Source organism: Haliotis rufescens, unplaced genomic scaffold, assembly GCF_023055435.1.
Source record: "Haliotis rufescens isolate VD_foot unplaced genomic scaffold, xgHalRufe1.0.p SCAF_14, whole genome shotgun sequence".
NCBI classification, from domain to species: Eukaryota; Metazoa; Mollusca; class Gastropoda; order Lepetellida; family Haliotidae; genus Haliotis; species Haliotis rufescens.
Window position 1 is genome coordinate 23,626,479 of NW_025963824.1, and position 126,296 is coordinate 23,752,774.

Below are 126,296 nucleotides of genomic sequence, written 5' to 3' on the forward strand. Positions count from 1 at the left end.
GTGTATAAACTTTCACAGCTGTTATATCAATATCTGTCAATTAACGGGAACAAGACTATTGCATCAACAAATCCCTGGGTTAGATGTGTTATGAATATATTAGACAGTATTGGATTATCTTATGTATTTAACAATCCGTCAATCTGCACAACAAAGTGGCTAGTGTCAGAAGTAGAGCTAATACTTAAAGATCACTTTTTTCAGAAATGGAGAAGTGACGTTAATTCTAGTTTTAAAGGCTTATACTATAAACATTTAAAGGACACTCCGGTTCTCGATAAATATCTTCTATTGCCAAAACGAATAGCAATTCCAATACTACGATTTCGAACCTGTAATCATAATTTACCTAATGAGACTGGTCGATGGAAAAATATTCCCAAGGAAAATAGAACTTGTAAATTATGTAATTCCCCATCTATTGCTGATGAATTTCACTACTTATTCAGATGTAATTATTTTAAAAGAGAGAGGCGAACATTTCTCTCACCATATTATACTGAATGGCCAAATATTATAAAATTTGTAAAACTCTTATCAACAACAAACACACAGGATCTAAAAAAATTATCGAGATTCATTGTAAAAATGTCCATTAGTATTAAAAATGCTAGGTAATCACATGTTGTTATTAATTGCCATCTTGTCTGCTTTTTGTACATATGCATAATTATTTATTGTAATATGCTCTTGTACCACCTTTTGTGGTTTCTGAGAATAAACTGATTCTGATTCTGATTCCGGGACGACGGCGTCTGGTATATAGCAATCAGTGCTTCTCGTTTGGCGTTTTCTCTTCTTTGGGGTAATTATTTAACCAACGATTGGGTTATTAATTTAGATGTGATCATTGATATGTACTGCAGTCGGGTAAGATTGGATAGATTAGAGGCGCAGTGCAATTTCAGTGGATGTTAAAGGGGCACTGATCTAAAGCAATTCCCCGGGACTGGTTGTTGCCTTTGTTGTTTTTCCCCCGTGAGTACACGGATGATATAGCAGAAACCTAGACTAGTTTGCGACCTGTGCTGCGCAATTCGTAAGCGCATTTGTCACTTCTATTGATAGTATATGGGCGTATTGTGCGATTTTCGTTTACACTATTTTGACTTGCAACACAATGTAGATATAAATATTTCTCCTAACCATTGCTCATTTTATCGTGTGTATATTTTTACAGTAAAAATGTGCAAAATTTTCACTTATGAAATTTATTAACGGCACCCGTGAAGATTCCGGGGTAGAATATGTCTTCAGCAACTCATGTATGCCGTAAAAGGTGACTATGCTTGTCGTAAAAGACGACTAACGGGTGGGTGGTCAGGCTCGCTGACTTGGTTGATGCATGTCATCGATCCCAATCGTGTGGATCGATGCTCATGATGTCAATCCCTGGATTGTCTGGTCCAGACTCGATTATTTACAGACCGCCGTCATAAAGTTGGAATATTGCTGAGTGCGACGTTAAACAACAAACCAACCTGAATATTCAGTTATTTTACAAATTGACTGAAACATATGTCCATCTCTATTATGACAACGAATTCCAAACATTTTTTATGTTTAATATCATCACCAAGACACTGAAAATGTTACGATGAAAAGTACATTTCTATATTGTTTGGCATCTAATCCTACATAATATATTGTGATGTTTTTTAGGCCCTTTTGATCGTCTTAATCAAATTTAGTCAATCTGTTAAAGAAATGGACAGATTTTTCAGTCAAAATGACTGAAATATTTACACATTTTATAAATTGCCTGAGAGAATCACATTTTACAAATTGACTGTAATATATACACGCTCACAAAGGAAAAGACGTCTGTCGCGCATCGAAGAATTTTCCAACCTAGACGTAGAGGAACAAGAATGAATCTGCCCAATGCTACAGCAAATGTAGGAAAACAAAATGCAAATATCATAATTACAACCTACCAAGTGTATGTGTATAATTTTAGGCAGCTTCCTTGTTCGAGGAATATCCACACAAAGGAAAAATTTCCCGCACGTCTGCAGCTGTACAAAGAAACTTATTCGATGTCACGTGTCTTTGTAACAATCAAACATTCTAAAATATATATCGTTTCGGGATATTATAACCCGTGTTCGTTTCTCAACTGATCGCTTAGATTGTTTCAGGTGTTTCACGTAGGTGTCAAGTCTCAAAGGTCGGCTGAGAAAGCCCACGTGACAACTGTTTTCATAACGTCCACGGTTCCTAAAACAATCCACCGAGTTAGATAATAATGAGCAATCAATCAACGTTTTATCGAATAACCCTTATAACAAGGTATGTTGTTTTTACATCGGCACTTCACGCCATGGTATGAGTGTATTCCCTTTGTTTCAAAAACCTAGACCTAAACACTCACTTTTGACATATCCACTGTGCAAGACAAAAGTTATTAATCAATCAATGTATTTTCTGTTAATCCTTGGATGACTAGGAACGATCCGTTGATATACAAAGTAAATCAACTGATCATTTATCTCTTGCTGGGCTGCCACGTGCATATTACATAACACACATGTCACCTCACTTCAAATCTGGATTTAGATTGAATACTTACCCCAGACTCAATAAATGCCAAATGGGAACCTTTGTCGGGTATTCGGAGTGGTGCTACCTCTAATTATACCTGTAATAAATTCATTAACTGAGCATCAAGTGAATGACGACAAATACACAAGTGTAGGGTTATACCAGAAAATGTGGATGACAACAAGGGAGTAGTAATCGTATTATCGACGCAATCCGAAATCCGAAAATGCTTTCACTGCATGGATACTTTTTTATTATTAAACTATAACAATCACGGGTATTTCCAAATGACATCCGATGAGCCCCGCCGTTCTTTTTGTCTGTTTGTTTAGGCTGAAGAAATTAAATTAACATGCGCCCTTTGTCGAAATCTTTATAGATCACGGTTAACCAATCAGTGTTAAAAAATGAGTGAAATAAATATTGCCTCCAAGTTTATTTAGCTTTCCTTGCAGACGGTAGCTGTCTCTGGTCACGCTCAGTTGCGTTGCGTATCATCCGGGTACTCACGGGAAAAAAAACAATAACAAAGACAACAACCAATCCCGGGTAATTGCTTTAGATCAGTGCCCCTTTAAGTCAACAAACCTACAGACGTGACTGAACATTATAAGTTTTGTTTGTTGTTTAACGCCGCACTCAGCAATATTCCAGCTGTATGACGGCGGTCTGTAAAGAATCGAGTCTGGACCAGAAAATCCAGTGATTGACATCATGAGCATCGATCCACGCAACTGGGATCAATGACATGCATCAAACAAGTCAGCGAGCCTGACCATGCGATCCCGTTAGTCGCCTTTTACGGCAAGCATGAGTTGCTGAAGACCTATTCTACCCCGGATCTTCACGGGTCCAAAATATATGAATATTAATACATAAAGCCCTGCGGGTAAAGATAAATTTGTATACGTTTGACAAGGGGAAAGATTTCAACACCTTCCTACACGGTAACATTTAGATTCATTCAAACGATAGTAGCATAACACACTTTGAATTGAAAGCATTACACTTAAATGTTGCTTCACCACTATATATACCGACATAAATAATTCTTATAACGTCACTCTATTTTTCCAACCCTCTATTATTTTCGACGAAATTTTTTTGCCAAACACATGGTGGCCGAAACCCCATATCAACATGACGTTAATGCCGGTACGACCCCACACAAATACTTTATTATTTCATTATGTTGCTGCCTATTTGTTACTCCGTGAAATGAACTAACGTATCTTTTTATTTCAATGCCTTTGTCATTCATCGTGTATGATGGAGTCGAACAGACATATTCCCACAATCAACAGAGGGACAATTACCCACATCCATCAATATTTTAACGAATGGAGGTTTACTTATTGTATGGATTACATGCAGATCTCACAAAGTATATGTACATTTTGCATGCAGGGAGGATGGAATTGAAGGAAAATGTATTTGATAAGACTGAACATGGAGAAAGCATCAAACTAGTGATAGATGTGACAGATCTCACAGGGTAACATTCAACAGACTCATTATTTTGTAATCACGTTTACGTTCGTCTAAACAGTTTCGAAGAACTGTAAAAATGAAAATGAATTAAATTGGAAAATAAGAGAAGAAATTAGCAGTCACTGTTTTTCAAAATGACACTCTCCGTTTTGATTAACAACAGTTGTTATGTTAGTACTTGTCTAGAGGAATCCCATTTCCAAAACCTTCTATTACTGTATATATAATGTAACAATGGAAACAAAACAATGAACGTGCAACAAAGCATTATCCATGGGCGTATTAATTATGTTATTGTTGACAAAAATCTGTTGAAATTAATTAAAACATTGTGTATAAATTATATGTCAGGTGGGCATTGTTTTGTAACTTACGTACACTACACTTCGATTCCCGACATGGGTACAATGTGTGAAGCCCATTTCTGGTGTCCCCACGCCATGACATTGCTGGAATATTGCTAAGAGCAGCATAAAACCATACTCACTTACTTACTCATTACTATAAGTACTATAATTTGCTTCCTATTTCTGAGTGCGGCGTAAAACAACAGACAAACAGACAAAACAAGTAACACTTGGCTTCTCTGTTCTCAAGTTGTAATGCTGTAGACGGGTAGTATATTTAAACTTGTACGTATACATGGAAGGATGTGCATAGGATGAAGAGCACTTCTTATTCGTCAGTCAACAGCTGAAATAGTCTAACAACTTTGCAGTGTCTATGCAATATCGTATTCTTGTACGAAGCATTTGCACACGAAAGCTGTTGAGTACAATCAGTCCCGAACGTTTCATCCTCACCTTCTATACATTTATTTATGCATTATTATGTCACTTAATTAACGACCCGTGAAGATTCCGGGGTAGAATAGGTCTTCAGCAACCCATGCTTGCCGTAAAAGGCGACTATGCTTGTCGTAAAAGGCGACTAACGGGATCGGGTGGTCAGGCTCGCTGACTTGGTTTGATGCATGTCATCGATCCCAATTGCGTGGATCGATGCTCATGATATCAATCACTGGATTGTCTGGTCCAGACTCGATTATTTACAGACCTCCGTCATATAGCTGTAATATTGCTGAGTGCGGCGTTAAACAACCAACCAACCAACCAACCACATGATTTCAAACCGCATGTTTTGGTTTGTCCCAACTCTCGTGTATCATAAAACACTTTAACGTTTTGCCCTCGTGATGTAACGTTTTAACATTCCAGGGCCCAGCCATCATGTAATACACGACATGTGTTTCCTTGACATAATACATTTCACCTGTGAAGATCCCGGGTAGAATAGATCGTGTCTTAAAAGGCGACTTTGCTTGTCGTTAGAGGCGACCAACGGGATCTGGCGACTGTTTTTTACCTTTTTCAGGTAAAAAAGCCCCTCCAAATATCATACTTTTCCCCTTGTTCGCAACTATCTTAAACTCGTCCGCCTTTTTGTTTCCATAGACACGGCGCAAAGGGAAGTAATCACTGCTCTAACACTTGCCCGACGTTTGTTTTTTATTTTTGTTGTTGTATGTTACGATATCGTCTTGATCGTTCATATTATAATTCGATGTCTATTGAAAGTTGTATTTCACTAACAAAAGAATATGCACAAAATACCGATACATGAAAACCATATCGCGATACGTATCATTTGTTGACCAGTGAAGATCCGGGGTAGAATAGGTCTACAGCAACCCATGCTTACTGTAAAAGGCGACTATGCTTGTCGTAAAAAACGGGATCGGTTGGTCAGGCTCGCCAATCGCGTGGATCGATGCTCATGATGTCAATCACTGGATTGTCTGGTCCACACTCGATTATTTACAGACCGCCGTCATATTGCTGGAATATTGCTGAGTGCGGCGTTAAACAACGAACAACAACAACATACCTGACGGGTGCCGAAACAACAACAACAACAACAACATACCTAACAACAACAAGAACATACCTGACGGGTGCCGACATTGCAGGTGAAATCATCAGAAAGGCCACCTTCATTCGCACAAATAGTGATACGTTCGAGTACATTGATGCTAGTGATCGTAGAAAGTTCACATTTTTTAGCACTCGATTTAAGCTTTTCAAAATAATTGTTTGGTTTACTCTGGCGAAAGCCTTCGAAAAGTCAATAAAGTTGCAGTAAAATCTACCCTTGGTCTTTGAGATGTTTTTCTGTACAGCTGCTTGAAGAGTCCAGTTTTGGTCTGTGGTGGAATATCCTGGTCTATAACCTGCTTGTGCTTCACTTCAGATGTTGTTATTGTATGAGTCAATGCCTTACATAAAGTATCATTCCGTGAGAGATATTCCCCTGTAATTATCTGGTTCATTCTTATTACCTCCCTTGAATATGAGACAAATAAGCTCTTTCCCCACACCTCTGGAAAAATGCAGTGTGTAGTATTCCGTTGAGTAGTATTTTTTAAACAAAGGTGCAATATATTGTTTTGTTGATTTAATAAACACATTTACAATACCGTTAGGCCCGGAATATTTATTACTTTTTTAAATTGTGCAAATTCATAAGGACTTCCTCCTCAGTGAAAGGCATGTTAAGATCACCACATATGTCTGCGTGAGACTAATCTGGATCATCATCATGAGTATCTGTTATCAGAGAGTTATAATCACAATCAACGTGTTTCTCAATACTGAGAGGACTTTGAAAATGCTCAAGCCACTGGTCTGGGATAACAACATTCGATATTCTTGAGGCTCATCAAAATTTCTTTTAAAGTTTGCAAAACTAACTTTGGGTTGTTCCCAGCAATAACCAGCTTATTGCTTTGTTACTCAAAAAAAAATTCTCCTTTGGTAGTGTGCGGCGTTCTACAACAAACAAACATCAACACAGTTGTTTTCTTAAATGTGAAATTGTTGATCCAAGCTTAAAGCCATATACACAGGAACATAATAATTAAATCTTTGAATGGCATTTAGAAGTGATACACATAAGGAAGAGAATGTATGGATGTCAACGCCTTTTTTATGACGAAACACAACGTTTCGGAGTATATTGCTTACTCCTTCATAAATTTTCAGGCCAGCTGAATCTTGAACTCAACACATAGAATAGGTCTTCAGCAAACCATGCTTGCCGTAAAAGGCGACTATGCTTGCAGTGAGAGGCGACTAACGGGATCGGGTGGTCAGGCTCGCTGACTTGGTTGATGCATGCAATCGATCCCAATTGCGCGGATTGATGCTCATGATATTAATCACTTGATTATTTAAAGACCGCCGTCATATAGCTGTAATATTGCTGAGTGCGACAACAAACAAACAAACAATCAACACATGTTGTAATGTTCTTCTGAGACATCAGTTTACAGGAGAGTTTATCAATGGACAACATTTACATCATTACAACATTACAACTTCAACTATTGCAATCTTCCTGCAACTTTCATGTAACATCCATGTGACTTCCATGTAACCTTAAACGTTTTCTCTGACCACATGCCTTTGTAGTGACAAGGGAACATTATTAACCACTAGATTACCCCAGCGTTTTACATAGTTAATTGACCCGTGAAGATCCGGGGTAGAATAGGTCTTCAGCAACCCATACTTGTCGTAAAAAGGCGACTGACGGGATCGGGTGGTCAGGCTCGCTGACTTGGTTGATGCATGTAATCGATCCCAATTGCGTGGATCGATGCTCATGATATTAATCACTGGATTGTCTGGTCCAGACTCGATTATTTACAGACCGCCGTCATATAGCTGGAATTTTGCTGAGAGCAGCGTTAAACAACAAACCAACCAACCAACCAACATAGTTGATTGCTTGGGGCGACGAGATTGGCAACTGTGCTGTAAGATGTCTATAACATAAAATGCTCTGTATTTAATAATGTAGTAGAATATCTCCACTTTAGTGTCGTCCCATTGGGATTCGTGGTGGAGTAGGTTACCAACAACCCATGCTTTGCGGGAGATTACATTTAACAGGGCATATATACCAAATCACTCACTGTCTTGTATTCATAGACATTGCTCTCCGAATTGTATGCAACACAACGCACATCCATCTCTATCGATCCCCTCCAATTAAAAAAAAGACGTTAAAGAACCTTTTTTATAAATAAACGTGAACATTTCCGGGAGTGGTGAACCGAGAGGCCACAGCCAATGAGTTGGGCTAAATTGACTGTTACTTATTTATACGGCCACCCCCATGACTACTGACCAATGAAAATGCTCGAAATAGCTGACGCTAGGCTCTGAAGGTATAAAACTGTCCGAGTTTTGTAACAATTCCTGCCGTTTGTAAATCCACTGCCAGGCGTTAGTACTGGCGAATACCTGACAATATCAATCCATATATGTGTGTGTGTAGAAAGAGAACTATATAGATCACGGACAGCGAAGCTCATCTGCAGTATTTATCGATTAGTTCTCGCTAGCGGTGTTAGCCTCTCCATCTCCTGGCTGTATAAGACCACGCTTCCTTGTAGACGAAGTGCTCCGGGAACTTGGAAACTTAGAACAACGTAAATACAACGCATCATCGTCCTGGTCCATCTCCCATCGCGGTGTAGATTGTCTTGAGTTTGTAAAACAGCGCCATACCAAGATTATAGCTTTTTTCTAATTGAAAAGTTTAACTGAGAAATCTGAGGAGGTTAACAAGTTTTATTCGACAATCTATTAGGATTTCCTAGGATCGCCATGGACTTCGAGGAGTATAGAAAGAGAGGTAAGTGTATTTTGTAGATAGTTTCAGCAAAGTTTGGTGTCGTTCACAGACACGTGAAAGTGCATGACATTGATCGTGCTTCACATGTTATTTGACGACATATATTTATCAAAAGACGTTAAAGGACAACCGATTCGTGTTGCTATGGTTAATCTATCGTGAAAAATTAACTACTATAGTAGTATGAAATAATCCGGTGTTCTATAACTTCCTTTTAGTACTATATATGAGTTGTGTTGTGTTGTGTTGAGTTGTGCATGAGACCTGATAGTGTTATTCGTTTTCAGATTGGTCATTGACAAATTGTCTTTATTGCAATGAATGTTGTTTAATGCAAAATAATAACAATCAAAAAGTGGAAATGGTACTGTACGTTAACATACACGGAACCGGGAAAGCGATCTATTTTAGAAAAGTCATAATATTCGATTTTTTTTATTGCGATTGAACACCGTTACTCCAGGCATTTTGTGTCAATGGAATCGCCCAGATTAACCAAATTCAACTAAGAAAACGTTGATTTGTCGGATATGGCCATTGGGCGAAATTTCGTTGAAAATACATTAAAGTTGATTAGTTGGTGAGCGTTAAGAAAGCGTCGACAATGTGACGTCATTTTTCAGCTTAAAATCAATGTTTTAGAGGACGTCTTAGCTGCTCCCAAATTCTAGTATTACTGAACATCCAATCACAAAGCGGCTGGCCTCCAAATCAAGTGATACGCATAATTTCCCTGTTGGTGCGGTGAAGCTGTGGTTCGCGGTGTACAGATTCTAATACCGGCGCCCGTATGTCTCCACACTGTCCTTGTCATTCAGGGGATGCGACGTGTAATGGTATACCCAACTGATCAGCTTACGTAAACAAACCTTGAAGTCACGAGCACCTGCCATTGTCCTAAATCCCGTGCAGCTGCACTGATCAAAAGTGTCCTTAAAAAAGTTAACACATGCTGCTTTGATATTTCTTTGATTGCTTGTAAAAACAGTGAAGAACTACAAGATAGAAACGGCACTTAGAGCACAGAATTAATCTGAACATAGACGTCATCACGGATTTTGAGAAATGTTTTTATATCGTCTGTGTCACTGACGCTTATCATTCATACCGCCATATGTTGGAAGATTATGTTAATAATAGCAAGAAAACGTATTCAATTGTAATTTCAATTAAACACAATTTACTACCCAAATAAATAAACAGTATCATAATAATATATGATTTAACAAGTGTCGCGTATGTATATAAAAGGCGATTAGGATATTTCGTTACTTTCATATGCAATGAAGATACCATATATTTAAGGTTGATGAAAATACAGGCATCTCTTTTCGCGAACATCTGGGGTCATCACTGCCAGTAATAGTGATTTATGTGTGTATGCCTGTCGGTCGGCAACGTACGATGTACCAGAGATGTTTCTCTTAATTATTGAAAGGGTTTTGTCGCTTTTATTTCACGACCAGGACCAAATGTAAAGGGAATCTTGGACACGGGGGTTGATGTTATTGCTCAAGGATGGTGCCGGCAGTGGGTAGCATAAGTCGTTGTTGTAGGATTTGACGTCATACTATCACAATCGGCACTGGTTACTTTTGGTACTGGTATATAACAGGACATGACAAGGCGTACCCTGCACTCAACATTTAACGGTAGAATAGATCTTCAGCAACCCATGCTTGCCGTAAAAGGTGACTATGATGGTCGTAAAAGGCGACTAACGGGATCGGGTGGTCAGGCTCGCTGACTTGGTTGATGCATGTCATCGATCCCAATTGCATGGATCGATGCTCATGATATTAATCACTGGATTGTCTGGTCCAGACTCGATTATTTACAGACCGCCGTCATATAGCTGGAATATTGCTGAGTGCGGCGTTAAACAACAAACAAATTACAAATAAATCATCATTTAACGGCCATTGTAACTCCCTGATCCTAATTTTGGTGTTAAACAGTAATACATATACGATGAAAATCAAAATATATTAGACATCTTAATTAATATCAATGCATAACTTAATAAGCCGATGTATAAGATTCAATATTCAAATACATATTTGAACCTTAGTACAGTTCAATTCACTATGTAGAGTTACGTCCCATAGGCGTAACAGGATCCAAGTTTCACCGATGTGACTTGCCTCATTTCTTTCTGTATACCCCACGGTAGCTGCCACCCCTTGATATATCAGTGCTGTCCCAAGGGGCGTGAACCCCATGTCACTCTGTCACTGATTTAACGTTGGGCGAACTTTGTGGCTTATATTTAGTTATGAAGGGTGGTGAAAACGCTGGCCAAAAGGAGGAGGTAAATGAATTGGGGACCGCGTAGCCAGAACGCAAACAATACTGTAGTATTAGAGCCATAACCCATGACGTCATTACCGTACGTGTGCGAGTGAATGAGTATTGTACACTTTGAAATTTGCTTTGAACACCTTCTCAGTTTATATCATGGCAATTAACGGAGAAATGAGTGATGCCCAAAGAGACGTCTCTCCATCATGTCTGAAAGCACACGGGCGCTTTTCTGTACATTCGCTATTTATAACGGGAGTGCCTAAAAGTAGGGCCGGGACGGCCCAATGTTATTTTTGGCTAATTACTTCATTATCGGCGACCATACCTACATATTATTGATGCAACATACACACATAACATCAATGAACAATCACAAACCAAAAACGGGCAGCACAATTAAGTTGTTGCGATCAAATCGTTTGAAAATCATGAAGTCGAGCTGTCTGTGAGCGTGGCTTGGTTAGGTTATTACATGTTAAGCTGGAATCGTTAAACGAAATAGGATTTGAAAAGTATCAAATACTTCCAACTATCGTGATACAAATTTCCATCTGTCGGCATAGCATTTACATCTATAGAATAGTACTATATCTAAGTTATACCACTTTGTTATGTCCCTGTCCATGTACTTAAACAGACACGTTGGTTAGAGTGAAGCTCTTCTCCCCATAGATTCAACAGTCTCACTGTCCGTGTACTTAAAGCAGACACGTTGGTTAGAGTGAAGCTCTTCTCCCCATAGACTCAACAGTCTCACTGTCCATGTATTTAAAGCAGACACGTTGGTTAGAGTGAAGCTCTTCTCCCCATAGATTCAACAGTCTCACTGTCCGTGTACTTAAAGCAGACACGTTGGTTAGAGTGAAGCTCTTCTCCCCATAGACTCAACAGTCTCACTGTCCATGTATTTAAAGCAGACACGTTGGTTAGAGTGAAGCTCTTCTCCCCATAGACTCAACAGTCTCACTGTCCATGTATTTAAAGCAGACACGTTGGTTAGAGTGAAGCTCTTCTCCCCATAGACACAACAGTCTCACTGTCCATGTATTTAAAGCAGACACGTTGGTTAGAGTGAAGCTCTTCTCCCCATAGACACAACAGTCTCACTGTCCATGTATTTAAAGCAGACACGTTGGTTAGAGTGAAGCTCTTCTCCCCATAGATTCAACAGTCTCACTGTCCATGTATTTAAAGCAGACACGTTGGTTAGAGTGAAGCTCTTCTACCCATAGACACAACAGTCTCACTGTCCATGTACTTAAAGCAGACACGTTGGTTAGAGTGAAGCTCTTCTCCCCATAGACTCAACAGTCTCACGCGTGTTCGGTCCGAGTTGGCACGAGTTGTCAAAATCAACGTAAACCTCCCATGTGTATCATCAAATGTCTTTACATATATAGAATAATATTATGTCCATCTATATACCACTTTATAATGTCACAGTACATCGCATTTAAAGGAAACTGGTCCGTTGCAGTGAAGCCCTTTTCCCTCTACATACTCAACATAGTCTCTGTCAGAAGTGTTAGGTCTGTATTCGGTCCGACTTGGCCGGGCTGACCAAAAACTTCACTTTAACGGACCAGTTTTCTTTACTCTACACACTGCTTCAATGTCAAGCAATGGTAAGGTTCGCACAAAGTACATGCACGGAGTCGGCGCTCATTTGACTTCCGGGAGTCATGTACGACGCCAGTTCATTGTCTGACTAAAACTAACCTCGATTCACTGATTGCGTGTTATTTCAAAACCCTGGACGACCTTGGTGTCCTATGTTGACTAAGGTAAAAATGAAAAACCAAGTTAGCCTTGGTTGAGCGATTTGCGTCGTACTTCGTTGAAGTCAGCTTGTCGTAAGAGGCGACTAACAGGATCGGGTGGTGAGGCTCGCTGACTTGGTTGATGTATGTCATCATATCCCAGTTGCGTGAGATCGATGCTCATGATGTCAGTCACTGGATTGTCTGGCCCAGACTCGATGATTTACAGACCACTGTCATATAGCTGAAATATTGCTGAGTGCGGCGTCAGACAAACAAACCAAGTGACGTCATCGTTAAAGCTAACTAGTTATATTTAATGATTCAATCATGAATAAAAACATTTTGATGAATAATCAATTTAATTAACAAGGTGTTTCTAGTTTACCTGTATTCTGATATGCGGGGCAGGGACATTTTAACTGTCGATTGTTGATATAATTACTTTAGAATCAATAATGCAACTTTGATGATTAACTTACATCTGTTTGGTGTTCGCGTTTGTTTTAACTTTCTTGGAGTTTACATGCATTAAATAGAAAAAAAGGTACAATGGCAGCTTTGTCAAGCAATGATACACTTGACAAATGCTACCTCTCATAGTTGTATTTGTAGCAATACACATGGCTGTTGTGTTTCTCCGCGTCCTGGCAGACATTTGTATTATAGTCGAGGTTGCATTTTATAGTTATATGTCGATACTTCTCTGAGTTATGCTTGATTAACACTGGGTAACTCAGACTCAATCTTGTCAACCCTGGTTGCCAGAAACGTAACCTCTGTTGACCTAGGTCAATTAAATTCTCCTAATTGAACGCAGGTGCTACGAGACCGCATAGCAATGGGCTTTACACAGCGTATCCATATGGGGAATCGAACCCGGGTCTTAGGCGTGACGAGCGAACGTTTTAATAACTAGGCTTCCCCCACGTGACAGATGGTTGCATGGGTATCATAATAATGATAAATGCTCTTCATACCATGTTAGTTTCAGTGAATGTGAAATGGATGATTATTGTATGAATAACGGAAGCATAGATTTTATTACTCGCGATGTATAGGAGTAGTATAGGTATACTACTATAGGAATTTCTTACAAAAGATGGCCTCCTTAAGTCAAACACTCTTCAATGCATACCATCGTGCTTCTCATAGATTTCAATTGGACAGTACTTGACAGAACGGTACATCAGATAAAACGAGTTCTTGAGTACAATATTGTTGTGTACTAATGAAAATGTGACATATCTCTATCTCATTGTGCTCAGCTAACCTTACTCATTCGGCAGTGAGTCCATATGTGTATGTACATCTACACTCTTCAAAAAAAGAAACGCACAGGTATATTGTTAGTAAATTTATCGTACCTAATGAAGTCGATATATTTAATTCAATATAGATACAAATATCAAATTTTGGAACCCGATAGTCCCATGTTGTCGTACAAAGGCATTGAAAACTGTTCATCGTCATGTCACATTAGGCCACAAGGTTGCGCTGAACTCAGTATCTCGTGTGACCGCCCCCGACAGCAATCACGGCTCTGCATCTCCTCGGCACTGACTGGATAAATGTACGAATTCTGTCCTGCGGAATACTGCGCCTTTCTTCTTGTAACGCGTTGACCAATTGTTGGAGTGTCTGCGGCGTGTTCTGACGTTGACGTACACGTCGATCGAGTTTATCCCAGAGGTGTTCGATTGGGTTGAGATCTGGAGATCTCGACGGCCAGGGCAAGTCGTTGATGTTGGCATTATGACGGTAGTCTACCGTGACACGAACTGTCTGCGCTGGAGCGTTGTCCTGTTGAAAGAGCTCCCTCTGGCGGTCAATAATTGGAAGATGGTCGGGATGAAGAATTTGATTCATGTAGCGATTTGCTGTCGAAATTTCCTCGAACCACAACCAAGTCAGATCTCGTGGTGCAGGATATGGCCCCCCACACCATGACACTACCGCCACCGAAATTGTCGAATTCGCGTACACAATGTGGGGCAAAACGCTTATTTTGACGACGATAAACACGTCTTCCATTTCGCCGGTGAAGAAGAAATCGGGATTCATCGCTAAACCACACTGGTCTCCAGTTTCTTAAATTCCAAGCTGTAAGGTATGGCACCAACGCAATCGTCGCTGTCGATGTATCTGTTGCAAAACAGGGACGATAAGCTCTTCTGGGTCTGAGTCTAGCCTCGCAAAGATGGTTCCTTAGAGTCTGGTCAGATATCCTCCCCAAACCAGGGATGCGTCCTGCAGTCCCCGAAGCTGTGGCATTGCAATGACGTAGGTGGAACAGTCGAATGTAGCGATCCTATGCAGGGGTGGTAACTCTTGGTCGGTCGGTTCTCGGACGGTCTGTAGTGGAATTGAACTGTCTGTATCGGTCACAAAGGCGGCAACGAACACACCTCGTCAATGTTCCGTCAAACAGCCAGATAAACGTACCACAATTCCTTTACATATACTTCATAGCTACCTGGGATCCCATCCTCGTCGCCAAAATGTTGGGTTCTCAGGGAGGAACGACAAACGCGGGAGTAGGGAGACGAGCCTGCCACTTGATCGGCTGTTTATTCAGACTGTCGCATGTTACATAAGAGCACGTGATTGCGCTTACCTGCAACTAATCACATAACAAAGCGGACATCTGTTGGCCTGTCATAATATTTTTCACTAGCTAGTTTAAAACTACTGCGTTTCAATTACAGATATTACAATTGTGTTTATTCGTTTCGTAAATATAATCGTTTCACTTGAAGTGGATTCTCTAGTATCCGTAGTTCACGTGACTATCACATTTCAAATTACGATCTAGCTGCAGCTGTGGCCCATGTTTACATGCTATTGTTATATGTGCTGATGTATGTTTGAATATGTGGTGTATTCTTTTATAGGTTGATCAGTATAATAGGTGCAATCAGACTTGACTTGAAGTAAGGTGCTTTCAGTTGAGTGAATTGTTTGTTATGTAATTGAGTGTACAGCTTGTGATCCTATTGATGCAAGCGAGTAGCTTTTGTATGTTTAGTGAAAGTAGTTATCGGCAAAGCATTTTAAACCACCTGGGGTTGTTGTAGAAGTTCAGTGGTGTTTGTGACTAATTCCTTGTCTCCTCCGGTTTTCTCTATAATGAGGACTCGGTGTGTAACATTGTACACATGTCGGGGCTGAGAAAACTGACGTCATGACGATGCGCCTTCAACCATGTTCCACTGTGCAACAACGATGTCTGATGCAAACTGGGAGAATCCTACCCCTGGTGACTCTGACTTTCTGTACTAACAATGTCATGTTGCTTTGCCGACATTATTGCTAGTTGTTATAATGTCAGCCAGTGTTGTGTGTAACGAATTATTCTTAGTGTAGTATTAATACATTCTTGTTGACTGTAGTTAAATTGTTGAGTCGTCCATATTAACTGTGAGAGTGGTTTTGAGGTATACACCTTTACTTCTCCTTCACTTGTATCTCTCTATAGATCCTTTATCGAACCATAACAGATACTCTCAAATTTGGCCGTCGTGTTGTACAAACTTAAAGCGTGGGATCTTTGTTGACACGGCTAACGGTGATACCATACACTATCTTGATTCCAATGGACACTCGGCAAGTCTTTGTTTGTCCTCTTAATGCCGAGCGCAAGGCAGGGTTACAACAAGTACTATCTTTTAACGTCATTTGGTGTGACGCGGCCAGCAGATCGATCCACCGACCTCCCGCATTCCAGGCAGACGTTCTATCTACTGGGCTATTGAGGCGGTCCATGGTAATTTTAACCATAGGTTATTGCATTTAGGCACACAAATAAGTCTTTAATACATAAGACATTGAAGACCTAGTGTCAACACACCAGTTTTCAGTTTCACCGCCATTTTGTTTTGTCTCTTGTGCCCAGTGGAATCTGTTTGGGCGTTTATGCGAGACTGGTTATGTTTTAGGTTTACATGGTTATATTTGAAATGAAATGAAATGAATTTTATTTGGTATCATGTGGGTAGCGCAGTAAGCTCAGATAACCAGAGTATCGAATGGTTCACGCTATTGGATCACCTCGGCTGTTTCCGTTGCCTTCGTAAATACCACGAGCAGCACCCGTCACTCACTCACTCAGTCCCTCACACTCCATGAAGGTACAGCCCCGAGCAGTGTCTAGTGAAACACTGGCATCTTCGAGCAGCACCCAACACTCACTCACTCCGCCCCATACACTCCATGAAGGTACAGCACCGAGCAGTGTCTAGTGAAACACTGGCATCCTCGAGCAGCACCCAACACTCACTCACTCCGCCCCACACACTCCATGAAGGTACAGCACCGAGCAGTGTCTGGTGGAACACTGGCATCCTCGAGCAGCACCCAACACTCACTCACTCCGCCCCACACACTCCATGAAGGTACAGCCCCGAGCAGTGTCTGGTGGAACACTGGCATCCTCGAGCAGCACCCAACACTCACTCACTCCGCCCCACACACTCCATGAAGGTACAGCCCCGAGCAGTGTCTGGTGGAACACTAGTCTCCTGGGCTTGTTTCCTTGTAATGGAACACCAACGAGGTCTCTCGGTTTCGATGAGGTTTAAAGAAGTGAATATCAATCTGTACCAAACTCTGAGAGGTCGTCTGTCAGGCAAGCGAGGACAGACAAAACAGCTAGAAGATGCCCTGGCACAAACAGAAGGGGCATTGAGCGTATATAATGATGATGCATCGGTTAATGTGTGGGGATTGACGTCGTGCTGAAATGCAGTATTTTTGCAATTGGCCATCCGACTGAAGAGTTTCGCGATGGAGATACGAAGATTGATACCAAATCCTCCGTGAAGATCTGGGTATAGAATTGGTCTTCAGCAACCCATGCCTGTCGTAAGAGGCTACTAACGGGATCGCATCCCAATTGCGTAGATCGATGCTCATGATGTCAATCACTGGACTGCAGAATTATACATCTTAGATATTCTTCTTCTAGGAAACACATCGAAATTAGTTTTTTCAAGGCTGTTCTACGTGACATTCTGGTGTGTGTTACTGTGTGTGTTGGGGTGGGGTGGGGTGGGGTTGGCGGGATTTTACCCACGTTCATAGATCAAGAGGGAAACATGGATCTGTACAATCTGCGACAAGAGGCGACCAATGGGATCGGGTGGTCAGGCTAGCGGACTTGGTTGATGCATGTCATCGTATCCCAACTGCGTGGATTGATATAGGGAAATAAGCATTACTTGCAGTTCATTTGAAATAGTGCACATGCAAATTCAACACATGTCAGAATTAAATGTTGAGATGTGTTTGTGTGCATTGTTTCCAAAGCGTATTTGGTAGACAAGGCTGGCAAGCCATGGTAGCATATTTATTTTACTGTGTCCAAAACCAGTTCCCTTATTCATTTCCAACAGTATTATATTGAAATTAAATTTTACAATGAATAGACCAAAGTACGGTTCAAACATATTCATAATTAAAACTTTCTCTATTAACAATGATTTTAATTTTTTAATGTTTTTGCATAACAACAAATATGCTGATGTTAATGTGGTGTTAATGTGGTATTGGCGTTCAATTGAAAATGCAAGTATTGAAATAACCTCATTAACAAACAAATTCTAATGCATACAAATACAATAACATCACAATGGAGTAGGGACAAACAATGTCCGAGGTTTGCTTCAAAAATTCAAGTTAGATATCATTTAGATATTAAAGTTATTTACAAATTCTAATGCATTCAAACAATTGAAATACAGCAGAAACACAAATATGTACTTGAATATCCCTTCCCTGTTTTGCGGACCTGATACTATAAGGTATTCATGCAATGTCTTCCACCCATGAAGATCCGGGGTTGAATAGGTCTTCAGCAACCCATGCTAGCCGTAAAAGACGACTATGCTTGTCGTAAGAGGCGACTAACGGGATAGGGGTATCTCAGTGGGCTACACTATAAAGTCGGCATTAGTCCGGACTCGTATGCGATGCTCATGATATCAATCACTGGCTTGTCTGGTTCAAACTCGATTATTTACAGACCTCCGCCATATAGCTGGAATATGGCTGAGTGCGGCGTTAGACAACAAACCAACCAAACATTCTTCTTTTTAAAACATATCAGCAATGTGGCAGAAGAGAAAAGGGCTTTAGCTTAAACGAACATTCGTTTAGAGAGAGAAACATTTTTTAAAGACATTTTGACAAATACGATTCAATAACGAAAAGTGTTCAACGTGTAATTGATGTATCATGTTCAGTATTCAGATGGTGATGGTGACGATGATGATATAACGAACACTCCAGGAGGAATCAATTTCGTACTCTTACTTATTTTGATGGTAGGGTTTGATACTGAAGATTATGTTAATGCAGATCCCACTGAAAAAGTAGACACAATTTATGAATAACTTCATTATTATACAGTACTAGCGGACGTCTCGGTATAATTTCTTGTACTGTTGTCAAGCAGGCCGGGATCAACAAGATACAAAATTATATTTAATAGGTGAAGAATAAACAGTAACAACAGTTTGCATACATGAGACAGATGAGTAGGTATTTTTCACATAGAATACATGCGTATTATAATGTGTCTCAGGCCTAATAAGGCTAAAAAGCTTATATTTTGAACTCTTGTGATGTCAAATGTTTTTGTTTCTCTCCGTGATCTCTGTTCATTCATGGCTTGTGGCGGCGAATTGGACTTCTTCTGGTAGTTATCATCTCGTGAAGTCATGGAGGTTGTCGGAGAGGTGATGGACGTTTACCAAATTGATGTTGTGATGGGGACAGTTGGTGATATGGTCCAATTCGCCGATTGTTTTTAACAGACTACTGTTTCATGATTGGCTGATATGAGAATTGGCGGGACTTTGGTGAATAATTGCGTTTAACGATGTCACTGGTTCCGCAGTATTGTCTACAGTTTGTTTGTATGTTAAAGATTAAATGAAGTTATTAATATTGACGTGTTTATTTATAAGAATTCACTTTAATATGCCTTTTTGCGTTTATGGAGTTATAAACTTACAAACTACAATGTAGTGTGCACAGATTGCTTAAATATGCGGATTGACACAGTATGCACAGGATTTGTTTATGTTTATATCTCGATAAACACGAAAATATTGAGGTCACTTCTTTATTACACGCAAAGCTGATTAAAGGAGAAACAAATTGTCCTGGCTTTATTGACAACAACGTATGTTAAATGAAATAACAGGATTTGTTTTTGTTGTACCCACTGACAAGGCTTCATACATGTATAATAGATGCATCTCTAGACTAAAACCCTTAGGTCAAGTGACATATCATATAATGTAGTATGCATGTTAACCGAGGGGTGAATCTGTCCAAACCACACAAAAGGTGGCGTTAAAACTAAATCACATGCATAACTTAAAGGCCAAACAGTGTATTTAATTTCTGATTTATGTTTTATTGCGATTATCCCTAATTGTATCAATTCGGCTGTCCTGATGACTGTCCTGATGTAACTATTATCGTCTAGGTGACCGTGTACTGTGACATCGAATCAATTAGTCTACATTGATACCAGAAGACAGATGGCTGTCCTGATGTAACTATTATCGTCTAGGTGACTGTGTCCTGTGACATCGAATCAATTAGTCTACATTGATACCAGAAGACAGATGACTGTCCTGATGTAACTATTACCGTCTAGGTGACCGTGTCCTGTGACATCGTATCAATTAGTCTACATTGATACCAGAAGACAGATGGCTGTCCTGATGTAACTATTATCGTCTAGGTGACTGTGTCCTGTGACATCGAATCAATTAGTCTACATTGATACCAGAAGACAGGTGCCTCTCCTGATGTAACTATTATCGTCTAGGTGACTGTGTCCTGTGACATCGAATCAATTAGTCTACATTGATACCAGAAGACAGATGACTGTCCTTATGTAACTATTATCGTCTAGGTGACTGTGTCCTGTGACATCGTATCAATTAGTCTACATTGATACCAGAAGACAGATGGCTGTCCTTATGTAACTATTATCGTCTTGGTGACTGTGTCCTGTGACATCGTATCAATTAGTCTACATTGATACCAGAAGACAGATGGCTGTCCTGATGTAACTATTATCGTCTAGGTGACTGTGTCCTGTGACATCGAATCAATTAGTCTACATTGATACCAGAAGACAGGTGCCTCTCCTGATGTAACTATTATCGTCTAGGTGACTGTGTCCTGTGACATCGAATTAATTAGTCTACATTGATACCAGAAGACAGATGACTGTCCTGATGTAACTATTACCGTCTAGGTGACTGTGTCCTGTGACATCGTATCAATTAGTCTACATTGATACCAGAAGACAGATGACTGTCCTTATGTAACTATTATCGTCTAGGTGACTGTGTCCTGTGACATCGAATCAATTAGTCTACATTGATACCAGAAGACAGATGACTGTCCTGGTGTAACTATTATCGTCTAGGTGACTGTGTCCTGTGACATCGTATCAATTAGTCTACATTGATACCAGAAGACAGATGACTGTCCTGGTGTAACTATTATCGTCTAGGTGACTATGTCCTGTGACATCGAATCAATTAGTCTACATTGATACCAGAAGACAGATGACTGTCCTTATGTAACTATTATCGTCTAGGTGACTGTGTCCTGTGACATCGTATCAATTAGTCTACATTGATACCAGAAGACAGATGACCGTCCTGGTGTTACTATTATCGTCTAGGTGACTGTGTCCTGTGACATCGTATCAATAGTCAACATTTACACCAGAAGATATATGAGATGTTACCATGTTGTTACCGTGCTCTAGATGACTGTCCCATTACATCATGTCCCAAGGTACCCCACGTCACACATACATACAAGCCATGCAAGAGAACACCTGCCCCACAAACCGGAGAGCAGCTCTATCCACTGGTTTATGTATGGCTCATACTTTGTTGTGTATATAATATGGATACATTTGTATGTCATAATCCACTTGTTCTTTATTAATATTTATTACCTACGAGGGCAAACATATCGGGATTACATATGTGCCCTAGGGTCATATCACGTCACGAGACACAAGTGTATTGTTTCCGTCATCCGGGCGGCATTATTGACGTCATTCGAATCTTATTTTGACGTGAGGTCGGAATGACGTCACGCTAGAAACGACGTCATAGCAGAAGATTGTTGACGTCATTCGACAAATTGTGGTTCCGCTGCTGTTGCGACTTTTGTTCTCATAGGTAAACACTCATCGGTATAAACAGAACATCATCGGCATAAATAGAACATTATATTCGTGTTCATGTCATACGATGTTTACGACACTTGTGTCGTAAACATCGTATGACATGAACACGAATATAATGTACTTTATATAATGTCCTACCGACTGGTAGGGTAATAAAACGGTATAGAGTAATTGATTCAGAACATCACATCGCATGTATCGTTAACCTGATTAGTGAAGCACGAATATTCAATTGTATATTTGAGTTTCAAAGAAAGAATTTTAAATGAACTGGGCACGATAATATGTAGAAAGAATCAGTGATCATCGATCAAACAATAATTATCGTTGAGGAAGCAGACATGCACCAGTATATCGTCTGAATACTTCCTATATGTATTAGTGTCGTTGTGCCTTTTGGAATTAAAGCATAAGACCCAGAAAAATAATTGTCATTGAAACAAAACAGTTATCTGAATTTTATCATTATCATGTATTTGTCCTGTTTACTTGTGAGAAAATATCGTTAGCAACCTATTGGGATCACAACGTTAAATCATGATGGAAGCTGTCAACCCATAGGCTAAAGGAGAATATGAACCTGTTAATGTCTTTCAAGTAATACCCACATGCAACGCCTGTATGTTAACCGATGATGGCGATGTTGAGCCCGTTTTTATAGTGTATTGTTATGATAAGTGATATTGTTTTATGGTTATATGGTTTTAAACAAAATTTGTGATCAGTCTAGTTAGTTTACTCTCCTTTGTTGGTAACGTTTTCTATGTCTCAATGTATAAGTTTTTATAGTCACGATATGGCTGAAATACTGACGATGTGACTTTAAAGTAGAACTCATTCACTCACCCTGGAAGAAATCTGCCAAAACCACGTAATAGTACTATCAACTTTTGTCTTGACTTTAAAACCCGAAGACGTGTCAATTCGTCTTTTGTACTGGATTCCAAATCTCTATAAAAATTTATTGCAGATCGCTGCCTCAGTGTGTGTGTGTGTGTGTGTGTGTGTGTGTGTGTGTGTGTGTGTTAAGATATTGTGAATAACGCATCAAATTATGTGCCAAAGGTTTGTATTTATTTGTGTATTTGGCATTTACCTCGACAAGGAGCAATATTCTAGTATATGACGGCGGCCTATAAATATCCGAGTAAACAATCCACGGGTTGATATTATGAGCAAAGAGCCACGTCTTGGAGAACGATGACACATAACCAACCGCGCCACCGACTCTGACCACCCAATCCATTAAGTGTATATGTTTATTCATGTATGGGAGGCCATAGGCCCATGTACATTTCAGTTATATATACTAACACACAACTGAGGCATTGAAAACAATACTAAGGGTACAATATTAGGTCTTTCTACGTAATCATAGAGCTTCTTTCACATACCTAGCTACATTTCTGAGTATACAGTCATTTTGGCTATTTAAGAGATAGCTAAAAGTATTAATACATGGATTGTTATAGAATCTTACAGGAATATACTTTTGTCTTAATGATGCGTGAAACGGCCAGACAAACACAAGATGGGCTTCGTCCTCAATACAACCATTGTTACATGGCCGACAAAAGCGTTGTGAATAAACATTATCCTCTCTTCTGCCCAGATTACACCGTATAGGAAATTCACTAAATCTCAACAGGCGCAGCATACGTCTATGGTCTCTATTTCTGAGGGGCGGTCGGGTAGCCTTGTGGTTACAGCGTTCGCTCGTCACGCCGAAGACCCGGGTTCGATTCCCGACATAGGTACAATGCGTGAAGCCCATTTCTGGTGTCCCCCGCCGTGATATTGCTGGAATATTGCTAAAAGCGGCGTAAAACCATACTCACTCACTCACTCTATTTCTGAAAGCTGTAACATAATATTCCATATGTAATAATATCTTGACGTGTGAATAATACCTTCATTTACAAGACTCATACATTTTCATCTGTATACTCTGTTTGTTACAATCCAACAAACGCTGTCTAAACAGCTGCAAGAAACAATGAACATCAGATCACCAATATTCTGTTCGTGCCACGCATAACCAAATCCATAAATGTCAAGTAAATATTTAACATGAGTTGCCCAAGTAAATCTACCACATTCGTCCAGCTACTTCATTAACAAATAACACAATCCATTATTCGACCTGTACGACAGGTGTGAGCCGCTGGTCCTGGTACCTTATTCTCCACCCAGTACTCTTCTCTCTGACAGGAAGATGCTGCTCAGATCGTTCCAATACAATATTATGGTGCTGAACTATAGAATCAACTGCCGCTCGAACTAAGTCAGCACCCTCTCAAATATCATTCAAGACAAGGCTAAAGACAAATTTGTTCACAATATTCTATTCGGTTACATGTTGATAACAGTTGTGGAAGTATAGACATTGTATATGGTTTTAACATATTTATATTTCGACTTGAAATTGGGATTGGTAAACAAGATGACTCTTACTTTAAAACCCGTCCCTATATAACAATCAAGTTAAAAGAGTCAAGGTGTATATAATTACACAATATATTCTTTGGTGGCCATATATCAAGTGCAACATTGTCCGGCTTTCATTGTCAGAATGATGGGATTATACGTAATATTAGTCACTACATGATGTGAACAAGATACGTCTATATTATGTGAGAGTGATTAGAGTATTAAATAAGTATAAATCTAACATAATTTGTGAAGAAATCATGGATAAATAAGAGAATGTCTTGATTTAATTCAGGTGATATACCCACACATCCGTAGAGTACTGTATTAATATCATATCATTTTGTGAATACATTGCTTCTCGTATAGACATTGTATATAGCTGCTTTCCTCATGTAACGCAATAAGCATTCACTGAGTGTATGGACTTTGGCGCTATAGAAATGTACTACTTTATTAAATTAGGAATAATTTTACGTGTTGATTTCCAATTGAAACGCGAAGGTTAACCCAGAAATTGATAGTACAGAACTAAGTTGTGAAATCAATAAATAACCACACATGATCAACGAATAAGTAACAAATCATGTTGAAACACACAAGTTGAGATTCATATAATTCATGCATATTCATGTGGCAGCAGAGAAACGAGCTAAACACAGCTGAGACGAAGCAGACAATTTACATACTGACACTGTTTTTTTATATCCCAAACATGGCCTAAGCAAAGGGGAACCAACAATGGAGAACTGTGTGTGAATTCGTACGATAAACTATAAATATGTTTTGAGATGTGAGGCCGGGTGCATTAAAGATCGTTACAATATGTTCAAAAGGTGATATTTGTAAAACTCCTATAGAGGTAACATCCAACCAAAGGCCCTTTTTAAATAGTAATGTAATGATATAATACAAAGAATAGTTCACATGATACAATATACTTTGCACACCATTAGTTAATGCTTTAAAGGGACTGAAAACATGTGCGAAATATTTTAATAATCCCACAAATTAGTTAACTTAAGTTAGAATGAGTTCAATTTTGTGTCATGATGTTTGTAAACAAACGTTTATGTATTTGCCAAAGAAAACGTGAGTTTTGAGCAAAGGAAAATATTCTCGCCCATGGGCCAAATATTTTATAACGAATCACGCCACAAATTAGTTGAATTAAGTTAAAATGAGTTGAATCATATGTCACGATGCTTGTAGACAAACATTTATGTATTTGCCAAAGAAAAACATGAGTTTTGAAGAAAGGAAAATATTCTCGTTAATCCGACAATCGGCTTTATCCGACACAAATGATGGGAACCGATGAAATCAGTGCTATTTAGACCCGTTAATCCGACAGTCCCGCACTCCGACGCCGACACACCTAATTTGCAACGAATTGCTGAAATCACTCATTAATAAGTCTCGTAAATTCGACACATTGATCAGCGTACTCCGTGGTCATCGGTTACAGCCCGGCAAAGCCACATTTCGAAAATAGATAGCCCAAATTGATGTGGCTCTCGCGGCAATGGTTATGGTTGCGTGATTGTATAATGTGGCTCTCGCGGCTATGCTGTCAAAACATGCTTTGTGATTCTAACAGGTTACCGTATATAACAAAACAAGTCTTGTTTTCTCATTTTTTATTCTACAAGGATAACAGTAACATATTCATCAAAATTTACATTGATGAATATGAATAGCATAATGGATTTAATGTCATTACTGCAGAAGAAAGGGGGTCGCCCACGTGGTCAGCATATTCCATCTAAGCAAGTGTTGGTTCAGGAGCTGGATCTTGAGGGACGCAATACGTGCATCGATTGCCTTGTACTTCTTTCTTCTCGAAGGTTCTGACCACTGGTGAGAGTCTCAGGACTGTAACCTCTTTGAGTGACTGCTCTCGCTGAAATAGCTTCACTACCTCGTAGATGGTCGGGTTGCACTTCTTGGCAAGTTTCTTTATCTTGTTGTGCCACCCTTCCAGGTGATTGTTGGTACGGTGGCCTTGGTTTTCGAAATGGTTCCAAATCTCAGGGCTGGTATCTGCTTCAGGAGGTCACCTGAGACGATGTTGTGATGTTGGCGTAGTCTGGATATCTCCTCTCCGTAGATAGTGGGTATAGGTGTCGTTTCTGTCCTCGCTCTCTCCATCAGTCTAGCCTTAAAGGCATCAACCTCAAACTCGAATGGTTGTGGGTCGTGGGAGTGACCCATGATCTCAATGGCGTGGAGCAACTCACCCAGAGTTGTGATCCTTGCAGTGCACTCCTTGACAATACAGGACCAGTATCTTTTTTTCACCACGACTGCTCTTAGACCGAAACTTAAAGCCATCATAGTACAAATGTACGCCTCCTCTGACACTTTCAATGAACTTTATTTGAACTTGTGCGTTTGCCATGGTTCTGGTGTGGAGTGAACACGACGTCACTTAAATATGTTATGAATAACAGGATGAACTCAATGTCAAGTAAGACCGCCTTTGATCTCTAAAGAACACCACGCTTAGTAATTTAAATGTGGGACACTCATTTAAAGGTATCGGTAATCGGATTAATTAATTACCCGCTAGAATAGGTGAAATGCACCCAGCTGAAAATGTGGCTCTACCGGCAATAGCCATTTCTGAAATGTGGCTCTCCCGGCTAGACACCTGGTCATCTGCCCGCGAGTACGCAGCCCCGTGTTTTGATGCGAGACGAGTCGCCTCTCTGCTTAAACAAAACTGGATTAATTACATGCCTAGATTACCCCAATCTCATTAAAATCGGATACAAGTTCTCGCTACCGCTGAGGACATCCGAAGACCTTTCGCGAACTTTGACCGACCAATGAAATTACTGACAGGAAGTCGACATAGCCACTTAGAAAGCAGGTTTCTTAAGCATTGCGACACTAGTTTCAAATTAGCGACTTCCATTCCAGACTATGCTTTAAAAAGTATTTTGAACCAGTCATACAGTCAGTAACAGTAGTTTTGTGCTAAACTTTAGAGGTTGCATGATTAGAAAACACTTTCCGCTAACAATGTAACATAAGAATATTTCATATTTCCTTTTATATTTTTATTACGTGTTCGTATCGTTATCTATCGTGTAGTTGTCCAATTTTCGATCACGAACGTTGAAACTACCTAATTTCGTTTATCCGACGTACTCGTTAATCTGACATAATCAATCATATGCAGCCAACAATGTCGGATTAACGGGACTTGACTGTAGTAGTTTAAATTTTGAGTTTTCAAAAAACATTTTTTATATTTTTTCTTCCTTTTTATGTACTCATGAGAACAGCATGTTCAATTTTGTAAATATCTTTGACAGAGACTGGCCACAGTTTCTGGACAAATGAGTTTCCAGAATTAAAATTGGTCGTGTTATACGAACTTACGTTAGTATGATTTTGCGTTTATGGCAATAACCGGTGTGCACACTTTGCATAAATACGCGGATTGGCACAGCATGCACACCAATGTTTTATGTTTATACAATTTTGTACCTCCATAAACGCAAAAACAGATTGACGTCAATTCTTAAGTACATCTCGTTTTACTGGCCTATGTATTGTTACACAAAGCTAAAATTTAAGCCGTTTATGAAATAGACGCACGATGGACACCTTTAAGGAGCTTTTCTTAAGTGGTCCACTGTCAGTGTTGCCCCATCTGTCATGCTTACACGTGATTTAGTGTGGACATCATACTGCTGTTGTACGCTCTCCTGGATTAGGATCATGGTTACACATTGATTAGCTATATAACTGGACAATTTTGTGCGTTTAGTTCAACAAGAAAGGACACCAAAGATTGGGCCAGGTTCTACAAAGCGATCTTAGTTTTAAGTCTCATACTGAGCAAAGTCTTACTTTAGACCAGGGCCGCTTTGATGAACCGGGCCTTGAATGGGATGGAACACGAAATATTTCCATATTTATTTTCGAAACTCGTTAGATGGTTATGTCTCAATGGCTGATTCGTGGAGGTGTGTGGGTTGACGTTACATTACACACGCAACATATATTTAAAACATAATCAGTGACAGGTGGTTGTAACGACGCTCTGAGCAGTGTGTCAGTTAAAATACGCCGTGTCAGCTTCATGTGTTAGGAAGGCCTGAACTTGCCTATATAAAGCGACAAAACCCTTTTCAAAAGCAGAGTCGATTGTATGATTCCGACTATATCATGAGCAGGTGTTTGTGAATCACTATCAAATAGTGATGGTACCAGGTGTTCGCGAAGAGGTGAGCGGATCCTGCCCCATCGGGGGCACCCGCCACAAACACATGCAAAGGCAAGTCAATTGTTTACCTGAAAAAGAAAAACGGGAAAATATGGTACAAGTCACAATAGGGAATTGCATCGAACATCATTCTTGTCAATGATGCTTCAAATATTGAAATGCCCCCCTCCCCCCGCCCCCAATGTCTACCCGCGAACATGGGCCAATTGGTACAATTAAAAGACGCAACACTGCACGGGGTATTGCGGCATCTCATGACTATCACCTGCGCAGTTTGAATTATGTTAATTTGAACTATTCTGTTGAACATATTTGAACATAAACGCCAGAACACTGTTGGAAAGTATCATAAATAAAGAAACAATTATTCTACTAAAACCATTTATTTGATTTGATGCTATGATTTGTCGCCCAAAGATATATATCAGGATGTGAATGGTCAACATCGGTTCTGTGACATTATTTTCGCGAAACCTAGGCGTCATGACCGATTTTGAGTGATCCTTTAATATAGTTTTCATCACAAATTTCCCTCAATGGAATCTCTGCTGACAGATAATCCAGACCGATTATTCCCTGGCGTTGAAACAAACCATTAAACATTAAAAGTGTCTCTCTTTTGAGCACAGGCGGATCCAGAGGGAGGAGGCCGCCCCCACCCCGTTTTGAAAACCAAATGTTGTACATGTATGTCGTAGGCAGTAAACTTGACTGAGACGATTTTCATTTTTGGAGCCCTTTTTTTTAAAAATGCTGGTTCCGCCCTTGTTGAGTACGACAATGCATAGGTGACAATGAGTATTGTCATGGATAACCAATTCTTTATGCTACATATATATACAACATGTCATGGCTACCTCTTGTCCCATCATATGGGGTGAGGGGTTGTGGTATTAATGGTGACGTGTGTGTTTTGTTCTGATGAATCTGTACATGTTTATTCAGTCAATCGCTGTATTGAGTATTTTCCACTTGCTTGTACAACGAAGACGTATATTGTTAATCGCGGGGAACTGTGAGACTGATGAACGGGTGTCAATCTGGGTCGTAAGGTTTCACTGAAACGTTGTAAAGATCTAAGTGTGGAACTGATTAAATAAAGTGGTTACTACAATCTGAATGAAATCGTTCCCCAGGTTTGTCTCTACTGTGAGGATATGGGCGAGGTCATATTGTTTAACGCCGCAGTCAGAAGTATTTCATCTATATGACAACTGGCTTAAGACGTGAGTTAGTGAGTGAGTGAGTGAGACGTTGTAGCCACGACGTCGTGTAGTTTCGAGAAAGGATGGAGTTTGAATTCCGGCATTTTCGAATTACTGGTCCTGTTATTCCGGAAGATTTTGTATTGAAACCAGGTATTTGTTTCTGCTACAGATGCAAAACCAGAAAATGATATCAAATTATGAACCAAAATATAAACCAATGCAACAATCTCATTTTTGTAGCAGACACTTTCTTTTTTTATCCAATGACATGAATCATAATTACCTTTTTCAAGAATTCTGGAGGAAATTCATTTTTGTCGATAAAATCCCAAAGCAATATTCATTCATTCATTCATTCATTCATTCATTCATTCATTCATTCATTAACATACGTTAACAGACGTTAACAGACGTTAACAGATGGTACTTGTTGTCACCCTGCCAAGAGTTCGCCATTAAAGCGATGAAACAAGGACTGGTCGGCTGGGAGTCAATATACTTTGTCCGAGTGGATTATCCATGTTAAACTGCACATCTCAGTACTCTAGCACTTTCATACCGGCATCAGTCCGGACGCACGCGCGTCGATATATGAGGGAAGTAATCTCTACGTAATTTCACCTCACCTGACCTGACCTGACCTCACCTTACCTCACCAGATAAACTGCCAGAGATCAAGGGGAACACCATGACACATCAAATTTTGTCTCCCCATCGCATGTCATAACAGATGAAGTAACACGATAACGTACACACAAACAGTATTCCAATAACGACACTAATTGCATGACAAATAAGACAATATATATTAATGGTTTTTGCAGGCCCCGTATCACGCTGTAATAGCAACTACATATTATGCTGATTGTGCATTTTAAGCTTGGCGACATCTGGAGCTATGATGATTCGCTCAGCTGCGGGTACAATACCCCCTCGTCCGTTCACCGTTTGATATCAGTTACCAGTTTAAGTTTCACTTCTGGGGCAACTGAGCGTCCCGTAACACAAGTCTGCCAACGTGATTTGTTTGATAGGCATTACTTAGAAGTTGACGGATGACAGAGTAGACACAATATATGGATAACCACTTCTTTATTCACTGTCCATGTAAAGGCGATGTTGCGGTATATATCCTCATACCGTTGTCTTGTTGTTACCCTGTCTGGCGCTCGGCATTAAAGGGATAAAACAAGGACTGGTCGGCTCGGAGTCAGTATACTGTGTCTGAGTGGGGTATTCATGTTAAACTGCGGCATGGTATCTCAGTGTGCTAGCACTATAAATCGGCATCAGTACAAGCAGCCACACACACACGTGCATGCACGTCGTTATATAAGTGCAATAATCCTGGTCGCGACGTTAAACCCAATTTCACCTCACCTCACCTCATACCGTTGTCGATCAAGGCTTAAAAAATGTGTCTACTTTGTCTGACAATGTGGCTAGCGTTTACGGTGAACTTCCATATTTCAACCCGACAACAACTCATAATCTATGTTTAAATGCGATAAAATAACATGTTACTTTATGACCCGATTGGGGAATTTGATTTACAATGCAAGAAAGGATCATTAACAAATGCAGACACAAATACAGGTTGACATTACATGTAATAAGGGGCGGTCGGGTAGCCCAGTGGTTAAAGCGTTCGCTCGTCAAGCCGAAGACCCGGGTTCGATTCCCGACATGGGTACAGTGTGTGAAGCCCATTTCTGGTGTCCCCCGCCGTGATATTGCTGGAATATTGCTAAAAGCGGCGTAAAACCATACTCACTCACTCACATGTAATAAGACGTCAATGTGTATGCGACAACATTAGCACTACTCATTAAAAAGGTAAAATTGAGCAATAAAAAATGTAAAGGGACTAATGAATAAAATCTACATAGTATTACCAATTTCTTCCTTAATCATGTGTTTTTCAAATAGCTTTATTTTTCTTCGTCGAAAATGAACCTTGATTATGGATTCCAGATCGAGACCAAAACAGTACTGGTTTTGGTTTACACCTCGTCACAGTGGCGAGACCATGCGACATCGGCTCATTTCGGACTCAATGCGTGCGCATGTTTCAAGTGAACCTTCCCCGGCTGTAAACACCTACAAATCTCTCATTTTCGCGTGCTTTCTACCCACATACGATCGACCTTTGTCACTTCTCACTCCCTTGCTTGGTAATGAATGCCCCGTGGTAGCCGAGTGGTTAGAGTGTTCGTTCGTCATGTGAAATTGTCGGCTTCTATTTCAATGTTAATGCTGCAGTAGTGTTAAAGCGAGGCTGACCTTTTTTCACTAACATTATCGTACACACAAGTAAGCCCGCCTGCCCGCAAACAAGCACGCACGCACACAATCAAGCACGCACGCACCATGCGCACACAATCAAGCACATACGCACCATACACACTCAATAAAGCACGCTCGTAATATGCACGGACTCACACAATCACGCATGCAAACACTGACGCACGCACCCTGCGCACACAATAAAGCACGCTCGAAATAAGCACGCACTCACACAATCACGCACGCATCGCACGCATTTAATCAAGGACGCACACATGCAAGATCGCAGGCACACAATAAAGCACGCTCGAAATAAGCACGCACTCACACAATCACGCACGCAATCAAGCACGCACACATCGCACACATTTAATAAAGGACGCACACAAGCAAGAACGCAGGCACACTATCAAGCATGCACATACGCACACAGTCACCCACGCACGCGTGAGACTGTGAGACCCCACACCAAGCCACCTTGTCAATAGACTGAAAAGTCCGTACTGGTACTTGAGTACATCGCTATACGTCTATTCCCGTCCTGGATGCGGTCAGTCATTGATTACGTCTATAACGAGCAGCTATTGTTTGTATTATTCTTGTGATGTCAATTATTTCCTTAAACACTCTAACTGATTCGGAGGAATTGATAATTGGTCTCCTCATCGTGCCCGGGCCCAGTTGGAGACTCACGGTAGAACACCCAGATTCATTCAACAACAGGCGAACACTAAGGAGAACCATTCCTACAGTTAATCATCCTCGTGATACAGGGGCCCAACTGGCCATTATAAGTGGTCGACCGGTCTCTAGGGGAACAGTATACATTGGGGTTTGTGGTGTGATGTTCATTGTATATCGAGCCTATATACCCCGAGCCGTCAGGGTCCACACAGGGTACTTCACACCATATGTCCCGAGTGATCAGTTGACAACGAATTTATCTCCCCGACACTCACTCATACAGACCCGGAACATACGTCCGAAGTTTCACTGAGTAAAACGCTTTGATCCAGCCTTTTGGACAGCTCCAGACGACGCAAACGATCGGATTTACTTCCCTTTACCGATGCTTTCAGATAAACATCGGCTTATTTCAACTCAACTATACTTATGCGAGATAAGCAAGTTACCTAAAGTGTGTTCCGATTGATTTCTCAGCGGTCTACATGAGCGGGCTACAGAGAAAATAATTGCCCGGTCCTTAACCAATCACAAGCTAGTATATCAATGCAAGGTGAGATAAGATTATTGTTCCCTCTATCTTGGTTTATGTTTCCCGAGCTCTACAAGGAACAAAGAATATCTTATGCATGTATGTTTTGGTCCGAATCAGTTTGGCATTTATTCACTTTGTTCATTTGTCACATTCATCGAAGCAGGAGGTGACAGAAAACAAAATTAGAGTTATCCCCCCCTAGATATATTTCATTCGGAAAATATCGCAAATATCCGGAAAAGGCGTCTTACATAATAAATTCGAGATAAAAAATTACGGTTGTTATGTTGCAAATGTAATGCCATCACTTCGGCAATTCGAGCGGGGTGCACTGAAAATAGAAAGGGTCTCAGCCAATCAGAGTCCGGGGGTGCACTGAAAATAGAAAGGGTCTCAGCCAATCAGAGTCCGACATTCCTGTGTAAGATAAGTGGCTATATGTAAGCGCCACAACGAGTCCAAGTTACGATCCTTAGTTTGTCCGCACAGTGTTCATGCGTCTTGGTTCTACTCGTAAAGTTAGTTTGGTTTTTCGCCGCTTTGAACATCAATTCCGAGTTATCACGCCGCGCCAGTTAAGTGTGGGAGGAAAGCCATAAGTGATGCAGGTCGTATACGTTTACCACTTTGGTGAGGCCCACGAGCATGGTGCCATCAGACCAAAGATCATTTGTGTGGGCGAATCTGTGATTCGAACCAATAACATGAGATTATTGGAAGCAGAACTACAAAACAGCATCTGATTCGTGCTTCATTTCTCTGAATTAAAATATACTGAAAATAGCAATAAACATTTTTATGCACAGACGGTTTTCAACATTTCGCGATTTCCTTATGAACTCTTGACCTGGAGCTGCCAATACCTTCTAAACTTGGCTAAAATTGATGTTTGTGATGAAGTATGATAAATCCAAATGGCAATAATAACCCCAAAATAACGTTTTGGTAGTAAAAAACCCCAGAAAGAAACACATTACAAGTTTTAACATGTCCTTCTCAAATATTTTATTCGGTACATCGTCATTTCCGTGATTGATAAAAAAACGTTATGAAACAGGCATATGGATCCTCGTATTTCGGCGTTGGGTTAGTACTTTAATAGCACCGTCTGAAGTCAATATACCACTTTATACGGTAATAAATACGTGTTCAATTGAAAACTAATTACTGCCTATTCCTCTTGCTTTCGTCAAGAAATAAAATATCTGCTTTCAAACAGCTCTGTCATGCACGTCACGAGTACGCCTGATGTCTATAGAAGGCGATTTTATAGAGTGCGTGGCATTGGTCAACGTAAATTTCAATGGAAGGCCTCGGTTTCAATAAATCATCAATCTCCCAGCTCACGACAAATTACCTCTCATAATGACAGCTTTCATATGTCACGTGACGCCAATCATAACAAGATGGCGTCGATCGTTTTATGCATGATAGGGGCCGCGACGGTAACATGATTATTAATAATCTTGTCAAACGTCCCGGCATGGCCTTCTCGGGACACTGTAAGCCCTTAAGAAGAGGAAATCATATTTTTCTTAAATTAGATGGTGATTTAAGACCATGACAGGCTAGAGCGGCGACCTGTACTGGCCTACGGTGGCCCACAGGGGTCATAATCCTATATGGCATGAGCTCCAGCGTTTTACTATTGTGTTGATGTACTGTCGACGATTGCGGATTGCAGAGGTAATGGAGATTGTTGTATTGACAGGAAGAGGGGGCTGAGATAGCACAACTGCGAAATTACTGAGGTCTGAGGCAATGATTTCCTCACGGGAAATAATTGGGAGGTTGGTCAGGTTTTATTAGCAACATTGCAATTGTATGTAGTCCTTAATTTCAAGGACAGATAATTCTTAACATTTCGTTTTCCTGACGAAGGGAGTTTGAAATCCGGGAGATTGTCTCTGAACTAATATCCGTTAGTCCCGCGAAACTGTTCGATCGAAGAACCCGATTGCGCAGAGACCGTTCTTGAACGCAAACACCAATGTGGTACTAGAATCTACTTCAGATGTAAGGAGACGTATTGACAATGATGTATGGCATATTCTTTTGTATTATTATGTCAGTTTGGCTCATCATGAAATGACAGAAATATAATGCTAATTTTAAGGACTTGGCGGGTTTGTTTGAGAAGGAGTTGGTGGTTTTGCGTCCATTCTTATTGATGTTTGAGTGCGTTTTAAACTTAAAATACCATTTATCCTTCTTTATGTTGTAAATATACATTTTGTGTCAAATTGAGTATAGGTACGTTTTGCATGTTTGTATTGAAATTACCAAAATTACCAATCGCTAAAATAATTTAATTTGTCTGAAACAAAGCTCTTCACGATTGGGTTCTTCACTTAATACATAACGGTTTTTATCATGTTTCTTTTTTATTTGTAGTTTGTTAGGTTTGTTCGTGTACTGCGACCTCGAATTATGTCTTATCTTGGGGATTCCAGGTTAGAATGTATCCCCACCATTATATTGGTTGTCGTAAGAGGCTGCTGAATTGAATCAGGTGGTCAGACCCGACGAGTTGCTATATTGTGCATCATCGTACACAGACGGCGTGGGATGTTGCTCATCATGTCAACCACTGGTTTACTCGCATATTTTTAGGCCACCATTATACAGTTTGAATAGTACGGCCAAAAACGACGAACAAACATAATCCAATTTGTTTAATCGAAGCCCTCACCACCAACCCAAAAGACTTCAAAATCAGACAACTGCAAGAAACCATGAACATCAAAAGACTTCAACCATCAATCAATCGTGATCAAGGTTATTATATACCCCTGCGTACCATCAACTCATCAAAGACCCCAATCAGTCCTAATCCTTTCGTTTATACTACTGGCTTCACCTGTTATGATGTTTACCCTATATCAGCTTTTTGTGTACATGACAGGCTTCCCCCCTCCGGTGAAACTACATCCCAATCTACTTAACTGTATAAACACTTCTTCATACATGTATATATGCTTGTCAACCATACTCTGTACATCACTTGATTAGAACCTACACCGAAAAGGTCGCTCCTAATTGTAATAAAGAAGTTGTTCATCCATATATCTTATTTTCACTTACAATCCAAACTGGTACACATCTGAGCAGTGTTTAAAATACCCGCCTGTCCGACAGTCCGAGACGGTCTGTTTTGCTGACGGACGGGCAGTTTTGAAAACCTGCACACCCGATGGTCGGGAGTTAAATTTCTAAGATGACAATCCACCAGTTGATTGTTATTTTCTGAAAACTAACATTAAAGAGTACTATTCTTATGTTTACCCTTTTGATACTTTTGTTCGTTAGTCTGGACTGGACTGGCAACATTTTATCTGGTCTTGTAACTTTGCAAGGCTGACAAGTCTGGTTGTCTGACTGTAATATCAGGGAAGTTTATACACTGATCTGAGATCTGCATAGCGTAGGGCGGTCCTGGTTTCAAGCTGTAATGTGAAATGGTGTTCAGCGCGGCGTTAAACCATCTCACTCACACACTCAAATCTCGATTCTGAATCTATCATTTCATGGCGAGGGGCACCTTATAAAGGGTTCTTTCAATCATCATTTTATTTCCTATACATATAGGCCACAGGCCTTTGTATACAAAAGATGAGTACAGATAAGTTTTAAATATTCAGTTTCGCATTTCTTACTTCATTTGCATAATATAGATATTTTGCTAGATTTGTAATAATATATGTATCTGGTGATGACAGAAGCATATTAAATTAATGGATGTTAGGATGACAATAGAACTTTGCTTTGAGATATAGTTGCCGTAACTTGATATACGATGGACAAATAAGCAAGAAGTGGTACTCGGTTTCAAAAGTCTAATTTACAAAGTTTGCATTTTCTTGAATTTCTTAGGATTTTATGATGACGTCCCTTCTCAATTTCCGAGGTATGACAACTCAGTCTGAATCTCTTGAGGGGGTGTTTTCATATTTTGCGAATTTAAGAATGACAAATAAGGTTCACATTTAATATAAGTTTTAAAGCAAGCATAATATGACATATTTGAACTTGCAAGAAGCTCGCTATGACAGATCTCCTGAAAATTGTCTTTCAAACGTTGTTTAAACATATTAAGAAAAACCTTTTGGTTTCCATACATTTGGAACCTCATACATCTCCAAACCCAAGTTTACAAAGACGATTCCCCAATTTAGTTACCCAAATGACACGACCATGTTCATCATACAGGTACAACATATTGTAGCACTTTCTTGGTAAACGGAAGTCCGGCATCTCTAGTATGTTCAGCCAATATTTCCCACATCTGGTCAAAGCATAAACTCGAATAGAGTACCGTTTACAAGCATATAACTGCACAGTTTCCAATTTTTCAACATTTGTGTTTCGTCACACCAAAGATCCGAGTTCGATTCCCATCCCATTTTGACCCAATCCCACGTCATCACGACTGAAATGTAACTAACTCATGCCTTAAACTTACCAACTCTCTCAGTGACTGTTATTTTATTGATTACTGTTTCAAGAGATATGAAATCTCCACGAGAACATACCTCTATTAAAAAATCAAGTTCCATACACCTTTAAACGTGGACGGCACTGCAGCGTTAGATAAACACCGGTTCGAATTTGTTTAACACTGTCTCAAGAGTAGGGGTTGGATCGCCTCACAATCACAGGCAGCAGGGAGCGACATTATTCGTGCGCAAACATCCGAAACATCAGCCCCTCATTATGAGGACTGTCGACACGTTAGCGACCACGCGTTGAGCTAATTTGGCCTGGTGAGAACCGGCGACTGAATACCGCTGTCAGCAGCTTACAGCCCGTTCATTTCGGACAGACTTCTATAAAATCAATGTGCAAATATGCGGGGAAATGTTTTATGCGAACATACTTTGCAGACAGCGTTAAGTAGCCACATCTTTTCTGTTTAATTGCCTTGGCGGCTGTAGTTGGATTCATCTGTATACAGTGTAACCTCGTTATTTCGGACCCCGGTAATCGGGAAACTTGGCTGACAGCGTTAAGTAGCGACGTGTGATCTGTTCAGGTGCATTTTTCACTTGGCTGCGATAATTGGATTTCTGTTTGTATAATGAAATCTCGTTTATACGGACCCTGTTAATGCGGACACTGCGTCTATCTGACTTCTCCTGCTGGGAACGTCAACATATCTGCGTTAATCCGTACAATTCGTACGGAATATTGGGAACACCAACGTACGGATTAATTAGGGTCCATTGTACTATTGCATTTAATAAATCAATTTGTCGACAGATGATTCTAAAAAAATGTTTGCTGGGGGTTCTGTTTGTCCTTGAAACAGAAGCAACAAAACCCTTTCCATATTCACACGGAATCTCTGCACATGAAGTCTATTGTACGATTCCGACTGTATAATGAGCATATGTTTATGAATCACTATCAAATAGTAACGATACCAGGTGTTCGAAGAAAGGTGAACGAATCCTACCCCACCGGTGGTACACGTTACAAACAAATGCAAAGGAAAGTCAATTGTTCACATTACAAAACGAGGGAACATATGGTAGAAGTCAAAATAAGGTTTTGCCCAGGACATAATTTTGTCACTGATGCGTCAAATTGACAATGTCCTCCACATGTCTACCACAAATCATTTTGAAAGCTTCACTGAGGCCTTGAATGTTGTAACCTTGATCACACAACTTCTGAGCAAGAGTGGTATGACGCTGTTTGAAGTTTTGGTACTTAAAGCATGCTCGATTGTACCTCAAAATTTGCGAGATGTAACCACAAAAGACTTTAGTTGCTGGAATATTGCTCGACATAAAAGTTGATTGCTGGAAAGTTGAAGTCATCCCTCTTAGTCATACAGCAGAGAGTGTTTGTCACTCTGAATATTTATGTATAGATCTAAATATGAAACAGATGAGGCGGCCGCACTGGTCTCCGTTATTTCTAGTTCAGATGGGTAAATAAGTGAAAGGGAATTGTCTTTTTGATGGCTAGTGGACGATATCAGATCATCGATACATCTGAAGCTTAAGGTAAACTTAGTCAAATTACCTGTTTTGACTGTGCCAATCCGAGCGGAAATTCCAAAAAACAGATCAGCACGAAGAGCACAATTGGTGACCATGGGGATGCCTACTTGTTGCCTACGTGTCTTACCACCAAAATTTACATAGCTGTTATCAATGAGGAAGTCCAGCATTGCATATACTGTTATCTCAGTAAACTTCAGCATTTGCGTTTATTTTTTACAAATTGTCCTGGACCTCTGAAAAGAGATATGTAACTGTATCTATGGTCACAACGTTTTGTCACAAATGCCCAATAGATCAAGGAATGAAGTTTGTCATTTGGGATAGTGGTGTATAAAGTGATTTCAAAATCATATAATTTGACAGAATTTAACTTTTATCTGAGATTGCAAAAACGTCAAGCACATCATTGAAGTCTTTGTGTAGCTTTGGAATCCAGCACAAAAGAGGAATGATCAGGTGTTAGAGTCTAGTTTGAACGTACTGATGCCCGATTTGTTCCTCAGTTAAGATACTGGTCTTATATATGGCATTATTGATATGTCATTTATACCAAGTTCTTTTGTTAAACAATTAATGAAGTGATGCTTACCTATAAGTGTTATGTTATGTTGTTAAAAGAAACGTTTCATTGCGTGTTTTGAAGCAGTGACAGAAATAATTCCTGTCTCCCCAAATCCCATCGGGGATGAAATGGTTCCAAGTATACAAGTCTTCTAAGTTTCGACGAAAATGAGGATTGAGTGGTTAGGTACGGCGACTAACTACTTGCGTTTCGTCGTTCGCCAATGGCGTGGTCGTTGTTTGTATCTTGATTTCAGTCACTGGTCTGTCTTGGTCAGACGTTGTGCAGGAATCCGTGACATATACTGCCGGTAAAAAAGTAAACATAGCTAAAAGTGAAACAAAAAGCAATATAACACATGTTTTATCTGGGATTACACTGTCTTAGACTCAACCAAAAAAAGTACAAGAATCTGTACTTTATTAAGAAAGTGTTATCCCTAATTTAACATTTGATACATTTGACCACTTTCTAAAAATTAATGCATTTAGTGTTCATGAACAAGAACTACTTATTCGATGGCGATGTTTTTGATACGTATTCATAGTTGTGTTTTGTAGCTAATGTTTGCAGTGTTTCAGCCACTGTTTTCAGCCTAGTAACGTTTTCAGAACGTTTGTAAATCTGACTTTTCATGTGTATACTTTCTTTTGCCCGACAGTTAAGCTGGAATAGTGCTGAGTGAGACGTAAAATAACATTCATTTGGTAATCTTATTTCCATCAGGGATGTTGGTAGCGGTGGTAGGTTATTTGATTACCTCGTCATAGAACACCAGGAGGTCTTTCTCAGCTCCCCAGGGAGAGTAGTTAAAGTAGGGATATGAAAACCCTCGATGCCTTAACTTTCGAGTCATGCTTCAAGCATAGAGTGATTAGCACCCCTACTCTGGAATGGAAACACTGAGAGGTAGAAAAAACTGAACTGCAACAAATTCATTATAATGGTTAGAGCAGTTGTCTGAATTCATGTAAATATGTAGCCTCGTGTCCTCATGTTTATTTCTTGGTTATATATTTACTGAGTATATTTTCGTAAAACAATAGGATCGATAATAATAATAATAATAATAATAATGATCACAATATGGCCCGAATGGTACCTTTGGGTCTCGGGAAGACGTTTAAGCCTACGACAACTACATGCTAGCCGTGTTGTTAACTTAAAGGAAGTCATAGCGATAGGAGCACTTTGAAAAAATGAGCCTGATGAACGAAGACAGAGCAAATGGGGTCGTCGGCTTGTGGAGCCATTGAGCCGAGTCAGTGTCAAAGCTCATCAACTTGACCTCATCATCAGTGTATATTTCCTAGTTGTATCGGGGTTAGTGTGTTATTCTGTCGGGGGTGAGAGAAGGGTCTCATGTGCGGCGGGTCTTGAAATGTTGCTTTGTTGGTAGATTTACAACACAGCAAGCACTATTCAAGCTACATCACAATAACCTGTATATAACCTTACTTGCCATACAAATCATTGGCTAAGCAATTGAGCAATGTTCCACATCGTCGACATGTCCTTGCTGAACGCTTTGTCTGGTCCCGCGAGATCTCTCACGTTGTCATCTGCCGAGAATTATAGTCGTAGCCATTGCCTAGGAAACGTATATATTGGACACATATATTCAACTGGACTGACACTGGGGGTAGTCAGTTAAACAGTGACATGATACTATGATCATTTGTTCGAATCTCATACCCGTGGTAAATTGGTTTATCAGGTCTAATTATTTCATGTATTATGACAAGTATTGCTTCTTTGTTGGTAAATCTCCCGATATCCACCAAGGTGATCGTCTACGATCGCACCACTTCCGGTTTCCTCCCTGTAATGACGTACTGTGACTCAATATTATTTTTAGCGTCCCGCACACACTCACTCACTCGACGCAGTACTCATCACGCCGAACTATCATTACACGACGGTGGCGTGTCAAGGCCGGATATGATCCAGAGTTAAGATCAGTCGTAGGTATGCATCACTTGATCTTCCCTTCAACTCCATTCGTCGGGGAAATGAGGCTTAAATCCTATACTTCCGGTTCCCACTGGGACACTTTATTAACTTCCGGTTTGACGATATAAATGCTTTTGTCATGCGAGGAGTCCTTTAATATGACACTGTCGTGTCTTCAGGGTGCATGCTTGAAGGAGTGGGATCCCAGTTGGAATCGATGATTAAATCTACTTCAGATACAAAGTATTGTGTTAGTCATGAAGTGAGGTTCTTTCATCTTGAACTTACGTAGGCACGAGGTGAGGCTGCTTTTATTGTGGAGTATATGAGCTAGCTAAGATAGAGAATGAACCTTGCTGATATGTTTATAATGGGTCGATTGTTTAAATAAAGGGCGGTTGAGTAACCATGTGGCTAAAGCTTTGGCTAATGCAACCAAAACCCTGGGTTTGAATCCCGATATTGGTACAATATCATATTCTGTGATATTACTGAATATCAAGATAAAAAAAATCAATGTGTGACATAGTAGCACACGATAGCACCATGTTTTGTTTTAATTGTTTATCTGAATCTGAGACATACGGGGTTGATGCAGAGTGATGCAGAGTGATGCAGAGTCAAGCAGACACACACACACACACACACATACCTTCCCCTGCAGAATTAGGCACCGTCAGTAAGATCAATGTTAAAACAAAATGGCAACAGAGATGGGCATCATTCACAAAAGGACGTCACTCTATGGCATCGAGGTTCTCTTAACCAGACTTCGTCTTGGGCATTGTGGTCTTGGTGCTTATCTCCATGTTATTAATAAAGACATTTCTGCACATTGTACAGTGTGTAATCAGCTTGACAATCTGTCTTATCATTTACTGCATTGTCAAAACTAGGTAAATTAACGAAAGGCAATGGTGGAGTCTTTCACAATTCTCAATATTGACCTCCCATTGGCTGGATTGCTGTGTTCAAGGAATACCGTTCGCCATGAAGTTCAGAATGTCATTCTTGCTTATATTAAAGACAGACAGAGTTCAGCATATTGATCATTAACTGGCGGTCTTTAAAAACACCTTGCAGCATGGGGAGAGATTTATACCTTGAATGGGAATACGTTTCACATATAAGTAAGATATGGTATAATCCCTTTTCATCCTCTACTTCTTCGGATGAACAGTTTGTACAAATAGAGCTCACAATATCACCGTCTTTAGACCTGCGACATACATTTACATTAATATTGTACAAAGAAATTCTAAGTTTACAATAAGCTCTGATTCAACTTTTGCTACTTTATGACCGTTTGTACGATTCTGATTATATCATGTTTATGAATCACTATTAGTGATGATACAAGGTTTTCGCGAAAAGGTGACCGTCTCTTGCCCCACCGATTGCGCCCGTCACAAACATATGCAAAGGCAAGTCAAGTAATACTGTTCACCTGAAACGAAACACACGGGGACATATCGTGCAAGTTAAAAAAGTGATTTACATCGGACATCATATTTGGATGTTTGAATATTGTTCGACATAACAGGAAAGTTGACTATTGGAAAGTTGAAGTCATCCCTCTTGGCATGCAGTCTTCTTGATGATTGTCTGTCACTGTGAATCTTTATATATAGATCTAAATATGAAACAGATGAGACGGTCTCACTAGATTCTGTTATTTCTAGTAGAGATCGGTAAATCAGTGCAAGGTAATTGGCTATTTGACCGTTATTGGACGATATCAGATCATCGATAGATCTGAAGCTTAGGGTAAACTTAGGGCCAAATCCACTTGTTTTGATTTTGGCAATGAGAGGAGAAATTCCAATTCATATGCAGAAAGAAGCAGATCAGCAAGAAGGGGTGCACCGTTGTGCCCATGTGGATACCTACTTCTTGCCTAAATGTCTTATCCCCAAATTTCACATATCTATTACGAATGAGGAAGCCCATCATTTCACATATTGTTTTCTCAGTAAACTTCTGACGGCCATTGCTTTCACTGTTTCACAACCACTCATCGTTTTTGTTTCACAGCCATTTTTTCAATACGTTAGTTTCATAACCATCTCAATTATGGCAGAGGGATTGCGCATGTTTGCCCTTTTCTTTGTAATTACTGAGAGTGGTGACAGAATGTATACATGGAGGGCGGGAGTGTGTTTGCCATTTCCGTGATTAATCTTTGACAGAAGGAGGAAGATATTCGCTTGGGCCCTGTCACATACAACATGTGACCTCCTACGGCCAAATGTCACAGCTAACTCGGATCTAAGTTGAACAAATATTATGCGTAAACGTCCGACTCCCACTCTTAGCAGTGTCATGGTGTTGTTAGTCAATACAGAGGTTCGACAACCAATATTTGCTATTCGTTTGAAAAGCCGCATTTAATACCCTTATTAAGATGGTACCTATCTGTAAGTCGGGTATCGCTTTCCGTATTCGTGCCTCATTTTAGCAAAAACACACAAAAAAACAGCAACAAAACAACAAAACCCAAAACTGCGGAAAACAGTACAATCGGTGACATCATCCAACGCATTAATACTACTCAATCCTCAATTTCGTTATCAGCCAATCAGGAAAACAGTACTCAGTAAGTGGGTGTAGCTTATTGTTTTTCGGTTCATGAAAACATAAAAGCAAAACAAATTGCTTTGTTTGGAAATCAAATGCCACAGAATCACTTGCAACGTATTTAATCAGTACACGAATAATCCATTCAACAACGAGCTTGCAGCTTGGCCGTGTCAATCAAATCTCAGAAATGTCAAATGGCGCTTTCTTGTGTGCAAGTGGTAGTTTTGCACAGGCGACACGGACGACAGGTAGTGCGAGTGAGTGAGTGAGATGGGTTTAACGGCGCTTTTAACAGTTTACAAGTTACAACGAGGCGTGTCAGCTAAATGTGTGAGGAAAGCCAGAAGTGATGCAAGTTTCAGATAAACAAAATAATTTTCTATTTCTTCTCTTCAAACCATTGATGCTGTTATTGTACGGGTAGCATGAAAGGAAAAACGCCGTAACCATGCTACGATGCCAATCACTGCATGTGATGTACATTCAAATCTTGTTAATCTGAACCCCAGGAACCAGGAACCCCACTTAATGGACGATAACTGCTGGAACGGTTACGCGTATACAATGTGACATTATCCGCACCCACGTTAATCCGTTGTTTCGGACATCAGTTAATCAGGACAAATCACATAGAACGCTATCGTCCAAGTTCACGGAGTTTTACTGGATGCATATGTGTCTACTGTATGTGGTTTTCGGGAAGCCGGCGTCCGTACTGATACTTAAAACTTAAAATAGCCCCAAAACAAGAAAAACGTTGCACTGCCTCACTCAAACATCACGACACACGCGCCAAAGAAACAAGGTATCCCCGCGAGAGGTGTATCAATAATTGATTCATGGCTAATTAATACATCCATTAACTCAATCAACCAGATAATGGGGATTTGCTTTCTACGCACACTGCATGGCTGCTAAGTTCATTCGAGCTGATACCACACTTACATAAATCCCGCTTTAATAATGGGTGCGAATGTGCTATCTTAGTGTATCCTTTGTCAGTTGAGCATTGCTGACCGCATCGGAAACAGCCAAGCTTCCAACCACTGGACTCCCGCATCCCAACTTCAACCCTCGCACCTCAACCCTCAACCCCCATGACACCACCTCTCCCCACCCCCACACCAAAACATACAACATCCTCAATCTCAACATCACCACACCACCCCTCCCCACCCTAACACCCTGATCTTACTCGTAGTAACATTATGCACACTAATATGTCACCGTTTGATGTTTAAGCAATATACCAGCTATTTAAATAATCCATATTCTAGTGGTTGATAATATGAGCCACGCTCCACGCTGTCGGGGTACGATCAGACAATAATTACCAAGGCGCAGAGTCTGACCCTACGATCCTTTACTGTCACTGAGTCTGACACCTCGATCCTTTACTGTCCTCAACGAAGTTTGCTTTGGACCAAGTCTAACCCGGAATCTCCGCGGGGACTGACTATCTATACGCCAAATGCCACGACGAGTTCAGGAATCTCCTTGGAGCATCAACGGTCCTCTGAAAGTATCACCAATGCCGTTAAAATTATAAGGGATATTCATTTTAAGACGTCTCCATGAGATGGCTCAGTGGATGGAACGCTTGTTCGCTACGAGATCAAATCTCAATTTGGATACAATACGGAAATATAATTTAGAATCTCCCCTCCGTGATATTATGCGATGTGCATATGACGTCGCTGAACTGTACTTTAACATTGCACGTATTAAACTCAATTGCAACACGATTTTACCCCCACACATCAATGCACCCCCACAGACGATAAAGCCATTTAAATACCAAGGGCGGTCGTTTCAGTATACCAAGCATTTTTGTTAATTGATTTATTTTGAAAACACAATTACTTTACACAATTAAGTTAAGGCTGTCACTCGATTAGATAAATCGTCGATTAGACAAACACAGCAGGTTTGTGGACGATGCAATATTTCCCTACTCCCATTTTTACAAGAGGCCGTAAATAGCACAGAACAAAATAAAAGGGTTGCTTAAACCAGAAAAGAGTGGCTTCAAGTTACTAAATCCATAGGTTGCTTCCAGAACGAATCTTTCATTATTGTCAAATGAACATCCTTTTTTGTCAAAGCCCATCGCATCAAATTGACATCGTAAACTGAAACTCGTATTAGAGTAATATTGCATCGGTATTGACGAACGGATATAACGGGAGCCGTGTCGTGGAGGTATCAGGCCGGCTTACGTGTATTGGAACGTGTAGTTGTTCCTTCTGAAAGAGAAACTTTTAAATAATTAACACGGTCCTAATTGTGGTGTGCATATATAACCGTTGTCAATAGGAATAGCATGGTTTGTCGTGATGTACAGTAATCATGTAGCGTTTAAACTAACCGGCTGGAGTTGACTGAGTAGACCGCACCGCCTGTCTTTTGCATAGGTCATCGCTGTCCTCTGTTGGGATTCCGGGTTAGAATAAGTCCCCATACTTGGGATGAGAAGCGGTTTAATGGATCTGGTGGTCACGCTCGATTTGGTTGATTGTGTATCACTGCACCCGTTGGTGTGGATTGTTGCTCATAATGTCAATCACTGGATGATCGGGCCAACACTTAATTATTTAGAGCAGATTGAATATTGCTGAGTGCGGGGTTAAACAATGAAATTAAAGTGGCGGGCAAAATAAAGTGCACCACAATTTTTGATGGTGGCTAATAATGACACGAACAAAAAATGGTTATTCGCTGGTGATGTGTTTGATACGGGTATCATAGTTGTGTTTTGGACCTCAGGTTTGCAGTGTTTCAGTGACTGTTTTCAGTCGCGTAACGATTGGATAACGTTTGTAATTGTTTTGTCAAATCTAAGTTTCAAGTGTATGTTTGTCTTTGCCCGGCGGCAGTGCACATAGGTACATGACATAAAACCCATGAGTTGTTGACGACCCCGCCCTGACATGTGCCCCCTGTACGTTCTCTGTATTCGTGGCCTGTCACGGCGCTCCTACTGTTTATGCTTTGTCGGGTGGCTGGGGTCTCTATTGCTTTGTCGGGTGGCTTGGGTATCTATTTTGTGTCAGGTGCCTGGGGATATATATTGCTTGGTCGGGTGGCTGGGGTTATCTTTTGCTTTATCAGGTGGCTGGGGTTATCTTTTGCTTTGTCAGGTGGCTGGGGTATCTGTTGCTTTGTCAGGTGGCTGGGGTATCTATTGCTTTGTGATGTGGCTGGGGTATCTATTGCTTTGTGATTATGACGTGCCAGGGTTTGCGAGTTGGTCGGTAGAGTGTGTTTTGAGAGTAAGATGGTAACGTGGGGTGTTCGGTTATATGGTGACCTGGGAGTGTGGTTGGTTAGATGGTAAAGTGAGTGTGTGGTTGTTTAGATGTTGAGACGGGGGTGTTATTGGTTAGGTGATGAGTCGGTGAGTTTGGTGGCTGGTTAGATGGTGATGTGGGTGTGTGGCTGGTTAGGATATTGATGTCGACGTGTGGTTGGTTAGATAGTGATGTGGGTGTGTGGCTGCTTAGATAGTGATGTGGGTGTGTGCTTGGTTAGATGGTGATGTAGGTGTGTGGCTGGTTAGATGGTTATGTTTGCGTGTGGTTGGTTAGATGGTGATGTGGATGTGCGATTAGGCAAACGATGAGGTGTGGGCGGTCTGATGGCGATGGGAGTGTGTGGCTGGTTATATAGTGTGTTAAATTTGTCGTAAATCTTGGTTTGTTTTAAACACACAAACTTAAACAATAAAACTATTTTAATTGGAAATGTCAGAATAAGACCACAGCAATATTTGCATCGGGGTTAGGTTGGTTAGATGCTGAGGTAGGGGTGTGGTTGGTTAGATGGTGCGGTAGGGGTGTGGTTGGTTAGATGGTGAGATACGGGTGTAGTTGGTAAGGTGGTGAGGTAGGGTTGTGGTTGGTTAGATGGTGAGGTAGGGATGTATGTTTTTAGATGGTGAGATGGGATTGTGGTTGGTTAGATGGTGAGATAGGGTTGTGGTTGGTTAGATGGTGAGGTAAGGGTGTGGTTGGTTAGATGGTGGGGTAGGGGTGTGGCTGCTTAGATGGTGAGGTAGGGTTGTGGTTGGTTAGATGGTGAGGTAGGGTTGTGGTTGGTTAGATGGTGAGGTAGGGTTGTGGTTGGTTAGATGGTGAGATGGGCGTGGTGGAACAGTAGGTTTTGAAATTCCACTAATTAACAACAAAACAATGTCTCAAGTTCAGAGTGACCTCAACATGACCCTAAACAAATCCGGGCGTCATGTCATCCAAACGATTAATTGAGAACAGACACCAACGTTAACGTCAATCGAGCATGCTCACGTCTCACGCGAATCGGCCGTTCCAAGAACCGACGTTCTGTTTACAACAAATATACACAAGGAACTTGTTAAAACGCGTATATTCTCCCCTTCTCATTAACCATACATAGCCACATAGTACCATAGTACGTCATGAGACGTCACAGTGACGTAGGCGCGTATCGATGACGTACGTCAACACAAATTCCTTTTTTGAATTGGATTTCAGAGATTTGCTTTTGGTATAGTTTCAAGGACACATATCTTAGTGTAGAAATAGACAAGGCTCCGGGAGTCCTGTCTTACACACAGGGAAGTGAAGTGCTTTTGCTCTTAACCTCCGCACTCAGCACTATTCGAGCTTTATGACGGTTTGGCTGAAAATAATCGACTCTGGACCAGACAATCTAGGCTTTGATATTATGATAAACGATTTTATACATATATACCCAAACAATACCCAGTTCTAAATGGAATCGTCCGGATTATCAAATTTCAGGATTAACGAATCATGGTTTTATCCCTTAAGGTACAAATACACGTTGGCAACATTACTGGCCGGGGAAGCGAGATTTCTGATTAACGGAGATAACCAAGTCAGCGGGCCTGACCACACGATCCTGTAGTCGCCTCTCACGACAAGCTTTGAGGGACCGGGTTGTAAGTGGCGAGGTTATCCTCATAGATACTTTTCTTCATATATTTAGAAGTATGATTAGTGTGGTTTTATCGCTAGGTATTACCGTTCAGGTAAATTGCTGAGTCATCATAATCATCCCACGCCACAAATAGAATAATTAGCTTTTGTCTGCAGTGGACGATTCCGGAGTAAATGACATATTATCTGGCTAGAAATACATTGTGGTCCGGATTTCGGAAATACAATCGTTTGGTGTTAACTGTTTCGTTTTGCAGACAGATATATATACACATGTACTATTAACCTCCTATGATCCGAATGGTACTTTGCTACTGCTATGCACGGTCAGCGCATGTCCCCTTTGCACACTCCCACTAATATCCATGTAAACAAACATGTGCCATCCTCGAATTTAAAATCATATGGAGCGAGATGTTTCAGTTAAACAGCTTCCTCTGCTTAGAACTCTTTGCCTCCATCCCGAAAACAGCACCGAATTTATTTATTTGTTTATTTATTATTATTATTATTATTATTATTATTATTATTATTATTATTATTTGTTTCAGCTAGAGTAAAATACTATGAAAAGAGTTTCAAACATTTTGCATTTGAGTCCAGAGTTAAAATGTTCAGTTATCACCGTACTGTTGCCTGGGGTCAGTGAAAGCACGATGTACATAAATTATTCTTTTGAAAATCAAAGAAAAGAATCACGATTTTAAAAATAATTAAACGTTAGTTTTCGAAATTGCGTTTTTATACTGTTTCAATTCACAGCCATATATCACACAGCATGGACTACAACAACTTCAACGGCTACGATTACAGCAACAACTATCTGTTATGAGGATTGCTGCTACTGGTCCCTGTACACTTATTATAGAGGGGCATGTGCAAGGCATATACTGCAATTATTGGTTGTCCTCCATTACTCGTTATCTAACACCGAGGGATATTTCCCAGTCAAATTCAAAATGTCCACTACGACAGACAACCAGAGACGTAACAATGTAACAGAAAATTGGACATTTCCTTCGCAGCCATAGAAAGTTGCCCTCAATAATCGTAAGCCACCTTTGGTTGTCCGAGCAATTAAGGAAATCTCTCCGCGACCTTTCGCATCCGATTTACGGCCTTTTTACAGCTGTGAAGTGCTTAAGCCGCGACATAAATGAGATCTGAAGTGTTGGAATAATGAGATACGTGAGAAGCCAGGAGAGAGTGGTTGATGGCCTCAATCAAACCGTGTCCTCTTCTTGCAGGCTTTGCTTGATGACGCCATCTTGGAAAACACTTATTGACAGCCGCCGCCATTTTGAATTTGTGAAATTATAGACATGATGAATAAAAATAGCTCTACTTCTGGTTTCGTGAATGTCTTAAAAATTATTGTACTTTATGTCAGACCCTTACACTGATTTGTTTGGTTGTTGTATAACGCCGCACTTTACTATACTCAAGCTATATGACGGCGGCTTGTAAAAATCGAGTCTGAACAAGACAATCAAGTGATTGATATTACGAGCAATAATTGACGCCGTCTAGGTACACTGACATGCTATTAACCAGGTCCACGAGTCTGATTACCAGTCGCCTCTTTCCACCAGCAAGGCTGCTGGAGACAGGTTCTACCCTGGAAAACCCAAAGTGTGTTATATGCTGAAGTCTTTGATTGAGAAACTATTATATTATTTAGCAATAGGTATGAAATCAAATATACCTGGTTTGTATTTGATATACCGTTATTGTGTTCGTCATAGAACTGACTTTGTGAATATCGAAAAGACATAAAGAAAATCGTCAGGTATGAATTAACAGAGCCAAAATCTTCAATAACATCAAGCTTCGTTTTTCCTCAATATGCTTCTTGAAACCGAAGTCAGCATAAGGGGTTGACCAAATCAAATCAAACGCATTACAGATTTCCGAAGCGACAGAAATTGCAAATTGTCGCCAACGACCTAAATTCAATTTGTCACATCACCAAAAAATTAATTCTTCCTCCATGAAACTCCTTGCAGTTCAACTTAATACTATTTTTAACCAACATTTTCTCTTCCGAAATATCCTATTTAAATAACTCCTGACTATTAAACTATTCTTCATATCAATTTATATTCTTTAGGAGTTGGAGTACTGAGTAAGGATGAGATATATGGATGAACAACTTCTTTATTACAATTAGGAGCCACGTTTCGGTGTAGGTCTAACACCATTATCAAGCTAGTGATAACGGTGGTAGAACCTAATAAATAAGTTGTTCATCCATATATATTATCCTTGCTCAATTTATATTCATATAAATATATAGTGCAAACCACATGAACTACCGGGAAATGAAAGTATACAGTTGAAAATTGGACCAAACCATCATAACGTTACAAGGCTGAGAATGGTCGCCGCAACACTGCAAACATCAGGTCGAAAAACATAACTATGATACCAGTTTCCCAAACATGACCATCGAATCCCCAGTTTGTGTCACTCCTCGTGGTTGCTGGAGATTGAAGTGAAGTGGAATGAAGTGTGGTGAAACTGGATCCAAGTCGCGTTCAACATCATTTCATTCATATATCGACATAGATACAGTGTGTGTGTAGCTGCTTGCGCCTGTCAGGACTTTTCCGATTCTATAGTGCTAGGCAGTCGAAATGCCATGTCGCAGTTTAACATAGATACACCACTCAGACATCAAATTATTTTTTCTCTTTACAATCGACCAATTGTATACTTAAACCTTTTCAGCAGATAGGTCAGCAGAACCATTCTTTCAGCACACCTTGTTGAAAAACATAAAATAAGAATAAACGTATAATGTTCCAGGATTTATCGAGTCCGATTTAGCAACCCTTATTCTTGCCCAAAAAATCCACGATATCTCATTTCCTACCACAAATTGATTGCAAATTCCGTGTCTATAAATTGTGTATTTTCATTGCATGTTGCAATCTTAAACAGGACGCTCTGGTCATTATTGAATTACACTTGTGGATCAATATGTATTGATTTTGTACCAATGTCGGTCTGATTTCTTTTAGCGTTGATAGTTGTTTCGATTTAACACAACTAACTGACATATTCTTAGCTAAACCAAAGACTATTGATCCCTGCGAGGCAAATGGTAGTACCCGATCTTCGTAGAGAACTTGAAGGCAGTCATCGAGCGATAAACAAAAACTGGAAGACCTGAAGTAACACGTGACCAAAATACCATATAGTGGAATTACCGTTATGCACACGTCAGCAGTGTCAACCGTCAGTTAAGACATATACGAATCAATATAATCTTTCTACGGATAACTTAATGTTTGAGGATTTCAATTTTTGTCTGGGATTTGTTTAGGAATAAAAGCGACAGTACCCTAAAGTATCCATATTCATATGAAATCTCTGCCAAAATCAGAGTCGATTTTACGATTCCGACTATATCATAGATGTGTATGTGATTCACTATCAAATAGTGATGATGCCAGGTGTTCGCGTAAAGGTGAACATATCCTGCCCGCCGCTGGTTCACTGGACACGTTGGATTCTCTGAAAAATGTAAAAAAATTGTTCGGCTCTTTTATTCAGAGAATAAGATGATGACAATGAACGCGGACCGTAACATTATTCTGTTTCAAATAAACTCAATATATTTGCAATATAAAGATTCATTTTGTCAATTTAAACAAATATGATTTTTTGGACAGAAACATGTATTTTCGTTCTTAATGTTTATATAGAAAACAAAAAATCATGAAAAATCATGAAATTGTGACAAATCTATTAACAAAAGTACCAATGGAGTCCACATCCGCCCCATAATGACATTTGTACTAAATTAGTACAGTGAATAACATTTTATGTTTTAATCAAACAAAACCTTTCATACATTTCGCTGTAATCTTAATTTATACAAATTCTGATTATTTTCGTGTATCTCGAGCCTGGTCGACATTTTTGGGCTGTCCTCAAATTAAATATATAAACAATTGTTCCCACTGATGTCTGTAAAAACCCAAAGAATCAAAAGATGAAGTTTAATGTTTTGGCAAACCATCGTATTAAATAATACATTTTATGTTACTGTTATACCTTTTTAAAAAAATAACAACCCAGTCATGCTGAGAGCAAAATACATATGCCTCATTAAGGATCTTTCAGAACGTTGGAATGTCAAACATTAAACGACTGTCATTCTTCACAAATCGTTGACGAATCACGTTTCCAAAACCATAACCATTACTGTCCCACAAAGGACATTTCGCTTGCATGAATTCATTATTCATGAAAGAGTTTGGGTTTAGCTGGAAACATTTTATATCTACGAGGGGCCTCAGACAAGGTCGTGCTACAGGTCATTGACTTTTTACAAAACTGTTTAAATCAATACCGAGTGTGGTCATCTTATCCAAATCCCTACAAAATAGAACCCTTAGCTTCTTTATCCCCTATGATTGGGCAATTTACCGTGGTGGCTTTTACAAGGAAGAGATGAGCTGTTTCCAAAGCTGAAATTAAATACTCAACTCTCTGTTTCAGCAATCAAACGCGAAAGCCGGGGGTGTAATCGGGAATAGCTAGGGAGTGATCATTGTCGACACTTGTAATATCTGTTTACTCGTTGAATGATAAAATCTGATTTGTTTGCGATTTCAATTAACCACTGGAACTCCCCAAGACCATGACGAAGACAGGGAGGAGGTGGATCAGATTCATTTCCAATGCGTTTCCGGGCGAATCAATTGCTTGATTTTAGATTAGGGGCGAATTTGGAAGGACAGTGACAAAGGCGGAAGAGAATCGACCGTGTGATGCATTGTGGGAAGGTTCAGTCTGCCGTCATTTCAAGTTACTCAGAGAGTTCATTTTTGTTCTGCAGTGTGTAATTAGGAGAACAGAGGCATGAATGTTTGAGATTGCTTTGAAATGTTCGTGTGTGCCGAATTGTTATCTGGTAGAAATGCCCGAAGAAATAACTTTACGTGAGAATCGGAATATGACTGAGATTGATGTAAGGCATTGTAGACGGAGTTTGGTACTGAATGAATCATCGTAAACGCGAAATATATGTTTACAATGCTTATTTATTGTTTTTAACGCGACGTTAAACAACAAATTATATGTCACTGAGCCTTTAACTAATCCAGACAAACCAGTGATTGATGTTATGAGCATCGCGCCACGTCAACGGGTACTATGAAAAGTATGCTCGGGTAAAAAATGAATGTGCTTCAAACATTAATGTCAGGATGTCCAGCTTACCTGGATGTTTAGCTCATGAGTGGCAGATGAAACTTGGAATGTCATGTCCTGAGTATTCTGCACAACCTGTGTTGCTCGTTGTCACCTGTGTGTCTAGACCGCCTCCGTGGTCTAGTGGATAGAGCCGCTGCACGAAAGGCGGAATGTCGGTGGTTCCATTCCCGGTCGGTTATGCCATTAGAGGCGCGATGGGATAGCCTAGTAGTTAAGGCGTTCGCTCGTCACGCCGAATGCCAGTGTTCGCTTCCCCATTTCTTGTGTCCCCCGCCGTGATATGTCTGGAATATTGATAAAAGTGGCGCAACACCCAACTCACTCACTCGTTCAAAGATGGTACTTGTTGATACCGTGTCTGGCGCTCGGCATTAAGGGAATAAAACACACTTAACATACATTATACACGCTCAATAATACATAATGTTCGCTCAAATAATGTTCAAAGTCTGAAAGGTAACCCAGGCATTTTGTGGTTTTGTTGCCAGGTGACCACAATAGGATAGTTTAAACATCGATTTCTGTCACATTTCACACAAAAAATTATGAAAAATACAGAATCTGAAATTTGTTCTCTTCCCGTGTTTCTAAGAAAACGTTTCGTTGCTTTCCTCTTTTCGTTCCAAATCGTCGGGACCATAAACGTTGATATGATCCAAGAGCCATGATCAAGCACACACAATTGACGGACAAACAGACAATTCATTCAACAGGAAAACATACATTAATATAGCATGATAAATCACGCATGCTGAAAAAATAAGTATTCAGGTGTTTCTTAATTTGTAGGCTTTTGCTGAGAACACTCCCATAGATCATGATGGACAAGATTAATTGAGCTTTATCGAACATGACGTTTGCCCACCCATATTATGAAGGACAAGATTAATTGAGCTTCATTGAACATGACGTTTGCCCAATAAAGCTGACCACGGTGCGTTTGTTCTGAAATATCCCTTAAGGATGTAAAAGCAGGATCTTATAGAGGCAGGCGACACAAGTGCATTTCTATCTCAGTGCTATCCCTTGGGCGCGTTGGTCATCGAGTTTCATTGGTATTTTACTATGACCCTTGTAAACATTGTCAGTCGTGTCGCCTTACGTCTCTTGGACTGAGTGAATCAAAACGAGGCTTGGAGTACCAAAACGAGGACCAATGCCCTGGGGCACAGATCAAGGAGTTACCGTCTACAGAAACACGTGGAAACAATGCCGTCGACACAAGCGTCATCCCCAGAAACATCACCCTTCGAAGAGTCGCATAGAAATGTCGACAGCGCACCTCAGCATTATGTTAAGATCACGTTTTGTTGAAAGAAACTTCCATCGATCTCATTTCTATCTTCTCTCCTGAAGAGTTATTATCCAAGGGACATAATTAAAGCCAAGCGGCTGAAAGGCAGGAAAAGAAATACGCAAAGAAATACTTGAATTCATTGGTGTGATGCAGGGCCATTCTCAGGTCTGGCTTCTTTTGTTGATATAATCGATTTGTCGATTACAAATCGATAACGTCAGATTTAAGTGATCGGGTTAAATCATTAAAACTAGGTACAGATATTTACAAGTGTTTTCTGATGAAGTCGTCCTGTTTAGGTAAATATAATATAAAATGTCAACGCCAGAGGATATCCAGTCTCGATTATCCGCCGAAACAGACACCATTGAGCGTAAAAGTCAAACTAGGGGTGAACATTATTTGAACAGATCACAGAAAATGTGATGTGAGATGGTGTTCGCAAAAAAGGGTACTATAAGCATGTCGTGCACTACCAGCAGCACACGCCACTCACACAATTTGCATCAAAAAGTAAGTGTTTGTTTGTTACCTGACGTCGCACAGCGGTACGCAAGCCAGTAAACAAACCAGACAATTGCAATCAAGTGATGGACAAGAAAATCGAATGACACGACAGCGTATTTACTGATTTTGTTGAAACTATTTACGATATGGTAATTTTGAATTACATCTCCTTTATACAAGACTTAGTGCAGATTTTCTGCTGCCCACAAGTAAGGTAACATGTTTAAGAAATAGAGTCGTTTCGCAACACAATCGAGCGCAGTTTTAATGTCTCGACCCAAATATTTCTTTTGTAGTGTACCCATTGTAGTAAGCGCGTCTCGAAGAGACATGGGCAGTCAGTGATGATGGGGATGGGATGTTCGCTTGAGATATCTTTCTTTTGTTTTACGACCTAGGATGTCACTTAATCATTTGCTTGTCTCGGAGACCATATGGCACATTCAGTGGTATGATTAGAATATAGGATGTTCGCTTGAGACATCTTTCTTTTGTTGTACGACCTTGGATGTCCCTTAAACATTTTCTGGTCTCGGAGAACATATGGCACATTCAGTGATGATAGTGGGATAGGATGTCCGCTTGAGATATCTTTCTTTTGTTGTACGACCTCGAATGTCACTTAAACATTTGCATGTCTTGGAGACCATATGGCACATTCAGTGATATGATTAGATAATAGGATGTTCGCTTCGAGACATCTTTCTTTTGTTGTACGACCTAGGATGTCCCTTAAACATTTGCATGTATCGGAGAAAATATGGCACGTTCAGTCATATGATTAGACTATAGGATGTTCGCTTGAGACATCTTTCTTTTGTTTTACGACCTTGGATGTCACTTAAACATTTTCATGTCTCGGAGACCATATGGCACATTTAGTGATGATAGTGGGATAAGATGTTCGCTTGAGACATCTTTCTTTTGTTGTACGACCTCGGATGTCACTTAAACATTTGCATGTCTTGGAGACCATATGACACATTCAGTCATATGATTAGATTATGGGATGTTCGCTTGAGACATGGGGATTAACAGGTGAGGTGATGTCAGTAGGGTTCAGTGTCGCGTTCAAGATTATACACTTATACAGCGATGTCCGTGTTTATGTGTGGCTGCTAGTACCAGTTCTGACTAATGCCGATATTATAGTGCTAGCTCACTGAGATACCATGCCGCAGTCTAACATGGATGCCCCACTCAGACACAGTAATGCCCCTTAATGCCTAGCGCCAGACACAGTAACAATAACTACCATATTTCAAGATATTTTGGTATGACGCGGCCGGTGATCGAACCACCGCCCTTCTGCTCTACGGGCCGACACTCTATCCTCTAGACCACGGGATTGGTCGTATCTTACAGCATTGGTGGTAACAGCTTTGAGTTATAAAAAATAAATCTCTTGCAAACTAAATCTAACCTGATAGCTTAAACTGACATATTTCTAAATGTACAGACCTTCAGTTGCCACGGTAACTGAGAAAATTTAACAAAGGCCTAAAGACAAAACGTAACGGCCCATCCTAATTCTTCCATGTCATTACACAACCAATGTGTTCATGAATATTAAATTTAGATCTCTTCCTGGAGAGTAGCAGAGACAGCAGTCACTTCATATGGAGATTTACCACCATCGGCGATTTACAATACCAATTTAGGAGCAAAATTGCAATGTTAAATTACCCCGTTTCTATCGCAGACACGAACACGAACTTTCAAACAAAATACTAGTTGTATCAATTTTTTCCATTTTCTAAAAGAAAATTTTAAAGATTGTTGGAACGGAGCTGCGAGACATCCGCATCTTTTTGATTAGAGTCCCCTTTATAAAATGCACTCAATTCCTAATATGTATTAACGTAATGTTTTTTCTCAAAAAGTAGCAAACGCTTCACATTTCGGCCTAAATGCATTGATTTGGCATCAATCTAAGCTATGAATTTCTGAATAATCTCATACAAGATACCTCTGGGTATGAATGATAATCGAAGCTATCTGATCGTTCCCTACGCGGCCATCAATTAGTAAAATATGGCTTTAGTGACCCACGAAACGGTGTGCTTCTTCTCCAAGTGATTATGAGAAATGGAATCCAATTCCCGCGAGATTTACAAGAGCTTTCATCAGATGTAAACAAGTCTTGTGGAAAAACGTTCGTTTTTTCATATTTTTATTTTCATTCATGTACTTTATAACGAATTTGTGTCGAGGCGATTTGTCTCTTCCCGGTTCAGAATTCATACGTGTTAGTTCTCCGGCGTTGTCGACGGCATTCGTAACGTCGTTGCCATGATGCAAGCGGTAACGCGTTAAACAACGTTTGTTGCCTTGAAGGTTGTCACAGCATTTTGACTTTGATTTATTTAAAAGTCGGAATGGTTATGACTGTTGGAACCATTGATAGGATTATTGGTGCATCGCAGGCATGAATGGTCCTCTATCCTCATGGTTAGAACAGGTCATAAGAGACGAATGAATGGATCGGGTGGTCAGGCTCGTTGTTTACGATGTCAATCATTGAATTGGCTGGCCCACAACTGATTACCTACAGACTGGCGTCGCCTCACTAGAATATTGTTGAATGCGCGTTAAACAAAAAATAAAAAAACAGTTGTTTTCGCGGATGCACTGGTAAAGCGAGACATACATGTAAAACCACCAAAGGTCAGCATTAAGTAAATCCATTTTTTAGTTCAGTAATCCTTTACGATATCCACAGCTTACGACAAAGTTCCACATATCCCTGTGAGATTACTCCAGGAATTGAGGAGTTCAAGTAAAATAAGAGTAATTTACAAGCTTAAGTTAAAAGAAATGCCACCGTGTGACCGAGCGCCGCCATTCGCTGTGCAGCGTTCCGTCCCTTGGGCACGCCAGAAACCTACGATTGTGGGTTCGAATCTCGGTTTGCCACGATGATGTTTCTAGGTTTGTCAGCACCATACCCGTGGGTTTCACCACAATGGTAAACGTCTGAGACCTGCATCACTATTCTGCCGCATTAAGCTGACACGCCGTGGTATAACATCAATAATGTTCAAAGCGGCGTAAAAATCTACCTCTCTCACTTCGTGACCGAATAGACCCTAAGTCAGGTAATTACGGTGGATTGGATGTCACACCCATGTGGAGGATCGTGCTATCAGCCACTGGTTTGACTGGCCGAAAATACTCACTCACTCACAACCCGTGGTGATTCCGGGTATGAATACACAGGTTCCTAGCAGCCTTTGCTTGTAAGAGGTGTCTAAACGGATCGCATTGCCATGTTCACTGACCTTGTTGATTGCATGTATCCCAGTTGCATGGGTCGAGGATCATGAGTGATTTTTATCATTTAATGTCTGAATGCATGACACTTTCTATGGATAGCAACTTCATTTGTCCTTTGTCACGATGTTTCAGAGCTACTTCTTGCTTCTACTTCATCACCTGTTTTCCTGATGAAGGAGCACGAAGTAGCTCTGACACATCGTGACAAAGAATCAAAGAAGTTGCTATCCATAAAATGTGTCATGTATTCATGTTCTTCCAACTTCTAAATGCCTATCAAAGACTTCATTTAATGTCTGGAACAAACAAACTAGTGATTGATATTTTTACCAGCGAGTATGAAGACATGCAATCAACTACGGCACCGACCTGTTCACTCAGTCCAACCAGAATTGGTTGCTGGTGACCTATCCCAACTCGGAATCTCCAAGAGGTGAGGTGAGATGAAATGTGATTTTACGTCGGGTCCAAGATTATCGCACTTATATAGCGTGTGGTGTATGTGGCTGCTTGTACTAGTCCGGACTAATGCCGATTTATAGTGCTAGCACATTGATATAGCACGCCGAAGTTTAACATGAATACCCCACTCAGACACAGTACACTGACTCCGAGTCGACCAGTCCTTGTTTTAGCCCAGTGCCAGACAGGGTAACAACAAGTACCATCTTTGAACGTATTTTAGTATGACGCGGCCGGGGATCGAACCCCGGACCTTCCGCTCTCCGGGCGGACGCTCTACCACTAGACCACGGAGGCGGTCCTCCACGAGGTGACATTGGTATGACTGAAACGATAGATGTACGTTTGCAACGCCTTTCTTAAAAAAATATATGACAAGTTAGCAGGCCTTGCGATTAAAAATTAAAACAAGTACACCGACAAACCTTCTGTACCATATATAAATTAAATAAACCGTTTGTTTCAAGGCGTGCTCGATGTCACTGGAGTTAATTCATACATATTCACGACAGACGATAAGTTCATTTCCTTCCTAATTGCCAAGTGGAGACAAGACCTAATTTCCTGCCGTAGAGAGTAAACATTGGTCAGATATTTTTAGTTGCAAACATTTATGGTGACTAATCATTAAATTATTGATATTGGCTGCCAATTTAAGTGACAAGGTATCGGCGGGTTTAGTTAAGTCCATAAGGTATTCGATCAAATTATTTAATTACCAACGCATACGGTACGAGCTTGTGTGTGAATTTACGCCGCTTTTAGCAATGGTCCAGCCATGGTTTGGATGTATATGTTTGTTGTTTCACGCCGCAATCTGCATTGTTCCAACTATTTGGCGGCGGTCAGTAGATAAACGTGTCTGGACTAGACAATCCAGTGACCGACATCATGAGCATCGGTCTACGCAATTGGCATACGATGATATGCATCAACCAAGTCACCGAGCCTGTCAACCCGATCCCGTTAGTCACCTCTTATGACAAGCATGGCTAGCTGAAGACATATTCTAACCCGGGTCTACAGTCATGGTAGGGACACATTACGGGAACGCTAGCGCGTTAACCACAAGGCTACCGTACACCCCACATATAAGACTGTTTGGTTCACGGATCTTTTCAGAATTCTGTTTGCGGACGCATTTTTTATATAAAAACATCAGGAACCACTCGAAGTTGCTTGAAAGACGCTTGACATTGTTGTCATGCTATTAGCATTATCAATTATGCTGTCATTTTATATTTTCAATCGGCCGAGTTGGATTTCATGCCATATGTTAATCAGTTTATAAAGGAGTATAAGGGTTAATACAGACAATGATGGGTCGAGTATTATTATATATTTTAAAATGTCATTTTTATTTTCCGTCGGATTTTTACTGTTGTCGTGAACATGGGAAAAGGTAAACATCCGGGCAAAAGAAAATATACACTTGAAAAACTGGATTTGCCACTGAAGACTTTTTGATTCTGATTGGTCAAAATAAGATTAAAATAAGGTTTCTAATACCATTCGATACCTCAAAAGTAGCATGACTTCTTAAACACAAAAACCTCGCGTAGGAAAACATCAATCAAATCAATAGCCTACACAGCACAGCACATAACGACGGTCGCTGATAACATTTAGAGTTTACACGTTCAATATCTGAACAACAGCTTATCGAACATGATGAAATCTATTTAAGAACACACACAGTAAGCAAAACACACGCTAATCACTTTGTCAGGGCCACACGACCGTCGGTCACAAACATGAGCAGTCTCTCAACCTCTCTCGTGTCGTACGTCTACAGATAAACACGATGGTATTCAGACATTTCGGTGTTTCCGTCGTCATCGGTGGTGTGCCACCAGGGTCATTTCCACCAGTAAATCATCACGTTAACGGTGAACAAAAGTAATAATAGGGGATGTCCTCTAGGCTCATTCAATTTGTAAAAAGCACTGTCACCCCAAAGAACTAGTTTGGCAGCCATGGTCAGTGAAGAGTAACGAAAGTAGGTCAGCTTCAGCCATGTCGAATATGTATTACTGTTACTGGTGAGTTATTTCAAACTGATAACTAAATAAGTACAACTTCAAAATAACTAAAACACTGTGATTTAATAGGTTATTTGAGAAATATATTTGTTCAGCGTTTTAAGTCACTACCCCAACAATGGAAGATGTCATGTTGATTTAAAAAAAATTACTTAGGTTGAGTCTCAGCAGGGCAAATATGCAACAGGTTGTGATCGGTGTGTATCAGAGACCCTGCGTGTATTCGAGACCCTGCGTGTATTCGAGACCCTGCGTGTATTCGAGACCCGGCATGTATTTGAGGCCAACCATGTCTTCGAGACCCAGCGTTTAAGTAGAGAACCGTCCAAATTCGTGTATTTGAGACCCGGCCTGTCCCGACGCACCAGTGACACAAATTATGTCCGATGCAGTTCCCTATTTTGACTTGTACCGTATGTTCTCGTGATTTTTCAGATGATCAATTGACTTGCCTTTGCGTGTGTGTATGACGTGTGCCACCGTTAGGTCAGGATAAGCTCATCTTTTCTTAATCTGGTATCCTCACTACCATCGATATTTGACAGTGATTCATAAACACATGCTCATGATATAGTCGGCATCATACAATTGAGTTTTCTTTTGGCAGAGATTTGTGATGAATGTGAAAGGGTTTTATCGCTTTTATTTAGAGACCAGGGCCTATTTGGAACTTATACGGTATGTTAGTTTGATAGGAGACAAGTGCTTCATATCGATCGCATCTATTTGTCAGTAGCATCCCGGCAAGAACTTACACGTTTCTCCATCTCAAGGAACCATCTTTGATTAATGAAAGGCTACGGTCGAGTCTACAGACCACATAAAAAAATAGAAGAACAAAAGGAAAAATAATATGGCTGAACGGTCTACAATGTATACGTACTCAACTTCACAAGGTATACGAAGTTCAAATAAATCACCTTGTTCTTTGTTCGTTTGAAATCCTACTCACCTCAGCAAGGGTAATTTCAGAATGTATTTGTTACAAACTGAAGATAATTCCTGGGTATCAATAGACGACAAGGACAAAAGGTTTCAGTATGTATTACATTTACTCCTTAAAAAATCAATGATAACATTTAAGTACAAACCGTCTTCACTGCTTTTCACTCCCATGACAATGAAGCAGCTGTTGGGACATCAATCGCAAGATGGGCAGAGGCGGTTTTTGAGGCACAGATTGACATTCTATCCCAAATGAAAATATTTGAAAAAAATACAACTTAAGACATTGCTGATTAGACGGTAACCATAGCAACTGGTCTGTGTTGTTGTTTTGGGCAACGACCATTACTCGATTGAGTAATGTCATAGTCCGCACGAAGGCGATTTGGACGGATTCGTTGAACCCAAATTTTCAAAATATCCGAAAAATAATGAAATTTTAGAATAGTTCCTCCACAGCCCTGCCGCCCTATTCCCACATTGCCGCACTAAAAAGGGGGATTGATAATGTAGGGGATGTAACTCTTTAAACTGTCATTAAAAGAAACACACAAAGTAGTATTTTTCTTTCGTTTCATTTTTCTTTAAACAAGGCCGGACATTCATTTAAAGAATCTATTGAAATGTATATTGTTTTAATCCCATTTTTATTTTATTTCGATCAACGATCCTGCTTCTTTAGAACACATCCGTGAACCAAGAATTATAAAAGACGAGGTTGAATGCAAGGTGGCCCAGACATCGATCTTAATTGGCCCACGAGCATTCACTGAGTGTCCCAGTCCTCAGTTTAAACTTATTTCCGATTCCGAAATTATGACGCACTTGAATCTGTGAATTTAGGTTGGGAAAGCAGAATTAAAACTAAAATCAAATTTTGACCTCACTGATTAAAAACAGCAATATTTCTATATTTCAAAAATATCATACGTAATGTTCTATGGCACAACTGACCACTTGACCAACTGACCACTTGACCACTTGACCTTAAGTCCCATCGTATACAACGCAGACTGCATTTACATAGCGTGATGACAAGCGGGTAGTCCAGCCGTCGTAGACACCGCAGTTCACTCTACAAAGTTGGGCCCCTTAAAGATAAAGTTTAAAGATATCGGGACCTTTTGTTAATCTAAATAGCTCACTAAACAAAATTGAATTTTCCTCACAAGTAAATCTGCCATTTGAAACCCTACACGTGGGCCTGTGTTCCATTCCTAGTACAAATAAGGTAATAATTTAAACGGTTTTGGGAAAAATCTGCAAAAGGCGATCGTTCAATTTCAGCTAGGCTATGTTTATCTGATTATTTTCTCAGAAAACTTCAACATAACAGTTATTTAAGTTTCCCATTTTCGAAACAGACACCGTTCTTCATTCCTCTTAACTGTCATCTGGATAGAGACAAAGACGTCAAACGCGACGCCATGGAGTTTAATTGGACCTTTATAATTAACCCCCACAGACTTATTTGCTTTATTATAACAACGTATAGGGTACAACTTAATGAAAAGACGACTTTTGAATACCTTTGAGAGCAGGGTAATTGATTTCTGCTTATTGAGTAGCCATTAAGTTTTTTCTTGGCGAATCTTGTATTCATTGAGGAGAAGTTATTGATTAGCTCATCTATGCAAAAGTGAAGTTTTAATCACTCTGGCTTTCAAAAGCAGTCACTCTTGGTTTCATTCTCTTGTTGAGAAACATGCAGTTGTTTTTAGAACATGCGTTACAAATATGCTTAGGTAAGAGATTACGACGGGGAAATGGGTTAGCAGTGTATAAATTCAACAATTAACGTGATGATATGTTAAGTATTTGATTTTCATTGTCGCTCGCCTCAGTACTATTATAGCGATTTAACAAAAAAACATCTTTCATAATATAATGAAAAACATTACCAAGAGAAAGTAAACACTTGAAAACTGAATTTAACAAAAATATTATCAACGTTATTGGGCTAAAAACAGGCGCCGAACTCGGCGCAAACTTAATTTCAACGTGGAAGGTTGCTCATGATATCAACCACATGGACAGAGCTGGAATACCGCTTACTGCGGCGCAAAATAAAACGTCATAGGATCGAGCTCGTGTCCATGCCTTGCACATCGAGAAGATACTCCACGTGCATCAATTACAATGATTTTCAATAATTGAGAAATACTCCTAATCTCATAATCGAGTATTAAACTTCTGTTCCAAAGTATGTCCACATCTCCGATTAGATAAAGTCATAAAACATTATTTTCAATCTGTATGAAAGTCTCTTCCTTGATCTCTTACGTCCAATAGGTCTGTTTTTGTTATTGAAAGTGATCTTTCAATGTGGATTCCAGATTGAAAACCATTGCTCTTTTCGAGGGAACGCCGTTATATTTTTCAAAACCCGTACCGCTTTTTTGTTTTCGATCTGTAATCCCTATCCAATGTTCACTTTCAATGTCATGTCCGTTATGTTACAGTGTGTAAACTTAATGTAAATGTAAGCTATAAAACACAGGCTGTAGACATAAGCCTCTTCAGTGATTCGTACCCACGAGCAGACCATCCTGGCACGAGTAAGGGACGCAACTCTCCACAACAGAGCCTTAGATGAGCAGGACCCGCTTGCTCAAAGCATACTTAGCACAAACTGACTTTAACATACGATTGTCGTACCGCTAAAATCGCTTTATAAAATAATGTCCCCGTTGGTTGCGATGTCGACACACATATTTGGGTTCAAAAACATTTTGTGTAAATAGCCTATGATCAATTGAAATATGATTAATATGATAAAAACTGTAAATGTCTTTACAGATATTTGTACCGATGAAGGCTAAAGTGTCAGAATTTATGAACTACAATAATTGTATTTCTGAAGTCAATATGATCTTCTTTTCAAGGCCTATCATAGTATGTGACTTGGGTTAAGGGACAGTTTCAAAAACAGAATATGATAATTATGATTCAAGCTCTACGCTCCGGACTACAGTATACAGTATTAAAGTCGTAAAGCCAATTTTGGCCCCCCCCCCCCCCCCCGCAATGTACGTCCCCCCCTGCTTGTAAGATCTGACTGAGTTTAAAATCCTAATGTATAACTAGCTGATGGTATGTGATGGTAACCTCATGCCATCAACCACTCGGTTAATTACTGGCCAAAGCGAAAAACTTGGAATATTACTGACAAATTTCACTCGTCCAGTGAAGGTCCAGTGCCTCAGAAAGTAGGGCTGGGACGGGTAACCCGGGTCGGGTGGGTACTGAGTAGGACCCCGGTACCTACAGGACTACCCGGACCCGTGATATATTGTGTGATGACAATAATGATCTAGAAACTCTATGGTTACACTAAAAGTCACTAATGTTCGCATTTCTTTCTGACTATGCACCCATTCCTTCTGACTTTTCATATGGTTGAATAAAGGTATAACTTAATCAACTTCAGTGTTTGAATGACCAGATTGTTTAATGCATGTATCTAAATACGTTTTGCCAGGGCTTTAATAAAAATGTTCCAAATCTCCTGAGACCTACAGTGGGTACCCGGGTAGGGTCAGGGGACATGGGGTACCCGGGAATTAATTTTAGACTCGTCCCAGCCCTATCAGAAGGACAGATTCCCTTGGGACCCCTTGTACAATGAAATATATCAGGTGTAATCCAGACTCGATCATAATACTTGACTGTGGCATTAAACAACATTCACTCACTTACTCAACAAAATAGGAAAATATTCTAGAAGCTTCTTGATTGAACAGCGATTCATCAACATGTCATCGCCACATGGATTCCAATGGTCAGCAACTGCTTCATGCGTGTTAATCTGGTCAGTGGATGTGCTTGACCCTTCGATAGCCAGACTAAAAAGACAAATGGGCATCCTTAAAGACAGCCCTTGTGGGACGACACTGTACAGTCGCTTGGTAGTGGTCGTGTACTGGAGACGGAAATATACACAGGAAGGTCACCAACATTGATCTGAGCAGACATTGTTTTGTGAGTGTTATTTTTAACACTGTGTGTTTTTAGTAACCGCTACGATCAATAGTTCCTACTATGTCCGTGTGATCTACCTCCACAACAGCGTTAATTCGTGTCGCTGAAAAGTAAAATTACAGAGGGCGCTGTAAGTATCCCAAGCGTAAAGGACACACAGACACACACCTGCATGCACGTGGCGGCATAAGTGTAATATTCTTGCACGCGACGTTAAACTCCATTTCACCTGACCTCACCCAAACGTGGGTGAATTCCCTAGATGTGCTGAGAATCCTGTGGGTTTGAATCCAACATTCGCCCACCATACTACTCCATGGCCCCGATATTGTCTCTTCTTTATAACTGGGGACACGGGTGGCCAAGTCGTCTTAGGCGCCGCAATTCGCTGTAAAGAGTTGCGTTCCTTGGGCACGCCAGAAACGTTTTGAACATTGGTTCGAATCCCGGTTCGTCACGATTATGTTTCTAGGTTTGTCAGCACCATACCCGTCATCATAGGTTTCAGCAAAGTGGTAAACGTTTGAGACCTGCATCACTTCGGGCCGCCTTCCTACATTAATCTCACACGCCCTGATATAACTGGAATACTGTTAAAGGCAGTGTAAAGCCATCGCATCATAGCGAAAGATGTTAAAAGAGGGTACTTGTTGTTTCCCTTCCTGGAGCTGAGCATTACGGGGCTAAAACAAGGACCAGTGGGCTGAGAGTCAGTATACTGTGTCTGAGTGGGGTATTCATGTTAAACTGCAGCATGGTATCTCAGTTGGCTAGCATCAGAGAACCGGTCTAATACCGGCCTAGTACAAGCAGCTACACACAAACACACGTGCATGCACGTCGCTATGCATTATCGTTGCGACGTCAAATTCTATTTCATCCCTTCCACACTGGCTGTACTCCGTGAAATACAAAACATTTGACACGCGTTTCATAACATCACACACACGCACAAATAATAATCTTCATGTACTGACAATACTGGTCGATCAAAACAGAGGCCACGGATACAAAATGTGATAATACCTACCGTTTACAAAAGATAATTTTTCCTTTTTGAAGGACGTAATTCGCTATAAATGTCCAAATTAATCAATAATCGCGTTTAGTTCGTTGATGCAATCACTATAAGGAGTTAATACAACTTATACTTATCATTGAGTGATCGTTCAATGCTTTTCTCGCCTCATCGACAATCACTTGTAACATTAACCGTATCAGGTGCTTCATCACGTGCCTGTGACGTCACAAATGTCACGTTCAGAGGACATCGACGCCATTATTCGACGGTAACACATAAAACTTGAACTCACCACAGATGTGAAATTCCCATGGCCAATACTGTATTATTCTGCGAATATCCTATCATTAACCAAAGCGTCCTAACTTTGAAATGATTAATAGTCCAGTCTAAATGGCAGCATATTATTATATGAAATTCACAAAACATCCATCCAATTGCATTGGATTACAAACTCTCTCAGTTGGAACATCATTTCCGTGTTCCATATTCCGTATATCTTGACATCCATAAAAAGGTGTATATTCCAGCTTTATGACGGCGGTCTGTAAATAATCGAGTCTGAACAAGTTAATCTAGTTATTGACATCATGAATATCGAACTAGGCAATTGGGATACGATGACATGTGTCAACGAAGTCAGCGGACTTGACCACCTGGTCCCGTTAGTCGCCTCTTACGACAGTGACCGCCTCCGTGGTCTAGTGGTAGAGCGTCCGCCCGGAGAGCGAAATACCTTAAAAGAGGGTACTTGTTCTTTCCCTGTCTGTAAGGGGCTAAAACTGCAGCATGGTATCTCGGTCGGCTCGGAGTCAGTATACTGTGTCTGAGTGGAGTATTCATGTTAAACTGTGGCATGGTATCTCAGTGGGCTAGTACTATAAACCGTCATCAGTCCGGACTAGTACAAGCAGCAACACACACACACGCACCCACCCACCCACACACACACACACACCCACCCCCCCCCCCCCCCCCCCCCACCCCACCCCCCCACCCCCCCACACACACACACACATGCACGTTGCTATATAAGTGCAATAATCTTGGACGCGAAGTCAAACCCCATTTCACCTCACTTCACTTCGCCTCCTACGACAAGCATGGGCTGCTGAAGATCCATTCTAACTTCACAGGTCAGGTGAATCCTACTTTCGTACTTCCCTTTAAAGAAAGTAGTCTGGTGGTGCAAGGCCTCTTTTCGCCGTCCTTTGGGGTCGAATCCCAGATTCTCAAATATGACATCACGGTACAAACGGTTCCTTTAAATATTAAACTTTTCGTTGAAACAAACCTAATTGCATCACACGACACGATCTCGTAGGTTCAGAAGAACTTGTAACAGAGTTAAATAACTACCTTTGTTTTATCGCTTGATATGAATTAACAGCCATAAACTGAATGGATACATACTGACAACAAGAGAAGTATTGTTGATGAATACGAACTTAGACGTCAGTGATAAACAACCCCGTGGGTATTCCGGGAGAAATCGGGCCAAGCAACCTCTGTGTAAACTTTACACCATGAGCATTATTCACATTTCAACTGAAACACGTCAGCCTGGGCAACCATTTGATTTTCAAGGATGGGGGATGAATTTTGAGTTAAAATCACCTGTATATTAATGTATAGGAGCTCAAATATTTATTGCTCAATTATATTTTAAAACATAATAAAATAACGAACTGTATGATGTGGACACAACCATAGTCTTAGTGCTGAGGTCTCTTTGTGTTAGGGGTCCCTGGTCCCTGGGGTTTGCTCTTAATGGAAACCTTCAGCTTAACCTTTGTAGTCGGAGATCAGAATAGGAGCATACGAAAATACACGTGTCGAGCGTTTTTATCATTTTCATATTTTCAGATGCAAAATGTGTTTTACTGTGTTATTCTTGTATGCGGAAAAAATACAACATTCAGGTTGATATCTGCGATACAAGTACACCCACAAGGCGATGGAAACACGACAAATGAAATAACATTTATACAATGAAAAACTAGAAATAACATTTACAAAGCATGATAAAACATAAATATAACTAAAACGATTGCACTGTAACTGATGTAGAATTTTGAGATAATACATGAAAAAAATAACCATGCCGATATCAAACCACACCGCACGGAGAAATGAGTTATAAATCCGGATTGTGGTGGGGAACTAGGGATGGATAGCACAACAAGAAACTTGAGTCTCGAAGACAATTGTCTCCTCAAGGTATTATGGCAAAACAGGAGGCCAGTGCAGTTATTTGCGTTGAAAGGTTACGAGCGTTGGGACACCACCGCGCGGATCAGAGAGAACTGGAAAGAGGCTTAGAGGCTCCAAAGAGGCTCAGGGACGGTCAGTTGGTATCAAACGATTCGGTTGTGTTTTTGGAAGGCTATGAAGGTAATCTGCAACTGACATGTACCATGCACGCAATCCTTCCAGACGAAATGGGCTTACTTTACAAATTGTTAGCAGTGTCCATTTTGGGGCAGTGGAGATGATACTTCGTATTTATTTAAAAGGTATTTTTCAGACTGAAGATTGATTAACTGTCGACCATATACAGCTTTATTCGCTCTGTGTTCTTGCAACCATGCTTACCTAGTACATACCCCCTCCCTCAGGCGCACCCCCCCCCCCTTTCCCTTCTCACCCCCCCCCCCCCCCCCCCCCCCCACCGGATTTCCGGGTGTTATTGTTGCATTGATGCCCGGAAAATTCATTTGGAACCGGCGGCGTCAGCCGGAAGTTTCAAATGTTAACATTTCTGTCATCGAATACTCAGTCAATGTTTATCGACATGAAAAGTTTAAGAGTAATTTCCCGAAGGACTTCATCTGTACATGAACACTCACCGTCGTGACACAGACATGACCCTCTCTACAACAAGATGACGTCACGTAACAGTGAATGACCTCATACGCTTCGGCGAACCCCTAACCCGTCAGCTTAGGTGAAACAGTTATTTATAATGTTGAAAGGAAACAAGATAAAAAACAATATTCATTCTCAGTCAAAGGTAAGACGATTTCTCGGATTCAATCCCAATTTTACATAGTTTTTTCAACTAATCGGAACGGAAAATAACTAATATCGAATTGCGCATGCAAATAAATAGAACAAAATATAGAATATAAAAACTATAATGTTAAAATGTCAAAAAAGGATGGGACCGATTTTGTTTCGGTCCGCGACGGGGAAATAAGTAATGCTGTGACAGGTTTTATACAGACGGTGGGTGGTCTTACCACTGAGACCCTTCACTGAGCATACCCCGTATATATTCACTAGTGTCAGCCTGGCTGACTAAAACACGTCACTAAAAATAAGATGTCTCAGATCTTAGACCTAGGTAATTCGAAGACTATGTGAGAATTGAAGGGATAAAATTTCGTCCATGACAACGAGGGCATAAATTTAGGTTCACGCCATCGTGACTTGTTCAATGATACGTTTTATCCTCCAATGTGTGTGATGAGAATAAAAGTCGACTAAGCGGTCAAATGTCTTGCTCTCTTCTACCCCCGCACCCCCACACGTGGGTCTACCTTTCATAACGCACCTCATATTTTATATTTAATCAGCAAAGGCCAGAAATCCAGTCTTAAGGACTCCTCAGAGTTGAGTGGAATAAAACGAGGAACGAGCCCAATATTATGTGATAGGATTTGGAAAGACCATTCAATTGTCAGCGGGATTCCGTGTCCGTATTCTCCCGTCTAAGACGCGCAATCAATCAGGGAGAAGATCACTGCCCGAGACAAATATCATTTGAAGACTTCTTATCATTTTGCCGCAGGTTTAAACCCTTTCGAGGAGAAATCGGGCCGGCCGCCGTCCGTATTCCAATTAAGAAGCCAGGATTATTTCGGTTCGTTTCAGTAAGAGCCGATCCAATATTTCAAAGTGACATACGGGAACTTGATGACAAGGTTGCAAGATGGCGGATAAAGCCAAAATGGCGAAGGTCATACTAGCGTTACGCCCCGTACGTTCTTCTACGCTTGATTTATTGAAAATAAAGACACGATTTGGGATAATGATCGTTCCCAGACTGGCCATACGAGCTGGGTTGTTCTAGATAGGGCAATTTATTCCAGTGCGTTTCTTGACGTTTGAAGGACATATCTTAAAGAGCTAGACGTATCGCCTAACACCCATGATGAAGATATTCGGCGCCTTAATAGAATCGTTCAGCTTAATTAATCACAAATGTTACCACTTGGGGTTGTCACAGTTGTGAATAGACGGCAGACAGTACGTGCATAATATACGTCGTGTAGCGGAAACAAAAACACATGTAGATCTACGCCTAACGTATCGTTCACCTGCACTTTGATCAATGAAAGGGAACGATTTTGACGCTATATTTAATACATGACATGTGACATGTTACTGCAATGCTTGAGTAACGTTCTTGTTTCTGCTGCTATTATTGTTGGATGTTTTACCGCTACAGTTACTACTGTCACTACTGCTGCCACTACTACTATTTCTACTACTGCAACTCGTACTTCTGGTACTGCTACAGCTGCTACTGCTGCTATTGCAACGACGACTGCTACTGCTTCTATTTGTATTGCTACTGTTGCTACTATTGCTAATACTACTACTGCTACTATTGCTACTGCTCCTTTAGCTATTGCTACAGCTACTATTGCTACTGGTACTGCTACTTATGATACAACGGTAGCTACTACTATAATAATAGAAGCAACCACCACCACCACCACCACTACTACTACTACTACTACTACTACTCCGCCGTGATATTGCTGGAATATTGCTAAAAGCGGCGTAAAACCAAACTCACTCACTACTACTACTACTACTACTACTACTACTACTACTACCACTACTACTGCTGCTGCTAACTTTGTCGCCATTACTTGCCATAGATTTGTTATTTATATCACTTAGGTAACTAATTATTATCAAATTGTCATGGGCCTTTAAAATAGTAAAGGTCCTGTATTGAGCAATTTATGGTAAAAATGACCGTTCCAAAATTGACAAGAATCAATAGCGTGTAGCTGCGGAATCCTTGCGAAATCCCCCCGGAAATTCACAATTCCTATGAGCGGAATTTAAGAATTGAGATATCTGTCGTTCACCCAATCAGCGATCACTAATTCAATCATGACCGTACCAGCTGCTCTTAGATGTTCCCTGTGACAATTATTACACAGCGCGCTCACACGAACACAGATCAGTGCAAACATTCATTGAGACAGATGGGCACCAGGCTGACTTGTAACAATGTCATGAATCCAGTAAACTGATAGTAGGTATTGCCATTCCAACATATAAATTAAGGCAGTTTATATTTTACTTTCTGTTTGCAGAAATATATCGATCACATACCGGATTTTATTTATAATTGGCAACATACTCATAAATATTATGAAAAGCATATGCAATTGTGACAGGCGGTATCTCCATTTTGACCACCCGATTCCTATATTAGTATCTTCCATAGCATGTCGGCTTTCTGTCCAAAACCTCTAGCAGGCCGTCTGTTTTATTCAGCGTATTTACCAGCCCCCTTCGGTCCTAAACTAGCGTCCCACTTTTTGAAAATATAACAAATTGTATCCAACATTTCGTCCGCCTGAATATGTTACAAACCTAAACCTCCCTTTATCCCGGTTTATGTTTTTGTCCCTTCAAACTATTGGTGTTTAAAACAGTTGTGCACAGCGGTAATTGTCAATCTGAGCACGTCTCCCTGTGTCTGTCCTGTTAATTATAAGATCCCGCGTTCCCCAACCTGTCTCAGCTGTGTGTTATCAGTTTCACAAGGAAAACACCGCGCAATTTGTCGAGGAGTGTTTCCTGAATACTTTTTCCTGAGAAACACTAATGTTTTCCTGAAGATTTCTTTCCCGTGTTTCAAAGATCAGCTGTTTAGTTTTGGCAATTCTACCGCGGAAGTGATAGTTTGTTGTTTTTTTCTCGGAGTTTTTCCGTCTCGCCGACTGTTGACAGAGGAGAGAAACAATGTAGTAACGTGTGAGAAATGAGGGCAGTTTGACACTGTACACTGCGACCCCGAGACCCTGAGACCCAGGGAGACCCCGGTTAAAACAATCAGCCCTTTATACCTTGTTTAGGCGACGGGTTCGGTAACTAGGGTGATTGCTTGCGTCGCACTCCAAGGGCATTGGATGATGATGCTGTTAACCTCTGGTCTGCTTGGACCAGATTCGATTAGTTACAGGCGCCCGTGATATAGCTGGAACATTGCTAACTGCGGTGTGAAGCAACATACAATCAGTTCTAACTGAGTCAGTCAGTTCTAAGGAATTTCAATGTTTGTTTGTGGCCAGAGCTTTCTATGAGGTAATGGGAAACACTATCGGACATTCTGTGAGGTAACGGGAAGCTGTTTCGAGCTTTCTGTAAGTGAGTGAGTGAGTGAGTGAGTGAGTGAGTGAGTATGGTTTTACGCCGCTTTCAGTAATATTCCAGATATATCACTCACGACAGCCTTTAAATAATCGCATTCTATGAGGTCATGAGAAACAGTTTCGGGCATTCTATGAAGTCACTGGAAACAATTTCGGGCATTTTATGAGGTCATGGGAAACTATTTCGGGCATTTTATGAGGTCATGGGAAACAATTTCGGGCATTCTATGAGGTCATGGGAAACTATTTCGGGCATTTTATGAGGTCATGGGAAACTATTTCGGGCATTTTATGAGGTCATGGGAAACAATTTCGGGCATTCTATGAGGTCATGGGAAACTATTTCGGGCATTTTATGAGGTCATGGGAAACTATTTCGGGCATTTTATGAGGTCATGGGAAACTATTTCGGGCATTCTATAAGGTCATAGGAAACAGTAGCAATTTCGGTTTCTAATAACCCAACCAGAAAAGGGTTAACACGGAGTATTCAAAACAACAGTAACGGCCTGCACGGCGGATTCCGTCTAACTTATCGTGCATCTCTCGTTTAAATGGGATTCCAAACGGAAGAGACTTTCCATAGCCCCTGAGAATTCTGTCATACAATCTCGGCCATATATTAGACTTTGTCCAATTATTTTTTCAAAGCGTAGTCTGGAATGGAAGTCGACATTTTGAAACCAGTGCAATATAAAACTCGACAAAACTGCTTTCTAGTTGTTTATTGTCGACCTGTAGTAGGTCTTTTCATTGGTCGGTCAAAGTACGAAAGGTCAATCTGACGTGACCTGTCATGGGATATGAGGGCTTTGTGAACACTAATAGAACACTAAAATCTGATTTAGATGAGATTGTTTCGGGCATATCGTTGTTCGGGAGTATGTTAATTATAAACAATTATCCCCTGTGTTTCAGGTAAAGAGATGGTGGACTATATCGCAGACTACCTGCAGGATATACGCAGTCGTCGTGTGTTCCCCGACGTCTCCCCTGGGTATATGACGAAGTTGGTGCCGTCTTCTGCCCCAGAACATGGCGAGAAGTGGGAGGACGTCTTCAAGGACATCGAGAGGGTCATCATGCCCGGGGTTCGTATTGTTTGTTTGTTTGTTTGTTGTATTTTTTCAGCTATATGTCGATGGTCTGTTTGTTTGTTTGTTTAACGCCGCACTCAGCAATATCCCAGCTATATGACGGCGGTCTGTATATAATCGAGTCTGGACCAGACAATCCAGTGATTGGCATAACGAGCATCGATCCATGCAATTGGGATCGATGGCATGCATCAACCAAGTCAGCGAGCCTGACCACCCGATCCCGTTAGTCGCCTTTTAAGACAAGCACAGTCGCCTTTTACGGCAAGTATGGGTTGCTGAAGACCTATTCTACCTCGGATCGTCATGGCCTGTAAACAATCGAGTCTCGAATACACAAAGATCCAAGCATTCAACCAAATTACCTAGTCTGGCCAGCAGTTTGTAATTAATGCATAAGCAAGTTCTGCACAACGCCGTGTTAGTAAGGGCATATGAACATGAATGTTTTTAGACCGCCGCAGCAATATCCGAGCTTATCACGGCGACCTGTAAATAATCGAGTCTTGACCATAAAAACCAGTGATTGATATCATGAGCCACACCGTTGGGGTACGACGACACACAATCGGCAAGGTCATAGACTACACATTCCTGATTAGTCAGCAAGCAATACCATCCGGACCGTCTCCGTGGTCTAGTGGACAGAACGTCTGACCGGAGAGCAGAAGGTCACTCTTACCAAAATACATCAAAAGATGGTACTTGTTGTTACCCTGCCTGGCGCGTGACATTTAAGGGAGAAAACAAGGACTGGTCGGCTCGGAGTGAGTGTACTGTGTCTGAGTAGGGTATCAATATTAAACTGCGGCAGAGAATATCTCATGGGGTAGCACTAAAACAGGTACAGGCAGCGCCCCCCCCCCCCCCCCCCCCCCCCCACACACACACACACATACACACAGAGCCACACAGACATAGACACATACATACAACACACACAGACAGACACAGACACACACGTCACTATGTAAGTGCAATAGTCTTAAATGCGACGTTAAACCTTTTCGCTTTTGACCCGTGAAGATCCAGGGTGGAATAGGTCTTCAGCAACCCATGCTTGCCGTAAAAGGCGACTATGCTTGTCGTAAAAGACGTAAAAGGCTCGCTGACTTGGTTGATGCATGTCATCGATTCCAATTGAGTGGATCTATGCTCAATATATTAATCACTGGACTGTCTGGTCCAAACTCGATTATTTACAGACCGCCGTCATGTAGCTGGAATATTGCCGAGTGCCGCATTAAGCAACAAACCAGCAAACCAACTTTTCACTTTACCTCAACCCGTCATACAATATATCGGCATTAGTCGGCTCTATCGATGGGATAATAGTGCGCTAGGCATCCGTCCTGGAATTCCCACAGGGTGAGCCACAGGGTAAGCCATAGGGTAAGCCGCTTTGAGCCATATTTCATTCATGAATCACTGCTTCTCATCTTACTGCTCGTGAAATACTGAAGTAATAAAACGAGATTTGTAGATGTGCACTACTATTGTAAATGGTAAATGCTGCTGTCATAAAAGGTTGATAATCAGAACCAGCAGCTCCTTACACAGCTAGGGTACGCAACTCTGCACAGCCAATGAGGCCACTGGGTCATCCTCGCCTCCCAGAACATGCCGCAAGGAAAAATATGATATGTCTCAAACATTTATCGATGCCAAATATATTTGAAGCCACATTTATTTTTGTCCGAGTGATTTATTTGTCGAGGTCCCCCCAAGAGGATAGCTAATGAAATAGGCCCCCATATCGAGACAGTATCATTGCCATGGTAAACATATTGTCGTCTGCTTGACTTGACAGAGAAGGCCTCAATGGAATCTTCATCAATATATTGTTTGGAAACAAGCTTACAAAGAAAACAGCGCTGATATGAAGGAGATTTGTATAATGCTTAGATGACAAGGAAATCTAGATTTATGTCGCGTAGCGATGCACGCTAGACTCGGCGAGACTTGCCAGCTCACAATCCCATCACACATGTATTAGGGAAGCTTCCGCAATGGCACTCGCTCGTATTCCTACGCTCAATCATGTTACCTTGTCAGACTCTGACTAATAAGATGTAGTCCCTTTTTTCTCGATATGATATGCTATTTTAGCTTAAGTCTTTGTCGGAAAATCAGCGTTTGATAAATCAATAAGCGGTTTAATGTTTTTTTCGTAACCTTGTTTATGGATCATGCGTGGCTACTTTACAAACGAGAAAAATCTGAGATTATGTTTTTTTTGTAAATTGTTTATGAACACTAAGGAGACGGGTGTGGTGTGTTATAAAGTTACGCGAATTGTGTCATTGGTAGTTTCAGATCTCAAATAAATGTAGGAACAACCGTCACACACAAACACCTCCCCTCCCCCTCCAAACACAAACACACTCCCAAGACCAAACCCAACTCACGGCTTCATCAGGTATTGATCAACATTGCAATGAGGATGTTTGAAATTGATTTTCTGTACACTTAACTGAGGAAATCATGAATAATAAACAGAATCAAATCTAATCGAGTTGACGAATATACTTTTTTAAAGGAACTATATATTCACCCCTTAACTAAATTTTTGGGCACTTGAGTAAATCGGGTTTTTCACACGCGTATTAATACTGATCATCTGTCTGTCACTCTTATGATATGAACGATTTCTTTAGCTTCGTCATGATATTTTATTAAAAAAATGATTTTATGAGTTAATATACTGAACAGCATTGAAAACGCACCAGGTATAAATCTTTAAATATTACAAACACAACTTGAGCAATGACCGATTTTAATTAGAACAGACATAGACGGATTATTAAGAAAGACCACAAAGGAAACAGGAATACCACACAGTAATAACATTTATGTCATCAGTGTAAGGAAGACACATAGGGTTAAAATGAAAAGTCAATATCTGGTATGTCCGCCATTGGAAGCAACACAGGCCATGCAACGTCTTTTCATTGATGGAATAAGTCTGCGAATAGTGTTCTGGGGCATTCCACTCTTGACGTAGTGTATCTTCAAGTTCTCTCAGGTTCTGTACTTGCGGACGACGTGAGAGGCGTTGACCCAGGTAATCCCATAGATGTTCAATTAGCGATAGATCGGGTGACAGGGCTGGCCATCAAAGCAGAGGCACATCATTGTTCGCTAGGTACTGTGTTGAAACATGTGCTGTGTGCGCTCTTGCATTATCTTGCTGGAAGGTGTGCATATCCTGGTGCTGACGAAAGAATGGGATGACGTGATTTGCCAATATGTTATTCCTGTAGTAAAGGGCATTAACTCTTCCACGACAAACATGGAGCTCTGTTCGATGGTTATGACAACGCAGTCATTGTGGTAACGTTCTCCCCGTCGACTCCACACTCGCAGTCGACCGTCAGCATTCCTTAAATGAAAAAGGGACTCATCAGAGAACAGCACACAATGCCACTGCCGCAATCTCCAATGACGATGCCTTTTGGCCCAACGCAGACGTTCATTTCGATGTCGATCAGTGAGTATGGGTCCAACATATGGACGTCGAGCACGTAGCCCTGCTGAGCGAAGACATCGACGTACGGTGTCAGCGCTGATCAAACCCCGTCGTCCTTGTACGGTTGCTGCAGTCCTGGTAGCCGGAAGTGTACGATCACGAAGATGCCGACGAACAATATGGCGATCCTGATGTGGTGTAGTTACACGACGTTGACCCGGAAATGGTCGATCTCTTGTGGTTCTTGTCTGCTGGTATCTGCTCAGTAGCCTGAGGACTGTTGAATGATGACATTGAAACCGTTGTGCAACGACTCTACTTGACGTACAAACTTGAAGCATGCCAAGGGCACGTTCACGTTCCTCTGCTGTTAATCTTGGCATTTCTTGTGTCAGTACCCTTTACGTCTGCAGCAACAAGTGATGTGGCTTTTAAAAGTCTGTCTTTTATAGCCCTATTCTGCATGCTTCCCGTGAAACAAAACACGTTTTCCATGATGTGCACGCAATGTGTTGCGTTTTGGCGATGTCGCTCACAAAAAAATTAGGAATGTGTTTTGACGAGCTGTTCTTCTTCATGCTTCGTCCAGAACGTCGTATATTACTCATTCACTTATATATTTCCATATGACTTAAGCCCGGATAAAAATACATCCATTTTCATGGTGGTGCGTTTTCAATGCTGTTCAGTATATTTACAAAAACACTAAAGTACTCATGGAAATGAAAAAAACCCTGTTTTGCTGGATTTAATAATCGACACAAAGCATTACGTAGATGTAAATACGAAATAACAAAACAACTGGAAAAGTACTAGTCTGGATTTGCTAGTTTTATCTCAGTGCTCAATACAAAATGTACTTTACAGGAGGTAATTTGTAGGCACTTTCAACATTCAAAAATAAAACTAAGTCCAAATCGACATGGCAGAAACAGGCTATAGGCATTATGCAAATTAGCCTGGAAAAAAGTTATCAAAACAACAATAAAAATAACAGCTATGTTTATGTACATTATAATAATGACATGTAAGTTGTTGTTTGAGTAGGGAATATGTTACTTTTACGTTCTGATATTTTGACGATGATTCACTATCCCACAATGCCACTCACAAATCACTAACCACTGACAAATCACATGCACGTGGGTTTCAAGCACCTGTTTTCACCTGTCGTCAAGGTGTCATAGGTCATGGACATTCACCTTGATCTACTAACACCTGGTTATGCTCAGATTTTCACAATACTATGTTCTTGTTCATATTTTTACACACTTTTACGTGTAAAAAGACATAAAAACCTTTGATACGCTGTATTTGTACCAAGGCCCAATTAGTACTAATTGAGTTGTTTGAATATTTATATATTTTGTATATTAACTGCTTTTATTTAAAATCTGAGATCGAAAAAACAGGTTTTTTTTCATTTCCGTGAGTACTTTAGATACTTGTGGTTGCGGAAAATATGTCCCTTGATTTGTGTGTTTATCATCTGTCATGTTACAATATACAGCGGAATCACCTGATCACTGAACAATCAGAACTAAATCACTATTTCTGAATGTAACATATCAATATTACGAAAGGAATAGCAGCTGTCGCACCAGACTCTCCAAATCGGCCTTCCCAACCAAATGACACAGCATGTAATCATCACAACTAAAAATAACCATGGAAGAAAAATAAAACCAGATCAAAAGATGAAGCTAAAATAATCTGTGGAAGTTAATGATTCATCTTTTGGTACTTCCCTCAAAACGCGGTTGGACTTGGAAGCCAAAATCACCGTGTCAGTTCGTGCTGAGTATCTCCGATTGTCATCGATGGCATCTTGAAATGTTGAATTTGGTTATGCAGAAGCTGGACCAGGAACTTGCTTGTTCCTGGATGTTCTTGGGTGCTGGGTCTTAGGGGAATCTGAGTCAGTATCCTGTGATTGCTGGCTCCAATACCCATATTATGATATCATTATGATACCCGGGTTTCATCAAAGTGATACATGTCTCCACGCCGCGATATAACTGGAATACTGTTCTCGAGACACACACGCGCGCACACAGACACAGACACAGACAGACACAGACAGAAAGGTACAATGTAATCGGGGTCATCTAAGAGTAGCTTATTAATGTGCTCAAACCGATCGCGAAATAAATAAACGAAACCTATTAATCTACCTATGATGCCATTAAAAACAGCCATTAAACAGCAACTCTCGCGAAGATCCCCTGACAAAAAAGGTAACCTCATGCTAGTCAAAAAGAAATCATATTAATTGGATGGTAACACCGTGGAACCTGGCGTATTATGTCATCGACCCTGGCTTGGTTAAATGATCATGCTATCAACCATCGGTTTGCCTGACTCGACACGTTATATACAGTTCGCAATGTGGATGTCACATTGCTGGCTGTGGCGTAAAACACCATTCTTTCACATACGGTAAACGTGTGCATGTTCTCCAACCTATCAAAACCATGCATATGTGGGGTACGGATAACCTAGTCTAAGGTACCGTAATTCGCAGTACACAGTTACGTCCCTTAGTCGTGCCAGAATCCAATGACCACGGGTTCGAATCTCAGATTACGAAACTTGGTATGTCAGCATCATAACCTGAAACATGTTTTCGTCAAATGGTAAACGCATTAGACTTCACTTTCGCTCTCATACCAAGCTGACACGCCCTACTGTAGCGGACTTACTACTCACAACTCCATTTAACCAAACTCCCACGCGTACACAGTCCACAGCACCATGAGCTGGAGCAACCCCGACGGAACCCAATCAACGCCACACAGGAGTCGAAATACACCATAAACGTGTCTATTACTTTTGTTAAATCACTTTCTTAAAAGACACAGCGAATGACATTCATATAATGAGATATTTTATTGCACAATCCCTTGATTAATCTAATAACTGAAACGTGATCCTAATGATGATGGTGCTTCTAAGATGCAACACAAATAACGCAACTCACTGAAAGGCATACACAATGATATATTAATGCAAATCCGTGTCTTAATATCCATTTATGTTCTTTGTGGAAGTCAACTTTGAGTGAATTATGAATTATAAATTTAAGTCTGATAAATGCGCCATGAAATTAAAAGACAAATTTATGATGAAAAGAAAGATTACGGATGTCCTGCACGCTTCATTGAAACCAATTATGTGTTTAAAACATATTTTTTTCAACTGAGTCACGATTTGTCATACTTTCAGTATAATCTGTCAAATTTGTTTTGGAAGAACTATCCAATTCCTTCATGGAGACATTTCGGCCAGAAAGATGAAAAACATGGTGAGCTGTGGAAAGCTGATAACAGGTTTGGGATGTGGCTAGTGCTGTTTTACTGTAATCGCTTGTTGCAAAATAGAACACTTAAATGTCAGAAAGAGAAATGTAATAAAAACATTTTTATTTCAGATAACTCATTGGCAAAGTCCGCACATGCACGCATACTTTCCCGCCCTGAATTCCTTCCCGTCGTTGCTAGGCGACATGCTGGCTGACGCTATAGGATGCCTCGGTTTCACATGGGTACGTATGTATTGCCTTGAGTTGGCTATCGAGGCCATAAATTGTAACTATTGCACCTTTTTTGTAGGACCTTTTCGACGAAAAGCATTGTTCCAGAAATTACTGGAAAAACATAATTTTGCCTCATCTTTTACACCCCCCAAAATGAAATATGTTTCCCTCCTTGGAGTAGTGATAGAAAGTATGTTCCGTCTCACAGCACGGTCACGTGATGGCGTCACATTCCCCAGAGCCATTCAGCCATATTTCCGCGGATATTTGGCTAATTTGTCAGATAAACTTTGTTGAGGAAAGGGTAGTCTTTAGAATTTCTAGAGGTCGGTTTGAACATATACGTCTCACGTTAACGCTTACGTAAATCGACTAAATTTGAACAGGAAAGCGACCAGGAAACAAACTTAATTGGGATATTCACATGTTAGTACAGGATACAGGAGATTAAGGAAGCTCCAGATGTATTATAGGACACGAGAAGATCCATGCGTGTATTATAGGACACGAGGAGATCAATGCGTGTATTATAGGACACGAGGAGATCCATGCGTGTATTATAGGACACGAGGAGATCCATGCGTGTATTATAGGACACGAGGAGATCCATGCGTGTATTATAGGACACGAGGAGACCCATGCGTGTATTATAGGACACGAGGAGATCCATGCGTGTATTATAGGACACGAGGAGATCCATGCGTGTATTATAGGACACGAGGAGATCCATGCGTGGATTATAGGACACGGGGAGCTCCATGTGTGTATTATAGGACACGAGGAGATCCATGCGTGTATTAATTCCAAAGCACACTAATCCATTGATCAGGGTAATAATATTGTGTTAACGCCACTGAGCATCTATCCAAGTCATAAATGCTTCATAAATGCTTCATAAATGAAAAATAAAGAAATGGTAAATAAATTAACTACGCGTTTTCTCAGGCATCCAGTCCCGCTTGCACCGAACTCGAGACAATTGTGATGGACTGGCTGGGCAAGATGATAGAACTCCCCACCGACTTCCTTCACAGCAACGAACAGACCATGGGTGGCGGAGTGATACAGGTAAGCAGACTCGCAGTCATATACAGGGATTGTTTACGCCAAGTTCGAACTATATATATATATATCAACGGAAGACTTTGAAACCCGGAAAGTTTGAAGGAGTGCTTGCACATTGCAACGTTAATTGCGTGGAATACAAATCTGGTTTTCGTGTTCTGAAAAACTAGATTGAAGAAGCGACGGAAACAAGATTCATTCAATCCTTCATTGTGAAAACTATTCCTTTATTTATTTTCTCTTTTCTTCTTGTGATTGAGTCTTGTTGGTCTTCATTTGTATGAAAATTAAATATTTTCTCGTTTCTTTTAATGTTATCTATAGTTATAATAATTCAAATTCAGATTTGAAAGTATAAAATTAAATTTAATTACTAGCCAAGCCAGATCGAGATTAACGTATTATACATGGCGTGAAATTTCAGCGCGACATTAATATTCTGCTACAAAATGTACTCGTAATTTGTCTGTAATTGTCTTTATAAGCAGAGCATGTACGGAATAACTAATCCGAAACAACGGATCAAAAATACTGTGGCAGAGATGTGTGAGAAGAGCGTGACGTAGTTCGCTTGCTTTACATATCAAGGATGTAGATAAGGATAGGTACTTGTATCCTTGGCAGGTATCAGTGCAGTTGAAAACTTCATTGTCGGAAAGAAAACTTTAATGAGACTTGGGATTTAAAAAAAATACATTGTTCCCGAAAATACTTGAAAAATTATATGCTTCAGACAGTTGAAAAAACAGAAAGTGCCTGCCACAAAAATCCCATTTGTTGTTAGGCGTTTTTCTTTTAAAAGATTTCAGGCACACAGATTTGAATAAAAACGAAACGACGCCAACACACCGAGGAATTTGTGCCAAGGGGACACAACTCTGCATAGCGAATTGCTCCGCCTTGAACGTCAGGGTCCTCCCTTTATAGTAATCTTGATTGTAACGCCTCTGAGATTCGAACCCACGATCATAAGTTTCAAGCAAAGCCACACAGCCAATGGCAGCACCTTAAACCACTGGACCACCCGTACAATATAATGTATAATCAAAATCATATCACCTCTGAGATTCGAACCCGCGACTATAGCTTTTTGACATGCCTAAGGGACGCAACTCTGTATTGCAAATTACAGCGCCGTTGACCCAGGCCCGTGGCTTAAGATGCAAATATATCACGTGACCGTGAATCAACAGGAGACTGATTATACTTTAAAAAAATAAAATTCCAGAGAAATATAATCTTCATGTTGTTGCGTGTCACTAAATATTACATGTGATTATTGTACTTCAGACCACAGCGAGTGATGCAACATTTGTGTGTCTCCTTGCCGCAAGATCCGAGGCGATCCGAAAGTTCAACGACGAAGGGTGGGACCCGGCGGAAATCAACGCAAGGCTTGTTGGATATTGTTCGGATCAGGTGAGCAGACAATTTGATTGATCTATGAACATAAATGTTGAATGTACATAACATTTCAAATACGACCAGTCTGATACCTATTTTAGAAATTACTTCAATATTTTTGTGTGTTTATGTTCTGCACACATGGAGCAATTCCCGTAATTATTGAAGTCAATTATGATAAATAAAAAAGTCAACAATAATAACTTCACAAATTGTTTTTTAATCATTAACACCCAAAAACTGTAGCGACATAAACGACTAGACAAATGTCAGTCAGTCTCAACGTCTACGAAAGCAGCCCGCTTGTGGGCGCGGCCTAATATTTAAAAGTTTATTGAAACGTAAACGCAAAATATGGCTTGGTTATATAACCAGTTACTGAAACTCTTTTATTACTGCGCACACGATCTAAACATCAAATGACCGCCTAATATAATATACAGTGAGATTTATTTGTAATTCATTGTGAAAAAATTGAAAGAGTCAAAGTGGTTATATTTGTATCATATCGAGAACATAGCTTCATGTAACAACAACTCCTTCTTGGCAAATGTTTTGTTGGTCTTGTTATGAGAACAAACAACTTGGTGGTATAATATAGTCGTGAAGAGACTGAGTGAGTATGGGTTAATGCCGCTTTAAGCAATATCTCAGCAACATCACGGCGGGGAACACGAGAAATGGGCTTCACACATTTTACCTTTGTTGGGAATCGAACCCGGATCTTCGGCGTGACGAGCGAACGCTTTATCTTATCCCTTAGCAGTACATTGACACGTCGTTACCCGGAGCTGCATATACTCGATACATTTAAGACGATATGACTTTTTCTTCCAACATAAAAACTTACCTATTACCTATTGTCTTCTATGAATACTGTAATTTTTCATGATACCATTATGTCGGAACTTCTTCCAGTTTGCGTCAATGACGTTTAGGGTTTCATGATAAGGCCATGAAGATCAGTGAGAGTGAGTGAGTGAGTGAGTCGACTTTAGCAATATTCCAACAATAACACAGCAGGGGACACCAGAAATACCCATGCGAGGAATCGACCTAGGTCTTCGGCGTCACGAGCGAACGCTATGACCACTAGGCTACCCTCCGCCGAGATCAGTAACAGCATACGCTCATGGCATAACATTCTTGTCAGGTCTCTCGATAAGAGAAACATGTTTTTGACAAGAAAGCCACATATCCCCTATATATCTGCACTCTGCCTAACCTGAATTATGGATAATCCGATGTGTTTTAGATGTCAATTAAACTTCGTACAAAATCCTAACATTCAATGAGGACGTTACCTTCTCCAGTCGCGGATGGCGATAAAAAGCGCCTAGTGATTGAACATGAAATTGATGCACCTAAACAGTCAGAAGTGAGGGTTTTCATGCGAAAGCTTTGCTTGAAATTGAATCCCTCAAATCAGCATCACGACTTCATTCATGACATCCGTTGAAGACAAGATGGATGTTCACTGGTTCAGAGAGGAAGTAAAAACACTCATCTGTCAACTTATTCAGGACAAACATTTGGTCGCGTTAAAATCGTATAAAAACGTTGGGATAAGCAAGATGGATACAAAAAGTTCAAATTAAATGAAAATACTTTGTTTTTTTAGTTTTAAGAGAAACATAGAATATGTATTAATAATATTGAATAAATTAAATGGGAGATGTGTTGGAATGGGGCATCACTAATAGACGTTAGGGTAACAGAAGATGCTTAGAGGCGATATAGAATTAATATACGATAATCGTTGACACCAAATGGAATGTCTGTTCCGTACGAAGTGGCAATATTAGATCATCACCTGTTTACTGTTGTATCCCTGTAATATATATACATATACATACATACATACATATATATATATATATATATATATATATATATATATATATATATATATATATATATATATATATACCAATGATAACAATAAAATAACAAAAGACAAAAAAATAAAATAATAATAATAATAACATTCCACTAAAAAGGGCCTCCAATACAATTGCATTCTCAGCTTCCTTGGAAGTATACAGGAACGTAAATATTATACCAGTCCACTAGACCAGAATATGTGTCAAGTTCCCACATTGCTTCGGCCTCGGCCTAATCTGAATCATTACAATCCTTACTTAGTTTAGCTTATGATTTTTGACATTTTCTGTTCACAATGCAGCGTATGAGTACTAAGTAGGATGCGACAAGTACATGTACACAAACAAACAAACCAACAAATATGCTAACATACTAACAAGCATAATCCCCAGGGAGATGAGGTTGAACGTGGGTTGAATAAGGTTGAATGTAATACACATTTAAGTTCATCAACCATGTAGTGGAGTCTTGACCATCATCACCAAGGGAGGTAATTTTATTTCCAGGCACATTCTTCAGTGGAGAAGGCAGGTTTGATCGGCCTGGTGAAGATGAGGCTGCTGCCAAGTGATGACAACCTCAGCCTCCGGGGTGACATTCTACAGGAGGCCATCGACAGGGACAGAGACGAGGGACTAATCCCCTTCTTTGTAAGTACACGTGAGACATCGACAGGAACGGGCCTATCTCCTTCTTTGTAAGTACTCATGAGACATCGACAGCGAAGAACATATGCCCTTCTTTGTGAGTACACATGAGACATCGACAGGGAAGAGCCTATCCCCTTCTTTGTAAGTACACATGAGACATCGACAGGGAAGAGCCTATCCCCTTCTTTGTAAGTACACATGAAACATCGTCAGGGAAGAGCCTATCCCCTTCTTTGTAAGTACACATGAGACATCGACAGGGAAGAGCCTATCCCCTTCTTTGTAAGTACACATGAGACATCGACAGGGAAGGACCTGAAGTGAGATTTCCCATGGATGATCTCATTGTTTGTAAGTACCCATGCTGTAGCTACAAGTTTCACTTAATACCACCGTAGCCTATGCACTGTATATGAATTTGTTGGACAGCAACCCTTGCATAACAGGATGTTGTACTATGTAGATATATGTTTGCTGTAACATTAATGGAACAGTCACTGTTTTGTAACACCGTTTATTCACATGAGTTATTTCAGAGAATTACATTGAAGCGTTCCTTTCATTATCCTTCTATTTATCTATCGATATTAGAACCTTTTCAGTTTACCGTAGTATTTTTTTTTTAAAACCGATCAACGATGTAGCATTTATATTAATGGAAATGGGCTTTATATGAAAGTTGTGTATTTTTCATGAAATGGTGCCTTGTGTGGGGATACGAGTTTACGAATAGGTTACCTCTGCTTGTCTTCCGAGGCGACTCAATGGATCGGACGGTCAGGCTCAATGACTTGGTTGCTTACGTGTCCTCGTACACCGACTGCGTGGGTTGTTGCCCTTAATATCAACCTCTGCTTGTCTTCCGAGGCGACTCAATGGATCGGACGGTCAGGCTCAGTGACTTGGTTGCTTACGTCATCGTACACCGACTGCGTGGGTTGTTGCCCTTAATATCAACCTCTGCTTGTCTTCCGAGGCGACTCAATCGATCGGACGGTCAGGTTCAGTGACTTGGTTGCTTACGTCATCGTACACCGACTGCGTGGGTTGTTGCCCTTAATATCAACCTCTGCTTGTCTTACGAGGCGACTCAATCGATCGGACGGTCAGGTTCAGTGACTTGGTTGCTTACGTCATCGTACACCGACTGCGTGGGTTGTTGGCCTTAATATCAACCTCTGGTTAGTCTTGCCCAGACGCGAGTATTTAGCGAACGCTGTCACATAGATTAATTATTGAGTGCGGCGTCAAATATCAAACGATTACATTAAATGATGTTCTGCAGCAGTTGTTATTTGATTTATTTGCTTCCAGGTCAATATCTGTCATGCAGCCTACTTTTATGTTTCAGTTGTGTGCAACATTGGGTACAACTGGTGCATGCGCTTTTGACAACCTGAAAGAAGTTGGACCTATATGTAAGTTCAAGTGACTAAGTCATCATGTTACGAATGTAACTGAATATTTTACACCTTAATTTTACACCTGGGGGTTGGGGAAGCCTGAAGTGATGCACTTCAATGAAGTGAAGCGAAGTGATGGCCACCTGGATCAAAGAGTGGCCCAGTGGTCTTGCATTAACCATATGATTTTGAATTTTGAAATTGAAAAGAGCTTTTTATAGAGAATGGCTTCTGATTCGTGCAAAGCTGTAACTGAAAATATTCTTGTTAGGAAAAAGTATTTACGGTAATTAATTTTGATCAGGTAGACGTGACATTCGCGGGGGCGTATGTTTCTATGCGAAATTTCCTCAGAGATTACACTAATTCCATAACTCAGTCATCCCGTGATGTAGAAATAACGTACAAAGTTCAACGTTCAAATGATATCGCATGCCACTTGATCCCAAGTTGAACAATAAAGGCGGGCATGTCGCAGAGACTACGCTACCAATCAATAACTACAAGTTTTAATCAGCATTCCTCATGCGTTCCGTAAACGACCTTTATCAACAAGGGGAGACCTTGAATTCTCACATTTGGTAAAATGTTTCAATTACAGACAATTACTCTGTCACGTCCTGTCTCCTGTCTTCGTCACAATGGTGGCGCATCTCGCGAGAATACACGTGACCTGCACGCAAAGTAGTCTCGCGAGATTTCTATGCATTATTCAAAAAGCACATACAAATACACTTGGGTAAAGTTCATTGAACGTATTTGTTAGCATCCGCAAGGGAATATGATTATGTCTTTATGTAAACTAATTAATGGGATTTATCTATGTCTCGTAAGCACTGGTACACGGTACATCTTAAATTAAATTTATTATCGAAGCGCCGAATTTTGAACTTTTCATAAAGCTACGCTAAACTTGCTTGACAAAGCTACCATTGTACCGTTTCTGTTGAATGCATCTGAAACGATAAGAAAATAACGCGTCTAACCTCAGAGATGTAAATCACCAACGACGTTCAGTTATTGACTCTGAAGTAATTATATCAATAATCCAAAGGAAAATATGCCCTACGCATATCAGAATACATAAACACTATCATTACCTCGTTATTTACATTCATTAAATTTTAAATGTTTTTACTCATGATTAATTTAGAACTGAAAGTAATAAGTTTTAACTATGACGTCACTTGGAGACCGCTAAACAGAATACCGCACGCCAGGAGCTCAGTTGGTGTGAGTAAGTTAACATGTGCTAACAATGGCCAACCATAGGTAACCTTGGTTAGACCTTGATCAAGGCGGGTTTGGCCACACATTGGCTTCGGTTTACGAAGGTCACTCAAATTTTAATACTTGAATACACGTTGTAATTCCTCCTGGTTAAAGCGGCTGCTCGTTACGCAGAACAGCGTGTTCGATTCCCAAAATTGGTTCGATGAAACCCATTATGTATGTCCACTGCCATGATGTTGCTAGAAGATTATCGGATGCGGGTCAGAACTATTACAGCTAATTCCGGAAGCCTGATATCTCGAACTGCCCTTCGATATAGCCGAGGTATACTTAGTTTTGCTCCTGTCCTGGTTCCAAAATACAAGATATGCAAGGTTTAATAATGCTTTTAAACCTTTAGTTCTGTTCGCGAAGCGGTTTAAGGTTTTCATTGATATGTTTTATGCGTGCAGATATTCCTTTTTCAAAAGGCAGATTGTAAAACGCGTGTTACGTAATACGTGAGTGAGTGAGTGAGCGAGTGTGGTTTTACACCGTTTTTAGCAATATTCCAGTAATATCACGGCAGGGGACACCAGAAATGGGCTTCACACATTGTACGCATGTCGGGAATCGAACCCGGGTCTTCGGTGTGACGAGCGAACGCTTTAACCACAAGCTGACCCGACCGCCTCTCGCAATATCATAACTATCTATGCACTAATTTCTGGTATACAAATACAAATTATATTTCTAATTTCTGACCAACGACTAAAACATGCGAGTGCAGTGGAGTGGAGTGGAGTGGAATGGAGTGGAGTGGAGTTTATTTTCTGCGAGTTAAATCAAACCAAAATTAGGGAGAAAAGCGAGTCGTCAATTTCTGACAAGCGTGTGTGTTTTAAGACAATAAAATTGATACCTGCGATTCTCCACAAGCCATACAGCAAGCCACATTCTCAAGATATCTTCCCCATCCACTAGAAATACTTGTGCAACTATCTTACCGATTAACTGCCTTTATAACATTGTTATCCCAGAATCTGTGAGGCGGTGTATCTGTGATTGACGTTTACACAGCTATCAAATTCTGTTTAAATTTCGATTTTTCCACCACTTTGGCTATTTTCGTGGCGAAACTTTCAACGTCGAAATTGGTAATGAAATTCGAAATTGGGTTCCAGATCAAATTACTCACAGATCGTGGTTTATCTAGGTAGGCTGTTTTCTAAGGGAATCACAACGTCAGATCATGGCCTTAAGCATTTAAAGTTGACGGAGCTGTTTATAGTGGTTACCGGAAAAAAAGATTCTCTAGATTTCCTTGGTGTTAGATTCATCTGTAACTGATGATGTTGCTCGTGTAATAGACACTGTTTTGATAGTGGTAGAATAACGTTGCGCTTCGATGCAACTACGCCGAGCTACTTTTGTTTGACCAGAATACCAGAAGTAACGGACTCTGTTTTAGTAGTTGAGGCGGAAAGATCAAAGGTGCACATCGATGCAGCGTACACCGGAACTACTTTTTTTGCCTAGAATTTTAAATGTAACGGACTATGATTTTAGGCGCAAGGATTAAAGGTGCATATCGCTGCCGGGTACTACGTACTACTTTTGTTTATCCAACATTTCAGAAGTAACGCACTATTTCTAAGTCCAAGAGGCGGAATAATTAAAGGTGCACATCTATTCTGGGAACGCCAGATCTGCTTTTTGTAAATTCGGTCCTACCTTTTTAGTTGAATCTTAAGGACTATGGTACTCCGGTATTGGTTTTGTTATCAAACATTCCAGACGTAACGGACTTAATGCGGAAGGATAAAACATGCACATAAAACATGCACGTCAAGACTATATTTATACTTTAGTAACGCACTATATTTTTTGCAGGTGAGGCGGAAGGATTGTGGATGCATATCGATGCGGCTTACGCCGGAACTGCTTTTGTTTGTCCAGAGTACCGGAAGTACATGGAAGGCGTGGATTATGCACAGTCGTTCGCTTTTAACCCGTCGAAGTGGATGATGGTACATTTTGACTGCACAGCCATGTGGTGAGGTTTGAAACACGTGCGATGCTCGATTCATGTAATAATAATAATAATAATGATAATGTCGAATATGCAATGAATTTAATTTTACTGCCCAACACATTGTCAGTGGATGCCCAGCTTTGGCACAAAGACAGTATCTTAAGCGACATGATGGAGTGGCTCGATCATTTTATTACCATGCTTGTGGTTTTGACACAGAGGTCCATCCATGGTACGTCCCAGAATATGTTGAGGGCGTCATCGAAAATGACAAATACAAAATTCTTTGGAATAGCCCGTATACAGCCTCAGACCTGGCCAGGCCAACAAACCTGATCGTGTCTTTTTTGATAAAGGCACTCGGAGCTTTCGCATTGCAATTGCCAAAATGCTCACACCCCCAGCTCGTTCATTTATAGCCTTGCTAATGACATGATATCTTCGGTGAAGCATTTAATCACGTTGGGACGTCTGCAAAAAACGATTTTAAGTGTAACTACATGTAGCCTGCGTTGTTGACGACTACTGCTACCTTATCTATTTATAGGGGCAGTGGCGTAGATGAGGGGTCGCTCGTCACGCTAAAGGCCCGTGTTCGAATCCAACATGGGTAGAATTTTATGAAGCTTGGTGAACTTCGCCGTGATATTGCTAGGATATTGCTAAAAGCGGCGTAAAATCCAACTCACTTACTGACGTATAAAGCTAAAATCTGAAATAAATGGAACATTGGTTGATAGACACAGCCGAATCAAGGGAAAAGGTTTCTTTCAAAGGTTCGGTTTGTGTGGGATATCAGATTTCATAATACACGGCACGACGATAAAATATTCATATCTGAGTGCAATATTTTAAAAAGCGCTCTTAAGGAGTTCCCAATATATGATTATTTTTCTTTAGGGTGAAGAATAGTGGAGCACTACATCGAACATTCAACGTAGAGCCACTGTACTTAAAACACGAAAACTCGGGTACGTATGACGTATGATGTGTGACATATGACGTATGACATATGATGTCACACTTTGTATACAATGGAATCCGTGCGGATTCTTGGTGTAAATTCTTTCTTTGTTTGTTTTTTGACGTCGCACTCAGCAATATTCAAGCTATATGATGGCGGCCTGTAAAGATAGAGTATTGTCCAGACAATCCAGTGATTGACATAATTATTGGAAACATATTTGTTTGTTGATATGTTACTATTATTATCTCGTATATTGGTTGTTTAACAAGCGATATATAATATTTCATCCTGGGTTTGAATAGCCCTGTGGGTAACGCGTTTACTAGTCACGCTGAAGACACGGTTTCGACTCGCCACATCAGACATCATACCAGTGATTGATATTGTGAACAACGACCCACTCTGTCCATAAAATCGCTTCTTCCAACTGGCATAGTTGCTAGGAACCTGTTCTAACCCGGTGTATGTGTGTGTGTGTGTGTGTGTGTGTGTGTGTGTGTGTGTGTGTGTGTGTGTGAGTGTGTGTTTGTGTGTTTGTGTGTGTGTGTGTGTGTGTGTGTGAGTGTGTGTGTGTGAGTGTGAGTGTGTGTGTGCGTGTGCGTGTGTGTGTGTGCGTGTGTGTGTGTGTGTGTGTGTGTGTGTGTGTGTGTGTGTGTGTGTGGCTGCCTGTCCTTGTCCGGACTGATGCCTGTCGTGTATAGTGCTAGCCCACTGAGATACCATACCACAGTTTAACATGGATACCCCAATCAGACACACTCTACTGACTTTAACCCCTTAAAGATGAGCACCAGGAAGGGAAACAACAAGTGCCATCTTTAAACTTCTGTTCGTATCAGAAGGCCGGGGATCGAACTACAAACCTTCCACTCTCCAGACAGACTCTCTATCCACTGAGGCGGTGACACATTAAATAACATGTGTTTCGGTCTGGGCAGGACACAAACAATAGTGTAACCTTTATTTTATTTTAAAAGAAAACGATACACGGCTAATGCATGTATTTCGTTTCCAGACCATACAGCCAGAATCATTCCGTTATATTTCAAACAGCCAATCAGTGACAAATCACCTCAGCGTGAGACGTGTTTTCCAATGCTGTCGTCACGAAGACGCATCAGTGAACTTCTGACACGAAATCGGAATTTTATCACACGCTTGAGATGATAAAATCGCCAGGAAACTTCACGGATAAGCACAGTGTAAATACGAAAGAAAGAGATTTAAAAATGGGACAGTTTTTGTTTAATCTTTAACATTAGCTATTTAAACCATGACAGGGAGAGCTCAAAAACTATTGTTGACCTGGCTCTCGTCAATTGTATTTAATAATATAAGGATGACAATGAGCGATTTTTGGAGCAAATCTGGTTAAATGGTGTCTCACCGTTTGCTTTAATGTTTAATTTATTGTGATTTCTTGGAATATAAAGCATGATTAAAGATAAAAGGCCCGTGTTGTCCCAAGAGTGTGTTTGGGTGGCATGCAATTATCACCAGCTCATAGCATATTGCTAGGTGAGCCAGTCGATAGCTCGCTGACAAGTAGGTGGCATGGTTCATTGTAAAATGCGAATGTATCCTGTATTTTGGTTGGTTGATTAACGTTGCTAAATGGGGTTCGAAATTCGAGGTTTTTTTTATATTTCACGATGTATGCATCTTTTATTGGATAAATGCCCTATATTTCTTATCCAAGTCAATCACTCATACCGTTATGGAAATGATTGAATTTCTAGCAGTTACACCCCGTGGTCTAGTGGTAGAGCGTCCGCCCGGAGAGCGGAAGTTCGGTGGTTCGATTCCCGGCCGCGTCATGCCAAAATAAGTTAAAAGATGGTATTTGTTGTTAATCTGCCTGGCGCTCGACATTAAGCGGAATAACAAGAACCTGTGGACATGCGCACGCACATCGTGCTGTCAGGGCACTAATCCTGAACGCGACATTAAATCCCCTCTCACCTCACCTCACCTCACCTCACCTCACCTCACCTCACCTCGGTTACCTGGATGATTGCGTGTCCTCCTACCCTGCCGGCGTGGACATTGCTCGTAATATCAATCACTAGTTTGTCTGTTCCAATTTCGATTATTTACATGCCATCTTCATGTGGTCATAAACAACAAACAAACAAACAAACAGTCAAAGTAATATCCGATAAAACACACATATGCAGGTATCGCAGATGCATCTAATTAATTGAATTGAATTGGAATTGAAATTATTTAAGTCTATGATGATTGTCACTACGCGTCTCATTAATCGTACACTTACAAGAGGGTTTGTTGTCCTTATACGTTTGACATGCCCATAATTATAAATGTTGTTTTCTTGTTTTCAGGTGCCGCAATCGACTATATGGTAAAGACAGTCTAAAATAAATTGTCGGGCAAATGAAAGTATACACCTGTGTTTGATGGTCATTCGAAATGGTTGTTCGATGGGGATGTAGTTGATACTGTATCACAGTTGTGTTTTGTACCTTACGTTTGCAGTGTTTGGGGGACTGTTTTCATCCTACTAGTAGTAACGTTTGTCATTTTTTTTTATGAAATCGAATTTTCAAGTGTATATTTTCTTTTCCCCGGTAATTTCATATCCAAACTCAAGTGACACAGAAAAATAAATGTCGGAAGAAAAAAACAGAAAAAGAAATAATACTGAAGACATAGGTTCTGTGTGAAGTAATAAAATTTATATAAACAAAAACATGACATCGTAAAAATATTAATATCTCTTGTGAACACTATTTTCCTGAATATTTTCTGCTTTTTCTGCGGAGTATACGCTTACCAAAACCATTCGCCCTTTGATAAATGTGCCTTTATTTCTTTCCCTCAGTATACATGTACAATGCCTACTTTCAAACTCCTTAAAGTTCAATGATTTTCAATGATAGTAATCTCATTGTACTTTTGATCAAAATTCATCTTTTTATTGAAGGAAATCACAAAAAAATCGTTATAATTCAAATATGAACTGGTTTGGAAACATAGTTGCAATTTACATTGCAATTTACATACAGTAACCGCTCTGCTGCCCTTGAAACTTAACCAGAAGAAAATTATTTTTTTAAATGCAATAAAAATAATTATTACTTTTCCATATTTCAGCATTGGCAAGTGCCCCTCAGTAAGCGGTTCCGTGCACTCAAGCTGTGGTTTGTTCTCAGGATGTTTGGCGTCGAGGGCATTCGTAAACATGTTCGTCATGTAAGTCACGTGACTGTCTAGCATATGCAGCTGGTCCACAGAATCTATAGACTTGGAATATACGCGCGGAAGATTTTTTAATAAAGCAGAAAGATTGATCATAGGATGGGCCATGTTTCAATAGTGGCTAGGTGGTATTCCTCAGTCTATGGATTCCGTTTCTTGACATCGACAAGAATATGCTCATAGCTTAAAATGACAGATCTTCGACAGCCTGTGTATTGCCGATATTCAAGTGGATTTTATTTCATGGATAATTCTTTATTTTTATTCACTTCTTCAACAAGCGCTACTATTACTGACACAACTACTGCATGTATGTTACTGCTACTCTTACAATTACGACAACAACGTCCACTAATGAGTAAGTGAGTATGGTTTTACGCAGCTTTTAGCAGTATTCTCGCAACAGAATGACGAGGGGCCCAAATGATCCTTGTGTATTCACTTTAAAGAAAGTATATTATTTTTCAGGGTGTCAGATTGGCAAAGAAGTTTGAAATGATGGTGAGAAGCGACGAAAGGTTTGAAGTGCCAGCAGAGAGAGTTCTCGGCATGGTGGTCTTCTGTTTGAGGGTGAGTTGATCGCAGTACATTGTAGGAGAAACCCCCCTTCCCGGTGACACTGAACCCAAGTATCTACAACGGGCTGATCCAGAGAGAGAAAAGCCAGCGCCTGCTCGGACCAATGCACATTCAACCCACACACGATAACGCGTGCAATATACAGTGTATGACACAACAACTATATGTATTTCTACTACTTCTGCCATTACGACTACAACGTCAAATAACGAGTGAGTGAGTGAGTATGAATTTAGGCCTCTTTTAGCAGTATTCCCGCAATATCACGGCGAGGGGCCCGAGCGATGGGCTTCACACGTTGTACCAATGTGGGGAATCGAACCCGGCGTGACTAGGGAACGCCTTTACTACTACTACTACTACTACTACTACTCCTACTACTACTACTACTACTACTACTACTACCACTGTCTCCCGAAGATTCCGGGTTAGAATTGGTCTTCAGCAACCTATGCTTGTCGCAAGATCGATGCTCATGATATCAATCACCGGGTTGTCTTGTCCAGGTCGATTATTTACAGACCGCCGTCATGTAGCCGGAATATTGCTGAGTGCGGCGTTAAACAACAAACCAACCCCCCCCCAAAAAAAACCAAACAAACAACAACAACAAACAAAACAAACAAACTGTAGATGGTGGTTCTCACGTGGACACTGGCCACCATTCGTGCAGTCTGGTCAGCATGGAGTCGTCCTAAAACCTGATTTCTCTGATTCTTTGTAAGTCTTGGCATGGCGCTAGTATCGTATCCCAATTGCGTACATCGATGCTCATGATATCAATCACCGGGTTGTCTTGTCCAGGTCGATTATTTACAGACCGCCGTCATGTAGCCGGAATATTGCTGAGTGCGGCGTTAAACAACAAACCAACCCCCCCCCCAAAAAAAACAACAACAAACAAACAACAACAACAAACAAAACAAACAAACTGTAGATGGTGGTTCTCACGTGGACACTGGCCACCATTCGTGCAGTCTGGTCAGCATGGAGTCGTCCTAAAACCTGATTTCTCTGATTCTTTGTAAGTCTTGGCATGGCGCTAGTATCGTATCCCAATTGCGTACATCGATGCTCATAATGTCAACCACCGGGTTGTCTGGTCCATATTCTATTATTTACAGTCGGCCCTTACATAACTGTAATATTGCTGTCTATGATTTATAAAAGGCCTCATTTCATCAGGTTACTGTTTGTTTGTTGTTTAACGCCGCACTCAACAATTTTCCAGCTCATTAGCTCACTAAAAATAGACACGCGTTACCATTCCACTGCAAAGGGGCCCTATGTATTCACGCTTAGCAGAGGATCGTAGCATTTACCAGACCGTGAAATCGAATCTTGCAGCTATTCAAGGCGAGACCGTGACATATTTACAATGGCAAAAGTGCTGAAACTATGAACAAGGGATAGGAAAAATAATTTCATAAAACAAAACCATTGAAGTGGAAGAATTTACAAAATTACTTCTCGGTTTAACGTGGCGTGAAGGTAAAAAAATCCGTTCTTTGAAAGAATGATTGACGATATAAGAAAACACTTTATGAATAATTAATAATGATAACAGCGTCGTCAAGTTGCTTGCAAATGCTCCTCTCCAACAGCCAATGGGCTTAAAGCTACTTATATTGGGAGCTTTGTCCAGGGTAACCTTTGAAACCCACTCCTTGGTCAATGTCGGAGACACTTGGATGACATGTCGTAATGAACCAAAGAAGCTGCAACTTTTGATGTGTGATTAACTGTTAACTCCCTCGTTTGTATATACATGTCATTAGAGATGAAGCAGAGTCTGATAGGATTATGATGCTCTTGGTCTTTCTTTGAGCTCTATCCTCACGCAATCTTACCAATAAACCTTCATTCTTGTCAATGGCGCATCATCAATACTGGCTCGCTGCAACAGATTTCGCTAATGTGTGTGAAATATGTTGAGACCCGTTTATCTGCATCTTCACATGATCCAAGCAGGCAGAATAAACCTTCATTTAAACTGATGAAGTTTATTTTCCTCTTCACCCTGACGTGGAGACTCTCTTGGTGAATGTTTAGACATGGAACCTGTGTATACTTTCTTAGTTTAATTATATATAAAAAACAACATTTTTAAACATCGTATCCTAGATTAATTAAGTGAATGACGAAACACATTCGCCTTTGTGTGTGACGTGTGCCACCGAAGGGGCAGGTGACGCTTAGTTTCATCTCTATTTCATAATTATTCATAAACACATGCGTATGATCTCATCGGAATCGTTCAATGGATGGTTTTGGATGATAATGGAAATGATTTTGTCGATTTTCTAACTGTTTCACAGGAATAGTTATCTGGGGGGCACGGGTGGTCCAGTCGTCTAAGTCGTTGCGATTCGCTTTGCAGAGTTGCGTCCCTTGGGCACGCCAGAAACCTATGCTTGTGGGTTCGAATTCCGGTTCGCCCCGATTATGTTTCTAGGTTTGTCGGCACCATACCCGTGCTCGTGGGTTTCACCGAAGTAGAAAACGTCTGAGACTTTCATCACTTCGGGCTTTCCTCCCACATTAAGCTGACACGCCGTAATATAACTGGAATACTGTTAAAAGCGGCGTTAAACCCAACTCACCCACTCAATAGTTATTTGACTACCTACCCACTGCCTCCGCCCGCAACCTATGATTTGACCCGGTACTTGCTACCATCTAGAGAACATATCCGTACAATGTTCTTATGCCAACTTGAAAATTGGATTTGACCAACAAATTATAACGGTTTTCAAAACGTAACCAGGCTGAAAACAACGGGAACACTGCAAACTTAAGGTCCAAGACACAACTATGATACCCGTATCAAATTCATCACCTCCGAATAATTATTTATTGTTTGTTTCATTTTAGCCACCACAAACATGGTTGTGCACTTCGGCTAGGTTTATTTTCTCAAATGCCTTTAATGGATGCACGGGTGTCCTTCAATCCTCTGTGTAGAGCTGCGTCCCTTGGGATTGCCAGAAACCGATAATTGCAATCTCATTAAAATCAGATCTGAGTTCTTGCCATCGCTAAACATTACGGATCACGTCAGAACGACCTTTCATCCAACCAATCAGAGCGTCGGTTACCAAATCATGAAAGTGACAGTCGGAATGTGTTTTCGAATCATGCAACCTCGAAATATTTAACAGAGGGTATCCTGAATGACAGTTACGGGTTTTATGATTACATCAATAGAATCAAGGCCATCTATAAGCATTTCCAGAATGTTCTTTATCAGTTTTAAATTTTTTAATCGAGAACAAGTCAAAACATGATTCGAAGCGTAGTCGCCAGTTTGAAACTAGTGTCGTAAAGCTTGAGAAAGCTGCCTTTTGAATGGCAAAAGTCGATTTCTTGTCAGTCATTTCATTGGTTGGTCCAAGTTTGCGAGAGGTCGTTCTGACGTGACCCGTAATGGGATGTCCGAGATTGGCGATAATTGTGGGTTCAAATTCAAGATTTTATGTTACTAGATTTTTTGGCACCATACCCGTGATCGTGAGGTTCACCCAAAGTGGTTAACACATCACTTTGAGATCTTCTACCACAATAATTAGACAGTTAAATAACTGATGTACTGTTCAAAGCGGCGTTGAGCCCAAATCCTCACTCATTCACTCTTCCCTTCCAGGACGACAACGACAACACAGAGGCCCTGTTGAAGCGGCTGAACAAATCTGGCAAACTCCACATGGTGCCAGCAGCTTTGAAGGAGAAATACGTCATAAGATTCACTGTGACGTCACAGTACACAACTGACGATGATTTAGAACGGGATTGGGTCGTCATAAGGGAGACGGCCACAAGAGTATTAGCTGACGAGGATGAGGTATTTATAATGAGTTACTTCCCCTTGAAATGTACATGTAAACTAGACCACCAAGTGGCGCTGATATTGATGACAGGTAGGTGATGTTTCAAAGAATATAATTTTTATGTAAACTAGACCACCAAGTCGCGCTGACAGAGATGACAGGTTGGTGATGTTTTCATAGAATACATGTAAACTAGACCACCAAGTCGCGCTGATCGATGACGGGTAGGTGATGTTTTCAAAGAATACATATAAACTAGACCACCAAGTCGCGCTGATAATGATGACGGGTAGGTGATGTTTTCAAAGAATACATATAAACTAGACCATCAAGTCGCGCTGATAGTGATGACGGGTAGGTGATGTTTTCAAAGAATATATGTAAACTAGACCACCAAGTCGCGCTGATCGATGAAGGGTAGGTGATGTTTTCAAAGAATACATATAAACTAGACCACCAAGTCGCGCTGATAGGGATGACGGGTAGGTGATGTTTTCAAAGAATACATATAAACTAGACCATCAAGTCGCGCTAATAGTGATGACGGGTAGGTGATGTTTTCAAAGAATATATGTAAACTAGACCACCAAGTCCCGCTGATCGATGAAGGGTAGGTGATGTTTCAAAGAATACATATAAACTAGACCCTCAAGTCGCGCTCATCGATGAAGGGTAGGTGATGTTTTCAAAGAATACATGTAAACTAGACCACCAAGTCGCGCTGATATTGATGAAGGGTAGGTGATGTTTTCGAAGAATATATGTAAACTAGACCACCAAGTCGCGCTGATCGATGAAGGGTAGGTGATGTTTTAAAAGAATATATGTAAACTAGACCACCAAGTCCCGCTGATCGATGACGGGTAGGTGATGTTATCAAAGAATACATCTAAACTAGACCACCAAGTCGCGCTGATATTGATGAAGGGTAGGTGATGTTTTCAAGGAATATATGTAAACTAGACCACCAAGTCCCGCTGATCGATGACGGGTAGAATATATGTAAACTAGACCACCAAGTCGCGCTTATAGAGATGACGGGTAGGTGATGTTTTCAAAGAATACATGTAAACTAGACCATCAAGTCGCGCTGATATTGATGAAGGGTAGGTGATGTTTTCATAGAATGTGAAAACTGTACCCCATTTAAAACCTTTTCGTGAACACCTTGTGTCATCACTATTTGATAGTGATTCACAAACACATACTTATGATATAGTCGGAATCATACAATTGACGCAATGGAGCAGAGATTTCTAACGATGATTCAAATGGTTTTGACGCTTGATATTATTTATTTGCTTAAAAAGATGCTAGCAACTGTGTTTTCATTGTTACTACAGTTTCTAAAATGCCACTTAAACATATCTTCTAATGATTTTAACATGTCATATGCTAAGAATATGAATTCCTAATCATGTCTTTATCGAAAGGTTCCGGAGGTGAAGAAAGAGATCCTACAAACCGCTGCCCCTGAGAAACAACGCCAGGTAATTATGCGGGTGCCTAGCATCAAGCGAAAGGACTTCGGTATGAGTCTTATCTTAAGCAATGTTCCCATGTCGCCCAAGTTTATCAATGGAAGTTTCGCAGCCATCTTTGACAACAACAACATCATTGTAGAGTTTGCCAAGGAGCTGAGTCGTGGAGATTTTAACGGCAAGACCATCATGCTATCTCCACGCCGCCGCATGAAACTCCGAGACCAGACGAAACAACAAAGTTTAGATTGCAACCTCTTCGCAATCCGGCGGTCCCCTGGCCGCTTCAAACAAGGATCACTTGATTCCAAGATTGATGAAATTCTGGAAACATCTTCCTACGACAGTGATACTCAGTCGGGGCTGTTAAGATCCGACAGTGTGGAGGAGAATGGATTTGATGCTGAGTTAAAGCTTGGGAGTGCTGAGAAAGGGCCTGCTGAAGGCGACTCTGAAAGCCTAAATGGCGTCCATATGATTTGCAAGCACTGTGGAAAGCCAGTTGAAGACTGAGATGTTCAATCAAAGTTACAACCTGGTTGTGCAAATAAATATTATCTTATGATGAACTAGACATTTGAATATCTTGTTGACCAATCAAATGCAATGTAATAATCGCCACGGAAGAATGATTTTCAAAACGGATACTAACATAAACTTGTCAGAAGATTTGTAGAAATGATATTTTTACGATTTGAGAAAAGCATTGTTATGTATCTATTTGAGTTCGGATACAATCCTTTCATGGCAATGATTCAATGGTTGTGATAGTCAAGTGTATGATATTTCAAATTAACATCGTAATGTGTAGATAGAAGAATATTCAGAGTGTACCATAGCATTTTGTTCGGACAATATTTAGAATTTCATATGCATAATTCATACTGCTGTAAGTGTTTATAAAATACCATAAATTGTAGATGTGTGTCGTTATTAATGTATGCGTCATAGTATATATATTCTTTCATCTTTCAGGATGAGAATACAGGTAAACGTTTCATCAAGGCGTTGGGTTATAATGTATGAATGTGTTAATATTGGTGTGACTATATTTTATGTTAATTTGGGAGCGGTGTACTTACCTATTATAGTTTATTTTGTGATATGTTCCTAACAACTAACATAACCAACTTCTATGGTTATAATATCTGCTTTTTCTGCTGTGTTTTTTTCTCTTATTCAGTATGAGGTTATATTTTTATTTCGATACATAATACGTGTTATCATTATCGCATAAGCATTACAAAAGTATGCATGATTCCAGTTCCATTGCCACTGAGCTACTAAAACCTGATGTATACAATATAAAACACGCATATCTTGGATGTTATAATACCCAACCTATCGCTATTTCCATGTTTACTCGTCATAATATATACCACTGAAAAGAAGTAAAAGAACAACAGATCCTTTCATATTGCTTTCATATTACTGTAGTAAACTAGGGTAATATGAAAGAATCATTCCATGACAGATTAACTATAGTAATATGAAATAATCGGATCTTCTTTAACTTCTATTGAGAAATATAGATGCTTCTCAGGGGATAAAGCCATTACTTCAAAATATACACGTACAATTCCCTGAACCAACAACACATATCTTCAGAAAATATTTTGTTTGAAACACAGGTGACAACATTATCTTAGGGATGATCCATTTTACTCTGAGGCAGAATATTCTAGAAAAAACATTATGCTTGAGATTGTTGATCAAAAATGAAAATACCTGGCCAAAAATACATTGTAGCAAGGTGTTTTTTTGTATGTGAAAAAGATTAATTAGAATTATGATATTAATTATAATAATATCTGGTTATGCAGCAGTAAACATATCGCCTTTTACGAATATTTGACGAAGTCGGTTGATCAAGGTTGCAATCATTTAAGGCCTATATAAAGCTTTGAAACTCTACAGTAGACGTGAGGAGGCAATTTCATAAATTGGCGGATTAGTGAAAAAAAAATTATGAGAAGAAATCCCTAGTTTGGCTTGTACAGTTTGTGTTAGCTTTGTCTGTGGTTGTGACAGACTCACGTGTACGCGTACATCCGGTACCACGACTGTTTGGCAGTGATTTATAAACACATGCTTATGATATAGTCGTTACGTACAATGGACTCTGCGTTTTAGCATCGAACCGTATGATTATGGATTTTTTTTGTCGCTTTTATTTATATCACAGCGTGTCAGATTAACGTGAGTGGAAAGCCAAAAGTGACGCAATGCTTTTAGGGAACCTCATTTATCTTTTAGGATATATTTCTGTATTCTGTTTGTGTTTTGCATGGTTTGGTTATGGGCAATTTGCATTTTGTTTCAGTATTAATCCTCGATTCATGTATATGTACAGCTAACGGGGTATAACGAAATGGGATACACAACCGAATGCAACACCATCTTAATTTTACCCACAATCATCAGCAAACATGTTGTCAGAGTTCGTATCACAACCCGAAACTTTTGCAGGATCAAACTCCGTGTCAATATAAATCGTTTCAAGGAGCAAATATAGACAAGCACAGCTTCACACCGGCGGATAACATATTCGTTACGTCCTGCTACGGAACTCTGACGTCATGCTTTGTGGCGCGCGTAAATGAATGAGGATAGAGTTTTCAGCTTCAGATTAGAATTACTTGGCGTTCTCAAAAATCGGATACGCATGCCAGATGAAAGTATAATAACAAATCTGATCTTGAAACTGTTCTGATATTTATATGTGAAGCGAATTCGATTTATCGCGAGTTTACGTTCGTAATATCCGGACTTGACAATATGCTTCAAATTCGTTGTTCTAAAGTAATAGAGACGGGGGTGTAATTTGATGGTAAAGCGTTCGTTCGTTTGTTACGTCGAAGCTCCGGTTTCGATTCCCCATATGGGTGAAATGTGTGAATCCCATTTCTGGTGTAATTTGCCGTGATATTGCAGGAATATTGCTCAAAGCGGCGTAAACCATACCCACTCATTCTTAAATAACATAGGGAACCAACAAATGTAAAGATTTAACCCTTCTTCAGTTGTATGTTGATATAATCATTTCATAAATGTCCTTACTTTATGCAGTTCCGTAAATGCTTGATTTTATTTCTTCTTCAATTGTTTTCCCCCATAAAGGATTACCGGATACGATGCAACAAACCAGCTTGAGCGGAGATCAAACCCAGAAATCCCACACGAAAAAGACTAGGGTGCCATTTGCGGAATCACTTCTAGATCTAAATCAGGATACAATATCGTTTTAGGAAATACAAGCAATGTTAGCCCACCCCAAGAGTATCATGCTTCTGGTCTTGTGGTTTGGTTTACGAAGACGCGAGTGCGACATGTGCCGTTTGAACTTTATTTTTTAACCAATGCAGGTTAACGTTAGCTGTCCTTTGTTAAAAATCCGAAAAACGACGCACGAGTTTGAAAACGACCCACGGGGTCAGAAACGTAATTATTTTTTTGCCTAATAGAGACAATGTTGGTAAGTTATTTGAGGGAGGAGAACTACATTCCTTTACTGGTTGTTTTGAACATGCCTGTGATAGATAGTGTAAGAACAGACAAACGGTTGTGGTACTGTGCTTTTGTAATCTGTATCCATGTCAACCTTAATTTATCATTTGGATATCTTCAGTTTAAAAAGATGAAACCTTTATTATCAGATTTTAATATATACACGTATTTTAAAACATTTGTTTTGTATTTTCATAGTTATTATAATGGTATATAATAATTTATGTTATTTTTTTATTTTTATTAATATTTTGTAAAAGATGGTCTGTTGTTGCTGATATCGAGTTTTATTCGATCCCAGATACTAGTATATGAAAGTCTTTTAAGGCGAATTGTATTTTCTACCTATTCCAATTCGAATCCCTTTAAACAGGACTATTACAATAATGTTTATATGGTTGGGATTTTCGGAATTCGGAATCCGTGACAATCCGTGTTCATGGGTGGTTATTTAAATGACGTAGTGTTATCTTTCAGATATTGAAGTTAATAGTAACGACATACGAACCTTGTTCCTCTATCAACGTAACTCTCACTCAATGATTCATGTATGTATGCAGTATTTCTGACTTTCAACTGTTTATCGCGAAACAATACACACAAGCAAACCGATTGGTATTTCTTAAACATCCCTGTTCTTTGTTAAATGTTCATAAAAAATGAAATACATTTGCCGTGTCTAACAAAAACGTTTCCGATAGATAACGTGAACAGAACGCCCTACTTCCGGCTGGTTCTTCTCTCGCATTGACGTTTTTCTTCTTTAAGAAGAAAGTTGATATGGTTTCAAGTAAGGGGCCGATCACGACTATTTGTTTTTCTGGGAGAATATTGTTGGAGACAGAGTATATTGCATCGGTCACTTCTCCAAAATATATAACATCAACGTGAGAGAAAAGCCAGTCTCGATTATCTGTCGAAGCAGATTTCATTGGGCGTAAAAGACTACCGTGTTTTCTCTCTGAAACATGCAGCGGTACAATATGATTTTTCAGGACAACCATTATGTCGGGCGTTTTTAGTAAGCCCGGGGTAACCATCAATATTATTATCATAACAAATCAATCCCTTAACAAATTACTAACCGTAGTGTTTTTAGCCGGGGCTTTTCAGCAATGTTTGATTTAAATGGTGTCTATGATTTTTTGTTTGTTTGTTGTTTAACGCCGCACTCAGCAATATTCCAGCTATATGACGGCTGGTGCCTGTGAAGGTGGTCTTTTGTACAATTGTTTTTGAAGAGATGTTCAATGTTGCCCCCTAGTGATGTTTGGGGACAGTACTCCATAAGATTCGTTAATCCGAAAACCTGCCACTAGGACGAATAGTGTTGGGATATGTCCACTTATAGAGAGAACAGAACTTTCTCGTTAAACCGGACATTTGTTGATCAGGACGATTTGATGGGGATCCTACTGTCCGGATGAACGGCGTTTCGTTGAAACTTGTAGTGTTATGATGTATGCTGTTGAAGAAGTTATTTTTTAAGTCTTTCATTACTTTCTACACACAGATGAGAACCTATAAGGAACTGTGCAATATAGTTATAGTAACCAAACTGATGCAACTGTATTTTGATACTGGTAAGACAGCATATCATTGGTGGCGACTGAATGGGATACCGTTGGGGTTCTGTGATGGGATTGGTGCCCTGCAACCTGTGCAGGTCGTAAGACACTGGATTGTCTGTTCCTGGCTCGATTATTAACAGGTCACTGTCATAAACTACAATATTTCTGGGGGTGGCGTTAGGAAACTAACACTCACGCAATAGTGGCGAGGAATTTATCAAACTTGACCATTTATCTTCCAGTAAGCCAAAGAATTGATTCTTTGTAATTATTTCTGACAAATTCAATTTCTCTTCTGACAGAAAAAATAAGCATATATTGAATTATTAACCAGTAAAGTCTCACCATCTGACCCAAGCATGGGGATGTACTTAGTGGCTTGTGTTATATATACGTGTATGAGGGAACATCTACGGTTCATCCTCGATTATCCAGTGAATAACATCTCTATTCTATTAACATATACACTCCTGACTCTTTCGCCGCCATACAACCGTTTTGAGGACGGGTCGAATGATACGCCGCTAAAAAAGACGCCCAATCACATCATACTGTTCTTTCTTGATTAGAACAAGCGGCGACATCACCAGTCCTCGGCGCGACTCCACAGGACTTCACTCAGTAATCAGAGCTTACCTTTCCAGCTTAAATTTCAATTGTAACATCGTAACAGTCTCCCGATTCTATGGGACGAGGCTTAGCGTTCAGAAGAGGCATTCTGATTGGTTGACGAGTCCAGGGTCATGAGTAAGAGACCTCTGGTGATAAGAGAGATAGTGATGGTGACGTGAATAGCTCCAGGGTACACCTAAATAGAATGAAGTTAAATACCATGGATAATCGAGCATGCTAAAAAAATAAATTACTAAAAAAAAATATTTCAATGTGCCCGGTTATGTTGATAGCGGCTGACATTCAAACCATCTATTTCATTATTAAAAAAGGTAAAAAGAAAAAGGGCGCCTGAAGTAACAAGTTTGAGTTGTCTCCCTTAACCGTGACGGGATCCGCTGCTCATGGGTTCGAACCCCAGTTTCGCCCTGATATGATCATTGGTCTACCGCACATTGAAAGGGTCCCCCTGTGTCACGTTGGGCTACCCTCCCACATTGAGTTGGTAAGTGAGTGAGTTAAAATCTAACGTTGCATCAGCATTGTTTCAGCCCTATAGCGACTCCACATTAAGCTGACCTTCTGTGGTGATACTGAAATACTGTTGAAACTGGCGTTGATCCAAACTCATTCAGTGAATAGCGAAAAACAAATTTATCCCAGCCACTGAAGACACTATTTGTGTGAAGTTGATCTACGAAGGAATAGAAAAGCCATTAGTACATTTGTTTTGTTCTGGAAGCCATTTTATGACGTAACCATCCCTTCCTCCTGATTTCAGTCTCCACAAATTATGTGTGTGATCAATTAACGTCAAGTTGACGTTATGGCGTTCGGATTGACGTTTCTTGAAGAAGGAGGCACAAATGAATGTTATCTCACATCCTTATATTTAGATAACGTCAAGTGGACGTCATGGGGTACGAATTTACGTACCTTGATGAGGTCACCGATTAATGTTACCTCACATGCTTTATTTTCAGATAACGTCAAGTTGACGTTATGACGTACGGAGTGGCGTACCTTGATGACGTCACCGATTAATGTTACATCACATCCTTTATTTTTAGATAACGTCAGGTTGACGTTATGACGTACGGAGTGGCGTACCTTGATGACGTCACCGATAAATGTTACCTCACATGCTTTATTTTTAGTCAACGTCAAGTTGACGTTATGACGTACGGATCGGCGTACCTTGATGACGTCACCGATTAATGTTACATCACATGCTTTATTTTTAGATAACGTCAAGTTGACGTTATGACGTATGGAGTGGCGTACCTTGATGGAGAAATCACCGATGTATGCTATCTCACTTACTTTATTTTTATGCCATGAAAAGTTGACAGATTGTATTAGGGTTTCTCTGTACTTGCCATCCTTGTATAATTGTCCAGATGTTATTAATCATTACTATACAAATGGTTAGTTTGGTGTGATATGCATTGCAAATATGTAATAGTTGATATTCTAGTAAAATTATGTTGGTGTATTGCTGTGTTTGTTATTCATTTGCATATTCACGTTTTAATGTAATGTTTTTCATGAAATGAACTCTGTTGGGATTCCGTGTAAGAAAGGTCCGTTGGAACCGATGCTGATCTTAAGAGGCGACGTGATGTATCATCAGCTAGCCTGTCTGCAAAGATACGCTTGCAATATTTTAGCTATGTGACGGCGGTCTGCAAATAATCGAGTCTAGACCAGATTTCTAGTGATTGATGTCATGAGCATCGATCCACGCAATTGGGATACGATGACAGGCATCAACCAAGTCAGCGAGCCTGTCCACCTGATCCCGTTAGTCGCCTCTTACGACAAGAATGGTCGCCTTCTACGGCAAGCATGGGTTGCTGAACACCTCCACTATCCCGGATCTTTACGGGTCTACCAAGTCAGCGCGCCTGACCACCTGATCCCGTTAGTCGCCTTTTACGACAAGCATGGGTTGCTGAAGGCCTGTTTTACTCGAGATCTTCACGGGTCGCAAGCAGAGATAATTACATGACATTTGTGATATATCAACGGTAAAGTCACATTTCAGTTTTGGAAATGATACAACAACGTACTTATGTTCATAACCTCACAGAATATTTTTCTATCATCGAATTACTAATATTACCGATGTACATTAGTGTCATGTACATTGTAAACCAAAGCCGATAGTATGAACACGGATCCATGCCTCCGCGGAACGACGACATACGAGCTACATAGATCACCACAAGCATGTGCCCTGAGACTCTACTCTGCGCTGAGATCCCGGGTCGACATACATGTTTGTTTGTTTGTTGTTTAACGCCACACTCAGCAATATTCCAGTTATATGGCGGCGGTCTGTAAATAATCGAGTCTGGACCAGACAATCAATTATTGACATCATGAGCATCGATCCACGCAATTGGGATACGATGACATCATCCTATCCCGTTAGTCCCCTCTTACAACAAGAATAGTCGCCTTTTACGGCAGGCATGGGTTGCTGAAGACCTGTTCTATCTACCCTGGATCTTCACGGGTCCGGCATACATGTACACACATCTAACCCTAACGCCAACTTCAGTGGGATTCGAGCCGTCACCGGAAACAATTCACCACCGTGGTTGACCCATGAGCAAACTGACAGTGCAAGTACGTACGCTTTGGCCTGATTCCATGCCATGCTAATATTATAAATGAGGTGAGGAGAATGGGGTTCGATCCCCTGCCGCGTCATCCCAAAAGACGTTACAAGATGGTACTTGCTGTTACCCTGTCTGGCGCTCGGCATTCAGGGTCTAAAACTAGGACTGGTCAGCACGGAGTCAGTATGTGTCTGAGGGTGGTTTTCATGTTAAACTGCGGCATGCAACATTCACGTCGCTATATAAGTTCAATAATCTTGAACGCGATGTTAAACCCCATTTCACCTGGACTTATATGTTCAACAATATTGTATAAAAACCTAGAACGACTATTTCACTGGACTGGACACGTTTCATTTAATCTGCTAGGTAAACTAAAGCCACATGTGATTATTATAACGAGAATGGGTTAAAATCCTAACTAGCGAGTCATTTTGATTACTATGATTGCAATACTAACCTTTCACGAGAACTATATTGGGTGAGATTAGCAGTATTGTCATACAATGTTAAAAAGACCAGAGAACATAACAATGACAAGTATTAAAGCATCCGACCAACGCAAAGTCTCATTTCGATTCCGCGATATTTTCCGTGTCCAACATGGAAGACACCAGAACAATTTACGGCAGCAGCTTTTGACGTTAGACGCCTGAGGATATTCCTAGGTGCCAAACCAACAGTGAACGCTCTAACCACTGGAAGAAAACTCTTGTTCGATTTCCTCTCGTTGGCGAGAAAAGCCGGTGAAGTTTGTTTGCAAAGGGGATTGGGTCGATTAGCGACGCTATAAAAATATTAAACTCGTATTGACAGGATTATCGGAAAGATGGAGACTTTTTTTGACATGTAACAGAAACGCGTTGACTTTTTTGACTCGTCTTTTTATCATTATGCCCTGTGTGTTTGTTCTATGAACGTTAACACTGTGAGATTGTGTTATATCGATTATCGCAGGGATAAGGAAACGTTGGCAATGAACAGTGAGTTATTTTTCTCAGAATCACTGCGGACTGATTTAGTAGCGCGTTATTGATAGAGGCGTTAACATGTGCCTACAGTGTCTCCTGCATTGGCTAAGTAGAAAGTAAATGTTTTGGGTATATGTTCATTGTGTGTAAAAAACCCAATTCATAACACCCACACATGCGGTTACTTTAATACTTGAAGTAATACTAGATTTTCGGATTTTTCTGGTTGAAATTAAATATGAATTATGATTGTTATGCAATTTGAAAACCCAAATATAATTATTCTTGTTTATGACAACAGACGGTGGTACAGGGAATGTTTCTTTGATTAACAAGTCAAATAATTACCTCATTTCCCTCGTTGATTGACTTGGTTTTTAATTTGAAAAATTAGAAATATGTCTGATATTTGGTGAACATCAGCGTAATCGGTTACCTGAGAATTGCTGAATGATTCTTTTCACATAATACATTTTAGTCAAAGATGTGATTATATATATTAATTTAAGATTTAGGGGATCAACTTTATGTTTTGTTTTAAAGTCTAAGGGCGTTTTTGAGTATTGTTAATTCAATCGGAAGGAGTGCTGCAATTTGATAGGTTTGAAAACTCTGATAAATGTGATCATGATTGGATCCAAAACATTTTCAGCAGTTTTCACTGCGTGTGAATCAATAGCTTCGCCATAATGTTTGAATTCAGTGTTCATTGCTGTCGTATACGCTATATACCTTGCATCGCCTTGTATCGATGTTATGTATGTATTAAATCTATATCACATCTGTTATCGACAGACCAGGATCACTTCGTCCTGTAAAAGTCCCGTTTGAAAAACAAACGTTCTCCAGATGTTGAAAAATGTATTGTAAATCAATAAATATACAGAAAGTGCGTCCCGTTATAACACAAACGGACAACATATTTCGTACTCGTTATTTTGTGAACATATTCCTTTGTGAAAGGCTGTATGAGCAAGCACCGGAATAGGTAATATTTACTTCTTTTTGTTGTATCTACACTATGCCTGAATGCGTGATTGTTCTAATGCGTGTAATTTATTGGGTAAGTGATATATAATTCTAATATCTAGCGACACGTTTTATTTAAAAATCTAGCCGACGGAACGGATAGTCAGGCGATAGTCTGACACTTATCTAATGTGCACTAGTTTGGTCCTCCCACATAGAGGTGACTAACGCGTTCGGGTGGCAGATGCATGTCATCCTTTTGGAAATGCCTGTGATGTCAAAAAGTGGATTATCTGGTCCAGGCTCGATTATTTACAGACCGCCGCCATAAAGCCTGAATACTGCTGCACTAATTAAAAGTCTAGTAGTGAATTCTACTAACATAGTTAGTAACAGCGGCCAGAAAGTTAGTAAAAAACGAATGTACTATCAGGCCTGGTAGATTGCACGATGATGCGGAAAGTTAGTAAATATTACCTATTAAATTAAGGGCGGCCATGTGAATTCTAGAGGTGGAGTGGGGGATTTCGAGAAAGCCATATTCTTTGACAGAGAGGCATGACAATGAGAAACAGTATGCCTGTAACCCTTCTTTGTCAATAGTCATTTCACATCTTCGATTTTAAGAGGCCATAACAGTTGTTTACTGTGATAGAAAATGCATCTTACTCATATACCCTTACTTCGAAAAAATACAATATAAACATATAAAAATAAAAATAGATTATTGTAATAACCTATATTGAAGAGCTAAAGAAATGTTCACAATCAACATTGTTTGTTCCTAAAAACAGAACAGGAGGATATGGTCAAAAGACATGAATTAACAACATCATCACATGTTACCATGGGAATCAAGTTGGCCTAAATTGTACCCTATTGCAGTCTGAGATGTATCGGTTTGAGGATGAAGGGTTTGTTTTGCTCGGGATATGCAAGGATTGGGGCGGTTGTCGGGACTTTCTTCAGCTCTTCGAATGCCAGTTGGCAATTGTTGGACCATTCGAAAGACTTTTTAAGAAGGTTATACAGAGGGGAGGCGATGCCAGAAAGGCTTGCTACAAATATGTGATTTTACAAGGCGAACCTAAGAAATGGACATTTGTAGAGGGTGGGATCTGTGTGTCTGAATCTATTCTTGCTGAAGATATGCCCTAAGTAGGTGACTTGTTTCGTCGCGAATTTACATTTGCTTGGTTTAAGAGTGAGTCCTGCATCTTTGATCTTCAGGAATACTGCCTTGAGGTGATTCAAATGTTCCAAAAATGTTTCAGAAAATATAATGATGACATCTACATAATATTATGTTAGTATGGAATACCAATTCATTTCTTTACTGTCTCTGCACTGGTTTGCAAAAATGCCATAGGATCATTTTTGAGGCCGAAAGGGAGGCGATTCCATTCAAAAACACCATCGGGTGTAATGAAACCCGGGATGTGTTTGCATCTGGATGGAGGGGTATTTGCCAAAAGCCACTGGCACAATCAAGGACACTAAAAGATTTGGCATGGCTGTCGCCTACTGCATCAACGACATCTTCAAAACGTGGTACTGGTAAAAATACAGGCTTCGTAACTGCATTGAGGCATCTATAATCTACGGCAAAGCGGCAGGAGAAATCACGTTTTATAACCATGACAATTGGAGAGTGCCATTCAGAAGAACTGGGCTAAATGACATTGGTTTCTAACCTTTCTTGCATTTGTCATTCTTTCCTGATGGCTGCGTTTTGCCCATAAAAAGGGAGTCTGATAGGTCTGGCGTCACCTGTTTCTATTTTGTGACGATGTAAGTGAGTGTGTCCTAATTCTGACCATTCAAGGCAAAAACTGATGTGTAAAATCTATGAGTGTCCGAGTGGTCAGTGAAATTCACGAAATTACAAACTATATCTGTTAGTGTTAGTGCGGTGTTAAACAACAAACAGACGAATAATATTGTAAATTCTGTTCAATACGAGGGAGGGGCGATTCCCGACATGGATACAATGTGTGAAGCCCATTTTTGGTGTACCCAGCCGTGATATTGCATGAATATTACAAAGCGGTGTAAAATCAGTTAACCTTCTGTAACAATGCGCCATCAGCCACACGTGACATGGCCTCGACAGCCACACGCCCGTAACATTGGATAAGTCCGTAACAATGGACAACCATACGTCCATAACATTGGACAGTCATACGTGCATAACATTGGACAGCCACACGCCCGTAACATTGGACAGTCATACGTCCGTAACATTGGACAGTCATACGTGCATAACATTAGACAGCCACACGCCCGTAACATTGGACAGTCATACGTCCGTAACATTGGTAGTCATACTTCCGTAACATTGGACAGTCATACGTCCATAACATTGGACAGCCACACGCCCGTAACATTGGACAGTCATACGTCCATAACATTGGACAGTCATACGTCCGTAACATTGGACAGTCATACGTCCATAATATTGGACAGTCATACGTGCATAACATTGGACAGTCATACGTCCGTAACATTGGACAGTCATACGTCCGTAACATTGGACAGTCATACGTCCGTAACATTGGACAGTCATACGTCCATAACATTGGACAGTCATACGTCCGTAAAATTGGACAGTCATACGTCCATAATATTGGACAGTCATACGTGCATAACATTGGACAGCCACACGCCCGTAACATTGGACAGTCATACGTCCATAACACTGGACAGTCATACGTCCGTAACATTGGACAGTCATACGTCCGTAACATTGGACAGTCATACGTCCGTAACATTGGACAGTCATACGTCCGTAACATACGGCAGTCATACGTGCATAACATTGGACAGTCATACGTCCGTAACATTGGACAGTCATACGTGCATAACATTGGACAGCCACACGCCCGTTACATTGGACAGTCATACGCCCGTAACATTGGACAGTCATACGTCCGTAACATTGGACAACATATTGGACAGCCATACGTCCGTAACATTGGACAGCCATACGTCCGTAACACTGGACAGCATATTGGACAGTCATACGTCCGTAACATTGGACAGTCATACGTCCGTAACATTGGACAACATATTGGACAGCCATACGTCCGTAACATTGGACAGCCATACGTCCGTAACACTGGACAGCATATTGGACAGTCATACGTCCGTAACATTGGACAGCCATACTTCCGTAACACTGGACAGAATATTGGACAGTCATACGTCCATAACATTGGACAGTCATACGTGCATAACATTGGACAGCCATACGTCCGTAACACTGGACAGAATATTGGACAGCCATACGTCCGTAACACTGGACAGCATATTGGACAGTCATACGTCCGTAACATTGGACAGCCATACGTCCGTAACACTGGACAGAATATTGGACAGTCATACGTCCGTAACACTGGACAGAATATTGGACAGCCATACGTCCGTAACACTGGACAGAATATTGGACAGCCATACGTCCGTAACACTGGACAGAATATTGGACAGTCATACGTCCGTAACATTGGACAGAATATTGGACAGCCATACGTCCGTAACACTGGACAGAATATTGGACAGTCATACGTCCGTAACACTGGACAGAATATTGGACAGCCATACGTCCGTAACACTGGACAGAATATTGGACAGCCATACGTCCGTAACACTGGACAGAATATTGGACAGCCATACGTCCGTAACACTGGACAGAATATTGGACAGTCATACGTCCGTAACATTGGACAGAATATTGGACAGCCATACGTCCGTAACACTGGACAGAATATTGGACAGTCATACGTCCGTAACACTGGACAGAATATTGGACAGCCATACGTCCGTAACACTGGACAGAATATTGGACAGTCATACGTCCGTAACATTGGACAGAATATTGGACAGTCATACGTCCGTAACACTGGACAGAATATTGGACAGCCATACGTCCGTAACACTGGACAGAATATTGGACAGTCATACGTCCGTAACATTGGACAGCCATACGTCCGTAACACTGGACAGAATATTGGACAGTCATTCGTCCGTAACATTGGACAGAATATTGGACAGCCATACGTCCGTAACACTGGACAGAATATTGGACAGCCATACGTCCGTAACACTGGACAGAATATTGGACAGCCATACGTCCATAACATTTGACAGTCATGCGTCCGTAACACTGGACAGCATATTGGACATCCATACGCCCGTAACATCAACAAGACGGAAACTTGAAATGCTACCTATTGAATTACTTGTCTATGACTTTATAAATATTAAACAAAAGTCAAATTCTAAGCACTCTGATAAAGGATTGTGTGAAGTCGTTGACAAAGAAAACCATACACGTAAAAATTGGATTACAGCACAGTTTTACAAGATATGAGTGATAGAGTGAGTTAATATTTAAAGTCACATCGGCACTATTTCAGCCATATCGTGACTTGATCAAGTTAAACATTTAAATTATATATAAAAACCTGTCGCCGAAGGACAGTAAAACAATTAGCAATATATCACAGATTATAATTTTAAAAACTAATTTTAGAGCAATAAAAAGATCAAATTATATCAGACGACACAGTATAAAAACGGGCTGAAGATCGCCAGCAACCAAAGTTCGGCCACCACACTAGGGACTACTAGATATGAAAACGGTACTGGATGTTAACACAGTCGCCGAAATACTGTAAACTTAAGGTCCAAAACACAACTCTGACATCCGCAGGAGATACATCGCCATTGAATTATACGACCATTTCTCCCTCTCGCCAACTCACACACTCACACAATGATGCTTAAAACAAATACAGGCCTTCAAACCTGAAGAGTCAATTACTGCGCAGTGAACGTGACATATGTATTTTATGTGTGCTTCCATTATTAATACATGAAGTTATGACTATTAAAACCGGGTTGTAACTGTATGAATCCGCTAATAAATAGACGGAAAAATTATGGACTTAATATCCCAAATATGTTTTTAAATGTTTTTTTTAAATTGGGTTCCAAACCTTATCTAGTACTATTGGTTCTTGTTGTCAAAAGTACAGCAGAACCAACAAGGGAATGTCATCTTTCTCTCGCTGAAGTTGCACAATATATATAGCCGGACAAAGGAAAGTATATGTTTCAACTTGAAAACTGGATTTGATAAAGAATTATAAACGTCATCAAAACGATCCTAGGCAGAAAACAGTCGCCGAAACAGTGCAAACATAAGGTACAAAACACAACTATAATACCCGTATCAAATACACCACCATCAAATAACCATTTCTTGTTTGTTTCATCAAATATGGTTGTTTACTTTCTTGAGTAATAATCGCAATAGTGGCCCGTCAAGTCCAACATAATTATCGCTTCATAGAGATAATCATATTTGAATCTGTTTTATATATACTAGTATATATATACTGAACCGCAAAAGACACGTCGCTCAGGACGACTGCATCGCGTTGCTGACCTGTTATCTTTGCCGTAATCTGTAGATGGTTCACCCGTGAAGGTCCGGGGTAGAATAGGTCTTCAGCAACCCATGCTTGCCGTAAAAGGCGACTATGCTTGTCGCAAGAGGCGACTAACGGGGTCGGGTGGTCAGGCTCGCTGACTTAGTTGATGCATGTCATCGTATCCCAAATGCGTGGATCGATGCTCAAGATGTCAATCGCTGGGTTGTCTGGTCCAGACTCGATTATTTACAGACCGCCGTCATATAGCTGGAATATTGCCGAGTGCGGCGTTAAACAACAACCAAATAAACCGTAGCTGGTACTCACGTAGACATTGGCAACCATTCGTCCAGTCTGGCCAGCATGGAGTCGTCTCTGATTCTTCGTAAGTCTTGGCATGGCGCTAGTATCAATTCAAGAATGTTGGATCCACGAATTGGGGTGCCGTTTATCAGAGTGAGTTGGGTTTCACGCCGCTTTTAACAGTATTCCATGGCCAGTTATATCGCGGCGTGTCAGCTTAATGTGGGAGGAAAGCCCGAAGTGGTGCAGGTCTGAGACGTTTACTACTTCGGTGAAACCCACGAGCACGGGTACGGTGCTGACAAACCTAGAAACATAATCGGGGCGAACCGGGATTCGAACCCTCAATCATAGGTTTCTGGCGTGCCCAAGTGCCTTAGACAACTGGGCCACCCGTGCCCCTCCGGTTATCAGAAAAGCCACAGGAAAACACAAGTGCACTGTAAATTTCATGGAAAGCAACCTGGTCTATGTACTGTGGTCGTTTGTTAAGTACCGATTTTGCTACCCATATATCCACATCTGAGGCACTGTTTGGCCGTTAACATTATATTTGGATACAGACGAATGTGAAAAACAAGATAGAGTAGAACACGGATAAAACGAACACGGATATAGCGAACAAACGGATACAACGAACTGTATTATTTCTCCTATATAATATCATTTAAAATTTACGAAAATAACGAACTCTCTACAGCGAACTAACCTATACAGCGAACTGATCACCGACAAGCCCATCTACCGCTAATTATTGACGTGTATAGCGAATTGACAAATCTCACTCAGTGTCAATTGGCTGTACGCAATCAGCAATGATTCAACACAATCGCGGCGAATCAACACAATCAGCGATGACGGATCGACCTTGTTAAACTTGCATTGTGTTAATTTTACCTGTACATGTAATCTTGTCTGTAAAACACACATTAAACACATATATTTTACGAGATTGTGTCCAAGTGTCAGTTCACTTGCATATGCCATCATAGCGGGCAATAGTAAGAGGAATTTCATAACAATGTTCGAAAAATATTATGAATTTAATGTTATTAAATGAATGTTATAAAATGTTATAACGTACCTCAAAAATGTGTTGATATTTTAATAAGGAACTTTCATGAAGTGACGTTTCTTTTGCGGTTCAGTACAACAATAGAAACATCAGTCGGAAACTATTTAAAATTCGTCACTTAACAATTCCTTGTGTGTATGCTATATCCTTTCCGTGGATATTCACTGTCACTTGTGGAACTGCCAAACGAACTAACAGCTACCCGATTATAATCATCTCTTAAACCTGGAATCCCCTGTCATATAAACGTTCATATATGCATTTATCTTTAATTGCTCGTGGCAGTGACTACATTCGCTCAGTGACATGAAATGTTTAACTGATCATAACACTTGTAACCCTATGGGATCCCGGGTAAGAATAGGTCCCAGCAACCCGTGTTGGACTCAGGAGGCGAGTACATGGATCGGTTGGTCAGGCTCAAGGAAGTGGTTGGTTGTGTTGTGAAACGCAGTGGCAAGGATCCCCCGAACAATGTAATTACAGTTTATGCAATATATGGCATACCTGTAATTCTGGTCTGGTTTCGAGTGGGGTCTCTTCGGTTCCTGTTTCGTCTTCGGTGTCGGTTTTCGGTCTCTCACCAGGGGGCGCTTGGGGTCAAGGGATCCTGCGAGGCAACACGAGTGCTACCGAAGGCACTCGAGTCCGAGACGGCTCTCACAACGCTTACATGTCATCGGACCCCAACGGTGGGATCTTTGTTCTTAACTTCAATCACTGGATTGTCAACCCATGCCTTGCGAAAAGGCGACTATTCTTGTCGTAAGAGGCGACTAACGGGATCGGGTGATTCATGTCATCGTATCCGAATTGCGTGGATCGATGCTCACGATGTCAATCATTGATTGTCTGGTCCATACTCGATTATTTACAGGCCACCGTCATATAGCTAGAATATTGCTGAACGTGGCGTTAAACAACAAACAAGCAAACAAATACATTATTGCGTTTTTTGCTGGCCACAATATAGGACATTGCAGAATCTGCCTTGAAAGATTCCTTTACCTTTCTCGTTCACTCAAAGCGTGCACGGGGCGGTCGGGTAGCCTATTGGTTAAAACGTTTGCTCGTCACGCCGAAGACCCGGGTTCGATTCCCGACATGGGTACAATGTGTGAAGCCCATTTCTGGTGTCCCCCGCCGTGATATTGCTGGAATATTGCTAAAAGCGGCGTAAAACCATACTCACCCACTCACCCAAAGCGTGCACATTACACGAAGCCCTCGTAATATACTCATATCCCGTGTGAAACGCGTTCGAAATGTTTTGCCGTGTGAAACCAGACCAACAAAAATGCAAACAAATCCGGTATGATGACGCGCAGTATACAAAGGCACAGGGTTTACCAACCGATCCGCATTTTGTCCAATACAGAAGGCACCACAAGGTACATTGGGTCATCCTGACACGGAATCTCGACAAGGTTACATGAATTCTGAAGCGCTCGTAGAATATTCACAAGTGTGCCAAAACGCGTTTTTCTGTTTGTTATTTTTCGCCGCAGTCAGCCTATATGCCGATATATCACGTCCAGTGGTTTGGTTGTTGTTTTACGCCGCAATCAGCATTATTCCAGCTAAATGACGGCGCTCTGTAAATAATCGAGTCTTGACGAGAGAATTCAATGATTGATATCATGAGCATCGACACACGCAATGGGATCGATGACATGAATCGAGCAAGTCAGCGAGCCTGACCACCAGATCCCGTTAGTCGCCTCTTACGACAAGCATAGTCGCCATTTACGACAAGCATGGGTTGCTGAAGACCTATTCTACCCCGGATCTTCACGGGTTTCACGTCCAGTGAGTGACGTCATGAACAACGTTCAAGGCCGTGGCTGTACGAGGACATGCCATCAACTCAGGCACCTCGTCTGGCCACCCATCCTTTTAGTCGTCTCGTACTACTAGGATAAGTTACTGAGGATAAATTCTTAATTTATTTTACTTAAAACACCGGAATATACTACGGTACTTTTGTAATGATAAATCTCCATAGGAAATCAGGAGAGAAATAACAGCCCTTAATGAAAAAACCCACCAATTTGTACACTGGACGGTAGATTGGAGTTGCTATTTGTACATTGGACGGTAGATTGGAGTTGCAATTTGTACATTGGACGGTAGATTGGAGTTGCAATTTGTACACTGGACGGTAGATTGGAGTTGCAATTTGTACATTGGACGGTAGATTGGAGTTGCAATTTGTACACTGGACGGTAGATTAGAGTTGCAATTTGTACACTGGACGGTAGATTGGAGTTGCAATTTGTACACTGGACGGTAGATTGGAGTTACAATTTGTACATTGGACGGTAGATTGGAGTTGCAATTTGTACACTGGACGGTAGATTGGAGTTGCAATTTGTACATTGGACGGTAGATTGGAGTTGAGTGTGGACAGCAGCTGTACGGCTAACCATTTGGTACACACTGACTTAATGGAACGTAAACCCCTCTTTCCTGACAGTTGGTCATGCTTTCAGACACTGGTATATCTGGCAACAATTCGATTACTTACATATAGATCCGTGAAGATCCGGGGTCGAATAGGTCTTTAGCAACCCATGCTTGCTGTAAATGGCGACAATGCTTATCGTAAAAGGCGACTGACGGGATCGGATGGTCAGGCTCGCTGACTTGGTTGATGCTCATGATGTCAATCACTTGATTGTCTGGCCCAGACTCAATTATTTACAGACCGCCATCATATAGCTGGAACATTGCTGAGTGTGGCGTTAAACAACAAACAAACAAACAAACAAACAAACAAACAAACATGTGGCTATCGACAGATGGACAAAAAGCACCCATGGTACCATCAGGTAAAGGTATTCCTGTCCTTGTTTTGCACGCCGCAACCCATGAAAAGGGGCTCATTGGTGGATGTGTGGTAGTTTTCGAGGCGAAAATGAAAGCTGGTGATTTTCATAAGGAAATTATAGGAGGTGATGTGTTCATAGACTCGTTGGAACATTTTGCCCATTAAATAACGTCAGTGACATTGTCATGGATAGCGCCAGTTAGTATACCGTCCGGGGATCAGATACTGTCGCCCCAACCATGTGTAGTCTGAAAGCGACCATACAGGAATATATGACATTGTCGACTTCAGACCAACTGAAACAAACGTTCAACTCTTGGAGAAAATTCGACTGAATATGATACCAGTAAAGTACAAGACATAAGTGCTGGCGGCACAACACGGTCACGTTGGCTTACGTACGCTAAGCGAACATTGTGAGCTCAACCCTATATTGGCTAAGTGTAAAGGGTTCGTTGCAAGACATAACACAACATTCAAAAGTACAGATTCATATACGTCATCAGGTGAGGGGAAATGGAGCTTAATGTAGCGTTCAAGATTATTGCACCTATATAGCGACGTGAATGCACGTATGGCCGTGTATGGTTGTGTATGGCTGTGTATGGCTGTGTACAGCTGTGTATAGCTCTGTGTGGCAGTTTTGACTGTGTATGGCTGTGTATGGCTGTGTATAGCTCTGTGTGGCAGTTTTGACTGTGTATGGATGTGTATGGCTGCGTATGGCTGTGTATGGTTGTGTACAGCTGTCTATAGCTCTGTGTGGCAGTTTTGACTATGTATGGCTGTGTATGGCTGTGTATAGCTCTGTGTGGCAGTTTTGACTGTGTATGGCTGTGTACAGCTGTGTATAGCTCTGTGTGGCAGTTTTGACTGTGTATGGATGTGTATGGCTGCGTATGGCTGTGTATGGTTGTGTACAGCTGTGTATAGCTCTGTGTGGCAGTTTTGACTATGTATGGCTGTGTATAGCTCTGTGTGGCAGTTTTGACTGTGTATGGCTGTGTACAGCTGTGTATAGCTCTGTGTGGCAGTTTTGACTGTGTATGGATGTGTATGGCTGTGTACAGCTGTGTATAGCTCTGTGTGGCAGTTTTGACTGTGTATGGCTGTGTATGGCTGTGTACAGCTGTGTATAGCTCTGTGTGGCAGTTTTGACTGTGTATGGATGTGTATGGCTGCGTATGGCTGTGTATGGTTGTGTACAGCTGTGTGTGGCAGTTTTGACTGTGTATGGCTGTGTACAGCTGTGTATAGCTCTGTGTGGCAGTTTTGACTGTGTATGGTTGTGTATGGCTGTGTATGGCTGTGTATGGCTGTGTATAGCTCTGTGTGGCGGTTTTGACTATGTATGGCTGTGTACAGCTGTGTATAGCTCTGTGTGGCAGTTTTGACCGTGTATGGTTGTGTATGGCGGCGTATGGCTGTGTATGGCTGTGTACAGCTGTGTATAGCTCTGTGTGGCAGTTTTGACTATGTATGGCTGTGTATGGCTGTGTATGGCTGTGTATGGCTGTGTATGGCTGTGTATGGCTCTGTGTGGCAGTTTTGACTGTGTATGGTTGTGTATGGCTGTGTATGGCTGTGTACAGCTGTGTATAGCTCTGTGTGGCAGTTTTAACTGTGTATGGATGTGTATGGCTGCGTATGGCTGTGTATGGTTGTGTACAGCTGTGTATAGCTCTGTGTGGCAGTTTTGACTATGTATGGCTGTGTATGGCTGTGTATAGCTCTGTGTGGCAGTTTTGACTGTGTATGGCTGTGTACAGCTGTGTATAGCTCTGTGTGGCAGTTTTGACTGTGTATGGCGGTGTATGGCTGTGTATGGCTGTGTACAGCTGTGTATAGCTCTGTGTGGCAGTTTTGACTATGTATGGCTGTGTATGGCTGTGTATGGCTGTGTACAGCTGTGTATAGCTCTGTGTGGCGGTTTTGACTATGTATGGCCGTGTATGGCTGTGTATGGCTGTGTATGGCTGTGTATGGCTGTGTACAGCTGTGTATAGCTCTGTGTGGCAGTTTTGACTATGTATGGCTGTGTACAGCTGTGTATAGCTCTGTGTGGCAGTTTTGACTGTGTATGGCTGTGTACAGCTGTGTATAGCTCTGTGTGGCAGTTTTGACTGTGTACAGCTGTGTATAGCTCTGTGTGGCAGTTTTGACTATGTATGGCTGTGTACAGCTGTGTATAGCTCTGTGTGGCAGTTTTGACTATGTATGGCTGTGTATGGCTGTGTACAGCTGTGTATAGCTCTGTGTGGCGGTTTTGACTGTGTATGGCTGTGTACAGCTGTGTATAGCTCTGTGTGGCAGTTTTGACTGTGTATGGCTGTGTATGGCTGTGTATGGCTGTGTACAGCTGTGTATAGCTCTGTGTGGCGGTTTTGACTATGTATGGCTGTGTACAGCTGTGTATAGCTCTGTGTGGCAGTTTTGACTGTGTATCGCTGTGTATGGCTGTGTATGGCTGTGTACAGCTGTGTATAGCTCTGTGTGGCAGTTTTGACTATGTATGGCTGTGTATGGCTGTGTACAGCTGTGTATAGCTCTGTGTGGCAGTTTTGACTGTGTATGGATGTGTATGGCTGCGTATGGCTGTGTATGGTTGTGTACAGCTGTGTATAGCTCTGTGTGGCAGTTTTGACTATGTATGGCTGTGTATGGCTGTGTATAGCTCTGTGTGGCAGTTTTGACTATGTATGGCCGTGTATGGATGTGTATGGCTGCGTATGGCTGTGTATGGCTGTGTACAGCTGTGTATAGCTCTGTGTGGCAGTTTTGACTATGTATGGCTGTGTACAGCTGTGTATAGCTCTGTGTGGCAGTTTTGACTGTGTATGGCTGTGTATGGCTGTGTATGGCTGTGTACAGCTGTGTATAGCTCTGTGTGGCGGTTTTGACTATGTATGGCTGTGTACAGCTGTGTATAGCTCTGTGTGGCAGTTTTGACTGTGTATGGCTGTGTATGGCTGTGTATGGCTGTGTACAGCTGTGTATAGCTCTGTGTGGCAGTTTTGACTATGTATGGCTGTGTATGGCTGTGTACAGCTGTGTATAGCTCTGTGTGGCAGTTTTGACTGTGTATGGATGTGTATGGCTGCGTATGGCTGTGTATGGTTGTGTACAGCTGTGTATAGCTCTGTGTGGCAGTTTTGACTATGTATGGCTGTGTATGGCTGTGTATAGCTCTGTGTGGCAGTTTTGACTGTGTATGACTGTGTACAGCTGTGTATAGCTCTGTGTGGCAGTTTTGACTGTGTATGGCGGTGTATGGCTGTGTATGGCTGTGTACAGCTGTGTATAGCTCTGTGTGGCAGTTTTGACTATGTATGGCTGTGTATGGCTGTGTATGGCTGTGTACAGCTGTGTATAGCTCTGTGTGGCGGTTTTGACTATGTATGGCCGTGTATGGCTGTGTATGGCTGTGTACAGCTGTGTATAGCTCTGTGTGGCAGTTTTGACTATGTATGGCTGTGTACAGCTGTGTATAGCTCTGTGTGGCAGTTTTGACTGTGTATGGCTGTGTATGGCTGTGTATGGCTGTGTACAGCTGTGTATAGCTCTGTGTGGCAGTTTTGACTATGTATGGCTGTGTATGGCTGTGTACAGCTGTGTATAGCTCTGTGTGGCAGTTTTGACTGTGTATGGATGTGTATGGCTGCGTATGGCTGTGTATGGTTGTGTACAGCTGTGTATAGCTCTGTGTGGCAGTTTTGACTGTGTATGGATGTGTATGGCTGCGTATGGCTGTGTATGGTTGTGTACAGCTGTGTATAGCTCTGTGTGGCAGTTTTGACTATGTATGGCTGTGTATGGCTGTGTATAGCTGTGTATAGCTCTGTGTGGCAGTTTTGACTATGTATGGCTGTGTATGGCTGTGTATGGCTGTGTATAGCTCTGTGTGGCAGTTTTGACTGTGTATGGCTGTGTACAGCTGTGTATAGCTC

The 126,296-nt window shown here is 40.7% G+C and overlaps 1 protein-coding gene across 2 annotated transcripts; it reads left to right on the plus strand.

The window, feature by feature from the left end:
• The first annotated feature begins 7,786 nt into the window (after positions 1–7,786).
• Positions 7,787–109,634, plus strand: LOC124131219 (histidine decarboxylase-like). Of its 2 annotated transcripts, XM_046494329.2 has the most exons (16): positions 7,791–8,736; positions 75,541–75,713; positions 82,619–82,732; positions 83,669–83,791; positions 85,079–85,207; positions 87,583–87,726; positions 89,078–89,144; positions 92,235–92,397; positions 93,277–93,347; positions 95,686–95,705; positions 96,458–96,556; positions 97,031–97,132; positions 100,785–100,982; positions 102,402–102,458; positions 103,425–103,437; positions 105,570–109,634. In XM_046494329.2, exons 1-16 carry the CDS (start codon positions 8,709–8,711, stop codon positions 105,695–105,697), a joined length of 1,629 nt encoding a protein of 542 aa, XP_046350285.1. In that variant the 5' UTR covers positions 7,791–8,708; the 3' UTR covers positions 105,698–109,634. The 2 variants fall into 2 exon arrangements, with proteins under 2 accessions (XP_046350284.1, XP_046350285.1); XM_046494328.2 differs by lacking the exons at positions 103,425–103,437; positions 105,570–109,634 and having other exon boundaries at positions 7,787–8,736; positions 102,402–103,410.
• Positions 109,635–126,296: the final 16,662 nt, after the last annotated feature.

What these genes read in the sequence shown, in the direction of transcription:
- LOC124131219 (XM_046494328.2), top strand. Translation starts at nt 8,709, where the DNA reads ATGGACTTCGAGGAGTATAGAAAGAGAG. An exon ending in GATGCCTCGGTTTCACATGG is followed by an intron (nt 82,733 to 83,668) that starts GTACGTATGTAT and finishes GCGTTTTCTCAG; the next exon opens with GCATCCAGTCCCGCTTGCAC. An exon ending in GAAAGAAGTTGGACCTATAT is followed by an intron (nt 89,145 to 92,234) that starts GTAAGTTCAAGT and finishes TATTTTTTGCAG; the next exon opens with GTGAGGCGGAAGGATTGTGG.